This window comes from Grampus griseus (genome assembly GCF_964374135.1).
Source record: "Grampus griseus genome assembly, chromosome: 5".
NCBI lineage: Eukaryota > Metazoa > Chordata > Mammalia > Artiodactyla > Delphinidae > Grampus > Grampus griseus.
Window position 1 is genome coordinate 139,931,183 of NC_138998.1, and position 108,379 is coordinate 140,039,561.

Here is a 108,379-nt window from a genome sequence, read left to right on the forward strand (position 1 = left end):
GCTGTGGACACTGGGGTGCATGTATCTTTTCAAATTAGAGTTTTCTCCGGATATATGTCCAGGGGCGGGATTGCTGGGTCATATGGTAGCTCTATTTTTAGTTTTTTAAGGAACCTCCATACTGTTCTCCATAGTGGCTGTACCAATTTACATTCCCACCAACAGTGCAAGAGGGTTCCCTTTTCTCCACACCCTCTCCAGTATCTGTTATTTGTAGACTTTTTAATCATGGCCATTCTGACTGGTGTGAGGTGGTACCTCACTGTAGTTTTGATTTGCATTTCTCTAATAATTAGCGATGTTGAGCATCCTTTCATGTGCCTGTTGGCCATCCGTATGTCTTCTTTGGAGAAATGTCTATTTAAGTCTTCTGCCCATTTTTGGATTGGTTTGTTTGTTTTTTTGTTACTGACTTGTATGAACTGTTTGTGTATTTTGGAAATCAAGTCGCATCGTTTTCAAATATTTTCTCCCACTTCATAGGTTGTCTTTTCATTGTGTTTATGGCTTCCTTTGCTGTGCAAAAGCTTATGAGTTTGATTGGTCCCATCTGTTTATTTTTGCTTTTATTTCTACTGCCTTGGGAGACTAAGAAAACACTGCTATGGTTTCTGTCAGAGAATGTTTTGCCTATGTTCTCTTCTAGGAGTTTTATGGTGTCATGTCTTATATTTAAGTCTTTAAGCCATTCTGAGTTTATTTTTGTGAATGGTGTGAGGGTATGTTCTAACTTCACTGATTTACATGTAGCTGCCCAACTTTCCCAACATCACCAGCTGAAGACACTGTCTTTTCTCCATTGTATATTCTTGCCTCTTTTGTTGAGATTAATTGACTATAGGTGTATGGGTTTATTTCTGGGCTCTCTATTCTGTTCCATTGATCCATATGTCTGTTTTTGTGCCAATACCATGATGTTTTGATTACTGTAGCTTTGTAGTATTATCTGAAGTCTGAGAGTTATGCCCCCAGCTTTGTTCTTTTTCCTCCGGATTGCTTTGGTAATTCTGCATCTTTTATGGTTCCATATAAATTTTAGGATTATTTGTTCTAGTTCTGTGAAAAATGTCACAGATAATTTGGTAGAGACAATTAATCTGTAGATTGCTTTGGGTAGTATGGCCATTTTAACAATATTAATTCTTCTAATCCAAGAGCATGGGATATCTTTCCATTTCTTTAAATAATCTTTAATTTCCTTTATCAATGTTTTATAGTTCTCAGCATATAAGTCTTCCACCTCCCTGATCAGGTTTATTCCTACGTATTTTTTTTGGGGGGGGGAATGCGATTTTAAAAGAGATTGTTCATTTTTCACTTTCCCTTTCTAATATTTCACTGTTAGTGTGAAGCAATGCAACAGATTTCTGTTTGTTAATCTTGTATCCTGCTACTCTGATGAATTCGTTTATCAGTTCTAGTAGGTTTTGTGTGGCACCTTTAGGGTCTTCTATATAGTATCATGTCATTTGCATATAATGACAACTTTACCTCTTCCCTTCCAGTATGGATATCTTTTATTTCTTTTTCTTGTCTGAGTGCTATGGCTAGGGCTTCTGTTGAACAGAAGTGGTGAGAGTGGGCACCCTTGTCTTGTTGCAGATTTTAGCAGGAAGTCTTTCAGCTTTTCACTGTTGAGATTTATGTTGGTTGTGGGTTTGTCATAAATAACTTTTATAAAGGAGCCTCCTGAAGTCTGTGCTGTGCTGGCAAAATCCCTCTGGTGTGCAGAATGCTCCTTTGCAGAAGGGAAGTCCAGTCTCCAGACTTCTGCAGCATGTAAGGAATCTCAGACCAAGGGATTGTAAATAGTACTGTTGTAGGGAAAATGACAGAAAAATATTCAAAGTGTGATATTCAGCCATTTTAACCACCGATCCTGGGGAAACTTACTTATATCAGTGGTTCTCAGTGTGGTCCCTGGACCATCAAACAGTAGCACCAGCAGCACCTGGGAATTTCTCAGAAATGTGAATTCTTGGGCCCCTCCCCAGACCTGCTGGGCTGGGGCCCTGCACTCCGTGTATTTGCAAACCTCCAGGTTATCCTGATGCGGCTCAAGTCTGAGAACTGCTGCTTAACCTTCAATCTTTTTAACACTTACATGATTACTCCTGCAAAAAGCACTGGGGGACCACAGCAATCATGTCAGGAAACGAGATGTGTCATGAGGGTCAGTTAGGCTTAGACCAGGAGTATCTGTGTGTAACTTGGTGGGAAATGGGGAGCAAGGGGAGATCTGGGGCAGATGCTCTCTGTGACACTTGAGGTTTACCCGGCAGCCCCCATGATTACAACTGTTAAAAACAATTCTGAAAAAGAAGACTAAAGTGAGAGAAATCAGTTTACCTGGTTCAAGCTTAATTATAAAGGACAGCAATAAGGACTTTGGTATTGGTAGAGGGATAGACACACAGATCAATGGAAATGGAGAACAGACTCACAGAAATATGCTCGACTGATTTTGGACAAAGGGGAAAAGCAGCTCAGTGGAGGAAGGATGGTCTTTTCAACAAACGGTGCTGGGGCAACTGGACATGCAGAGGCAGAAAAAAAAAAAAAAAAGAACTGTGACCTCACATCTCACACAAAGATTAATTCATAATGGATCAGAGACTTAAGACATAAAACAGTAAATTTTTTTTAGAAAAACAGGAGAAAATCTTTGAGATCTAGAACTAGCCAGTTTTCAGACTTGTCACCAAAATCACGGTTTACTAAAGGAAAATTGATAAATGGGACTTCACCAAAATTTAACATTTTTGCTCTACAGAAGATGTTAAGAGGATGAACAGACAATGTAAAGACCAGGAGACATTTTTGCAAACCACGTAACCATATGCAGAATATGCAAAGAACTCTCAAAACCCAATAGTAAAAATGCAAACAAGCCAATTAGAAAATGGGCAAAAGACATGAATAGACATTTCATCAACAAAAACACTGGAATGGCAAATAAGCACATGAAAAGATGTCCAATGTCATTAGCTGCCATGGAAACGCAAGTAGAAACCGCAAGGACACCTTTCAGAACGGCGGGATGCCGGTGGGGATGAGGGGACTGGGGCATCTGTGTTCGCTGGTGGGAGTAGGAATCCATTTGATGGTTTCTGATAAAACCAACATGGCCTATGACCCAGCAATGGCACTGGTGGGTGGTTATCCCAGAGAAATGGAAACTTACATCCACAAAAAACCTGTACATGACTACTGAGGGTAGCTTTATTCCTAAGAGCCTAAACTGGAAACCACCCAGAGTCCCTCACTGGGTGACTGGTTAAACAATCTAATCTGTGGTCCATCCACAGCCTGGAATACTGATCAGCAACTAAAGACACGAAACTACTGACACACACACAACCGATCTTGAATCCCCAGAGTGCTGCTGGGTGAAAAACGCCAGTCCTCAGAGGTTACGTGCCATATGACCCCATTCACATAACATTCTTGAAATGACAAAATTATTGAGGAGGGGACTAGAGCACTGGTTGGTGGGGGTAAAGGAGGGAGAGGGGTCGGAGGAAAGAGGGGGAGGCTATAAGGGGGCACCAGGGGGCTCCTTGAGGGGCTGGAACATTCTGTATCTGGACTGCGTCAAGGTGACCATCCCTGCTGCCACCCGGTACTGGAGTTGTGCAAGACGGCACCACTGGGGGAAACTGGATGAAGCATACACGGATCTCTCTGTGCTCTTTCTTATAACCACCAGGGAACCTACAGTGATCTCACCAAAATCAGTGAAATCAAATCACTGGAGTTCAAAAGCAACTTCCGGCGCAATGCATGGGCATGGTCCGGATCCTGGTGGAATAAAGCACACATGACTTTTATCGGACCACTGGATATCTGAACACCGACTGGATATCTGACCAGATTTTGACCATGTTAAGGAACCAGTGTTAAATGTTTTAGGTGGGTAACAGTATTGTGGTTATTTTTAGAGTCCTTCTCCTGTAGAGACACAGACTGAAATATTTACAAACGCAATGATGTGACCAGGGTTTGCCTCGAGGTCCTACCGGTGGGGAGTCCTGGACGGGGTGGAGGGGGCAGTCAGACCTGGGCGACAGCAGCTGAGCTGGTGATGGACTCGTGCGGTCGGCCGTTGCCTGCGGGTCCACTGTTTTGTGTGTTCATACTAAAGCTATTTGTAAATGGTGCCGACACACTCTTCCCAGGTCCTCCTCTTCCGCTGACTCTGCGTCCTGCCCCCAAAGCTGGCCTTGGACGCATGCCAAGTCCACTAAACAGCTTTTTCTTCACCTCACTTGACCTCTGGGTCACACCGGATGTGGCTGACTGCTCTCCTCTCCTCCACAGCCACTCCTCTCCCAGCCAACCGCACCGAGCTGCTCTCTCGCGGTGCTCCGGCCCCTGGGGTATCCTCCTCTGCCACCCGGTCGCTGTCTTAGCTCCCATGGGCTCCGCACCGGCCCCTTCTCATCCCTCCTCGTGCTGCACCCTCTTCCCAGGCAGTCACACCTGCTTCTGTGGCTGCTGCTAATACCACGTGGACACTGGTGACCCTACTCGGGGTCCCACATGTACACCCAGCTCCCCGGCCGCACCTCCGCCTGGAAGCCGGCGGCAGCTCACGCGCCAAAAACGAACTCCGGGCCACTCCCAGCTTCCCTGCCTAGTGCTCCGAGGGCCACGGGAGGCCGAGTCTGGTTCTCAGGCAGGTGGTCAGGGACCTCCTACGGCTGCGAACATTCATCACCCAGAACTTGGATGCAGGCAGACACCCTGCCGCCACCCTCAGCTCAGACGGCCCAGAAACCTCATTGGTCTGTTGTCAGTTTCACACAAATTTTCTATAAAAACAGTGCAGTTCCACAGATCGCCTGCCGCTGGGAGTGTTCCCCAGCCTGCCGCTGGTCAAACACCACCTGGAGAGGAAAGAGAGGGTAAGACGAGCCTCCCCCACGTCCCAGCACAGACCAGCTCGATCCAGATTCCCCGGGAAACAGGTCCTGGAAGGGGAACGATACACCAAACGTGGGACAGAACACTCTTTACCACAACGATCGCTCAGATTCCAAGTCCTAAAAGTACCTCCTGTAGGTGGTCGGACAGTGTTCCTCCTTCTGAGACAGGCTTGTCTCACTCAGCATCACGTCCTCAAGGTTCATCTATGTTGGACTGTGTGTCAGAATGGCCCTCTTATTAAAGGCTGAATAACACCCTATCGTTATTCACCTGTCAATAGACACTTGGGTCATTTCCACGTTTGAACTACGGTGAATGAAGCCGCTATGAACAAGGGGCAAATACCTCTTCGGGTCTCTGCCTTCGACTCTTTTGGGTCTACACGCAGAAGTGGACTTACTGGATCATACAGTAATTCCACATTTAATTTCTGAGGAACCACCATACTGCTTTTCATGGCAGCTGCACCATCTTCCATTCCCTCCACACCTTCGCCGACGCTTGTTATTTTCTGGGTTTTTTGACAGTAGCTGTCCTGGTGCATGCAAGGTGAAAAGGAATTTTTTTTTTCCGCCTTGCCGCGTGGCACGTGGGATCTTAGTTCCCCAACCAGGGATTGAACCCTGCAGTGCCCCCTGCAGTGGAAGCAAGGAGTCTTAACCACTGGGCCACCAGGGAAGTGCCGATAAGGATTATTTTTAAGTGTGATCTGCAGAAGCTGGGGTTTAGAAAAAACAATCCGTTTTGAAACACTGGAAAGTGAAAACTTCACAATTTTAAAAGACACGTAGCTTAAAATAACTCAAAGAAAAAGGCGCTTTCAAGAAGGTTGTTGATATAAGTATGAAACGAAGGTTATCGCTTGTTTGTTGATCTGACTGGGCCTTCCCAGGCCGTCCCTGGCCTGCCTATGTGATGGAAGGGGACGGATAAAGGACAGAGGTGATGGAGGCTGAGGGCCTGCAAGTTTGCTCTTGGCCCAGATGACTTAGAAGTCCCTCCTTGTCAGTGGCCAAAGCAGTGGTCTCAACAGAAATGTAAGGTAAGCCACACATGGAATACTTCCTAGATCTTGAGTTTTCAAATAATTACAGGAAGTTTCAAAAATAGCACAGGAAGGTCCCCTGAACCCTTCACTCAGTTTTCTCCAAGGGTTATATCTTACATAACTATGTATATCACATACACAGTTTGAGAGCGTAACTACAGCACACTCTCAAAACCAGGATATTGACCTTGGCACTGTGCGTGTGCACGTAATTCAGTGTCTTCTCATCACAGGTGAAGGCTCATGGGACGACCTCCACAATCCAGATTCAGGAATGTTCTATCACTGAAAAGACTTCCCTCATGTGCCCCTCTATAGTCACACCCTGTCCCCTGACCATCCCTAACCCCTAGCAACCACTAATCTGTTCTCCAACTCTACAAATGTTATCATTTCAAGAGTGTCATATAAATGGGACCACACGGTATGTGGCCTTGTGAGACTGGCTTTTTTCTTCCCTCAGCATAACGTCCCTGGGTTGTCACATGTCTCAGTAGTTCAGCCCTTTTACTGCCTCTCACTCCATGATGTGAGTTTAACCACTCACTTACTGAAGGAGCCTTGGTTTTGTCCCCACTTTTGGCTATTACAAATAAAGCTGCCATGAACAATTGTGCACGGGTATGTCTGGACATAAGTTGACATTTCTCTGGGATAAACGCCCAAGAGTGTAATGACTGGGTCCTACGTGAGGTGGATGTTCAGTTTTTAAAGAAAGTGCCCCACCGCCAACGTCTGAAAGATCCAGTTTCTTGGCGTCCCTGGCAGCGTTTGGTGTCACCGTGTTTTATTTTAGCCGTTCTCACACGTGTGCAGTGGTACCTCATTGTGGCTTTAGTTCACATTTCCCTCTTGGCTAATGACACTGCACATCTCTTCCTGTGCTTATTTGCCACTCATAAATCCTCTTCAGTAAATGTCTCTTCGCGTCTTTTGCTCATTTTCTAGTTGGCCCCTTCCTGTCCCGCTGCCCTTCAGGTCTGACACTGGCTGCGTGGGCCTTCCTTCCACTGTCACCTGGGATTCGTTTGTCCTCTTGGGTGTGGAGCTCTTGTTTCCTGAGCCCTCGTTGCTTCCGTTTTCTTGGTTTACTCCTTTGATCTGGGGAGCACATTTTCCAGTAGTTTCCTTAGAATGGTGCCTGGGCAGTAAATCTCCTGAGAGGACTTGCCTGTCTGCGAATGTCTTTACTCCGATCTCACAGGCCAGCTGCTTTGCCCGGTACGCGGTGGTTTTCCTGAGGAAGGTTGAAAGTGAGACTCCATCGTCCTCAGCTTCCAATGCTCCAGCTGAGGAGTCTGATGACTTTCCAGGAGGCAAACCCTCTGTATGTGACTCCCTCCCCCCAGATCTCTTAGACTGTTTTAGCTCCAGGGCCCTGAAGGCTCACAGTCTGCCTTGGTGCCGAGCTCGGGCTGTGGCCCTTTCACCCCAGCTCTCCTGTCCTGCAGTCCTCAGATTTTCTTGTGTTATTTCTTTTATAATTTCTTCTGGTTCCTCTTTCTGAACCTCTTAGTTTCACCCAAGATGACACCTGTTTTTCTGACTCTCACATCTGGTTCTTTAGGAGGGATTTCTGAGCAAAGGGGGCAAGAGAGGTTTGCATTCTGCCGTCTCAGAAATGGAAACTGAGCTAATTGGCCTTCTCAGGCTGATGAGAGCTCCAACGGGCAATCATCTTTTGCTTAACAGAAAAAAAAAGAAAAGAGGGGAATGTGAGGCCTGATTCTTACTTAACAGGCCTTGAGAGACAGACAAGATATTTTAAAACTAGGCACCCTGGGAGCTTTGGTGGTGAAAAGATCCTCACACGTTCTCAGCATAAGGGCGAGAGCACAGTGGAAAGAGAAACCACAGAGAACGAAGTCCAGAGAAGTCAGATGTGCGGGACAAAGGGGCCCAGAGGGATGGGGCAGAGGGGGCGGGTGGCATGGAAGCAATGGATCAATGAACAGAATTGCAGCGGCTTGGTCAGAACAGACTTTGTAAACCTCTCGACTAATATGACCAAATTGCACTTATGTTTTTGGTCACAATAAAAGGCAAACTTACTATAACTAATTAGCATATATATTTTTAAGCTTACAAAAGGCCAAAGGCCTTGAGTTACAAAGCACTGGGCACACTCCTTCCCCAAGACAGACTCTCTGTCCAGCAGGTAGGGTCCCTTCCCCCCGACAGCGAGCAGGGAGTGACAGTTCCGGCACATCATCCCCTGCAGGCCCTACACACAAATCACGATCTAGGGACACTCGAATGAGAACATCTACCTCTGGCCTCATCATGGTGGAAGGCCATTTATCGAGGGTTTTCTGATGGTACCTGCGATATTTCAGCGCTTAAGCTGGAGAAGCAGATGGTGCTGAACATTGAAAACAAGTCAAACGGAGCCCTAACACCCAGCAGCTCTCAGGTAAAGAAAGCTGTCATCTCTGGGAAGCCCACGCTTCAGTTTGCTGCAAGTCTGCGGAAACATGACCCCACAGGCTCTGGGAGACTCCAGGGGAGCATCCAGAGTTGGGCTTCCTCAGATGCTATTAGGATGAGAGGCTTCAACTGGGCCCCCACTGTGACCCTGAGCTGTCCCCTGCCCCGTGACAGCGACAGGTTCCTCACCACCCCAAACCATCCATGACCAGCCTCCCAGCTTCCACGACGCCTTCCTCTTGTCTCCTCCTCCAGAAGCTCCCTCCACCTGCCAAACTCCTACCTAACCTTTAAAACCTAATCCAAATGGCCCCTCCTCTCCAAAGCCCTCTTGGCCACACCTGTCACTCACAACACAGGCACACTGCAGCCGCGTCTCCCCGGGAGGCCCCGCCCCACCTGCACCTCCCTTATTACACACCTGTCTCTGCTGCAGAGTTACGCCCCTGGATTATGCACACCAGCCTTCAACAGAGCTCACTCATGAAAACAAAGAAGTTTTACCTGTGGCTCTAATGCCGCACTTCTGTCTCCTTTCATTGCAAAAGTCCTGGGAAGGACTCTGGCGGCTTCTCTCTTGAATGGGAAGAACTGCCCTCCTGGCTCCACCAAAGCCCTCCATTGTGGACTGCCTCCCCTTCATCCCCTAGGCAGCATTCACCCCTGGAAACCCTTTCCGGCGAGGTCTCCTGGTCTTTCCATCCCAACCGCTGCTCCTCCCGAGGCCCCTCTGTGCTCCCATCTCAAGCCGCCACGGTGGGGCAGCCCAGTCCGGCCCTTCGGTCCTTTCTCCATCCGGATCCGGCATTTACCCGCCATCACCTCCCATGCCCGAGTCCACCCAGGCCCCTGAGCCCACCTGACACATGGTTCCATGACCGACCTCTTTGCCGACAGTCCCACAAAAGTGTTTTACAAAATGCTATTTCCTGCCCTTCAGCTGACAGTGTAAGCTGCTCAGCCTTACTTTAAACAGCTGCAAGGGACGTAATATCCAGCATATTATGAATATTAACTTCTTAAAATAAAACTGCCATGTGTCTCTTCTAAACGCATCTATTGGAATCAAAACACCACAGCGTGACACCCACTGCCGTCCGGTCACAAGGCATGTGGACAAGCTCTTCATCTGTCAGGAGGCTCACGGCGCTTCTGTCTGTACCATCGTCTGTTTCCATCACCACAGATGTTAAACCCAATGTGTTATGTTTGTGCTTGAAATGACTATCGATCGCCGTTTACGCATACAGATCAAATTAGTCTTGATTTCCTATGACCGTGAGTTTGTGCTAATTTCTCCTGGACTACGCTATCGTTCCAGTAACTGGGACACCACTGATGAAAATGGAAATACTGCCCACACTGGTCAACAGTCACCTAGCACAGAAGCTGGGTTTAATGAGATAAATAGGACTTTCCCGCCAATCCAGTCACATATCATGGAATTCGATTCAACTCTGTTCCTACCCTTCATTTTTACAGACGTGAGTGCAGGAAACCCTGCTGCCACAGACAAGTAGTTGGGACGGAAGAAATTCGTTATAGTCGCCACTTAGCAATGACCACCTGCCGAGGTCTCCCAAGCACCGTGAGAGCCACGTACTTGTGAGCTGACCACGGCCCACACCAAGACTGGGGCTGGGGGGTCGCCATCTTCTGGACAGTGGGAGGGACCCTTCCTTAGTAAGGGAGCACTTAAGGAAGGTGATGACCAGGACCATGGGCCCTGGGCAAGGGTTTCTCCCACCCGAGGGGCAGTTTGAAGATGCTGCTGGTCTACCAGGTCCTGATTCCCTGACCACCCCTCAACCTGCACACCTGTCACCTGCACCTCAGTGAATGGCCCCTCCTGTCACCCCCTGCACATTCCCCACCCAAACCAGCAGCAAGGCCTGCCTCGCTCTAGAAATACGCTTTGTCCTGTCACCTCATTTCCCCTCTGCCCCCACCCTGTTTCTAGGGGAACCTTGTTGGGCAGCCACGGGGTCCTCTCTAAAAAGACACAGATCCTTTGGACCCCTGCCCCAAAGCCCAGTGGTGTCCGCTTGGCTCTCAGGGTAAACTCTGAGTAGAGTACAGCCTGTGCCACCCTCCTGTGCTACCCCACCTCAGCCACACAGAGCTTGCTGCCACCCCAGGGCCTTTGCACTTGCCACGTCTGCCTGTGACAGACACCCTCACCCCAGATCTCCACTGAGGGCCTCGCAGCACTGGTTTCCACTGGAATGTCACCTTCTCAGACAGACCTTCCTGGTCCCCACTGCCCAAGTGTGCCTACCCCTGCCCATCCCCCGCCTCCACCTGTCACCCTTCCTGCCTTCTTCTACACGCTCTAACCACTGTCCACCTCCCTCCCTCCAGAGCATTCGGTCTACCAGGCAGGGCCTTCTCTCTCACCCTCTGCAGCGCCCGGCACGTGAAAGCTGCTGGGTGGACGGCCAATGAACATGCGCACGCGTGAACCATGTGAGATGAAAGACAGGTATTGTCATACGTCACAACTGTGGAAAGGAGGCTGAGAAAGCATTTGAGTCCTTGCCCACAATCTCAGCCTCTCAAATCACATGTGCAAGAAACAGCTGCCTTCAGTCTCCCTTAAATCTGCAAAATGGGAGAAGTGTTCCTCCCCTGGCCTTCTACACAGACGACGATATCAAAAGAATGATACATGAGAGGTATATCCCAGGCTAATGGAGTTCTTTCTCAAATATAATTGTTCCCAGAAAAGCTATTAGCCTTGTAATTGGGGGTGATTTTTAAATTTATTTATTGGTCTTCTGGAAAAAATAACTATTCCTTCTGCTTGCAAAAGCGAACATATTGTATTCTTTGTTGGTAGCTTTTTTGCAAAAATATGAATCAAAGATATAGGAGAAAAAAACTTTATACAGGATAAATCTTACTATCTTTCCCTTTCAAAATTCAAACTATAGTCCTGTTTCTTAACCATTCACCATAAGGCAGTGATGTCAAGGAAATCCAGAGAAGCAGAGTGGAGCCATGAAAATGTGGAAAACGTGAAAATGTCCAGGTTTGAAACAAAATACGGTGGTGTTTTGTGTGTACTGGGTGGCGGGGGGGGGGAGGCTTACTTATAAAAACAAAGTGTCTACATCATTACACTCTCCAGGGAGAGTTCTCACTGTTGCCTTTGAAGATCTGTCATAAAACCACTTGCTCATTTACTTTTCGTCCTTAAAAATACGTCCAGGAACCAAGCTGGGTTTCTCCAAATTTATCTGGTGAGTCCAGATTCTATGAGTGGCTTAAGCAAACGTGGTTTTTGTGGGTTGGCCGCTTAAATATGTACACGGGCCCACGTGTCTCTGATCACACACTTGTTTCTACCATTTTAATCTACCCTTGGTGGGGCAGGATGGCAATTTCTGAGCTTTTGTGGAAAAAAAGGAAATCTCATCTACTACCTTAATAGAGATTAACACATAACAACTATAGCTATCAGCACGGTGGATATTTCCATAATGCGTTTTCACTTGTCTTCTCAAAGCTGACCTTCATCGCGAATACCCGTCCCCTCGCCAGAGGCCACATGGCCGGCTGGTCCACCTGTCCGCGCCAGGGCGGGGCCAGCGCGCCGTTTTTCCAGCACAGCCACCCACCCCGAGGGCGGGCACATGTCACCTGTCCACGGATTTCACTACCTTGCCTCTGCCACCCAAGGGTTTACACAAACAGGATGCAGGGTGCTCGGGGCGGGGCGGCGGTGGGGGGAGGCTGGGCAGCCCCGTCGCCCGAATCCTGGGGTCTGCCTTGCTAACCGCAGGAGCGGGGGGTCCAGGGACCCTCCCCATTCGCCCCCGGGGGCTGGGCCCAGGACGGGGGAGAGTGACATCACGAGGAACCGTCGGCGACGAGGGCGCCCGGGGGCGGGACCGCGGGCCGGGGGCCGGGGGCGGAGGACCCCCAGCGCCGCGCCCACGGGCGAGCGCGGCCCCGGCCCCGCGCCCCGAGCGGGCGGGCCTGGGGGAGCGGGCGGCGGGGCCCGCGGCGGGGCCGGCGGCGGGCGGGCTGGCGGCGCGCAGGGCGATCCCGGAGCGGCTCCGGGAAATCCAGCCGGGTTTTGACTCCGATCGCCCACGGTGCCCGCAGCCGGCGAATGTAACAAAGAACAGGCGGCATGGCGGCTGGACCGGGGCGGGCGGCGGGCCGGGCGGGGCCGGGGGCGGCGGGCCAGGCGGGGGCGCGCGGGGGCGGCGGGCCGGGCCGGGCCGGGGCGGCGCGTGCGGGGGCGGGCGGAGGGCGCGGGGCCCGGGCTTTACCTGCCTTTGGAATGTGCAGAGCGGGATCGGATCCGGACTCCGGGTTGCGATCCGCTCCGGAAACTACGCAGCACCGGAAGCCGGGGGGCGGTGGCGGGGCATTGTGGGAGTTGTAGTTCTCCCGGGGCGCGGGCGGCGTGGACGCGAGAGCGTGGGAGCGGACGGCCTGGACGGGAGAGCTGGGGAGCTGGCGGCCTGGACCAGGGGTGGGCGGTGTGGTCGCGGAGCAGGCGGCCTGGCCAGGGAGCAGGCGAGCGGGCAGTGTGGACGGGAGAGCCTGGGAGTGGGCGGCGTGGACGGGGAGGCGGAGGAGCGGGCGGTGTGGACGGGAAGCGGGCGGCGTGAACGCGGAGCGGACGGCCTGGGCGCGGAGGCGGGCAGTGTGGACGGGGAACGGTGGAGCGGGCGGCATGGACCAGCGAGCACCAGGGCGCGGGTCGTGTGGACGGAGGAGAAGGTGGCACAAACCAGTGGAGCGGCAGCGGCTGCGGTGGACGCGGCAGCGGGGTTGCGGACCGCGTGGACGAGGGGGAGCCGGAGCGGTGTAGACAGGACTGTGGCGGGGCTTGGGCGGCGTGCACAGGGCAGCGGCGAGGCGTGGACGCGCGGTGAGCGAGTGGCGTGGATCCGGATCGGCAAGTAGAAGCGGGGCGGGTTCCGGCTGCCCTCTCCCCGAGACGGGAGGGAGCGTCGTGCGGCCACGCGCGGCCCCTTACCCGGTGGCGCAGCCGGGTCCCGCCATCCCCGGCAACTTTGCGCTGGCAGCTCGCGCAGGCCCCCTACCCACACCCAGTACCTTTCTTCTGATGGCTCCGTCGAGCCTGAATTCCCTGCAGGGGGCTGGGAGGGTTAGGTGCGAGCAGGGGTCGAACTTTTCTTTAAAACAGTTCTAAGATTTGCTGCCCAAGCATAATGATTTCTGAATCTAGCCCATGGACTGCTGCCATTCTTGGTCGTCTTTCTGTCCACACAGTGAACGCTTGGAAGCCCTTGCTCTGCCCCCCAATTTCATGAATCAGAGCAGCTCGCTGGTGAGCGGACAGCGGAGCATTTCAATCCAGGCCCAGTGAGTCCCCGAAGTCCCCGCCGTAACCACTACCCCACACTGCTCCGTGCAAAGTTTGCACACAGACCCAGGCTGCGAAATTGAGGCCAGAGAGCTCCCTGGCACTGAGTGTTTCTGCCCCTCCCTCCACCCCAAGCTTGGGGGCTGGTGTGGCCTCCTGACCCCCACCAGTCACAAAGTATTAGAAATAGAAGGGACCAAAGGGATGGCTTATCTAGTCCTGGCCTCTCATATTCAGAGATGTAAGCTGTCTTGTTCATTTATGCCTGGCAAAAAGCCTTCGTTAACAAAGTCAAAGAGAGGGGCCAAACAGAGGGAAATGATTTGAAATTGATATTAGAAAGGGCTCGTTCCCCTCATATATGTAAAGCTCTTAAGAACCATTAAGAAAACGATAAAGAACCCAAGAGAAAAATGAACAGGCTATGGACAGTGCACAGAAAATGCAATGGCTCCTATAAGCGTAGGAGGTGCTAGTCAACTGTATTGTTGCAGCCATGTATGTAAAGCAAAATCACAGTGAGATCATTTTTATCAATTACATTAGCAAAGAATTTTCGAAGTTGAATAGCATGATTTTGGAGAGACTGTGGAAAAACAAGTGTTCTCATCCTTTCCGGGTGGGAGATTTAACGGGTACAGCCTCCATCCAGGCCATTTGTTGATATCCACAGAAATTCTAGATGCACGTAGCCTTTAGCCCAGCAGTCCCGCCTGCAGGAATTTATCCTTCAGCCAGACTCGCTTGTATTGGTATGTGTTTGAGGTTGATCTTTTTGGCTTGTGGGACCTTAGTTCCCTGACCAGGGATTGAACCTGCGCCCTCGGCAGTGAAAGCGCAGGGTCCTAACCACTGGACCGCCAGGGAAGTACCGATCAGCAGGGCACATCCTCAGGGCGTGGGGAGGGAGCCTGCAGAGTGTGCAGTGCTGCCGGGGCTCATTTCGCCGCCCCCCATGTTTGATGTTCTGCAGTGGCTTCCCAGTGGCACGGTAGGTCTGCACCACAGCCTCCTACACCTAGATCACCTCACCTGTGTCCCCTCACCTCCACCCTGCTAGTGGCCCCCACTCCGCCTCCAGCGGTGAAATCCCAGCCCGCCGCCAGGCTTCTGTTCCTGCAACACATTCCCAAGATCTGCACTCATTCCCACTATCTTGGAACACGCTCCCGGGTTCTCCACCACCATCTCCCCGTCATTCAGGTCTTTGCCCAAATGTGCCCCAACTCCCAAGAGCCCCAAACTGACCACGACAGCTAATGTGCTCCCCCCACCTACACGCCCACCCCTCTGGTGACATCACTCACAATTCTCATCCCAGATGGCTGGTTCTCTGGTCTCTGCACACTAAGTATCTACTGTCATATAGGCACAAAAGCAGGTCGTTTATAGAAAAAAGTGTCAGGTCAGAGCCAGAGTGGAAAAGCAGACAAGACCTCAACCCCCCTAAAGCCATTTCTCATAGCAATGCATGCAGCCCAGGGCTGGGTCCACATTCCCCAAGGTCATTGCATCTTCAAAAGAAATCTCAGCCTGTTCATTATATTCTGTCTGTGAGGGCTGGAAATAATTCCTTTTAAGGCAGGTTTGTAGCCAAAATTCTAAAGTTAAAAAAAAAAAAAAGGTTTGTTGCTGAAAGTGTCAAATTCTCATTGTTAACAACTAATGCAACAGGCCTTCACTGAATTCCAGGCAGAAAAAAAGGAAAACCACCTATAAAGGATGTCGTGGAGGCAGTCGGGGAAATGTGAATATAGACTGTGATACTAGATAATAGTATTGCATTGACGTTAAATTGAAATTTTTAAACGTTAAATTCCCCAGACGTGATCATTGCATTGAACTATGACATGAAGATGCCTGTGTTCTTAGAAAAAGGCTTCTGAAGAATTTACGGTGAAACATGATGTCCTCAAACAATAATCGATCGATTGACCGATAGATGCTGGACAGAGCAAATGCCGCAAAACTGGGGAATCTAGGTGAAGGGTATGTAGGTCATTCTGTGGGTTTGGAATTTTTAAAAATAAATTGGGAGAATTAAAAAAAAAAACATAAACAGGGAAGAGCCTCCCTTATAGTCAGTGGATTTTCCTTCCTGAACAGAGACTAGCTGTGACGTTAAGATGTCATCAGTTTACCACGTGGCCCCAGATTGGGTGTCATGCTCTCAGTCCTGACATTGGCTTGCCTGACGTGTACTTTCCAACTAACTTGTCTCATCAGCTCTGTTTTTTTGTTAATTTAGATATAAAACTCCTTTGCTAGGGGACATTATGGATGTACATATCCTAAGCTTCACTTCTTTACACCACCTTTAGCTTCTACTTTCATTCTGGCTAATTCTTCCCATCCAGATAAAGAGAGAAGTAATCAGCGAATAATCTCATTCCTACTGTGTGCAAAGCAGTGCATCTCGCTTTCCATCATTCTCACCCACAACAGGGAGCATTAAAGTTCAGGAGAGACTGCATAAGGCCACAAGTCCTTGGTCTCTCCAGTTGACACAAGGCAGTAGAGACTTGTGGTCGCAAACATGGAGTCTCCAGCTGGACAACCTGGCTTCAAATACTGGTTCTGCCACTCATCAGCTGTGTGATCTTGGGCAAGTCACCTAACCTCCCTGTACCTCAGTTTCCTAATCTGTAAAGCAGAGATAGATCATAACTCATGGGGTTGCTTCAAAGAGTATAAGGAGTCAGTATCTGTTAAACACTTTGCAAAATTCCTGGCACATAGTAAGTGCTCAGTTAGTACTGGCTATAATCACTGTGATCTCGAGTCTTTCTCTCCTGGTATTTCTCTAAAATACCAAGTAACCCAAGGCATCTAGGCAAGCATCCAACTTTATAAATATTGATGACATCAATATAATGAATAGTTTTTTTGTTTTTTGTTTGTTTTGTTTTTTGCAGTACGCAGGCCTCTCACTGCTGTGGCCTCTCCCGTTGTGGAGCCCAGGCTCCGGACGCGCAGGCTCAGCGGCCATGGCTCACGGGCCCAGCCGCTCCGCGGCATGTGGGATCTTCCCTGACCGGGGCACGAACCCGTGTCCCCTGCATCGGCAGGCGGACCCTCAACCACTGCTCCACCAGGGAAGCCCCAATAATGAATAGTTTTGAGTGCCTGGCACATGCAGGGCACAGCTTGGCGATTTGCATTATGGACAGTCATGGTTACAGAGCCAAGGTGAGCAGTGGACAATGGTGAAAGTTGGTGCTTCAGGGGGTGTGGCCTTGGCAGCGTTCTCTTGAGGGCGGGCACCGTGCAAGGTCCTTCGTCCTGGTGGCCAGCCCTCTGTGGTGAGCGAGTTGCATTTTCTTTCAATAAACGATTTATTGACATATACTCACAGCACCCTATATTTGTAGGAAGTGACCGAGATCAAGAGCAGCACGTTTTTTGTCACGTGCCGCCCCTCCATGTCTGGCTCTGTCCCCTGACCCTGGGCCCTGGTGAGTGGGGTAGGATGGGAGGAAGCAGACTTCCTATTTGAGCTTATATAAAGCTGTCTGCTGATGTCCATCGTTGCTTAAGTGGGCGCCATCCTAGACCCAGGGGATACGGGCACCTACATTCTTGCTGGGGTGCAAGTCTAGGAGAGAGTGAGGTGAGGCCAAGTGACAGGGACTGAAGGATGCCAACGGAAGTGCCCTGGGGCATCCGAGGTGCCGAGCACTTCATGCAGAAAGCAGGGCTTGTGTTTGGTTAGATCGTAAGAACAGGGAGAAGTGCATCCTGGGGCCGAGGGGTGTGCATTCCAGAATGCCCAAAGGTGGTTGAAGTGGATACGTTTGGGCTGTACAGAGGGGATTGGCAAGAACAGTGTGCACCTGCAGGTGACCGCAGGAGATCAGGCTGGGAAAGCTGGCCATCCAGCAAGTCCCTCCAGATTCCTAGAGTGTCAGTGCAGAGTGGACCACCGGCCACACGGGAAGCAGCAGTTCAGTCCCAGGCCCCAGGATACCTTAATCCCAAACCAGTCGCAGCACCATCGCCACCTGCCACGTCCAGAGCAGAGAATCCAGGGTCTGAGCCCCGCTAACACTGGGGCTTTGCGTGGGCAGACTCTTCCTCTGAAATGCAGAGCTGTGCGTCAGTCTCGGCCCTCAAGTGACCACTCCACACCCGAGAGGACAGGCAGGGTCAGGACAGCGGAGAGGAAGGGTGGGGGGATGGGCGAGGGGCTGGGGTGGGTACCAGTTTTCTAAGTGCCAGGTGCTTGGGTAGATGAGTGGGATGAAACTGCTGAAACAGGGAAGCTGATGACCAGGAGAGACGTGAGGCCTGCAGGGCTGGTGCAGGACGCTGTCTGTGCACCCCTCCCGGCCGACCCGTCCCCACCCAGTAACCATGGAGGAGCCCAGGCCAGCCTGGATGCCAGCCACCACAGAGCCCCACCTGGCATATGCCCCTCTGACCCCGTGCAGGTGTCCACTGTGCACCCACCCTCGGGCGACTGCTGGGATGGGGCGATGACAACGAGGGCGATGGATGGATAAAGGCTTCACGCCCCGAGGGGACAGCACTCCTCATAAGGTCCCTGGGGATCATACAGGGTCACGTGGCCACTGGGGGACCCAAGCCAAGCAGACCCTGACTGGCAGCACCTACAATTCACCAGAACCCCAAAGTTCACGGGAGACATGGACAGTCTAGTAAATGATTTTCGCCCCAGGCCTAAAGCAGGTGCTAAGTGACTTACAAATCACCCGAGGAGACTGTTAGGAGGACAGCTCCTGGTTTAGCCAGCTGACCAGGGTGGCGCCTGACAAAGGCAAGACCAGGATTCCGGCGCCTCAGAGAAGCCGCTGGACTTCGGGGACAGCGCAGGACTCGGCAAAAACGACTCAATGTTTAGTGTTGCGTGGGCACGTTTATTTCCTTCAAAGACCGTTTGTGTTCCAGCCACACCTTCCCCGCATGAACCCAACTGCACAGGGCTGGCGCAGGACTGCAGTCTGTTTTTAAAGTGCTTCCCAGGGATACAATCATCGTCGGGTAGAGTCATCGCCACACTTGGTCATCAGCCAAACCTCTCCACATACCTGGAAAACCTCTTATTTTCTTCTTTAAAAAAAAAAAAAAAAGTAGCTTTAATACGATATCGGGGGGAAAAACCCTACAAGCCTAAATTATAAACGGCACGTCACTGACCAGTTGGCAGCTGGGTGAATGGGGCAGTTTGTTGTATTTCAAATGCGTCCTCATCCAGAAAGTAGGAATGTCCCCCCCAAAAAAGGAACCAGAGAGGTGTAACCTGAGTTTGCTTCGCAGGATTAGCAGTGCTGGCGTCCCCGTGCCGCCTGCTTTGGTCATCACGCCTTCGCAGGTATGGGGCAGCAGAGGCAGGGTCTGGTGTCAGGTCTAGGCCGGCGCTGAGATCTGTTTTTCATCTGATGGAGTTAAATGTTCTGACTTCGAACATCCACCAACTTACACCGTCAGGTTTCAAGAGAGCCGAGATGGTTACTCAGAAAACACTTGAATTGAGTGGCAGCAGCGTAAATGAATCTTTCCCTTTCTGTTCGAGAAGAAAATCTGCACTGTTCTTCTATAGGTGTGGCCAGCGAAACAGTCAAACACCTGGACAGGCACCCAGCTTGTGACGGGTCGGCAGCGGCAGGCCGGGTAGCCCTCTCTAGGAATCCAGGGCCGCTTGTGAACTTAAACTTGAGACCTGATTTAAATAAAGTGCTCGGTCTAAACCTTCTTCCTCACGGCAGGTTTTCAACTGGAACGATGAGATGGGTACTTCTGTTGACGCTACATGAAAACATACACGCACCCCTAAAGGTCCATTTCATTCCTCCGCAAAGAACACAGGCTCGTCCTTAAACAAATCCAGGAGAATTGTTGACAGCTCATTAAAACCAACGTGACCAGCTGGTTCCGGACATACAGACGCACATTAACATGAGTGCTCGCGAGAAACTGCTTTCAGAACACCACTCTGCAAAGATTTCATCGAGACAAAACAGAAACCAAACCAAAAGCCCTCAGAACACTCCAGCATGTGGAAAAGGTAAGGGAATAAGGTGGCTTACAAATGAGTACGTTTTGCATTTGGTGTATAATCTAGATTGATGTTATGACATTTACTTTGACAGAAATATCCTACATCATTAAAAACCAGATCTGGATAAACAGCTTGGAAAGGAAACATTCACAGTATCGATACAGCCCCTGTTCTCATGGTGCGACCCTGACCCTACGCTTCTTTTCTCTCATCCTATTCCCTGCTACGTTACTGTCCTCCGCAACTTCAGAAAAAGCCATTTGATGGTGACTGTGTGTGTGTGTGTGTCTGGAGGGTAAGCTCTGGGATTGGCTCAAATGTACAGGGTTCTTGATGTACATCCAACAGACACCAAGAAATACGCATCTCCCAGCAACACTGTCCCCCTCGTGTTAATCCACGCGCTTCTCACACAGGGGGTGGACGCAGCCCACCTGACCCATGCCCGGGACCCTGAAGAGGTTTCAAGTCACGAGGAAGCTGAGAGAGCAGAGCCCCGGATAAAGGGATGAAGCAGAGAACAGAATGCTCATGGGGTCATTCAGGAATGGGAACAGCTAAGACTTCTTTTCAGAGCGAGAAACTTGAATCTAAAACTCTTGACACCTTCACGCTTGAATAAATCAAGTCCATCTGAATTTCCAAATCAAAAACAAATTGTACTGACTACTTCTGATCAGTGCCTGAAATTCGACACACAATATCCTCTTAGAATTAATTCTGGAATGTCACAGGTTCTGTCGACCACATGAGAGAGAACAGTAATCCTTCAAGTAGAAGAGAACATTAATGAGACCATCGGTTCCAAAAGACTAGTAGCGATTACTAGCCTATGGGGACTAACTTGGTATGAATATACTATATTTTGGAATACCAGGTGCTAACTTACAGCGATTATAATTGGAGTATAATCTTTGAAAGCAAACTATGCTGAAAAAGTCATTTTACAGTTACTCGATAATTCTTGGGATACCTAAGAATTTTAAATGTGCATTTTACAAAATTCTTAATGTAGTTTTCTAATCTCTCCCTCAAAAAAAAGGAAAGGAAAAAATTCTATAATTTTGATTTTTATAAAGGTTTTGCTCATCCATGGCTCTCTTACTCCTGAAATATATGTTTAAGGATTCACAAAAGCAGCTATAGGAAGGAACTCACCCAATTTCACATCTGTGACAGGAGACAAGTTTTCATTGTAGCCTTTAAATCTTATTGGAGGAAAATGAATCTTACTCAAAATCTTTCACCCTGATAACAAGTGCTTTTTTTTTTTTTTTTTTTTTTTTTCGGTACGCGGGCCTCTCACTGCTGTGGCCTCTCCCGTTGCGGAGCACAGGCTCTGGACGCGCAGGCTCAGCGGCCATGGCTCACGGGCCCAGCCATTCCGCGGCATGTGGGATCTTCCCGGACCGGGACACGAACCCGCGTCCCCTGCATCGGCAGGCGGACTCTCAACCACTGCGCCACCAGGGAAGCCCAACAAGTGCTTTTTAATAAGCATGTCTCCTAAAAGTGTTTCATTGAGAAGGAGTGGACGATGTGAAAATTGTGAATGAACCCCAGGGTAACGGCGTACAGATGAGGAACGTGGTTTGGAAGACACGTAGGGATATTAACATCGTGTGCTGAACTGACTGTTTTTTTCCACTGGAAATCAAAACAAGGGCATCCCAAGAGTTGCTAAACACAGTAGAATTCTGAAGAGCTCACAGAAGAAGCGTGACGCACGTTTGGCTCATTTGTTATTAAACTTCCATTCCTAAGACTCACATCTGAGACATAAAATAATTTCCTCTTTTGTCCTAAAAGTACTTTGTTTCGGCTATGGGCAATATTTGGCAAACCAACCTCGGACTGCAGAAAAACCATATGTGTGTGGTGCCCGTGTCCCTCTAGCTGTGGCCTATTGCTCCTAACTTCATCTTTTGGCGCTTCTGTGAACAAGGAGGCCGGACGGGAGAGAAACATTCCCTGTGTTGGCTGCTCTGTTCGTATTATTACAGCTCTGATGCTATAGAGAAAAATATAAAAACCACATAAGGATTTATATATCTCCCACTCGTAGATAGGCTCAAAGCAAACTTAGAAAAGTGTTCAGCATAATATGCATAGGATATATTTAGTATTTGCATAATTTTTCAAGTTATATGGCTAATATCAAAGGCAAATGTCTTCCTACGTTTGTCAGTGTTTCCATTCCCATGGTAATTTCTCTTGCCTGTGTCCCACCCCTCAGTACTCAGGGCCGCCTGCACTTTTTATTCTGAGCAGCCAATTAGGAGAGGTGACCCATCCATTCCGTTCACAGTGACAGCACAGAGGCGGCCTCCTCTTTGTGATGTGGTCCAGGCACGGACCAAAGTTAGAGCATGGAGGGCAAAGCTTGTCCCCCTCCCCTGCCCGTCCACAGCCCCTTATGGTAAGTTCCATAGTTCACACAGTGGTAAATAGCCTTCTCCCATTTAACTTCAACTCTTAGACGTGAGCACCGCCCACGCTGCAGAGCCGTCCGGTCTCGTGGCTTCCGGTGGCAAACTGGGCTTTGTAGGTTCTCTCCGGGGGAAACCTCCTGGCTGGAGACTCAGAATGTTTTCTGTTGGTTTTTTTTTCCCCTTTAAAAGATGAAATTGTTGGAAAAAACCCCAGCTAGACTGGGGACAGGGAGGCCGTCCACAACTTACGGGCCCTCTGGCTGTGTCCTGGCGGGTGGCTACGGAGGGTCCACGTCTGCAGCATCGCGGGGAAGGAGGCGCGCGCCGGCCTACGGGCAGGGGTCCAGGCGGGCGCCGTTTGCAGTGCTCTGGCCCCGGTGTCTGGAGAGCAGCTTCTTGTTCAGGAACCGGGCAAGCGTCGACCCCTTCCTCCGCAGCCCCGCCGGCTGCTGCAGGAACACCAGGTCGTTGTGGGACTGGCTCAGGCCGGGGTCTTTCTGCTGGTGCCGCCGGCGGAAGAACAGCTTCGCGCCCTTCCTTAAAATCCCTCCTGCAAGAGCAAGGCACGGGGTCAGCGGGGCTGCGGGTGAAAAGCCCGGTGGGCGACGCGTCCAGGAGGAAAGGAAGGCAGGCGGCTCCCTCCAGCGACTCTAATAGAAGGCAGCCTGTGACTGCAGCGCGCCTCCCTGTTGGCACAAGAAAGGCAGCTGGGTCTGGCCTGAGCACAGCACAGGTGCTTCCAAGGCGCAGTGAGCAGGTAGGTCACTTGGAGTCCATTCCCAGGCAGGCGTCTAGATCCCTGACTTTCAGAGACTCCCCATCACGAGGAGGGGTATAAACGGCAGAGTGCTTTGTGCCCCAGAAAGGACGCTCATGCTATTAAAACCAAATTAAGGACTCTGAGAACAATGGTATTCACTCTCTTAGGAAATTTAAGTAACATTTATTCTTTTGGGGAGGAAGATCTTTTACAACTTCAGATCCAGCCACGTGTGTATCAGGCTAAGTCACATGAGATGTCTGTTACTTGACCACTTTAGACCTAAACCCCTCAATTTTGTTTGCTTCGACCTATCTCTATATGACGTCAAGTGGTGCAATATGAAATAGAAAAAAAATTAGCAGCGGCAATGATTTCCACGGCAATGGTTCCTTAAAGGTTAAATGCCAGCTAACATATCGATGGCCAGAGCCCACTAACCTGCTTCCATTTTCACAAACTAGTTTCACATCCTATGAACAAGGCTCAGGGGGATCAGGGGGCCCTTCCAGCCAGGCTGGGAAACCCATGACCGCGTGCATGTAGGTGTTAGTGACTTTGAAAGAATGGCCTGACCATCTCAATCAGGAGCTTTACAGCTAATTTGGCAAAATCCATTCTTTTCACGACAGATACAAAGAATACTTCAACACCTATGACATACGCAGACACCATCCTGGTTTATCCAGACGCGAGGCTGGAAGGCATCACTTGCTTTTCTACGTGAAATGTATGGACAGTTGTGGAATCTGACTCAGCCTTATGCACAGACCCTTGCATAATCAGCACTTACCTCGGGAAAACCAGCATGCCCGTGACTTTAAGAGGCCATTTACTGGACCTGAACTTAAGGATGCATGTCCCAGGGGATATATATATATATATATATATATATATATATATATGTAGAGCTGGTTCACTTTGCTGTACAGTAGAAACTAACACAACATTGCAAAGCAACTGTACTTCCATAAAAAAAATTTTTAAAAAGAAATTTTCCAATTAACAATGAAGAAAAAAAAAAAGGATGCGTGTCCTACTTGCTCTGCCTGGGTTAATCAGCAGAACACAGCTCAAAGCTCCAGGAATGCGCCGAGTTTAACTTGGTCAAAGCTGTCCAAGAGATTTGTTTTTCATTTGCTCTTTGGGTCCAATCAACCTACTGCGAAGACTCACTCGGACATTTTCTACCATTGTCTAAAGCTGGAGGCGGTGTACGGGGGGCTGAGGAAGGCTGCAAAGGGATGAAGCAGAAGGGTGAGTATACAAGTGTCAGTGGCTTTAGGCTCAACGGGCTTCTCCTTGGGCCAGAAAGGTCTGTTCCGGGAGCCGTTCCAATCCCTGTAGGATGCAGCGTATCTCAAAAAACCACCGGGTAGGGTGTGTTACGGCAGGGGTCACCACCACCGACAGGGCTTGACTCTGGACTCTGGCCAGTCCGGGGGCAGATGCAGTGATGCCCACCGGTCAGTTACCCAGCATATTGCAAGTCCCGGGGCCTCCCAGCCTGACCAGGTTACCTCAGATTGGGGGGGGGGGACCTAGGAGGTATTTCTGACCTCTAGGTACCTGCTTTGGGTTAGCTTGGAGCCCCCAAATAGCACGTGAATGGGGGGCTGTCACATTGGAACAGAGGAGAGGAAGGAAGGTCTGATGGACCTACTCCGTTAACCTGGACCCTAATGCCACACCCCACCCCCATCTCCCCGGGGCAGGGGGCAGGGGATGGAAGTGTGGAGAGGGGAACAGACCAGTCCGTCCCCCAGGCCAGCTGCAGATCTAGGGATGTGGAAGCCCGGCAGAAAGAGGATCTCCCCTGGAAGGCTCCATCTGCAAAGCCCATGTCATACACGTCCCTGTGCTGAAATTCAGTCTGGGGTCTGGAGCCAAGGTCTGAGGTGTGAGCGGGGGTGGTGTCATGGGCTGGATCGTGTCCCTCCAGAATCCTTATGTTGGGGTCCGAACCCCAGCACCTCAGAACGTGACCTTGTTTGGAGATACGGTCACTAAAGAGGCAATGAAGTTATAGTGAGGTCATTAGGACAGGTGCTAATCCAGTATGACTACTGTCCTTATAGAAACGGGAAATTTGGACAGAGACACACAGGGAGACACCATGTGACGATGAGGGCAGAGCTCAAGGTGATGCGTCTGCAAGCCTCGGAGTGACAACGATGGTTAACAAACCCTCAGAAGCTGGGGGAGAGCCTGGGACAGATTCTCCCTCGTAGCCTCAGGAGGAACCAGCCCTGCCACACCTTTATCGTGGACTTCCAGCCTCCAGAGCTCAGAGAGAAGAAATCTCTGTTGTTTAAACCACCCCATCTGCGGTACTTTGTTACAGCAGCCCCAGGAATCTAACACAGACAAGAAAGGGCAGGGGAGGATGTGACTTAAGATGAGCGTCCTGAAGCAGCGGCCACGTCCTCCTGTTTATCCTCGGACCCTGGACGCCCCGTGTTAGATCAGGGCAGAGGGCAGATGCTACAGCCGTCTTCTCAGCCCCAAGACACGCTGGAGTCCGGCAGCAACCTGGAAAAACTCCAGACGTCCAGGTCCCAGCCCCGGGGAATCTGATGTGAGGGGTTCTGGGGAGACATCTGGACATCAGCATCTTTTAAAAAATCCCGGGTCTTTCTAACATGCAGCTGGGGCTGGAAACCATCCACCAAGGTCTGGTCAAACCGCCATCAGTACTTGGACACAGACTAAGGACACAGACGTCAGCACCGGGGACCAGACCAGAGGGCAGAAGGTAAGCAGGGCGTTCACTTTCTTCTACATAGTTTCCTGATGCCCCTTCACGTTTTAATATCTCAGGGCCATGCGGGACGGGGGATGGGGACATGGCAGCCTAGCCTGCAGGGCACAGCACCCGGTTCTGAAGGTCTGGCTTTGCACCCTGGATTGAGCGAGAAACCAGAACACAGGAACAGGCAAGGGGCAGCTGTGCTCAAAACTCCTTAAAAAGGGAGTCTGCACACTTCTGAGCGGTCGCTTTCTCTCGTTTAGATGACATTGCACCTGAAACGCCTAAACTTCAAATTCTCGTCACATTAACATAAAACAGCAAGGACTTGCGTCCTGGGAGCAGAGCTGGTAGAGATGTGTTGGCCGTAACTGTTTAAACGGCCCTGCTGGCTGTGCTTTGTTTCAACAGCGTCCCCGCCCCAGCCAGCGCCATGTCGGCTACGGACCTGTGCTGCCCCGACAGGCCTGCCACGTGGTGTTTCTGTTCTTGGTCCTTACGCCCACCCTCTGGAGCAGGTGTGCTGTGCTGTTAACTTTGCCTGTTCAGCGTCACCGCCTGAACCGGATGCTGTCACGTGTACCCTGGTGTGCTTCGTCCTGAGGTCACGTGCACGGCTCACCAGGTCCGCGTTTCCCCTAACTTGACACCACTTGTCATGGCTTCTGTGGGGGCGTTGGCTTCTTGGACAGAGGACAGTCATGTGAGGGTGGGGCCCCGGTTACGTCTCCCAGCCACCTGAGGGTGCTCTTATCTCTTGCTTACAAATAGGGAAGCAGAGACTCGGAGGGGTGACGTGCTCGCCCTACAAAGCCGTGCTCTCGAGCCTGGCTCTTCTGTGCCGCTAAGGATGGCATCTGAGCTGGAAGTGGCCAGTAGGCGTCTGGAGCGCCGGTCTGCGGGTGGCCGCTGGCGAAGCCTCTGGAGGGCGAGACGGATGCCGCTCCCAGAGGGATCGCAGAGCACAGCCCTGCTCTCTGGGAACGACTCTGACAGGCTTTCCAGAATGATGTGAATCTCCCGAGAGGCATGCTGGCGGCCTGGGTAGGACAGAACATTCTAGCAACGTGAGCCCATCTCCAGGGTGCACAGACTAACTCAGCAAACATGAAATATAACCAGCACAAACAGAGGTTATTCCATTTTCATGACTAAATAAAAATGTTATCGTCCGTTTAAACTTGGCCAGTAAAGCACACGACCTTTGGGGTAAGTAACGCCGGAAGGACGTGGCCACAGGTGGGCCCAGCGGACGCTGATGTGGCCGCACCACAGGTGGGTGTGAGGTCGTAGCTCAGACGGGCCAGGGCCCCCTCGGCTGCTGGCAGGTGGCGCCGTAAGGCGCCGCTGTGACCAATGGACATCGGAGCTCGGTTTTCTGTGCCAGTTTGTCCCAGAACGCCCAGTGACTCCATCCCAGTACTGAGCTGAGTGCCGCAGGGCAAGGCTCCTGGTCGATGTGGTCCAGATCTCCCTCAGTGCCTGAGCTCTAGGAGATAACCCGGAGTGAGGTGGGTGGGCTTCATCCAATCACTGAATGCCTGAGAACAAAAAGGAAGGTTCCCGGGGCAGAGATTCTGCCCCGAGACTGCGGCGCCAGCTCCTGCCTGCCCTGCAATTTCAGACTCATCAACACGAACCGGTTCCTTGAAATAAAGAGCCTATTGGTTCTGCTTCCCTGGAGAACCCTGGCCGAGAGAAGAACTCCAGTTTGGTATGTCACAGTTGACTCTGGGCCCACAGAATCTGTCACCCTTTGCTGAAAGGGAAATTCACATCAATGGGGCAAGGCCGCTGGGGCCGTTTGGGTTTAATAAGCCCACCTCCTTCACTCTGGGCTACCTCATCCGCACAACAAGAAGCAAGACGCAGGCCTCACTCCCAATCTTAAAGATGCCTGAAGGTAAGATCTGGAAACAGGTTATGTGAAATTTCAGGCAAAGAACCAAAATCTTAGATGGGACAGGGAAGAAAACAAATCTTTCCCGGGTTCTAAAAACAATCATAAGACTAAAGGTTAATACAAAGACATCATAAGGCTAAGGTATAAACAGATATATGAAGGAATTAAAAATAATTATTCTAAATTATAGCTTTAATGTTGCAAACATTCCCAAATTTATTCCCACTCATCTCAGTTCAACAGACGTAAATTGCTCATTGAAGAATGCATCTTAACATCTTATAGGTAGGAAAACAGTGACCAAAAGCAACCTTATAAATTATAGTTTGCTGCCCAAAGAACAGCTTTAGATTACAAGGGGAACCACGGAAGGCCCAGTTACAGAAGTGACGACTTTTTAGCACCAAGGACGATTAAGGGAGTCGGTCTGTCTGAATTTCTTGGCGAGGTGGTTTTGTCACGTCAGCTAACACAGGGATGCCTTCCCCTGAGATGATGACCCTCTACTACCAGACCAGGGCACTTTGAAGGAGGAAGATGGGAAAACTGGCACCCGGGGACGGTCCAAGTGGAAAGCGATAGGAGGGAAAAGGAAGAGGGGGAGGGGTGAACTTCCGGCTTAGTTACGATATGTGCTCTTCTCATAGCAAGGCTATACTTAATTAAAAATATATATATAAAACAAAAATAACTTACTGTGTAGGCAATTAATTCTGGTTGGCATAGCGATCCTCTTAAGTTAAAGGGCATGAGCAGGGATGGAGAGAAGGAAGAGGTGAAAAGAAAAGTTTGCAACAGCAAAATCAGAACGAGAGACGTAAGAGTTTGAAGCATTTGCGTTATACACAACATGGGACGTTACTGCGCAGTTTGCTTGGAGAGGTTTGTTTTTTCCTTTTTAATATTTTTCAGAGTCTCCACCAATGCTTCTGTTCTTACTTGTGGTAAAATACACACAACATAAAATGCACCATCGTAGCCGGTTCTAAGTGTAGAGTTCGGTTGTATTAAGTACATTCACGTATTTGTACTAGCACATCAATGCTTTGTGAAGCTAAAAATGAAACCAAATTTGAGGAATGCATTTCCTGTCCCGGCTGCATCATGGCCACACGTACGTTTCCAATCAGCAGGGTTCCAGGGGAATGCTAAATTGGCAGTCTTGGAAAGCTAGGGCCAACTCCTTCCTATGACAGGGGATGCAGGTGGTTCTTGAACTGAAAAATAGGCTTCAGTTTACAGAGGAGAGGAAACTCCACAGAGCTGCCCCCTAGATCACCAGTTTGGAAGAAATTCTGGTGGAAAAGGAAAACTATTTGGTACCCATAAAGCGTAATCATCTAAGGTTCTGACAGCATCTCGTAGAGATGCCGAGTGCAAATCTCTCAGGAAACAATGGAATGAAAAGCAATTTTTAAAACGCTGCCCAGTGTGTCCCTTTAAAAGCTCCCGGGTCTGTGCAGCACTAGGAGTGAGGTGCATGACCGCTGGCTCAGCGTCCGTGCCCGGCCCCAGCTGCCAGGCCTCAGGGTGGAGCAAAAGGCACACCTGCCGGCACCAGGTCCCCAAGAGTGAGGGTGTCATCCACCTGGCCGGTGACGGGAGAGGAGCGGGGTGGCCAGGACACAGCAAGGACGGAAACCCAAGGGAAAGAGCTCCCCGGAAGGGACAGCAGAGGGAGGGAGGGGGGCAGGGCAGGAGGGATGGGATGAAGGAACAGCGGTCTCCGAACAGGCCCGGGGTGGTGAGGCTCGGCCTTCCAGAATGAACGGACGGCGGGCGGGAGGGGGGGCGGGTTCTGTGAGAAGAGGAGGTGGCCTGCTGGTCCATCAGGTCACAGACAGGGCACCCCACCTGCACTCCACCCTGCCCAGCGCCCACCTGCCTTCCTCAGGTCCAGGGGAGCCCCCTTGGGCTGCTCTGGCCCTAAGACAAAGCCCAGGCCGGGGGCACGTGCCGGGCTGTGTACCAGCGGCCGGGCCACCTTTTCCAGAACAGAAGCCAGGGAGCCACCACAGAGGGCGGTGCTCACTGCCGTGCTGCTCCCGGCCCCCCGACAGGGTCCTCGGGATGAGGGGCCAAGCCCGGGAGGCAGGCAGATAGAGCCCGATCTCCATCGCAGGGTCTGGAAATCACACCCAGGAACCTGCTTCTTCCTCTCTCTCCGCCTCTTCCTTGGCCTCCACCCCGCCTGTCCCGCTCTGCTCCGGCGAGGGGTGGGTCATGGGGGAGCCCAAGAAGCGAACGGGAAAGAGGAGGGCCAGGCAGGCTGCCGACCTTCCCCGGCGGGGCTCTCGGCTCGGCCCTGGGGACGCTGGGGCCACGGGATGCTGTGGTGGGGTGCTGAGCGCCACCCCTGGCCTCCACCCACCGGAACCCCCAGCACCCTCTGCCCCCAGCTGTGCCAACTGAAACGGTCTCCAGCCATGGCCGGTGTCCCCCGGGGAGGGGGCACGATCACCCCACGTAGGAACCCCTGGTCCGTGGCACCAAGAACAGAGCAGCTCCCCAAGGCTCCCGACCCGAGTGGCCGAGACTCCTAATGTCCACACTCGCGGGGGAGCCGGGACCTGGTGCAGAGCTGCACCCAGGACGGCTGGTTGGGCTCCGGCCCCTGCCTGGGCTCTCCCGGCCTGGCCTCCGCACGGGGCTCTCCTATTACCGCCTGGCCGGTGGGGTTCTCGGGGAGGTGGGCGCACGTGGTGGGCACATCCCCATTTACAGAGGAGGGAGCTGAGACTCAGTGAGTCTTGAAGCCTCATATCCAGAACTGGCCCGAGCCTCTGGACTACATTCCCTCGGCAAGTATCTTCAGGTCACCATCGTGCCACAGCGCCGTCTGGGGAAACTGCACGCGTTGAAGACGCTTACAGATTTACAGCACTGATTAGCGCTAACGGGAAACGGTCGCTTATTCCAATGCAGTGATTCGCTCACCACTGCACACATACTAAGTTAATGGCTAATTTTCTAGGGAGCTCCTCTCCCCGTGGACCCTGTCAGGGTCGAGTGGGGAAGTCTGGTTTGCTTTCCGCTGGGCGGGGGGAGTCTGAGAGGCACACAAGGGGAGGGGTGCCCATCTCCGCAGCTGAGGGAAGCCCAGTCTCTGCCCGGCTGGTCTCTTTGGCTCAATCGTGGTACCTGGCTCTTGGTGACCCCTCTCAATGCTCTGGATACTTCTACTCCTGCGGGGAGGAGTGCCCAGACAGAGGAAGGGGCGCTTCTAGCCATGAACACGAGTTGCCTCCACAAATGAAGCGAGACGACCCGGCCGCTCACACTGGGAAGGATTCTGAATGCAGCCCGCACCCCCTGCCCCTGCCCACGGGCTCTAAATGGGCTCGGATGTTCAGCGCAGGTGTTTCTGCAGGTGTAGGGGCGCTGAGCGTGGGGTGCCCTTGTAGAGGAGAAGGGAAGGAAAGCAGCGGGTGAGAACTTGCTTAGCTTGGAACTAGTAGGAGAGCAAAGCCGTGGGGCGGGGGGGAGCGGTGGGGAGTGAGGAGGGGTGGGCAGGGCGGGCACGGGAGGGGCTGGTACCTTTACGCTTCTGGGAAGTGCCCGGCTCCAGCTCAGACACACTCAGGGAGTGCTCCGACAGCTCATCCCCAGCGGGGTCCCGCGGGGCCGGGCCACCCCACGCGCCGGCCCCGGCCGGTGGCTCCTCTTCCAAGTCCCAGGAATCCAGCTCAGTCTCCTGGGGCTCCAGGGCCAGCCGGGCCCCTGCGGGGCTCTCCTTCCCCTCCTCGGGTGGGGCAGGGGCCACGGCCGCCCCTGGCTGGTCCGGGGCACCCTTCTGGCAGGTGCTGTCCATGGAGGCTGCGTAGTCCAGCATCAGGGAGGCGTCGTTGTCCTGAGATAGTGAGGTCTACCCGGGGGGTGAGAGACAAAGTCAGGGTGAGGAAGATGCCAAGGATACTTGGAAGAAGCAGCGGGCGAGGAGAAGCCTCAGCAGCCCTGTCCAAACATCCTGGCTGGCGGTTTCAGCGTCAGAAGGCACCCCGGCCCTCCAAGGAGGCAGGTAAGGGAAGCATGGGCTGAAACGCAGTGGACGAAGGTCTCCTGTGGCAGAGGGTCGGCCCGAGGTCGCAGGCTGGGGGGGTCTGGGGGAAGAGCATCCTTCCTACGTATGGGATGGCAGACAGGGTGACAGAGGATGTGAGCTCCGGGGTGCCAGATTCGATTTATCTTTAACCTTTGTTCCTACAGCATTTTTGTGTTTCCTGCAAGGAGGAACTGACCGCTATGCACTTTGTATCCTAAGAGTTATATTTATATGTAAAAGAGATGTAGGTGCTTGGGGGTGGGAAAGTGGTTCGCTGGAGGGCAGGGAAGTGACTGCAGGGACATGGCGGTGGCGGGTACCTGGGGGCCGGCCTGCTGTTCCTGATCTGTGTGGCAGTTGCACAGGAGAGTCTGCTAAGTGACAGGTGACAACTGCCCTTTTCTGAGCCAAGTCAGAAGTGCCCACTGACTCAGTTTGGGAGAATTTTGTCATCAGCAAAGATATTAACTGCAGTTGGTTGGATGGACTAAATGATCTAGAATAAAATCTCAGAGAAGGCACAGAGGAGGAGACGGTCACGAGCCTTGCCCTTATTTCACTCATTTATTCATCCTAAAGAAAACCCAGACATTGGGCCAGGCGCTTCCAGGGACGCCATCGCCCCCTGCTGGCTGCCTCTGGAAGCGCACGCAGGTAAGCCCAGAGACTCACCCAGCCCCTGGAAACTAAGGCCACATTGGTGACGCACCTCTGGCGCCTCCCAGGACCTGTTCTGGCCCCTCTCCCAGTAGCCGAGGGGTCAACTGTCATCATGCCCTCCCGCCCCACCCTCTCATGCCCTCAAAGTATCAACCCACCCTCCGTGTCCAAAAATTCATCTTCCTCATCCTCTCCCAGCTACCCAATGTCCCACCCGCCCCTCCATTGCTCACATTCTTCTTGCCTGTTCTGAAACGCTAAAAAGGGGAAGGGACTGTAATGTGGGCCCCTGCCTGCCCGGCATCCGCCAGGGACGCCTCGCACCCGCCAGCTGCTCTGGACAAAGGTCACGGAGCAGGAGAAGGAAGCAATGGGGCTCAGGATAAGTTTTAAAACAAGCTTCGTTTCTCTGATCGCGAAAGGCATACACATTCACTGCAGAATGGAAACGGTTTGGAAACGTGTAATGTGTGAAGTGAAAGCTCCCCAGGATGGGGCAGCCACGAGGGTGGAGGTTCTGCCCCAAAGGGGAGGTGACATCACGCTGGTCTTTCCTCTTTCAGTAAGTTTTCTTCACGATTCACCAACCTCTCGACAACCAAGGCATCCCCGGTCAGAAACTTTCAAGTTTCCTTCCTCAGCAGGATAAGCTGCGTCACGAATGACCCCTCGTGGGTGAGGGAATGTAAGCTGACATTTGGGGGTGGAGCTCGCCGGAGCTGATCTCGGGCTGGGGCCGGGCTGACGCGGGGCGAGTGGCAGAGGCTCACCTTGGAGACCCCAGATATGACGATCGTGCTCTTCTTCCGCGGGGATTTGAGCTTCAGCTTCGAGGACTCGCTGAGCTGTCGGATGGCGACTTCGGCCACCGGGTCGGCACCGCTCAGCACCAGTAGCTCTGCCGGAGGAAAAGCGGGCGTGAAGCACGTTAACGAAATCTGGAGCTTTGGCAGGAACTTCTGCAGCGACAGATTTGGCCCTTGAGCAGGGGTGGCAAATATTTTCTGTAAAGGGCCAGACAGCGACTTCGTGGGCAGCCGGCCCGTCACAAGTACTGCAAGCTGACTTGGAAGCTAGGAAGCAGAGGCCGGATGTCGAAGTGTCCACGGCTGGGTTCTGGGGAAACTTCATGAGCAGGACAGGTGACGCCCCTGGGTCTGGAGCTGATGCTCTGTGGTTACACACACTCACCGAGGTGTACGCTTCAAATCATGCACCTTAATGAATGTAAATATGCCTCGATTGAGGTGAAAAACAGAAACCTGAGCTTTGGGGAGACTGTGAACTTTGAAAGGCAACGCAGCTACTCCCTGGCCCTCCCAGGAGTGGTTGAACACAAAAACTAGTGTTCAGGGTGACCGAGGGCTGGTTCACAGAAGCTGCTTCTTCCCAGGGTTAATTCCACACCCGGGCCAACATCCGGGGAGGGCTTACACGGACCTGTGCCCTGCAAGGAGCTCCGTGCACATCATTTCAGGTAATTAACCGCCAGCCCTCTGAGGGAGGTGCCTTTCAGTTTCCATTTGAGAAATGGGGCAGGTAGGAAACAGCCAGGTGGGCGGCGGAGCTGAGATGCCCCGCCAGGTCTCTCCCACGCAGAGCTGCTGCTGGAACTCACACTAAGGTGTCTGCTGCGGCAGGAAGATGGAAAGGACAATGGGATTAAGGGGCAGGATGTTACCAGGAACTTTTTCTCAGTCTGGCCTCGACCCGCTGACAACAGATGCTACACTTTGTGTGTGTGTGTGTGTGTGTGTGTGTGTATTTTAACGACTTAAAACATACATTGATATCCCACAAAAGGAAGATCAACTTTTTTTGGTCAACATATACACATAAAACTTTATGATAACTTTCAGTTAAACAACAAAAAAATTTATGATATCAACTCAAAGTAGTAAAGGAATTTTAATTCCTGAGAATGTTTTTTACAGAAAAAGATTTCTCAACTTGGAACTTCCTAGAAAATGTCTAGGTCAATGCCAGTAGGGTTTAGAAAGGCCCTTAAGAGAAGGCCAGCCCAGCATCTTTCTCGGAAGTAGAGGTGGATTTGGTTTCAAGAAACTAGGCCTGTTGGAAGTGATAAAATGGAAGAAATCCTTTAGGAATCACTGGATGTAAGATACTATTAAAATCTCTCTAAAAACACAGATGCTACATTTCCCAAGGCAGTGGCGAGGGACCAAGCGGCTGAGAACTCTGTGGCTGCCGACCTCGGGGGGAAGAGCGAGATGTGGTGAGGACGCCTGGGGAGAGGGCTGCGCTGTGAGTCCCAGGCCGTGGGACACCAGTCGGGGGGGCGCGGAGCCCAGAGCTTCTGTCCCTCCTCGGCGAGCCCGTCCAGGTGCCAGCTGTGCCTGAGGAAGCTTGCAGGGCTCCTGGCTGCACAGTGCGGGCTGCCAGCACCCACAGACCAGAGGGGGAGCCACAGCAGGGATGTCAGCCCGCGGTGAAGGTGCCCCCGTGGTACAAAGCAGAGCTGAGACAGGGCCCCCCGGAGCGGCCAATGAGGGGCACTGCTTCTGTCTAGGATTTTGCAGCTGGGGGGACCCTGCAGCTTCCAAACAACCAGGGAAGCTCCCACAGGGAAAGAGGCAGTTTTCCACTTCCGCCAGGTTCGGAGAACACACGGCCATCCCAAGACAGCAGGCATCACATGAGAGCTGCCTGCCCACTGCCTATCCCTCCCTGTCCTGTCCTTGACATTGGCAGGGTCAGAAACGGGACTCAGTGGACGGCGGTGGGGAGAAGCTGCCCCACCCAGCCCTTCTCAGACTGCAGGTCACACGTGAGCGAAGGGAGAAAATTTAACCCCCAAATTTAGATGATGCTCTGATTCCAAGAGACAGTGTCACAGGCGACCATAAAAGTGGGAAATCTGCATTCAGAGTTCCAGGGGAGACTAATCCTATTAAACAGGTTTCAGGGGACAGTGGGGGACAAAACAAAGTTGCCTTTATGATTATGGCCCCCGAGTCCTGCTTATTTTATGACATCCGTGGAACTAGTAGGTTGAATAAGAGAAAAAATAACATTCAGAAATTTGACACAGTGAGGCACAGCTGGCTTTTTGCGCTTCCTTTGTTCAAGTGTTCCCTAAGACTTAAGGCAGGGATGCCCACGCCACACCTGGTCTTCCGTCGACTTCCATTTCCCTTCTCTCCTTCCAGTTAGTTCCTCACTTACTTTATTAAAACACCTCTCCCCAAACTCTACAAAGGAAAAGCGTCCTTCTCACCAGATGCGGGGCTCGAGGGCAGAGCCTGAAGGAGCTGAGCGGGGACCATCTCGAGTGGCCTTGAGTTACCTGTATCTGAGGAAGAGAACATCTTGCTGACGGGGGCGCCGTGGCAGGAGATGGCCTGGATGGAGATGTCCTTCTCGATGACCTTCACCTTCACAGGTGTTCTCAGGGGAGATTCTGCCCGGGAGACATCCTGATTACAACAGCCCTCCGAAAGCTGTCTGACTCTTACAGTTACCGGGAAGTGAAATCACACCTCACTTCAACTCTACTTCATGCAGTTGGAAAAGGTAAGAGGCAAACCCTAAGATATTTTTAACAACCTCTCTGATTCTTTTTTTGGGGAGGGGAGGAATGCCCAAAAGGGGCATTGGAAGCCCAGGTTTAAATAAAATTTCAGAAACCTTTTGATTAAATTGGAATCTCACTTTCTGTTTTGCATTCAAGAACAGTGCCAGGTGATTTATTCTGGGATGATAATACTCTTGTACAGGCAGGAACACATTATAAATTAAAAAAAATAGTAAATCATACACTTATACAGAAGTTGTCTCCAGGGCGGTGGCCATGGGGACAGGTACAGAATTCGGCTAGATCTAAAATGACTGCACGTCAAGCCTTCGAATGAATGCTTTTACCATAAGAAACTCTATGCTGGCCGCTCACATCTAATGTTTCAAGATAGTGTGCTGTCCCCACGTAAACCTCATGGAGTACTTAATGTAACGGGATATTTCATCTAGTGTCTAGATCTTACCTTCAGAATTCACTACAGGTTTGAACCTTGCTTTGGCTTGTCATGTGTCTGACAAGATAGAAAGATAATTGTCTGAAAAAAAAAAAAGCTATGCAGAAGCCTTGCCAATTCCCATTCTTCCCGTACCAGGACATTTTCTTACAGATAATCCTGCAGCCTACAGCGCTCTGCAGTTTACAGAGGCAAGACATTTACAGGGGAGGCGTGACTTCAGAGTTTCTGCGGGGAGGAAACTCACCGGAGCTCAGCGGGGATGCCCTCCCTGCATCGAAGCGAGGCTTGGTTTTCACGGCAGTGACAGTAGTGACCACGGTCCCGCACGGCATCACCGTGCGGTCTTTTTCTATCTTTGCAGCAGGAACAGATGGAGGCAGTTGCCAGGATTTCGCCTCACCGGGTTCTATGTAGGAAAACTGCAGAGAGGGCTGGTTACATGCTTCGTAGTCAGCGCAGACGGACACCCCGCCATGGCGCGCTGCCTGCCTTTGCGATAACCTCTGATTTCTTTAGCTGTCGCTTAGTATCATAAGTAACTTATAATTAACCGATTTCCCCGGAACTGACACAGGATGATGAGACCCAGGCTCAAACCCAGCCACTCAGCACACAATGATGGGAACAAAAGCTGGAGAACCAAACGAAATAAAAGAGCCCTTTCTGGGCTAGGCCTGCGTGAAAGGGCATCACGGAAAGTTACGTCAGGTAGACAGTGCAACGCAACCCTGGGCAGGAAGCAACCCATTCACGTCTAGAAATGCCTGGGAGGAAACATCAGGTCTTCGACAAGCTTCTTGCTTTACGTTCAAGCGAGAGCAAGACCCTGACAGACATAAATGAAGATGTCCCTTTTCTCGAGTGGGTTGAGCTGGGCCTGGGCATCGTAGAGAATGACGTCCTACCTCTGCAGTGACCGAACCCAATGCTGAGCTGCCTGAGGAGGACCCGCTGGTCAGCGTAAAGCTCTGTGGCCCAGAAGGCTGCTTCTTGAACAAATCCAAGGGGACGGTCGTCATCGCCAACAGAGCTAAAGAGACAGGGGACAAACGGGGAACATCGGGGGCATCTCCATGGGGTTCCACAGGAACAGGATGCCCCCGAGCGGCTGCAACCAGAACCAACTCTGGACACACGCCCCGCTCACTGGGAGATGCTCCCGTTTCAGAAAGTTTTAGAAAAGTCAAGGTCATAAAAGACAAAGGAAGGCTGTGGAACTGTTCCAGACCAAGGGAGGCTACAGATGTGACCATCAAGAGGTAGTATCTGATCCTACACAGGACTGGGAAATACTGCTAGGAAGGACCTCAGGGGCTTGGCTGACGGAAAGTGGAATCTGGGCAGTAAAGAAGTGGACCAGTGTAACTCAGGAAGCTGATAACTTGCTGTGGACAAATAATATCCCTACTCTTAGGAAATACGCACTAAAGAATTGAGGGTAAAGGGCCAGGATGCCCGAAACTTACACTCACATGGTTCACACATTTACCCTCGGGGGTGTGTGTGTGTGTGTGTGTGTGTGTGTGTGTGTGTGTGTGTGTGTGTGTGTGTGTGTGTGTGTGTGTGTGTGTGTGTGTGTGTGTGTGTGTGTGTGTGTGTGTGTGTGTAGACAGACAGAGAGAGCAAAGTGAGAGCAACCAGCAATTGTGAGTACAAATAATAAAGGAAATGGGGCAAAATGTTAAAAATATATGAGCCTGAGGAAAGGTTGTTGTTTGTTCTGGGTTTTGTTTTTTTTTTTTAAGTTTGAAATTTCATAGATCCCATCAGGCTGGACTGGAATGAAACTGCAATGGAGCCAACAGGGGTGGTGCCCCAGGAATGGATTAGGAAAACAGTGGTTCCGCCCCGTGTTCAGACCACACGCCCTCTCTTGGAATGTCAGTTCTTATCTCAGGAGTTATCTCTAGACTACAGAACCAGGGAAACTGCCTCAAAAATCCTTGCTACTACCCAGGAGCTCGAATTGTTTTTCCTATGCCTTTGTGACTTTAGGAGGTAACCAGATGGCTAGGTTTCACAGCTGAATAAGCCAGGGAAGGGTCACCTTTCCCAATTTTGGTGTGTTCATAGGGATTCCTAAAAACCTAATAAATACTGAAACTACTGATTTACACACATACACACCAGGTCCACGCTCACTCGTGATTTTTACCTCTATTTGTTGCTGACTTGTACCTAAAGCATCTGTCCAAGTTAAGCTGCTATGGCTTATTCTACAAGGAAAAGTCAGCTGTAATTCATGGAGACAGAGAGCAGAAGGGTGGGGGCCAGGGGCTAGGGGAGGGGCCTGGGGAGCGAGTGTCTAATGGGGACAGTTTTGGTTTTGTAAGGTGAATTCTGGAGATGCACGGTGGTGATGGTTGCACAACCATGTGAATTCACTTAATACCACTGAATTCTACACTCAGAAGTTGCTAAGATGGTAACTTTTAAGTTATATGTATCAACACAATTAAAAACTGAAGAAAAAAAAAAGTAAAAGGTCTGTTAAGGCTGAGAGGGTTGAGAACTTCTCTAAGCCAAGAACTGTTGAATAAAAGATTTTTGATATTTGTTTAAAAAAAAGAAAAGAAAAGAACCAGTTGAATATACTCTTTCCCAAAACGTTTGACCTTGCTAATAACAGAATGGACTTCCAACCAAACATTCCCTTGGGAAGACCTGGAGTGGCTTAGGGGGAGGGGCCAAGGCTCTGCTGGGTCTCCCACCCTCCCCACCCCAAGGCCCTGGTCAGGGCCGCTGGATGACCCTCCCAGAGAGCAGGGTCTCCGTCTGCCTGCTGACCACCCACCTTCTGAGGATTGCCCATCCTCTGAAATCTGCAGGTGCAACTCCCTCGACTTGGCATTCAGCTCACTGTGGAAAGGAAGAAGGGCCATGAATCCTTAAAAATGCTTTACTGTTTTCTTGAAATAGTATTTTTTTTTCCTGATGATAGAAAGGAATGCAGATCACCGTCAATATTTAAGAAACAAAGAGATATATAACCAAAATACAAAGATTATCTGCAATTTCACCATCCAGAAATAGCTACTGTTAATATTTGGTGACTGGTCTCCTAGGGTAATCCAATGGGACTTTCTGAATGATGGTGGAGATGTTCTGTAGAGCTGCTATCAAATTCGGTGGCCACTAGCCACAGACAGCTATGCAGAACTTGAAATGAGGCCAGTGCAAACTGAGGAACTGGGTTTAATTTTGTCTGCTTTTAATTAATTGAAATTTAAGCTACATGTGGCTAGTAGGTACTGTATTGAAAGATATAGCCATATAATTGTCTGAAAACAAATACAGAACATAACATACCTCTCTCCTCCTTTGTAACCTATTTTTTTCACTTAAGATATCATGGACATCTTTCCATGTCAATAACTACAGAGCAACATCCTTTTTCATAGGTGTCTAGTATTCCATGCTCTGGCCTTAAGAGATTTTATTCAGCCAGTTCCTTAATAACCAACCCTTAATAATGGGTTGTTTCCAATATTTTGTAATTATAAACAAGCTGAGATAAATATCCTCATACATATATCTTTGCACACACTGTGTGATTATTTCCTTAGGAAAAGAGCAACTGTCAATCAAAAGGTACGTGCATGTAAGAGATTTTCTTTTTTTATACATATTGATGGCCTCCAGAATGATTATTCTAATATATACAGTGTTTCCACTGGCTTTTCTCACTTTTTCTTTACCAATCTATAAGGCGAAAAACAATCTCTTTTGTTTAAGTTTGCATTACTTTAGCTATTACTGAGATTGAACATCTCTTCAGATGTTTCTGGCTATCTACGGCTCTTACTTTTGCTTTTCTAGTACAGAAGTTTTGCCCAGTTTTCTAAGAGAGTGCTCATATTTTCATTAATAATTTATAAAGGCTCTTTATATTATACAAGGGACACCTTCTTCCATTACTTTTTCTAATTATGGTTTACGCACCAGAAAGGGATTGATTTCTGTATTTTTGTACTCAGCTACTTTACTGAAATATTATTTACATTAGTTTTTATAATATTATTATTTCTACCCTATATTCATCATTTCTAATAGTTTCAATTGATTTTCTGCAGTAGTCTAAATATGCAATAGTATTATCTCCAAGTAATGATTGTTTTGCCTCTTACTTGTGTACTATTTCTTTTTCTTATCTAATTGCATTAACTAGTACTTCTAGAACAAAACAGTTGGTATCCTTCTCTTGACTTCAGTGGGACTGTTCCTACTACTTATCACTTACAGTGATTTTTTGTTTTTAATCATATGAAAAAAGTGACCATAAATCTTGTTCTAATTAAGTTTTAAAAATTAGAAATGGTTATTAAATGTCACTGAATATCTTTTGGGCATACAGAAAAATAATAAGTTTGTTTTCTCCCTTGATCTAGTGACACAGTGGATTTCATTAATAGATCTCGTCACATTAAACCATCCTTGCATTTCTGGTATGAACTCGGTCGGTCTTGGTGTATTATTTTTAATGTGGTACTGGATTCTATTTGATAATACATTAGTCAGAATTCCTACATCATAATTTGTAAGTGGTCTATAATTTTCCTTTTTTCCATTCTCTTTGTCAGATTTTGGTATCAATCGGAAGTTTCCTTCCATTCTGCTCTGGAAGGTGTGTGTTTCTAAAGCAAGTGTGGAAGGCCCAACAACAGATCTCTCGTCACAGCAGGGCGTGGGTATGTCGGTGAGGAGTGAATCGATACTAAGAGCTGCCTTCAAAAGAAATCCATGTCTGACTTACAGCTTCCTCAGATGCTTAATATACTTCTTTTTAATTTTTTATATTTTCTTTTTTCCTCCCTCCCTCCCTTCCTTCCTCCCTCCCTCCCTTCTTTTGTATGAACAGTGCTGCAGAATGGTTTTAGAATTTGGCAGTCTTGAGTAGGTGTGGCCATGGAAACCGGGCCCCTTACGCACAAGGTGAATTCTTCTTCCCAGGTGAGGGTGGTAGTGTTTTTCGAGAGGGTGCTGGAGAACTTCTGGATGGGATCATTCAGCTGAACTACACATACTGGGTTAATGTTGCCTGTAGTCAAACAGAGGGGCACCATATTGGCTTTTATTTTTGTTTTCTAGTTGCATTAAGACATTTTGCATCTAAAAGAAAGGCCGAGTTAAATGTCTGGTCTTGGCTCACTGGACCTGTGGCTCAGAGGGTCCAGTGTTCCTTTCATTTGCCATTTACAAACTCCCAAAACACCTCATCTGGGGATACTCACTGGACGTCCACAGCCCCAGGCTGCCCCAAGTGCCCCTGCTCCCCCCTCGGTTCTGACTGCGGGCACAGCTCTCTGGTGAGGGCCCTCCCTGGGGGCAACATTACTCCAGCAGAGATGTGGGCCTCACTTTGGACAAAACTAACAGCTTGGAAAAGGAAGGGCATCTGGGGTAACTGCTAAATCTGGGGATACCTCCCAGAGAACCCATTTCCCTCTTACAAAGATGTAGGTTTGTTTTTTTTGGTTTTGTTTTTTTTGTGGTACGCGGGCCTCTCACTGTTGTGGCCTCTTCCATTGCGGAGCAACAGGCTCCGGACGCGCAGGCTCAGCGGCCACGGCTCACGGGCCCAGCCGCTCCGCGGCATGTGGGATCTTCCCGGACCGGGGCATGAACCCACGTCCCCTGCATCGGCAGGCAGACTCTCAACCACTGCGCCACCAGGGAAGCCCAGATGTAGGTTTTTATACGTAACAGCTCAGTCAAAACTTTTGGAGGTATTTGATCCAGATAACAGGACATTTCACTAGTGAACAGTTGTGTCTGCTTCGAGGCAATGCTTGCCCCATGGCAGAAAGCCGTGAATATACTGTGTAATCAATAATCAACAGTAGGGCCTCCCTGGTGGCGCAGTGGTTGAGAGTCCGCCTGCCGATGCAGGGGACACGGGTTCGTGTCCCGGTCCGGGAAGATCCCACATGCGGCGGAGCAGCTAGGCCCATGAGCCATGGCCGCTGAGCCTGCGCGTCTGGAGCCTGTGCTCCGCAGCGGGAGAGGCCACAGCAGTGACAGGCCCGCGTACCGCAAAAAAAAAAAAAAAAAAAATTCAACGGTAAAGGACTGGAATATGCTGGCCCTTTACCGTGTACCAGGTGGTGTTCGGTGTTCTACACACATCATCTTACCAATCACCACAGTCACTTTCAAGGAGAGATTCTGACTCAGATGGGGACCTGCTGGCAGAGGTTAGAAATTGGGACCCCGACCTTGGCCGACTGGGTCCCGGGAGCCCCTCCCGGCTGCTAAGCGGCATGGCCTCAGGGGGCGAGGTGTGAGTTACCAAAACACCACCCATACCCAGCTTCATTCACAGAGTTTCTAGGTAGTTCAGTGTGTCCTACCTGCACTTCTGGAACAGGAGGAAACTCCCCACAAATAAATATAAGTAACCCCGATGTTCTCAGACAATACAAAGAACTCATCGCTACTCTCAGCAAAAACCACAACACAGTGGAAAGATGTGTCCGGTCCCAGGCTACTAGGCATCCGGGGTCCCAGCACTGACTCAGAATCACCGAAAAGGAATCACCCATTCTGCAATGTTTCTGTCTTGTCTCCATAGGAGCCTCTCCGGGCAACACAGGGTTCCCGGTGGGCCCAAAGCCTTCCGGACACCCATAATCCCCCCCTGTGGCACCCCCCTTCCACAGGAGGAAGCAAAGGCCACGGGCAACCCACAAGGCACCTCCTCGCCTCTGCTCACACCGCAGACGGTCACATCCACAGCCAGCCGGGTGCCCCGCCCTCAGCCGGGTGCCCCTGCCGCGCCACCACCCACCTGAAGCACCAGGATGGCTCAGCAGCGAGGCTCGAATACTCCTCACCAATAGCTTGAGCTCATGAGCCCTTGGAGGTTTGGGGGGGCAGGATTCCTGAGTAGGTGAAGTGCGCTGCAGATGCTGCAAAAAGGAAGACAAAGAACGGTGAGCCGTGGCACAGAGGCGGTGGCCGCTGGACACCTGCTCCACGGACGGGCTCTTCAAGAAAACCTCCAGAGGGAGCCTGGCTCCCAGGCCTGCTCTGTAACAACTGGGGAGGGAGGGTACCAGTCACCCACGGCTGCTTCCCCTCCTCGGAAGCCTCGTACATCCCACAGAAAGCGAGCGAGGGAGTTAAGCATTCCCCCAGAGAGGACTCCCCTGGATCTCACTGTGGGTGGAGATGGGGCCACGCGTGACCCAGGGCAGGAGCGTGAGACAGAGTGGGGCGCCCTCCCTGGGATGCAGGGGCCCACTGCCCACTAGCACTAAGTGTGACACCAGCCAGGACACTGGCTACTTCCCACCTCCTGGCAGACCTGCCATCCACGTGGGGAGGATCTAAGTGTCATCCAGGTGCCACGCTAGGGACAAAGCAGAGGCAGGTACCCCTTGAGCCTGCTTCATCCCCATATCCTCAAATGGGCATCAAGGTGTTTCCAACAGAGAGCCTCCCCAAGCTTGTGGGCCCTCACCTTCAGACCAGCCTTTCTCAAGCTAGCTTCCACCTCCCACTCATGGCTACGAGTGTTAGTTACAAGGGGCTCCTTAGGTACAAACATTTGGGAATCCTGGGAAAGCTTCTCAGAGACATCACAGGCCTCTGCACAGCAAGCGCCTCCCAGGGAGGGATCCTAAGAGCTGATCTGACCTCAGAGTGCTTTTGGCGGGGGGATGCTTACTAACATCTCAAGCAACTGTAGTGTTCTTCAGGTCACCACCTAGAAAACATGATTCTGAGCCAGGGCAGGGCCTTGCCCACTGTGAGCTGCAGGTGCTGGGAGGCCAAGAAGTAATCACAGAGGTCCTCAAGACCCAGGTCCCTGTGCACTGGGGACAGAGCAGCCCACATGTCTGGGGTGGAGATGCAATGTTTTCTCAATTGCGTATGCGTGATGGCTAATCTTATGTGTTGACGTGACTGGACCGTGGGGTGCCCAGCACGTGGTCAGACGTGATTCTGGGTATGTCTGCGAGGAGGTTTCTGCCTGAGATTTACATTTAGATCAACAGACCGTGGAAAGCAGATTGCCTTCCCCACTGCGGTGGGCCTCGTCCAATCAGGTGAAGGCCTGAATAGAACAAAGGGCTGACTCTCCCTCAGATAAGAGGGAATTCCTCACGCCTGACTGCCTTAGAGCTGGGATATCCATTTTTCCCTGTCTTTGGACTTGAGTGGAAACATCAGCTCTCCTGGGTCCCAGCCTGCTGGCTTCTCCTGCAACTCTTGGGGCTTGTCAGCCTCTAGCATGAGCCAACTCCCTAGACTAAGTCCCCTTATATGTATAAATATATATATTTTATACATGAATATATAGTCGGCTCATGCAGTTATGGACGCTATTTTATACACACACACACACACACACACACACATCCATTGGTTCTGTTTCTCTAGAGAACCCTAATATAATATGCATGTTATTTTCATACATACAGTCTACAAATTTATTTAAAAGCATTATTGAATTTATGGTAGTCCCGGTCCCTTTATTTTCTGAATCAGTGTATTCTAAAAATGCACTACTATTTTGTGAAGTTTCTCAAACGTTGACATTAAAAATGTATAGTCATATTCAAAACAGGCAGCTCTGATCTGAACTAAGCCACCAGGATAGAATTACTGAAAGAGAGAACAGCCAAGCCTCTGTGCTCTCGTCTCTGGGAAGCCTGGCCTGACCCCCCGTCTCTGGGCCGAGCCCCACCTGGCGGCACAGCCCTGGGAACCCTGCGCGCACACCCACGAGCCCCTCCCTCTGCTCGGCTGCTTACTCAGCTGCTCCTCTGCCGCATCAGGTTTCTCCTGTTCTGATAACCTTCAACCCAGAGCGAACCACAAAGCACTGTGATCCCCTGATATCTGTGCAGTGAATCAAAGAGATTTTGTCTCCAGGCTCTACACACTCACAGTGGTGATGCCCTAACAGGAACCAGAGACCGAGAGCCTGCATCAAAAAATCATATGAAAAGTTATACTTTAGGGACTTCCCTGGCTCTCCAGTGGTTAAGGCTTCGCCTTCCAAGGCAGAGGGTGAGGGTTCGATCCCTGGTCAGGGAGCTAAGATCCTACATGCCTCGTGGCCAAAAACCCAAAACATAAAAAACAGAAGCTATACTGTAATAAATTCAATAAAGACTTAAAAAAACAAAAAGTTACCCTTTCACACTGACTTCACCCCCCACTATATAATAACAGTGGCTATTCTACATGCCACATAAAAATACTGGAAAGACATAGGAAAAATAACTTTAGGGACTGTAAGTGTATGTTTTGCATAGTCATCACGAAAAGATCTGCTCATGACTAGGAGAATTAATTGACCTCAAGCCAAGGTTTTTAGATGTGTCGCCAAAAGAGATGTGCGGGACCAAGCCCAGGGAGGCTGTCCTGGGCGAATGCCCTGGACGTGAATTTAGCCAGAGAATTGGCACCTAATTGGGCGGTGGGGAGGGCCCCAGCATGGGGAGGGGGGTCGCCAGCGGGGAAAGGACCCCACAGAGGAGATGGCCTCATGTGTCCGCACTGCCTGAGGGCGACAGACCCCTGAGAGGCAGTGTGGACGGAGGCTGTCCCCGTCCTGGGCTAAAAGTCTGTGGGTCCAGTGCGCTCACTCTGCCTGCCTCGGGGCAGTTCCCAGGTACCTTAGTTCTGGAAGGGTGCGATCCCAGACAACAGTCTCTGGGGGCACAGCAAAAAGTCAAGTTCTGGTTCCTAAAAGGAGAGGATCTGGGCTACTTCGGCTTGGACGCTGCTGAGCGGGCCAGACTCCTCTTCCTTTCCTCCCATGGGGCTTCAGAACCCTGTGCCCTGAACTCAGAGCTTTGCCCCAGACCGTGGTCATCACCCACCAGCAAGCAACCGTGCAATCTCGCTCTACCGCGGGGGGGGGGGGGGGGGGGCAGAGGCAAGGTGCAGGGATGGGGGGCGAGCGTGGGAAATGCACACAAATTCTCCAGGCGGGTGGACCACGGTCCTTCAGGGGGTCATGAAGCACCCACAACCCGGTGAACTGGTTTACCTGAACTCCCCTCACATCCGTAGGCTTTGTGCTCAGAACCGCTGATGGGGACGCAGAGCTAACCAGGTGCTTCACAATATCCTTGAGACTTTCAGAGACTGCATCTGCCCCAACCGCCTGGTCCTGCCGAAAGAGGAGGGAGTCACCAAACCATCTCGCAACCGGGCACATGTACAAGTGGGCAAGCAAATGATGGCTCTCCAGATGTCCCTGGGACCAAACAGACTTGGGGCCACCAGGGCTCCAGGAGATCAGACTAGGACAGTGAGACACTCACTCACTCTTATCTTTGCTGATCTCAGAAGTCATTCATCCTCCTTGGTTTTTTTTTGTTTTGTTTTGTTTTTTTTGCGGTACGCGGGCCTCTCACTGCTGTGGCCTCTCCCACATGCAGGCTCAGCGGCCATGGCTCACGGGCCCAGCCGCTCCGCGGCACGTGGGATCTTCCCGGACCGGGGCATGAACCCGTGTCCCCCGCATCGGCAGGCGGACTCTCAACCACTGCGCCACCAGGGAAGCCCCATCCTCCTTGTTTTTAAAAGTTAAAGATAAGACATGTGCAACATAGACATGTGTTAACATTTCTGTGTATATCTTTTCATTCCTTTCCTGTAAACATACAGGCACATATTTTTTCTTTCTTGCCTGATGTTTGATTTTTTTTTTAATTTTTTATTAAAAGGTAGTCAAGGGACTTCCCTGGTGGTCCGCTGGTTACAACGTCACCTTCCAATGCAGGGGTTGCGGGTTCAATCCCTGGTTGGGGAGCTAAGATCCCACATGCTTTGTGGCCAAAAAAAAAAACCAAAACAAAACACCAAAACGTAAAAGCAGAAGCAATCACGTAACAAATTCAATAAAGACTTTAAAAATGGCCCACATCAAAATAGATAAGAAGAAGAAAAAATAAATGGTATTCAAGTAAATGGAAAGGCTCAATAACAGTGAAGACAAGCTCGCAGAAGAGTCACACAGCAGGACGACTTGCATCACCAGGTGCCAAGCTCCATGAGGCTGCAATAACTAATACCCAAGAGAAACGCGCTCACGTGTCCTAGAATGTTCAGAGCACCACCATGCGTACTGACCCCAAAATGGAAACTACCTAAGTATCCATCAATACCTGAACAGATACGCAAGTTCTGTGCAGCCACACAATGGAATGCCACAGGGCGACGAGCACAAACGATGTTACAGGCACACACAAAGACACAGATGAATCGCACAGACATAATGTTAAGTGAAAGAAACCAAACACGGAAAAACACATACACAGTACTGCATGACTCCTTTATTTAAAGTACCAAAACAAGCAAAACTAAGCTAATGCTGTTTGTGGGCGGAATCCTAAGATGACCCTCAACGAGTCATGTTCTGCATCATCCCCTCGCCTTGAGGGCAGGTGGCGCCCGCGACTTGCTTCCAGCCAACGGAATACGGCAAAGGGATGTGATGGCCAAAGGTTATGTTATATACAGCTCCCTCTTAGCAAACCAGAGCAAGAGATTCTCCTCCTAACCTTGAAGAAGTCAGCTTCCACGTGTGAGGGGGCCACATGGCACAGAACTGCAGGGCTTCAAGGAGCTGAGAGCAGCCCCAGCCCACAGCCATCAAGGAACTGAGGACCTCAGTCCTACAACCACAAGGAACCGAGTTTTGCCAACAACCATAGGAGACTGGAAGAGGATCCCGAGCTCTAGGAAGGACAGTCAGCCCAGACCATGATGACAGCCCATGAGACCCCGAGCAGGGGACCCAGTTAAGCCTGGACTGACTGACAGATACTATGAGGTAAATGTGTGTTGTTTCACGCTGCTGGGTTTGAGGTAATTATTAGTTGCAAGCATAGATAAGTCATACATGTTAGAAGTCAGGAGCATGGTTACCCTTTGTAGGGGCTGCAGGTAGTGAGTGGAAGCGGGTAGAGGGGGTTTTCTGGGGAGCTGACCCTGCTCTGTTTGTGGCGCTGGGCACTCATGAATGGTCAGTGTGTGAAAGCTTCAATCAGCTGCGTGCTTACAATATATGCACTTTTCTGCATATCTTATCTCTCAATTTTTAAGCAAGGAGGATCTATTTTTTAAAATCTCAGTTAAAAGCCTTATTTAAATATAATAGCTTTTGTTTTGAACTCTTAAAAGCTGGATCTGGCTGGACACTTGCTAAAAGAAAACGTCGAGCCCTGCCAGCCCTGCTGCCATCCACGCCATCGTTCGTGGTTTCAGGAGCGCAGCTGCAGTGTGGTGAGTGCCGGTGCTCGGCCACCCTGGCCACGATTCTGGCTCTGCCATTGACGGCTCCAGGGCCCTCTGTGTCCCTCGTCACTTCTGGTGTAAATGTCCCCACTGTGGGGCTCCAGTCCCCCCTGCGCAGGGGGATGGACGCTGGCAGGACTTGATTTCCACCAGGACCACAGACCTATTGAAAAATCTTCCAACTTGCGGGGCTGGAAGGGATTTCAGAAATTGGTCTGTGGTGTCCCAAGGACAACCAGCTGGCCAGGCCTTGTTACAGCAAACTTAGGCCAAATCTGCCATTTACTGAAAATCTACTCTCTGCCAGGAACTCTAAACTACTAATAATCAAAATGGCTCACACTTACGTCACTCTTAGGATGTGTCAGGCCCGATGCTACACACTTACACATATTAACTAGTTTAATCCCCACAACCACGTTGCAAATCATCGTCCCCATTTTACAGATGAGGAAACTGAGGCACAGAGAAATTAATTAGCGTGTGTGGGGTCTCGCAGCTCATAAGTAGCAGAGCTGAGAGTTAAGCTCCAGGGTCTGCACTGAGAACCGCTCCGCCATCTTTCTCTTATTGCAATAGGTTCTTGATACCCTTATTTTTAAACTGAGGTGAATTCACATAACATAAATGTAACCATTTTAAGGTATGCATTTCAGTGGTGTTTAGTACATACATACACGGTGTTGTAAAACTATCACCTCTATCTAGTTCCAAAATATTTCCATCACCTCCAAAGTAAACCCTTTACTCATTAGCAGTCACTCCCCAATCCTCCCCACGACAGCCCCTGACAGCCACTAATCTGCTTTGCATCTTCATGGATTTGTGTATTCTGGGTATTTCATAGCAATGGGATCATGTGACGTGGTCATTTATGTCTGGCTTCTGTTACTGAGCACAATGTTTTCAAGGTTCATTCCTAATCTAGCACATATGAGTACTCCAATCTTTTTAACGACTGAATAATAGTCCATTTATGGATGTACTGCACTTGGTTTATCTATTTCTATCTTTTTTAACCCGCACATTTCTCCTCACTTGACAGAGGAGGAAACCAAGGGGGAAAGATGGGTTCTGGGGTGCTCAGAGACCATCACATTTTAGATCCACAGAGCAGCTGACTTGGCGACCTTCCTTTATAGCTGTCCCCCTGCCCCCACGCCATCTCAACCACCAGGGGTCCAAGGGGTTACTAAGTCCACAGGACCCAGCTCCAAGGGGTTACTAAGCCGACAGGACCCAGCTCCAAGGGGCTGTTTAATCCCACAGGATTACTTCACTGGGAAAGTCACGCTTCTCGTTAATATAGGGAGCCCATGGTTGGCAGAGAAACGTACAGGGCCTTGTGGGGAGCAAGGTGTGAAGAGTGCGCACAGCATGCCACTGAGTGGGTGAGAATGGGGGAATAAGGTCCGTTTTGCAAAAAGAAACCTAGGATGGGTAAACGAAAACGAAAGAAACAAGCGAGCAGAGATCAGGGCATGGATGGGGTGGAGTTCATGAACAACAGTTCATGTAATTTTGACTTTTGAACTATGTTAATATTCTGCACGTTCAAAAACTATGTAAATCAACAAAGATGGGGGACAAAACCTGAAATGGTACTAACAGAAGCAAATGCTGACATCTGCTTACATGAACTCACATCCGGTTGGTAACATAACCACACAGAGGAAAACACTTAATGTGAGTAGTTTTTGAACACAGAACTCAGTACCCCCTCGGCGGGATATACTCTGCTATGAAGACCAGCAGAGCAATCTTGAACTTAGGAAGTCTGATGTCAGAGGCGGCAGGGGAGCCGTTCACAGAACCGTTCTGTGTGCACTGTAGGCCTGAAAAAGCAGTGCCAGGTGGGGGAAAGCAGATGCAAACGTGGGCAGGAAGGAGAAAAAGAAAATAAAGCAGTGACTAGGGAAACACTTAACACGCGAACTTTGTACAACTAAACGGTCAGGCCAACAATTCCACTTCTGACGTATGCAAGGGAAAAGAATTACAAGTCAAACTTCTTAGTCTTAAAAACAAACTGCCTACACCTATATCAAGGCTCAAACAGTTATACTATTTATGGACAAATTATTAAATTTTCCACGATCTTTCCAGCAACTGAAAGTGACAGCACCCATGTGACTCGGCAGGCCCCTCCTTCTCCCAAATTCACTTCCTTACACCCCTAGGACCACAGGAAGCGGGGAGATCACCTTCAGACTTGAGACACAGCTATGCAAAAGCTGTGGGGAGAAAGGAGGTGGTGGCCTTGGAAGCCAGGCTTTGGACTCAGGCTGAGCTGTAGGTGAGTCGAGCGCCCTCACAGTGAAGGAAAGCATCTGAGGGTCAGGTGTGATAGAGCGGTGAGGAAAACCTAGGTTCCATCACTGCCATGGTTTTCAACCACTGCACACAAGTGCTTTAAAAAATCCCCAGGCCAATTAAACCTGCCTGGGGGACAGGGCAGGCTTCAGGATTTTTAAAAGCCTGGGGGACAGGGCAGGCTTCAGGATTTTTAAAAGCTGCCAGGTGATTGCAGGTGCAGCCCAGGTGAGAGCTGGCATTAAATCCACGGATGGCCCTCCCCACCTCCCCTACCCCCCACCCCGCCCACCAACGCTGCCCCATCACTGCCCTGTGCATTCCCCGGGGTCACACATCAGACACGCATTAATCAGAGGCCCCGCCTCCCAGGGCAGGTGGTCATAACGTGCGATGTTTGTGCGTACACGAGGCAGGAATCACAAACACTCACGGACTGACCTCCCCCGGCGCTTTGGGCTGGACCGTAATGGCCATCTCTGGCGCGCTGATGAAGGACCACTTGACCTGAATGTCTTCTCTCTTCTCCTTCATGTGGAGCTCCAGCTATTAAAGAAGAAAAAAAAAGATTATTGGAGGACTGCTCTCTTCACTGGAGCCTCAAAATGTGTCTGTGTGTTCATTTGTTTTCTTAGACTGTTATTTATCACCTCCTTGGCAGACGGTGTGCTTTCAAAATGGAAAGGAGGGTCCCAAATCCCCTGACCTCCCTGTCCCCGTTGCGTAGCCCACCCCGCCCTGCCCGGCGCCTTCCTCTGCCTCACCCTGTCACTTGGAGAGGAACGTCAGGGTCGGGGCTAAAGGCCAGGTGCCATGGAAACCCTGCAGCCTCTCGATGACTAACCCTCTGCTTACAGCTCTCTTCTGAGAGCACCACCAAGGCATAATGGAGCCGGGGGGACAAAGAGAAGGGAGCCGGACGCCTTGTCCAGCCCCACATGCTGACACAGCCCCCGAGGCTTGTGTACTGAGCCGTCAGCATTCTTATCCTCTCTTGCCGGGGCCACTACACAACCTCCACTTGGACTCTGATCTCTCCCGATGCCCCTTCCGGCCCTACCCATCTGTTGTGGGAGAATAACGCCTGCCCCCCCAAAGATGTCCTCACCCCAATCCTCGGAACCTCTGGATATATTACCTCACATGGCAAAAGGGACTCTACAGGTGTGATTAGGGTAAGGACCTTGGGGTGTGGTGACAACCCTGCATTAACCCAGTGATCCCTGGGGAAGCATAGGGGCCCTTAAAAGTGGAAGAGGAAGACACACGAGCATGCCAGGGAGACGTGACTGGAAGACAGAGAAGGATGCCAGGAACCCAGGAATGAGGTTGCCTCTCGAACCTGGGACCTTGCCCTTAGCTGACAGCCAGCAAGGAATTCGACCCGCAGTCCTGCAACCATAAGCAGCGGAATCCTGCTGATGACGGGTGAGCAAGGAGACAGATTCTCCCCCAAGAGCTTCCAGAAAGGAAGGCAGCCCACCAACACCAGGATTTTAGCCTGTGTTGGACATCAGACCTCCAGAATGGTGACATGATAAACGTGTGCTGTTTTCAGCTAAGATTATGGTGACTTGTTTGAGCGGCTAGAGCAAACTAATACGCCATCCTCCTCCTTCAGCTGGAGACTCATTCGAAAGCCAAAATTTGACCCTTCCCACCTCCACGCCTCTGCCCCACCACCCAGGGAAAGGGAAGGAGAGAATGGCTTTAGACTTGTTTTCTTAGTACTCAGAACTCTCCCTCACACTAGCAACTAGCATGAGGTAAGAGAAATGATGCTTCCCTTGCCCTATAATTCTGGGTGACTCTCGCAAAAGTGCACTTTAGGGCTTCCCTGGTGGCGCAGTGGTTGGGAGTCCGCCTGCCGATGCAGGGGACACGGGTTCGTGCCCCGGTCCGGGAAGATACCACATGCCGCGGAGCGGCTGGGCCCGTGAGCCATGGCCGCTGAGCCTGCGCTCCGCAACGGGAGAGGCCACAACAGTGAGAGGCCCGCGTACCGCAAAAAAAAAAAAAAAAAAAAAAAGTGCACTTTAATTTCATTGCCACAGTCCCTGAGTCGCTCCCACCAGGTCGGGGAGAGGGGTTAGCCGCTCGTCTCTATGCATCTTTTATCTGAAGAACAGCGGAGGACGGGATGCCTCCTGCCATGAGCATTAATAATTCACCAACCTCTAGCAGCTGCCCCTGCTCTGAGAGGTAATCCACAGGCTGCTTTTAAACTATGGTAAGAGATCAAAGATACAATTGTGTTACCTGTATCTGAGCTGCCGAAAAGGGCACATAAACAGTATCTCAGAAACTATGTTTCCTCAGTGAATGTTTGTGGTCCTTGCTGGACTCACCCCATCCTGAAACGTGTGTCATGCTGGGTACGTGTGTCCCAGACTTTAAAATAATCTTCTGATCGCATTGTCCAAAAAACTAAGTGGGGGGAGCAGCAGGGCTTTAACATCTGACAAGTCCACGAGGTCAACTTAACCTCTTCGACTCTCGGAAAGGGCATGTTACCAGGGTAGGGCTGGGGAGGCTGGGTTTCAGAGAAAAGCCATTTAGGGAGCTAGAAATTTTTGTGCTTGCTCTGGTTGTTTCAAACCATGTCTTTTAAGCAAAGCAAATGGAATATAATCTTCCCCCGTGGTTGAGAACCCTGAATGATTTGCGCTTGTCCCCCAAATTAGCAGTCAAGCACAAGGACAGAGGAGAGGGACCGGCCTGCATCAGCAGAGACCCCCGACGCAGACTCAGAAATTCACAATTTTTACACACCGGCTACACAAGAGCTTCAGTGAACTCCTGCTTCTGTGTGTGTGACATGCACAGCTATCTGATGGTTTAGGCATCCACAAGTTTCACTAATAGGTCTATTATAATTATTACATATGTCTCTATTTATAATTGCTTTATATATAATTATTAATGTTACAGATACAATATATAAATGTATCAATCATAAAAGTTATAATTATGTAAGTCTAATATAATTATTATAATAATGTCTATTATCCAAAAAACAATGGTAGTACTCATCCTTTAACATATAAAAATAATAAGGGGTCTTTTAAAGCTGACTTTTTCGAACACTAAAAGGAGGAATGCCAAGTCCAGCCGCAAGCTGTTTTCCAAGCTGCAGGAGACTTCTGAGGTCTAGTACTTGATCCTGAAATAGAACCACCTGCCTTCCCTCAGATGACATTTTCCTTAATCTAACAGTCGACACACCCCTGATATGCTTCAGTGCCTTGAAAAATATCGTATCTCCCGTACTTGATGGTTGGGAGACTCTGAATTCGTTATATATACGTGTACACATGTGTGTGTGTATATATATGTGTGTGTGTCTATATCTATGTGTGTATATATGTGTGTGTGTGTATACATACTCCTATTTCACACACCCTTTATTTCCTACAGAGACAATATGGAAGGTGACAGTTCGAAACTTATGAAATGAACAGTAATTAATGAAAACAGGAGCATGCACGTCTGATTGCACCCTCTCACCCTGCAGGTTTATGAGAACTGTTTTCCTGGGACTCGCTCCGTCTCCCCAACTTTACCTGTAGGTGAAGCGGGGAGAGCCGCACGCTGTAGAGCGGGCGCCCCGTGTCCTCGGGCGGGGGTAGCCCCACGCTGACCAGGAACTGGATGGTCTCGCCCACGACATGACAAAACACCACCTAGAGAAGGGGCCATAAAACAACGCAACTTTACGCAAGAGAGAGGAGAGCTTGCACCTTACCCATCTTCATTTCACTGTACAAAATAATCTGGACTCTATAAATCAGCAAGGACAAGAATTCAGAGTTTCAAATATGGATGAATACCCAGATTCACACCTTTTCTACTATGCAGTCATTTGAAAGCTAGAAACAATATTTCAGATCTCTTCTTCCTGGTGGATTCCTGGGAGCTAACTCTGGCTTGCCCAAAGCTAGTTAGGATCTTTCCACTCATAAAGGTCTTTTTCTTTAAACATGGCTTTGCTCTATGTCTCCACGCAGCCGATTTTAACTTGCCCAGACAGTTCCACATTCACATGGAGTGAACGCCATTAGCCACCGTCTCTCACTAAAAATGGGCCTTAAAAAGAAAACTTCTTATGGATGTTACAAGGAAAAAATTAAAAACGTACCCAGAACGCAAGAAATTGTTTCTATGTTAATAAATTTTAACCTATTGTGGTTTTCAAAGATGCAGGGATAATTCAAAGAACGAATGAAATATTAAACAGTTACAAAATGATACAGCCTTGACAAAAATAGAATTATAAAATGAGCTCAGGGCTTCCCTGGTGGCGCAGTGGTTGAGAGTCCGTCCGCCTGCCGATGCAGGGGACGCGGGTTCGTGCCCCGGTCTGGGAAGATCCCACATGCCGCGGAGCGGCTGGGCCCGTGAGCCATGGCCGCTGAGCCTGCGCGTCCGGAGCCTGTGCTCCGCAACGGGAGGGGCCACAACAGTGAGAGGCCTGCGTACCGCAAAAAAAAAAAAAAAAAAAAAAAAAAAATCACACAACAGAAGGCTGAACCGTGTATTCAGATAAACCCCCTTCCTCCCTCCTCTCTACATACAAGAGCCTTTCATGGGGGGTGGGCTCCACATGGGGAGGGTTTCAAAGGTGCAAGTCTTTAGCCCAAGGAGCAGCTGCACTGACAGGTGAAGGGTCAGGGTCCCTGGTACACCCCCAAGGGTCAAGAGGGGAGGCAGCCGGTGAAAGTGGGCACGTTTCGTTATAACGGCAGGGAGGCCATCAGTCAAGGTTTTTTTTTTTCTCTCTAGCTTCCAGACCTTAAACTCAGTCACATACCTATGCAAATCGGTCTTATCTTCAAACTATATTCCTTTGTTTAGACAGGGGCCTAAAGAATTCCAGGCCTAGGTAGTCCCAGGTTTTGCTATTGCCTGCCAACAAGAAAGTCCTCAGATATCTGTCAATGTCACCACACTTTTCCACTTTCCTTTTCAATTAAGTCTCTTGTACGATTGCCTCAGCTCCTCCTCTGAGAACACTCTAGAGAACTGGAAATAGTTTAATTACTTTTGTCTCCAAAAGAATCAGGAATACAGCTGAGAAAAAGGACCTAAAAGGTTTATGTCACCCAATATATTTCACTTCAATCACGCTCTATGACATCGTGTGGGAAAGAACTCCAAAATAAAAATGGAAGTAAAGACCCTTCGCTAACCCTTCAGAGTTCCCAGTCAGATTTCTTCCCCAACTCTGCAACCCAGTCTTGGCCCTGTAAGTATTCTTTACGATGGCACGAGCCTGATAGAAAATATTACTTCTACTCTGGAACAGACTCAATTTAAAAAGTAAACTGCATCAGAGCTGACTATTCTCAGAACATCTATAAAGTTAACCCTACTTGCCCGCTTGTTCACAATACCTGAGTGAAGGTGTATTTCTAGAAGGACTCTCCCAGTGGACCCAGGTGAAAAATGCTGGAAACAAGATGGCAGCCAACCCCAAGGAATGCTGGGTAGATGCTCTATTTCGTCCCCTCGAGGGGTGTGCCTTGGACCACACGGGCTCTGATACCCCACCCCCAACTACACCCTCCATCCCTTCTCTTGTTGGGATACTTTAAACAGAACAACGAGGCTTTTCTGTAATAGTACACGACCAGAAGGTATTGTTACTACATCTCAGTAATAGTACGCGACCAGAAGGTATTGTTACTACATCATGTGGTTTAATGAGAGCATTCCTTGGCCTAAGAATCCAAGAATGTGCTGTGCTCCTCCGTGGACTCTATGCATTAAAAGACATATACGGGACACTTCCTTTAAAAGGAAGGCACTTGGTCACACCTCCACGTAATGCCGCTGCTGCTTGATGTGTTCCAACTCGCAAACAAAAGCCCAGCTTACCCGAGGGTCCTTTTACCTGGTCTTCACCAGGCCGAGTACCTGAGGGCTGACTCAGCCCGGAATTCCACATGCCTTTATCCAAACAAACAGGTGGCCCTCCCAGAGACACTGCTCCCATTCACATCTCAAAGGGCGGGGCCTCCAATGAGAAACTTTGCACCTGCCCTTGGAAAGACCTGGCTTCAAAACAATTTCACAACCGGTTAGTATTTTGGCATAAATACCAGGCTAATGGGGTACCTGGAATTTCAAGACATGCAAAGTCAAAAGAGAGTCAACCAAATTTCCTATTTGCAACTACAACTTTGCGTGCTCTACCCTTGCAAAGTAAGGGGTCCACCAAGGTCTGCAAAGAGCACAGGGGTGCCCAGAATCTCCCAGGGTATATTTTAGTATATGAATGTGTAACAGCCTTAGGTAGAAAAAACCCATGTGCTCACAATATACAATTCATCCCAGTGACGGCTGTGGGGTTCCCCGACATACACTGTGGAATGAGATTCCGGGGGAAATTCCATGCAGTTGCCCGAGGTCTGTTTGTTGCCATGGTTTTACGGAAGCAAGGGTTGGTTAGTGCCTTTCAGTTCCTTTTTTCCCATTTTCGCCATCTCTTTCCTGGTGGGGGTGGGTGGGAGCTTAAGTGAAATGATAATGATAAAAACGTAAAGAATAATAGTAACAGGGCTGTTTATGGTGTATGGCGGCTGGGGCTGGTTTCTGGAGGCCGACTAGGGTTCAGTTCCAGCCTCTGTTATTCAGCAGCTCTTAGTTCCCTTGCCCGAGGGCCCCAGCCTCTCTTGGCCTCAGTTTCCTCCTCCGTACAATGGGCACAATGCTTCCTTGGGCAGAGAAGAGCTGTGGGCACTAATGAGGACGGACACGGCCCTTATTGCCCGACGGCATCAGAGCTACCACGTGGCAGGGGCCCTGCAGGTGCTGCACAGGCCGGGGCCAGGGAGGGATTCATCCTCTACAGACACAAAGCCTGTGGCTCAGTGAGGGCCTCACACCGAGAAGGCCAGCGTCACTGCCGTCCCCCAGCAGCAGGCGACCCCTGCTTTGCCTGGCAAGCCGTCCACATATACATCCTGTTCACAGGGACACTCGCCACGCTTGCTAAGTACATGTGTGGCCTTTGCAGCGAGTGCCTGTCCCAGCACAACACTCCTAACCCTGATTCACGTTTGGAGAGCTCCCACGCTGCCCTTGTAGACCTCACGCCTTCACAAAGCTTCCGAACCCATGCATTTGCCCTAGAGGGGTTACGGCTGCACCCAAGAAGGAAGAGCTGCTCTCAGGCCACTTGAAAAATTGAGTCTGCTCCTTCTGGGTCAAACGTTCTGGAGCAAACCTCTCCTAGGACATGAGGAAAGAGAACATAGCTTACACTCTCGTGTAAGAGCGCAATTACAGTCTGGGAGAGAGAAATGGACTGGGGGCGTGTTGAGACTGGAAGGGAGGACACAGAGAGCCCCGGAGAGAAGGTGAAGGGCAATGCTCTCCTCCGCAAGAAGTGTCCCACCGAGAATGCCTCTTGGTACCGAGCCCTTGCTGGGTCTGCCACCCGGCTAAGCTGAGCGTGTGTCTGCAGACCATGAGCCCTGGAGACCCAGGGGTGCCTCCAGTCGCCACCTGAAAGGATGCCCGTCCACACGAGCACGGGCGTCCTGCCCTGCACGGGGAGAACTCCTTCGGAAAAATGCCCCTGCCCCGGCACGGCTTGCCTCTTGGGATAAATATCTCGTCTTTGTCCTCAGTTCCTGGCACACAGCTCCTAAAGCCCGAGGAATCTCGAATGTCTTTTGTATACTAAGGAGATGACTGGTGGTTGCGGGGCGGGGTGGGGGGGGAGCTAGATAACATCAGGATGGAGACTGGGGGCCAGAAAGACCAATGCGTGGTTAGAGGGTAGCAGCTTTGCCACCTGGACTTCAGGGGAGGGGATGGCAACTAGAGAGGGAACACACCCATGCCTGTGATTTAATCAGCCATGCCTCCGTAATGGAATCTCCAGAAAACCCCTAAACAATGGGGTTCGGAGAGCTTCTGGTCCTGGGAGGGTGGCACACGTGGAGAGTGTGGAAGCTCCCCACCCCTTCTCCCTTCCCTGTCCCAGGTACCTGCCATTTGGCCGTTCCTGAGCCACGTCCTTTATTAGACACTGATAATAGTAAGTAAAGTGCTTTCCCGAGTTCTGTGAGCTGTTCTAGCAAACGATCAAGCATTTGGAAGGGGTTGTGGGAACCTGCCGCTTTATAGCCAGTTGATGGGTACAGGAGGCCCAGACTTGGGGTTGGCGTCTCAAGGGAGGGGCAGTCTTGGGCTGAGCCCTTAACCTGTAGGGTCTGTGCTGTGTGGGTACTTAGTGCCAGAATCGAGTTGAATTGTAGGACACCCTGTTGGCGTCCTGAGAACTGGAGGACTGCTTGTTGCGTGCAAGAAAAATCGCACACAGTTGGTGTCAGAAGAGTCATGAGTAAACTGCTCAGAAGCCCCCAGTTCAGCCACAGCTGCAGGGTGTGGACTGTGCGTCTCCCACGGGTCCTGCAGGGTGACTCAGATGCTCTAAGCTATGCAAGACCCCACTCTCTGTGCAGGACGGGGGGCGGGGGGCTTGCCGAGGAGCCAGGTACTTGCAAAGGGAGCTGCTCTGGCACACGGGGGTCTTCGGGGGCTGCAGGAAAAAGTCTGAGCATATGGCAACTGGAAGGCAGGGGAGACCCGGTTCTGTTCTGCGAGGGTCGTGCCGGGAGACTCAAGACCAAACCCAAGCTGGGAAGATGCTCACAGAGGGAGACCAGAAGCCCATCCTCATCGACTTGATCGAAGACGTGACTAGACACCAGACCCCAGAGTCATCCCTTTCGTTACCTCAAACGTCATCCACACGTCCCTTGTCAGGACTGAGTCAGAGGGATGAGAAACACAGACCCTGACACTCCGGAGGGAGCGTGGAAAGGGGAGGGGGATGTCATTGAATCTCCTGTCTGCATTCCTTGGACACCTTCGGAGTCCTCAGACTCTGCTACGGTTCTTCCCTTCTCAAGAATTACACAGAGCAGAGAGAGCACGTGACGTTGCTGGCACAGGATTCAACCTAAGTTTGGAACCCATGGCGGGTGTTTAGATCCTAAAAGGAGGAAGACACCGTCATCAGTGTCCTGCCCGACAGGCAGTCCTAGAGCACGAGCTCCTGGGACAACGCCTGTCCTTCGCTTAACGCAGGGGTCCCCAACCCCGGGGCCGGTCTGTGGCCTAACAGGAACCCACAGCAGGAGATGAGTGGTGGGCGAGCGAGTGAAGCTTCATCTGCCATTCCCCATCGCTCACATTCCTGCCTGAACCATCTCCCCTCCACTGCTTCCCACCCCCATCCGTGGAAAAGTTGTCTTCCACAAAATCGGTCCCTGGTCAAAAAAACACAGGAGTCAAGAACTACGAAGAAACTTGTAAAAGAACACAAGATCGTGTGCACTTTCCCAGTAGTTTACTGGGTAAAAAGCTTCCTAGAAGATAGCGTGGACAGCCGTCCATGGTCCTATCCGGGGGGAGCAGAGGAAGGAAGGCTGAGAGCAGAGAGGAAGGGGGCAGACTTAAAACAAAGCTTACGCACTTCTATATATTGTTTTTAACTTTTTGACGGGTATGCGCAATTTCTGTAATGGTATTAAAACAAACACAGTTTAACTGTCCACTTTCCAAAGGATGCTTTTCCGGCACTATATATCAAGACCTTTAAAAATAGTCTATTGCCATTTCCAATCTCTGCTCCCTCCTGGCACCTCCAGGCCAGCCCCTGAGATCTGTCCCTCTCTTAACGCTGACAGTGTCAGAAATCAGCAAACAGAAACTGTGCACCACAAAGGGACCTGGGGTCTATTTGTAATAACAGGGCACTCACTGCACAGGGGCACTTCCCAAGCAGGGGCCTTGGGTAGGTGAGGCCAGCAGCAATCTTTCCCTCAGTCCCCCAGCCTTTGAAACTTAGGCACTGGAGCATCTGCTCGCAAGGCCCCTTCCAGCTGTTACGGGCTGTGCCGGTGTCAGCATCCTGCCTTGTGGCCACCAGTTTCCTCCCAATATCTTCCAGAGACTTCTCCACGCTTGTTGCAGGGGTTATGGAGCTCCGTGACCCCGTATCGGCCAAGGGTGGGGAAAGAGAGCTTCCCTGCGCTGCCTCGGCAGAGGTAGCTGGGCCAGCCCCTGGGCGACCAATTCTGGAATCCATGGTGGAGCTGAAGCGTGCGTACCTACAACCTAGGAATGCCACTCCCGCCCTGGAGATACTCCCGTTCTTGTGCCTGAGGACTCAGGAGACAGTCCACGGCAGCTCTGCTGTACTTGAGAAAAAGAGAAAACTACCTAATTATCCGTCAGTGGAAGGTGGGAAAAGCAGCCCTGGTCCACCCAGAATCCTGAACTGTAGTTCCAGCTAATGAACTAGAGCGACACAAATCAACCTGGATGAACCTCCCAACTGTCACGTTCTATAAGGAGAAAGTTCTTCTGAAATTGTGCGCACAGAACAATAAACGTTTGAAATCCCCAACAACGCTGTAGCTGAGCCAGGGGGGACATACACGAGGTGGGGCTCCAGGGGGCTGGATGGGAGCTCCTTCTGGGCCCGGGGGCCACCCAGGTGTCCCCTCCTTGCTGTCTGCTAAATGATATGCGTTTAAGTTGATAATAAAATATACAGAGACACAAGGGTAAGCCTTGTACCTAAGAGTTTCTCAGCACTTCTACAGATACTTTTTGTTAAAAAAAAAAAAAAAAAAGAACTTACAGTTATTTATGGTATTTGACCAGTCTAATAAGTAACTTCAGCATGTGAGCTCTTAGCAGCTATAAAATAAACTCTATATAATATCTAAATGACTCAAATCTATATATCGTGTTACGGAAATTATTCACATATTATTTATATAACTATATATATATATAGAGAGAGAGATAATTCACCCATTTAAACTATACAATTAAATGGTTTTTAAATATATTTCACAGCATTGTACAAATATCACCAGTTTAGAACATTTTCGTCACCCCCAAAACCCTGTCCCCGTTCACCTGAGCAGTCAATGTTCACGTCCCCACAAGCATTACCCGGCCCCAGCCCCTGGACACCACTAATCTACTTTCTGTCTCTACTGATTTATCTATTCTGAATATTTCATATAAGTGGAATCTTATGTGTCCTTTCATGTCTGGCTTCTCTCACTTAGTGGAGTGTCTTCGAGGCTCCTCCACGTGGGAACACGTGTCAGAGCTGCGTTCCTTTAGGAGGCCAAATAACACTCCATCACGTGGAGAGGCCGTATTTTATTTATCTAGTCATCCAGTTGATGGGTCAGATTTATTTTTTTGATGTAAGGTGTCTGGCGTTTTCAATAATTCTAAGACAGAATGAATTCCCCCACACCAGCTTTTTTTCTTTTTTAAGTTGAAGTCTAGCTGATTTACAATGCTGCGTCAATCTCTGCTGCACAGCAACGTGACTCAGTTATCCAACCCCACTTTATTTTTATTTATTTATCTTTTTGCGGTACGCGGGCCTCTCACTGCTGTGGCCTCACCCGTTGCAGAGCACAGGCTCCGGACACGCAGGCTCAGCGGCCATGGCTCACGGGCCCAGCCGCTCCGCGGCATGTGGGATCTTCCCGGACCGGGGCTCGAACCCGCGTCCCCTGCATCAGCAGGCGGACCCTCAACCACTGCACCACCAGGGAAGCCCTCCAACCCCACTTTAAATTCGCTTCCTCAGTGAGGAAAGGCCCAAGGCAGGTGACGGTGCCCGGCTCACCTTCTCCTGGGCTGACTGGGTCACGCTGGACACTTGTCCCATGGCCAGCTCCAGGGGCTGCTGCAGCGGGTCCTCCTGGAAGCAGAGGAGTGGCGGGCCCTGGAACAGAAAAGCACAGTGAGGAGATGGGTGCAGTGCCAGGCAGGGTGGCTACTTTCTAAAGGCAATGACGTACTTGCCGCAAAGCTCGGCAGACCTCAGAACATGTGGTCTGACTTCCTTTGGTTCAATCCATGCCTCTAAGTAGCAGCAACGGGCCGAAATCAGTAAGGAGCGCAGGAACGAACCCAAAGATGTTGCAATAAAGTCGGCAAAGGATATTTTGAGAGTTCGTGTTTATGGTGTAAGGGGAGAAGCCCAGGCTCCTGGGGTGGACGGTGGGTCTGGAGTACAAGCACAGCACCTGGCCAGGCACAGCAGGTTCAAGGGCTGTGCTGCCCTTCTTCTGGGAAAGCACTCTCTCCGGTTTCAGAGAATCACCTCTCCCTGTTCCACGTGGGCGCTGGCACTCTACTGAGGGCGGCCCCCTTCTCCTCTCCCACTGCCCAAACAGCACGTGAGGGGGAACCCGGGGTGGGGGGAGCGCAGTGGGAGGCTGTGGCTGCTTCTCCCTGGAGTTTGGGATTCCTTGGCTGGAAATGAACTTGGGCCGGTGGCCATGCCCAAGGATCGGGTTCCTCCAGAGCTGCCAGGCTCCTGCCCTCCAGGGTCTCCTGGTTCAACCCCACCCTCGGCTCTGTGCATCCCCGTAAGCTTCCAGAAAAGTCCTCTGTGGCTTGTCGCCCTATGTCCATTTTGGTTCTTGCAATTAAAATCTCCAAGTGCAAGACGTGCAAGTAATGAATATGACCACAAGGCAACAAGATTGATGTTTTATAAAAGAACAAACCAGGCTTGGATTGCCAAGCAAGTCTTGGCCTTTTAAAAATAAGTTCTCTTGAGAAGCTGAACACTTACGCCTACAATACGACCCCGGAACGAAACTCTTCTTAAACTCTTTTCCTGACATGTTCCAGAAAGTACATCATCGTCAAGTGAGCTCCGATCGACTGGTTAAAAAAGAGATTCAGACCCACAACTTCCCTCCGTATCTCATCGATTTCTGAGACTCTCAGCTGTGACGTGCTGGTTCCAACTACAAGGTCAGATCAAGGGTAGGGAATTAAAATGGCACAAAAAGGCACCAAAGCTCTGCTGGCAAGTGCAGTGCAGAGGAACAAGAATGAAGTCAACACGGGGCTGTGTCTTAAGAGTTCCCAGTGATCCAGGGTAAACCTACAGGGCACAGAACATTGTCACTGACATGCTTCTAACCTCACCCTGTCTTAGCAACACTGATCTCACCCCCTAGAAATCATCAGGGAAGAATTAAATCTATTAAATCTTCTCAAGCGTGATAAAGTCGTGCTTTGGGGGCTGCTCTGCTGACATTCTCCACGGCTGGAGCTTGTTTTGGTGTGACCTGCTGGCCAGGGGCTTGGGGATGACATCGCCCTGTGTGCCAAGCTGCGTGGCTGAAAGCGCAGCGCCCAGCACAGAGCCTGGCACCAGGCAGGGAGCTGACCCCTTGCGGGAGTCGTTACAGCCGCCAGGACTGCGTGTGAGACAACGCACCTTCTGCACCAGCCTGAAGACACCGCGTTGCCTTAAGCAGCCCCGATGCCACCTCCTGCCCCTGTCCGTCAGGAGATGCCATCTATGCCCTCTTAGGTATGACAGCTTCTGAATGAAAACCCTGGAAATATTTTGCTAGGGAAGTTAATGTCAAGGGGCAGTCTCACGAAGGAAATACATTATGAAATTAAAATAAGGACCCAGAGGTTCCCCTTCCCTTTCTGCTTGATCCTTGAGTTTCAGGAAGCCCGGCGTGCATGCGGCATAACCACAAACTCCCACATCTCTGCACCCTGTCCTTGGGAAGGCAGCCCTGTTCCGGACTCAACCTCACTCAGACTAGAGCAAGATTTTACATCCACAGGAAAAGCAACAGGCAGGAATTGCCAGGAAAACACTGAGAAAGCAAAAACAAGAGACTAGCTCTCCTTGACGTTAAGACGCACTCTAGAACCTCTGTGATTCAAAGCGTGAACATACAGACGACTAGTAGGGCTGGAACAGGATGTCCAGAATAGACCACAACACGTGTGGACACGGTATGTGACAAAGGTGGCATCCCAAATCACTGGCGAAAGATGGATTTTTGAAAAATCTGGATATGGGAGGAAACCCAGATAGAAGGCAAACCTCACTCCACCACAAGTAAAGAACACGACCACGCGAAGGGGTGGGGAACAGATCTAACCTGAGAAACTGAAGAAAACAGTATCCTGGCTGCACATAAATGCTAGAATCTAGTCAGTAAATGTGTTTCTCATGGGGGTACAGGTCAGCAATTCAGAAAGTAAGTTATGTGTAAACTAGAATTGGCCAAATAAATATGCTACAGAGAGTAAGTCCCAGATACCTCACTTCTGGAGGAAGAAGTTCGAGATAAGGAAAGGGGAAGATGAAAATGAACTCTGTGCCGTTGACCTGGAATCCAGGATGTAGGTATAGTCGTGGTTTTGAAGATGCAGACAGAGAGCTGTGTGCACATGAATGTGTTAGCGTCCACATATACATTTCCTAGGTCTGTCCACTAAGAGGGTCTAGAAGCAATGAGACCCCAGCAGTAATGAGCACACCTGATGCCCAGATCTTGTTTTCTAAACACTTCTCCAGGAAAAGGAATCAGAGCTGCTTAGAAAAGTGGCTGAATCCAGGGCCAGAGAAGAGGAAAATACAAGACGAGCTCAGAGCAGACACCTTGTGGAACCGTCAAGAAATGAGATGCTAAGAAAAGAAAAAAGCTATGTGTGTGTGTATATATATATATATCGATGGAAGAACACAAAAGAGCTTCTAATGGCCAAAACAAGAACAGTTTAAGCAACAAAATAAATAGTGATGGTACTGAATTATAACCCATGGAATAAAATAAATACCCATGAGTCCATGCTGATGTAAATAATCAATTACATATATAGATGGAGGAGAAGTGGCAGCTCTTTCTTGCAGTAGGATTCCAATGAATAAACGCAGAAGGAGAGAGGGAAACAGAAAATCATCATTAGGCAAACTCCACAGAAGCCAATGGCTGCAGACTAGATACACAGATGGATGCCAAAATCAGTGAGTGGAAGTATGAGGGGTGACAGGATTTGTACAACCTCAAAGTATCTCCCCAAGTTATGTGGTAACTATAGCAGGAAAGGATAAGAGGAGACCTAAGATGTAAGAAGAGAAACAGGCGGAAATCACCTTAACCAAGGAATGAAGGCCACTGCTTCTCCCCAGTGGTACGCCACACTGACATCACGCACCCCGTGACGCAGCACGCTGAAAGGGGTGCATCGCTTCTGTGGTTTGTATAACTGCAGTCCACTTGTGTGAAAACACCAAACTGAGGGATATTTGGCAAGATAACAATCAAGAGTCCTCAGAGTTGTCAAGGTCACAAAGAAACAAGGGAACACTGGGAAACTGTTACAGCCTGCAGGAGACAAACGCAAAGCAGCAACTCAATCCATGTAGGACCTGAACGGGACCCTGGAACAATAAAAGAATACTGGCGGAAAGCCGGTGAAATTCAGGCGGTTGCAAAGTCACCACGGCCTCTGCTGTTGCAGGCTTGCCCCACATTCCAATTATAACTACCGTACCCCTCCCTCCCCGCCACCCACCCCCCCTGCCCCGCCGCCCCCGGCCTGAGTGAGCCAGAGTCCCCTAATCTGCCACTGCTTGAACCCTGTCCTGTCTGGGTGGGAACAGATGCCTGAGGGCAACCTACACGCAGAGGCAGGGCCAAATCCAAAGCTGAGCCCCGGGAGCTGTGCAAACAAAGAACAGGAGGCAAATCTCTGTGCAGCCTCAGGAGCAGCGGATTAAATCCCCACAAGTGACCTGAGGTACCTCCATCTGTGGAATACCTGACTAGACAACAAATCAACCCAAAATTGAGGCAGTGGACTTTGGGAGCAACTGTAGACTTGGGGTTTGCTGTCTGCGACCGACTTGTTTCTGATTTTTATGTTTATCTTAGTATAGTTTTTAGCTCTTGTTATCATTGGCAGATTTGTTTATTGGTTTCGTTACTGTCTTCTTTTTTTTAAATTACTTTATAATTTTTTTATTTTAATAATTTTTAAATTTTAATTATTTTATTTTATTATTATTTTTCTTTCTTTTTTTCTCTCTTTTCTTCTGAGCCATGTGGCTGACAGGGTCTGGTGCTCCGGTCCGGTGTCAGGCCTGAGACTCTGAGGTGGGAGAGCCGAGTTCAGGACATTGGACCACCAGAGACCTCCCAGCCCCATGTCATATCAATCAGCAAGAGCTCTCCAGAGATCTCCATCTCAACACTAAGACCCAGCTCCACCCAACGGCCAGCAAACTCCAGTGCTGGACGCCCCATGCCAAACAACCAGCAAGACAGGAACACAACCCCACCCAATAGCAGAGAGGCTGCCTAAAATCATACTAAGTTCACAGACACCCCAAAACACACCACCGGCCGCAGCCCTGCCCACCAGAAAGACAAGATCCAGACTCATCCACCAGAACACAGGCACCAGTCCCCTCCACCAGGAAGCCTACACAAGCCACTGAACCAACCTTACCCACCAATAAACAATGGGAACTACAAACCTGCAGCCTGAGAAAAGGAGACCCCAAACACAGTAAATTAAGCAAAATAAGAAGACAGAGAAACACACAGCAGATGAAGGAGCAAGGTAAAAACCCACCAGACCAAACAAATGAAGAGGAAATAGGCAGTCTACCTGAAAAAGAATTCAGAGCAATGACAGTAAAGATAATCCAAAATCTTGGAAACAGATTGGAGAAAATACAAGAAACGTTTAACAAGGACCTCAAAGAACTAAAAAGCTAACAAATAATGATGAACAGCACAATAAATGAAATTAAAAATTCTCTGGAAGGAATCAATAGCAGAACAACTGATGCAGAAGAATGGATAAGTGACCTGGAAGATAAAACAGTGGAAATAACTACCCCAGAGCAGAATAAAGAAAAAAGAATGAAAAGAATTGAGGACAGTCTCAGAGACCTCTGGGACAATATTAATCACACCAACATTTGAATTACAGGTGTCCCAGAAGAAGACAACAAAAAGAAATGTCTGAGAAAATATTTGAAGAGATTATAGTTGAAAACTTCCTTAACATGGGAAAGGAAATAGTCAATCCAGTCCAGGAAGCACAGGGAGTACCACACAGGATAAATCCAACGAGAAACACACCAAGACACATACTAATGAAACTATCAAAAATTAAATACAAAGAAAAAATATTAAAAGCAGCAGGGGAAAAGCAACAAATAACATACAAGGGAATCCCCATAAGGTTAACAGCTGATCTTTCAGCAGAAACTCTGCAAGCCAGAAGGGAGTGGCAGGACATATTTAAAGTGATGAAAGGGAAAAACCTACAACCAAGATTTCTCTACCCAGCAAGAATCTCTTTCAGATTCGACAGAGAAATTTAAATCTTTACAGACAAGCAAAAGTTAAGAGAATTCAGCACCACCAAACCAGCTTTACAACAAACGCTAAAGGAACTTCTCTAGGCAGGAAACACAGGAGAAGGAAAAGATCTACAAAAACAACCCCAAAACAATTGAGAAAATGGTAATAGGGACATACATATTGATAACTACCTTAAATGTAAATGGATTAAATGCTCCAACCAAAAGACACAGACTGGCTGAATGGATACAAAAACAAGACCCGTATATATGCTGTCTACAAGAGACCCTCTTCAGACCTAGGGACACATACAGACTGAAAGTGAAGGGATGGAAAAAGATATTCCATGCAAATGGAAATCAAAAGAAAGCTGGAGTAGCAATTCTCATATCAGACAAAATAGACTTTAAAATAAAGACTATTACAAGAGACAAAGAAGGACACTACATAATCGATCAAGGGATCGATCCAAGAAGAAGATATAACAATTGTAAATATTTATGCACCCAACACAGGAGCACCTCAATACATAAGGCAAATGCTAACAGCCATAAAAGCGGAAATCGACAGTAACACAATAATTGTAGGGGACTTTAACACCTCACTTTCACCAATGGACAGATCATCCAAAATGAAAATAAACAAGGGAATTCAAGCTTTAAATGACCCATTAGACAAGATGGACTTAATTGATATTTATAGGACATTCCATCCAAAAAACAACAGGATACATTTTCTTCTCAAGTGCCCATGGAACATTTTCCAGGATAGATTATATCTTGGGTCACAAACCAAGCCTTCGTAAATTTAAGAAAATTGAAGTTGTATCAAGTATCTTTTCTGACCACAATGCTATGAGACTAGATATCAATTACAGGGAAAAAAAGTGTAAAAAATACAAACACATGGAGGATAAACAATATGTTACTAAATAACCAAGAGATCACTGAAGAAACCAAAGAGGAAATCAAAAAGTACCTAGAAACAAATGACAATGAAAACACGACAACCCAAAATCTATGGGATGCAGCAAAAGCAGTTCTAAGAGGGAAGTTTACAGCAATACAATCCTACCTCAAAAAAACAAGAAACACCTCAAATAAACAACCTAACCTTACACCTAAAGCAATTAGACGAAGAAGAACAAAAAAACCCATAAGTTACCAGAAGGAAAGAAATCATAAAGATCAGATGAGAAATAAATGAAAAAGAAATGAAGGAAACGACAGCAGAGACCAATAAAACTAAAAGCTGGTTCTTTGAGAAGATAAACAAAATTGATAAACCACTAGCCAGACTCAACAAGAAAAAAAGGGAGAAGACTCAAGTCAACAGAATTAGACAAGAAAAAGGAGAAGCAACAACTGACACTGCAGAAATACAAAGGATCATGAGAGATTACTACAAGCAACTCTATGCCAATAAAATGGACAACCTGGAAGAAATGGACAAATTCTTAGAAAAGCACAACCTTCCACGACTGAACCAGGAAGAAACAGAAAATATAAACAGACTAATCACAAGCACTGAAATTGAAACTGTGATTGAAAATCTTCCAACAAACAAAAGCCCAGCACCAGATGGCTTCACAGGTGAATTCTATCAAACCTTTAGAGAAGAGCTAACACCTATCCTTCTCAAACTCTTCCAAAATATAGCAGAGGGAGGAACATTCCCAAACTCATTCTACAAGGCCACCATCACCCTGATACCAAAACCAGACAAAGATGTCACAAAGAAAGAAAACTACAGGCCAATATCACTGATGAACGTAGATGCAAAAATCCTCAACAAAATACTAGCAAACAGAATCCAACAGCACATTAAAAGGATCATACATTATGATCAAGTGGGGGTTATTCCAGGAATGCAAGGATTCTTCAATATATGCAAATCAATCAATGTGATACACCATATTAACAAACTGAAGGATAAAAACCATATGATAATCTTAATAGATGCAGAAAAAGCTTTTGACAAAATTCAACACCCATTTATGATAAAAACTCTCCAGAGAGTAGGCATAGAGGGAACTTACCTCAACATAATAAAGGCCATATATGACAAACCCACAGCCAACATCATTCTCAATGGTAAAAAACAGAAACCATTCTCCCTAAAATCAGGAACAAGACAAGGATGCCCACTCTCACCACTATTATTCAACACAGTTTTGGAAGTTTTAGCCACAGCAATCAGAGAAGAAAGAGAAATAAAAGGAATCCAAATCAGAAAAGAAGGAGTAAAGCTGTCACTGTTTGCAGATGACATGATACTATACATAGAGAATCCTAAAGATGCTACCAGAAAACTACTAGTGCTAATCAAAGAATTTGGTAAAGTAGCAGGATACAAAATTAATGCACAGAAATCTCTTGCATTCTTATACGCTAATAATGAAAAATCTCAAAGAGAAATTAAGGAAACACTCCCATTTACCACTGCAACAAAAAGAATAAAATACCTAGGAATAAACCTACCTAAAGAGACAAAAGACCTGTATGCAGAAAACTATAAGACACTGCTGAAAGAAATTAAAAATGATACAAACAGATGGAGAGATATACCATGTCCTTGGATTGGAAGAATCAACATTGTGAAAATGACTATACTACCCAAAGCAATCTTTGGGTAGTATCATTGCAATCCCTATCAAACTACCAATGGCATTTTTCACAGAACTAGAGCAAAAAATGTCACAATTTGTATGGAAACATAAAAGACCCCGAATAGCCAAAGCAATCTTGAGAAAGAAAAACGGAGCTGGAGGAATCAGGCTCCCTGACTTCAGATCATACTACAAAGCTACAGTAATCAAGACAGTATGGTACTAGCACAAAAACAGAAATATAGATCAATGGAACAGGATAGAAAGCCCAGAGATAAACCCACGCACATACGGTCACCTTTTTTTTTTTTTTTGCGGTACGCGGGCCTCTCATTGTTGTGGCCTCTCCCGTTGCAGAGCACAGGCTCCGGACGCACAGGCTCAGCGGCCATGGCTCACGGGCCCAGCCACTCCATGGCATGTGGGATCTTCCCGGACCGGGGCATGAACCCATGCCCCCTGCATTGGCAGGTGGACTCTCAACCACTGCGCCACCAGGGAAGCCCTATGGTCACCTTATTTTTGATAAAGGAGGCAAGAATATACAATGGAGAAAAGACAGCCTCATCAATAAGTGGTGCTGGGAAAACTGGACAGCTACATGTAAAAGAATGAAATTAGAACACTGCCTAACACCATACACATAAATAAACTCAAAATGGACTAAAGACCTAAATGTAAGGCCAGACACTACACAACTCTTAGAGGAAAACATAGGAAGAACAATCTTTGACATAAATCACAGCAAGATCCTTTTTGACCCACCTCCTAGAGAAATGGAAATAAAAACAAAAATAAACAAATGGGACCTAATGAAACTTAAAAGCTTTTGCAGAGCAAAGGAAACCATAAACAAGATGAAAAGACAACCCTCAGAATGGGAGAAAATATTTCCAACCAAACAACTGACAAAGGATTAATCTCCAAAATTTACAAGCAGCTCATACAGCTCAATATCAAGAAAACAGACAACCCAATCCAAAAATGGGCAGAAGACCTGAACAGACATTTCTCCAAAGAAGATATACAGACTGCCAACAAACACATGAAACATCACTAATCATTAGAGAAATGCAAATCAAAACTACAATGAGATATCATCCCACACCTGTCAGAATGGCCATCATCAAAAAATCTACAAATAAATGCTGGAGAGGGTGTGGAGAAAGGGGAACCCTCTTGCACTGTTGGTGGGAATGTAAATTGATACAGCCACTATGGAGAACAGTATGAAGGTCCTTAAAAAACTAAAAATAGAACTACCATATGACCCAGCAATCCCACTACTCGGCCTACACCCAGAGAAAACCATAATTCAAAAAGAGTCATGTACCACAATGTTCATTGCAGCACTATTTACAATGGCCAGGACATGGAAGCAACCTAAGTATCCGTCGACAGACGAATGGAGAAAGAAGATGTGGCACATATATACAATGGAATGTTACTCAGCCATAAAAAGAAAGGAAATTGAGTTATTTGTAATGAGGTGGATGGACCTAGAGTGTGTCAAACAGAGTGAAGTAAGTCAGAAAGAGAAAAGCAAATACCATATGCTAACACATATATATGGAATCTAAAAAAAAAAAAAAAAAAATGGTTCTGATGAACCTAGGGGCAGGACAGGAATAAAGACACAGAAGTAGAGAATGGACTTGAGGACACGGGGAGGGGGAAGGGTAAGCTGGGACGAAGTGAGAGAGAGGCATGGACATATATACACTCCCAAATGTAAAATACATAGCTATTGGGAAGCAGCTGCATCGCACAGGGAGATCAGCTCGGTGCTTTGTGACCACCTAGAGGGGTGGGATAGAGAGGGTGGGAGGGAGACGCAAGAGGGAGGAGATATGGGGATATATGTGTACATATAGCTGATTCACTCTGTTATACAGCAGAAACTAACACAACATTGTAAAGCAATTATATTCCAACAAAGATGTTAAAAAAGAAAAAAAAAGTAGCGTCTTCAGTTTAGTTAAAAACTTCTGTTAATTTCTTGTACTGTTACAATGTTAATATCATTTCATTATAAAATATAGTAACATTGTGCCAATATTAATTTCTTATAGGCTACAATGATAATATGATTGTACTATGAAACATAGTAACATTATACCAATGTTAATTTCTCATATTTTTACAGTGTTAGTATCATTATACTATATTATAGTGACATCGTACCAATGTTAATTTCTTGGTTCTGCTCTTGTGCTATGGTTATGTAAGGCTGGCTGAGGAAAGTATGGAAACTGAATTATTTTTGAAACTTCTCTCTAAATCTAAAAGCAGTAAAAAATTTAAAGCTTTTTTTTTTTAAGGAAGATGTTACAAGAAAGCAGCCCATCTTTGTTGACTCTGTTGACTAAAGGCCTCGCACAGATCTCATCGCATCTGGAGTGGATGCTGCTTTCCAGACTGAACCCAAACTTATCCTCTTCCACGGATGAAGCACAGAGAGGTCAGGGCTTGCCCAAGGTCACACAGCCCCAGAGCTGCCTTCCAGCCTAAGCAGTGGCCACACAACTCTTCCGAGTGGCTCAAGAGGTCCCTTCCCTCCTCAGCAACCCACGAGGGGCTGACAGGAGTGGATGCTGCGTTTTAGTTGACACTAACACTACACCCACTCTTCCTTCCCCTGAATTCCCGTCTTGCTGAGAGAATGGGTGAATGCAAAGAACAACCTGAACTGGCATCTACTCCTCGTTTCTATTGACAGTTTGCAAAGTCATCAGTGAGCCTCCTTTAATGTTGATTCTTTAGAAGTGAAAAACAAAGCACATTAAACAGCTTGTTCGGCCCAGGCCTGGCCAGCTCCCAAGCAGGGGAGGCCTGTGTCCAGACGGGGTGATGCGCATCTCCACCGTTTGTCCCCTTCCAGCGACAAGTTTCTAACAGGGCCTGTTATTCATGCTCCAATCGCCACCTGGCCCAAGCCAGCCGTGCGCTGGGCACCGGGTGCGCTGTGCCTGGACGGACAGGGCTCTGGCCTCCCTCACAATCCCGGGAGCTGATGAGGGCACCAGTGACCACAGGGTCCTGCTGGGGAGAGGGTGGGGCAGCAGAAGGTCAGGGACCCCTGTGCTGAGACCTGAAATACTGACAGGAGTTAAATAAGGAGAAAGGTTAAATAATGTTGGAGACACAATAAATGCCTTGTGGGAAGATCCCACAGAGGAGAGAACACTGAATGTTTGAGCAATGGAAAGGAGACCGGTTTGGGGGTCAGGCAGAGAGTGCCTTCCCATTCTTACCAGCTGACTTAGACTGTGGCCACCGTGGGTGGTCAAGGAGCTTGAATTTTTGGGAGCAGCGCACGAAGGAAGCTCATTATAGAATAAGGAAACTCCCAAGTCTTGTCACTTTGTTTACTTTTCAAGTTGCCACACCTCCTATACGAGTCAGAGCTATTAATAACATGTTCTAAGTTCACAGGACATTTTTTTTTTTTTTCTTCCCACAAAGACCACAAATTGTCCTACAGTCTCGGTCGTTTGCATTTAGAACATTCCTCTGAAAAAAATCCTGGGGCAAAAGACTAAAGAGACAAACAGCTCTGTTAACCCTCCCCACCCGGGGCCTGGGCCTGCTGGACAAGTCCAGAACGTGGCCCTCACTCTCAGAATGCTGTTCCCCGCACGTGGTCCCAACAGCCGCAGCCTTGGGAGGAAGGCACTGTCCAGCCCACCCGGAGGGGGCAGGGGACCATGGGCACACTGGCTTCCATAGCTGGTGACCTGCTGTGGAAACGGCAACACTGGAGCCACCAGGTGTGGACCACTGCTGGGGTGACTGTCGCCCCAAACCACTTTGTAAATGTTCATGTAAATAAATGCAGGGGAACCAAAGGGAAAACCTCAGCTGTTGCCTTTAAATAATACAGCATTAGTTCCCAGTCTGGTGACTGAGCCAGTTCCGGGAACTTTCTGTTCTCTGGGACCGAACCGCCATCAGATCAGCTGGAATTAGGTGTTTGCGATGGCAGAGTGGAGAGACGTGGGGTGAGGGGGACCTGACTGACTGACTGGTGGCTGGCTTACGGACACTGTGTGTACCCAGCAGCTTCTCACTAGTGAGGGGCTAGCTCGGGGAACTTGTGAAAAATATAGGAAGCTCCCTGCGCCCCCAACAACTTCCTGAGTCTGAAGCGGGGGAGGGAGCAGGCATGTGTATTTTTTCAAAGCTCTCTAGGCAATTCGCCAGTGTTCCCCAAACACCTGGCATCAGCCCGACCAGCTGGCAGAGCAGCCTCGGTCTCCTCACCTGTCTCTCCAATTCACCATTCTAATTACTCAGAGTGAGGGTTACAATCCCAGGGGCCCTCTGACACAGGGAACCTGCAGTGCCACAGTCCCTGGTCATCCGGGGCCAAAGGAGACTCCACAAGCTACTGACCCACCCTCAGCTCCTAGGAGATAGGAGCCCCTTTGTTAGGGATGATGCATTAAACAATCGCACCCTTTTATCCTTTCTTGCTGGACCGCAACTAAAGGAAACATTTGGGTCTCAAAGTCAAGTCTGCTGCCCACAGGGGACCATGACTGCAGATGTGGATGGACCAGGAAAACCCCCCAGCCCAGGGTCTAGGTCAACCCTGGCAAGTCTCTCTAGCCCGTGGGCCTCAGTCTCGCCTTTCGGAGAAGCAAGAGGTGCTGCGAGAAGGGTTTAGGGTTCCTTGCAGTCCTAAAACACAAGCTGGAGTAAAACAGAATGGGAGGAGTCGCTCCATTCAGGAGAGAATCCCACCTCGCACGGAAGACGCTGGAGATGCCTGAGTTACCGCCAATCCCCCAGCGCGATAGGCAGAGAAGTGGTCTCCTCCCGGGCCAGGGCAGACAGATAACGGGACAGGGTCGGGGCAGAAGGGGGACGCTAAGCTGTGGCTCGCCGGGCTGAGTGCGGGCTTGGAGGGTCAACCCTAATCGGGGATTAGTGGAAATCGTGTTGGAGGCAGGGCAGAGGGAGACTCCGCAGGGCTGGCTGCCAGGTCAGGACAGCCGCTAACGGAACACCAGGGACTGCTCACCCACGCTGTCATGAGTGTCGCGGTCGGGATGGCCCAGGACAGGGGAGAGGTATGCCAAGGCCAGGGCAGGAGTTACCCAGATCCTATCAGCCTGCAGAACGTTCCATCTGAATTCAAATCGAGCAACATTTCCAGGCACCAGGGAGAGCAAAGTGACGCCAGCAATTCCCTCCCCCCATCACACACACGCACACACACGTACACACGCACGCACACACACGCACACACACGCGCGCGCGCATACACACACACACACACCCACGCACCTGACACCACAGTCAGACCCAGTCTACTGTCAGAGGAGACTCAGGGCTGCCTTGAGCTTAAACCCAGTACATTATTGCCCCTTCCGGGCAGGAGCTCTGGAAAAACTGGTGTCTAAGACTCTGCAGTGCATGGCGAATAGCAGAGAACGGAGAAGGTGCAAAGGAGCCAGATCTCTCCCCGCCCCCTGAGCCAAGGGCCCTCTCTCCTCCCACACGGATTCAAGTGAGTAGGGAGAAAGGTCTGCCTCCGAAACCTTCAGGTATTTGCTTCAGTTCTCAGCCTTACCCGACCGGCTGCAGAAAAATTCCAGAGCAGGGATATCCTCCTTTCTCTCTGAGGGCTCCAGGCAAGAGGGTAATCTGGAAGCATTATATCGAAGGCAATCATAGTTTCTAAGCCAATCAGGAAATGTCAGGGAACACGGCAGAATGGTTTAAGCAGGACTGTCCCAGACTTACAGGAGGGAGGCTCGTGCCTCTGCCTGACCCTCTCAGGAGTCCCAGGGGGACGACCAGGACCCTACAGATCATTCGCCCCACACCAACACGCATGTTACAGCTCACGAAAGGCTGAGAAGCAGAATCAGTGGCCCACGTCACGCGCCCTGTCTCATCCAGCTGGGACAAGACTTTCACCCGCTCACAACTCCAGCCTGCAGTGTACTCAGCCCCGGAACGCAGGCCCTGGACACCAGGTCAACCAGGGATCAATGACAGCAGCTTCGTGGGGAAACAAAGCTGTGTTTGCTCACATAGGTGAGGTCACGTGGCTTTAGGGGCTCCCACAAGAGGTGGGGTGGCCCCCCCGAAGAGCTGTCCGGTTCTGGCGGCCGCGGCACGGACTCCAGGCACCGAGGCAGACGGCAGTCAAATGACCTTGAAGGCTTTTTTCATCCAAAGGTTATGGTTATTTTTTTTCTCCCCAGGGTTCAGAACACGGTCTTTTGTTGGATTTATGCTCATTCACACTCAAAGCTATTTTGTTTTTTAAACCCGTGGCTATGTGAGTCAGTCAAGGCCATGCGCAAAGACCACACAGAGGGCCCACCGTGGAATATTTTGAAGGTTGATGGTCCAGACACACAGCATTCACTATTTCCAAAGCGAAGCGCCACAGGCTTCTCCACTGAGTTCCCAAGCAGGTGGCGGAATGCAGTACACCTGGGAGCCATGAGGACAGGCGAAGACTGGGAGGTACCCCAAACCCCCCAGGCCCCCATTCCTCCTATGGAACACCAAGAAATAGCAGACGCCAGGAGCTTGTCATTAAACCAAGATGTCTTAGAAGCAAAAATAAGTCACCCAGTCATTAACCAGACAAGAAACATAACCACAGGAGCATGAGGTAGCAGAGCTCCGTCATAAGCCCCTGAGCTTTGAGGTAGGAGATAGGTGGGTTCAAATCCCAGCTCTGCCACCCACAGGCTGTGTGACCTTGGGCGGATTACTTAACCTTTCCAGGCCTCAGTTTCCCCACCTGTGAAATGTTGACAATGCCTCTGTCGCAGGAGTTGCGAGGATTCAGAGATGACAGACGTACCTGAAGCCCCCAGTACATGTCTGGCGAGCGGCTAGCCCTCAACGGTCACTAATTTTAAATGCCAAGGAATGCAAACCTTCTGGAAATAACACGCTGGGCGAAATTCAGCTCTGTACGCGGAAGCATATTTGGTTCACAGTTATTCAGGTGCAAACGCAGTTCGGGGTCCACCTGAATACGGGAATCCACCTGGGACGCCAGGAAGGGCAAGTATGAGCCTGAAGGGGAAGGGGCACCCCGAAAAGTCTCTCCAACAACCAGTCTGTCCCTCCAGTGGAGCCTAGGGCCTGGCACACCTCATGTCTGGTTAATAAAATCGAATCATTTTGTCTTGATTCCCCATCAAGGGTCCTCCAGTCTTCAGGGTCTTTCTCCTAACTTTCAAGGATGCTCTGCCCCTCGAATCAGTCAAGGGCTGTGGCGAGCCTCCAGGGAAGAAGAGCTCTGCTCTGAACCCGCGCCCCGAGATCACCGCGCCCGACCCCGCAGCACGACCGGCCCTCACGGAAACTCACCGCTCTCCGTTTGGCCTCATCGTTCAGGGCGGCCACCCAGGCGGCCTGCCACTGCTTCCTCCAGATGCTCAGCGTCACGATCCAGGCGAGCAGCGCATCCGGCTCGGGGCGCTGGCCCTCGCCGGGCTCCGCCGCCCGCCTCGGGGAGCGGGGTCGCGCCCTGGCCAGCGCCCACTGCGCCAGGTACAGGCCCACAGTGCCCAAGGCCACGACGAAGAGCGCCACCAAGCCCAGCCACTGGACCTCACCGAGCCACGAGTCCAGGCGGGACATGGTGATGGCGCATACCCGGCGCGCCTCGCCCCAACTTCCCAGGCAGCCCCTGGCCGGGCGCACAGCCCGCGGGCGGCGAGCTCAGGACATTAGCTCGCGGCCGGCCGGGGCTCGCGGGGGGCGGGGAGGGGGCGCGGCGGGCGGATCCAGGCGGCTGGCGACGCGGGCCCCGGGCGCCGAGAGGCCGGCGGGCGGGGTGAGCGGGAGGAAAAGCCCAGCCGCCTCACGACGGCCACGGCCCGGGACTGCGCCTCCCCTAGCAAACGGGGACGCGGTGTTCCGCGTTCCCGACTCGGGCGTCTGGTAGTTCCCGGGGCCGTGGCCGGGCGTCTTTCCTCCAGCGCGCCGCCCCAGGCGTCCCGCCCGCGGCCCAGCGGCGGCCGGAGGAGGGGCGGGGCCGCGGGGCGGGGGAAGGGGCGCGGCCTGCGGGGCGGGGCGGGGCCTGGGCCTTTCCTGAGCCCAGGTCGTCCCCGCCGCTCCCCGCTCCCCGCTCCCCGCAGCCCGCCCCGCCCGCCCCTTGAAAGGCCCAGCGCCCAGCTCCCCTGCCGACCCCGCCCCCGCTGCGGCCTCGGTCCCCGCCGGCCGTGTGCGCGCGCCGCCTGCCACCTCCGGCGCCTTCGCCCGGACCATGGCTGCGCGGTGGCCGCGTGTGCGCCCGGCGCTGCATCCTCCTGCGCGGACCTGTCTCCGGCGTGGAGACGCGAAAGCGCGGGACTTTCCAATTAGTCAGCCCAACCCCAGGGCTACAGTGGGGCGGGCTGGCGGGGCTTCCGTGAGCCTGTGTGCGCGTGTGTGCACGCGTGTGCGTGCATGTGTGTGCGCGCGCCTGTGCGTGTGAAAGGGTGATTTCTAGGATCGCCATCTGCCCACCAGCAAAAGACAGTTGTCCGGTTTTAACATACTTGGAAAGCCCCTGGAAATCCAGCACTCGCACCCTAAGTCTGGAACCTCGCTTTAAGAGCTGCCATGATCACTCCTGGGAGGGTCTCAGGAAAATGCCCATTAAGAAGTTTGTGTGTGCGCATGTGTGTGGCGCGCTCCCTGCGCCCCTCACCTTGCAGTCCGCCCCCGTCATTAGGCAACGCCTCAAAACACTAGCCTGAGATTCTCCAAGGCCTAATGCAAAGCCTGAATCATAAAATAGTGATTTGCTTGTAGTTCTGCGGCTGTATGAAGGGAATTTGACCTTGAATTGGGTTGGTTAGACCTGAGCACTTAGCCTTCTCTTACCTAGCCAGGGTCTGCCTGTCTGGTTGGTAACATCAGTGAGGATTCTGGCCCCGACGCTGCAGCAGAGGGTCCTCACTGGCTCCTCCCCAGCCCCTCCCTCTGCCACGGCAGTGGGTAAAGAGAAGCCTTCCAACCTGGCTCAGAGGGGAGATTGCTAAGAAGACGGACTAGTTGGGCCGATGGAGGTTAGGGTCTGGATCTGGTTCAGAGGCTAATGGCATTTATTGACAGCTATTTCGTGAAAACCCTGGGAGCAGTAGAACAAAGAGAACCACAGATGCTGTGACGAATCTGCCCTGGATACCAAGTACTGAAGAGGAGGGTGAGGTGCCGGGCTGGAAAGGGGGAGGTTGGATGTAATGGCATTTGAAGAAGTGTGTGTGTGCAAAGTCCCTGAGGCCTGCATGTAGCTCAGTACCCTAAGCCCTAGAGTGTGGGCCCTCCCAGGAGAGGGTATTTCTGGCTTAGAGACTGGAGGCCAGGAGATGAAGGTGAGTGAGGGTTTGTTTTTTTTTAATTTATTTTATTGAAGCATAGTTGATTTACAATGTTGTGTTAATTTCTGCTGTACAACAGGGTGATTCTGTTATACATATATACCTTCTTTTTCACATTCTTCCCCATTACGTTTTGTCCCAGGAGGTTGACTATAGTTTCCTGTGCTCTACAGCAGGACCTTGTTGTTTATGGGGTGGGCGAGTCTACAGCAGTAGGAGGGTGAAGGAGTTGACACCCGAGGACCTGATTTTCTTTGAGAAGGAGGAAGGGATTGGGAGGTAGGTGGACTGACAGCCCTAGTGGGGAACAGGACCAGGGCTGGCAGGGAGGGGAATTCATCAGGTTGCCCAGGCGAGCTGGGGCCGGGGAGAACCAGCCCTTACTAGGCAGGTCTGATATTAGAAAGTGGAAATAGAATGATCCTATCAACTTCCTGCGAGTTATCTATCCTTTAAACTGTAAGTCGTCCTTCAGCCCCCAGGCTGTAAAGGATTTGGGAGGAGTTGCTCTGCTTTTCTCAGAAATCTCTTCTTACTTGGAAGAAACATCTTAATATTTTCTGACCTGTAGCCAGATCTATGCAGTTGAATAATCCCAGTCATGCTGGCCCCGTTGCCAGAATAACCTGGATAACTGGATACCCAGGGCTCCTCGTCTCCCTGTTCGACGGTGAGTGCAGGTGTGCGCATGTGCGATGCCTAGCATGGCTGTGTGGCAGGTAGGAGACGGCCGTCCCCATCCCGTGTGACTGGTGGAACCAGTTTCATTCCTCTGCGGCAGTGTCTCCGACGCATGCTCACCCCACTGGCACATTTAGGGGCTTTGTCACACACTGTAAACTAACAACCACCCAGGGTTTAGAACTTGTCACACTGCTGTAAGTTTTTCCAAAGGGAAGGTAAACATATAAATATTGAACGACTTCTGTGTAGAAGCCAAGTGAGGGGAAATGAGGAACGTCGTGGGCTTACAGGAAAATGCAGTTGGCCAAAACGTGCAATAGGAAGGAACTAAAACACCTTGTAAACCTACGGAAGAGAACAGACTCCCTTTACTTCTGCTCCGGTGCCCAATCCCATTCATCCACTGCCTGGAGTGGATACTGGACAGCTCAGTCTCCAGGAAGAGTAGCATTTCACCACTGTCACACATGGTGACAGTCCCTGCTCCTAGTATGTTGCCCTCTCCTCCACCCCGTGTCCCTTCAACCCAAGGAGCCAGACTGCAGCTCTGCCCAGGAAGGACACTCGCTCTCACCCACCAGACCTTCCAATGGATTGGGGTCCATCACACTCTACACCAGTGGTCTGCTGCTTTTAACCAGTCCTCAGAGGAAACTACCATGCTTTGAATCCTCCAAGCACTCGCACTGAGCTTCTGTGAGCAGGTGGGGCTGGGGTCTAGGGGTCTGGGTGCAGGGGAGGGGCCCACGGGTGCCAGTCACTCATACTGTGGCCCAAGGGAAACCGTCTTCACATCAACCTACTGGATCGCCCAGAGGCAGCCACCTGCCTGGAATTCTCTGGAAGGCATGACTCTGAACCTGAGACCAGGTGGGTCCCATTACTGCATGAGGAGACAGCAGAAACTATGTTTCCAAATTCCGCTCTGGAATGTTCCACAGTAATTGGTTGTGAGCCTGCACACACGAAACAGGAGTAAAGGCTCCTTGTTCCCTTTGGTGGTTCATCTCTGTGTCTTCCGTGGAAAGATTTTTTTTTAATCTTCTTCTTTTTTATTATTATTTTTTTTTATTGGAGTTCAGTTGCTTTACAATATGGTGTTAGTTTCTGCTGTACAGCAAAGTGAGTCATCTATACGTATACATATATCCCCTCTTTTTTGGATTTCATTCCCATTTAGGTCACCTCAGAGCACTGAGTAGAGTTCCCTGTGCTATACAGTAGGTTCTCACTAGTTATCTGTTTTATACATGGTGTCAATCCCCATCTCCCAATTCCTCCCACCCACCCCCTTCCCCCTTGGTATCCACATGTTTGTTCTCTACATCTGTGTCTCTATTTCTGCTTTGCCGACAGGCTCACCTGTACCATTTTTCTAGATTCCACATATAGGCATTTAATATACGATATTTGTTTTTCTCTTTCTGACTTACTTCACTCTGTATGACAGTCTCTAGGTCTATCTACGTCTCTGCCACTGGCACAATTTCTTTCCTTTTTATGGCTGAGTAATATTCTGTGGAAGTATTTTAATGTTTCCCTCTACCAAGCCCAGGAGGTTCTATGATGATGTTACATTTTTTTAAATTAATAAATATGTCTAGTGTCATATATGTTTCATAACTACAAACAAAGTTATACTTGTCAATACTAGAAAATATCCATTATCATTGAACCAGATATTCATATGGGCTTTTAAAAATACTTAACAAAAAATTGGGATAGATACTTAAACACTTACCAACAGTGTCATTGAGTTTCCGGTTCCAATCTTACATTTCGAGAAGAGGAAAAGGGCAGATCTAGTTTGTCTCTGACGTGGTAGAGATGCTTCTCCCTCACGCTGCAGCCATCTGCGTGACTGTGAGGAAGATGATTGCCTGAACCATCACCTTGTGCCCGCACTGCCCCAATGGACCGATGGACCAGAGCCTGGGCCCCAGCGGGGCTGTGATGGGTGACCTGGGAAGACAAACACGCAGCTTCCTCTGGCAGTGCTTGATGGAAGACATTCCGAGAATTCCTTCTTAGCAAAACGCTTTTGAGATTTGGATCTGCGCCCACGCCCTCAGCAGTGGGGTCCGTGGGGACATTTGACCCAATCTCCTAGGCTGCATTGGCAGGACTTAGTCATTTCCACAGTCGGAGGCTTGGGGGCTGGGGGCCATTTCCTGTTGTGCCTAAGGGTCGAGGGGGGTGGGTGGACAGGGCAGGGGGGGGTGGGGGGGTGGGGGGGAATGCAGGGAGCCTGCTCCAGGCATTAGAGGCCTTGGATCCTCTTGCTGGTTATTTTCAAGGTTTTGTGATGCTTTCCCTGGGAGAAAGGCAGCACCTCTGCATAACTGTCTTAACCCCAAATCACAGCATCACGAGGGCTGTGAGAAAGTTTTCTGAGTCTGAAGTTCAGACCACACGCAAGTCGCCCCGGCTGCGTGAGATGGAGATATGGTCTGTCCTGCATGCCCCCCCTCCGCGAGGTCATAACTGCGCCTGGGAGTGGGTCTCCCCACATGCAGCTGGTGTGGCTGGGTGGCTGCAGGCACTCACAGCAGGCACACTGGGGAGCCGCTCCACTTGAGGGGCTCACTTAATTTTCATGGCCATGTGAAGGATGGCATCATCCCGTGTCAAAGGTGAGGAAGCTGAGTTCAGAGAGGCTGAGTCACTTGCTCAGGGCCACACAGCGAGAAAATGGCAGCGCCAGAGGCGGCCCCCAGGTGCTGTTGACCCCAAAGCCCGTGTTCTTTCCATCAACTATTATATAGCAAACAAATTCTGCTAAAAACAGAAACATGTTAAAAGCTGGACATGAAGGCGTCCCATTTCTCATGTGCTCCGGCGAAGATCTGTCTAAAGAAGATGAATTGCCTTTTGTGTTTTGAAGTCCAGGAGACATGGATTCTTTCAAACCCGGAGGGGAAGGAAGTTCATTCAGGGGTCATTCATACAAGAGGGACTTGTGGCGCTTCTGCTGTGTCCCAAGCCCTTTCTGGGGAAGATGGCAGGGAAGTCAGCCAGCCATCCTGCGCTGCCCATCAAGGAGGGCCCGAGCCCCTGCCCCCAGCCCCGCAGGGCCTGCCAGGCCGTCCACCTCCCACCCGGAGGCGAGCAGTCACAGGATGTGCCCTCGTTCCCCCGGTGATGGCCACTGAGGAGCCTGAGTCATCGGTGATTCAGGCGGGGCGGCCTGGGGGGCGGGGGCAGAGGCAGGGCCTCTGAGCCTAGAGCCTGCCCTGGGCCACCCTGATGACGCAGTCCGGGTGACTCTGTGTCCACACCGGGTGGATGGAGGAATGTGATGCAGATGGCAGCTCCATCGCAGCCAGGTGGCTCAGTTAAGCCTCCTGTGTAACTACCCAACGGCAAGGGGATCTGGCAAGTTTACTTGCACCCGAGGCGGGGACCTACATTATGAATGAAAATATTTGACCTCGTATTTTTTTATACACTGAAAAAGTCCTTCGGAGGAGGCAGTCACCTACAGGGTATGTTTTTCATGACTCGAAAGAATGCTGCCCTGCACCTGTCCACTGAAGTCTGAAGTCACGCTGTCGGAGAGTCAGATGTATCCGCAGTGTAGAGGTCAAGTTCATGGGGGGTTGGGGGGGGCGGCCTGGCGGGAGGGCGTGCCAAGGAAGAGAGAGACGAACTCACTGAAGACAGGCATCGCCCCCTCCCCCAACCTCGCTGGGACTTTGCCGTGGCCGCATCTGAGACTCCAACTGGAGGCGGCCACCGTGCGGTCTTCTTGCTGGGTACAGGCTCCTGGGCACCAAGGGGCACTGCTTCGTCCTTCTCAGAACCCTTGGGATCTGCTTCTAGGTCCCCCTGACCTGGCATTCCTGGCGCTGACTTCAGAAAAACGCGGACTTGATGTACGGGATGGTGCAGCCGCGCGAGGGCGCTCTCACGGCTGCTCCCAAGCCCAGCAAGCTGGAGGGAGGGCCGGGGCTCAGCCAGCCCATGTGAGACCTCGGAAAGCTTCTCCCATCCCCCATCAAGGCACGTGCCTATAATTAATATTTTGCCTTCATTCTGGCCCCAAATTTTCCTTTGTGCTATGTATTTTTTTGAAAAAGCCTTACTGGCACAAGGATAGAGGCAAGAAAATAACAGGAGGAATATTTAGTCTCTTTGGGAGTTAAAGGAAACCACTATTAAACGGCTTTTTAAAACAACCGAAAGACACCTACTTACCTACAAAAAATTGATGTTCTAATTACAAATGATTATTATCTATTCCAGCGGCTCACCGAGCAGTCCAATAAGACAAAGTGAACAATTTTGCTGGTCTGGAAAATACTGGAGTCTGGAAACAATTGATCTAGGGATTAAAAGAGGAAAACACAAATGCCTTCTGTTTGCCTAGCTCTCTGCGATGATTCCTATAGCAAGTAACTCGGCAAGGACCGCTTGGCTTGAGCAAAGCTAGACCTGGAATCCAGGTGTTCTCTGTGTGGTCCTTCCTGCTACACCTGTGGGCCATCCCTGTGCAATTAAAGAGCGATTCTTCACACAGATTTATTGCAGTGTCTCATTTTTCACCGATTCTGATGGAGTCGTCGTCTTCCCTTGCCACTCGGGGTGGAAGGTGTAACTAACTGTACCTGTGAACACCTGAGACCGTCACATGCATCTCCTGTTGCATCATTTCCTGCAGAGTCACCTTCCAGAAGCTTTGCCAGCTGCCTCTCCGGGGGCCCCGCTGAGCCCAGGGACCGGGCAGCCAGCAGAGCTGGGGTGGGGAGGGAGACAACCCTGCGATTCCAGCTTCCCTCCATGTCCACTCCAATCGGCTTGACTCTCCTTGAGTTAAGGTGGGGGGGGCGGGGGTCACAAGGATGAAGCAGGAACTCTATGGAGGGAAGCAACTGAACCCTTACCCTTCAGGCTCTTCCCCAGGTGACGGGAAGAAGGCAGCTGATGGGTTCCAGCAGGAGAAACAGTCCCGCCTCAGCCCCACCCTTTCTGTTTGTGCAAACACACAATAATCCTGCCTCGAGGGTGTTTGCGGCACTGCAACTCCTGATTATTCATACATATACTGTTTTTTTAATATTTTTTCTTTATTGAAGTATTGTTGATTTACAGTGTTTCAGGTGTACAGCAAGTGATTCAGTTATATATATGTGTATATATATATGTATATATATATATATTCTCTTTCGGATTCTTTTTCATTACGGATTATTACAAGATATTGAATATAGTTCCCTGTGCCATACAGTAGATCCTTGTTGTTTATCTATTTTATATATAGTACTGTAGTGTGTATCTGTTAATCCCAAACTCCTACTGTACGCCTCCCCCCTTTCCCCTTTGGTGACCATAAGTTTGTTTTCTATGTCTGTGAGTCTGTATCTGTTTTGCAAATGAGTTCATTTGTATCCTTTTTTTAGATTCCACATATAAGTGATATATGATATTTGTCTTTCCCTGACTTATTTCGCTTAGTATGATCATCTCTAGGTCCATCCATGTTGCTGCAAATGGCATTATTTCATTCTTTTTTTATGGCTAATATTCCATTTTACATATATCTATATCTATATCTATATCGATATCACATCTTTATCCAGTCATCTGTCAATGGGCATATAGGTTGCTTCCACGTCTTGGCTATTGTAAGTAGTGTTGCTATGAACATTGGGGTGCCCATCTCTTTTCAAATTAGAGTTATCATTTCCAGATATATGGCCAGGAGTGGGATTGTTGGATCATAGGGTGACTCTATTTTTAGTTTTTTAAGGAACTTCCATACTGTTCTCCATAGTGTCTGTCTCCATTTACATTCCCACCAACAGTGCAGGAGGGTTCCCTTTTCTCCACACCCTCTCCAGCATTTATTGTTTGTAGACTTTTGATGATGGCCATTCTGACCGGCGTCAGGTGATACCTTATTATAGTTTTGATTTGCATTTCTCTAATAATTAGCAATGTTGAGCATCTTTTCATGTGCCTGTCGGCCATCTTCATACATATATCGTTTTAACGCCATGCTTCTGTGTCCAGTATGATGGGGGGAAAAATACACGGAGAACCGTCCTGCCTCCACACATGGAAGAATGCCGCGGGGAGTGACACCTGCTGCCTTTCAAACTCTCAGCGAGTCTGAGGCTTCCCCAGAGGAATAGGAAGAAGCCCAGGGTGATTTCCCGTGCAGGCACCGGGACAGGGCAGGGCAGGCTCTGAGGTCTTTGTCACCAAGGAGCTGGGGGTTTAAGGCCACAGGGGAGCAGGTGAATAAGAGTAGGTAGAAATGAGGCCCCTCCCCCCTTTGAAGGAGAAGCAGAAAAAGAATGTTCTGGGGGGAAAGGATGATGACAAGGAAGCTAGTCTACATTTATATTAAGTGCGTGATCTCACAAATCCACGCAGACATTTCTATAAGAGGGTTGTCACCTGTGACGCCCAGGGCAGTTGCAGAGACCTCTCACACGGTGACGTCATTCATCATTATCCCGAAGACCCTCGGCTACACTGCTTCACGGAACATAGATTCATAGTGAACAGAATCTTTGAGAAAGTTGTCAGCTGAAACCACCCAGAATCTTAGCCAATACGATGGAGCATAGACTAATCCAGGGTAAAAATGACCGGAGGCTCCTTAAAGGGAATCGAGACCATGAAGAAGGAAGAAGACGCGTTTTGATTTTAGCCCTCACGATGCTATGAGGTACACACGATTACCCGCATTTTGGGGTAGGGGCCTCCAGTCCAGAGGGCCCTGCGTTTACTACGGACACAGCTGAGCAGTCGTGGGTGTGTCCAGGGCCCTGCTGCTCCCACACTGCCCCCTGCTCACTGAGAACAGCCTTGGGGAAGAGACGTGACCAGGAGCAGAGAACCTCACACATCGGCCCCCCTGGATGCACCCTTGGGACCCCTACACACCGGCCTCCCCCGGATGTGCACCCTCGGGACCCCTCGGTCTTTAGCCCGAGCTGTTGTAAGGGGCTGGTTGACGTTATTTGCTCCAATGATAATGAATTGCTCCGCATATTCATTCAAAAAATATCATCAAAGCTGCTCTCAAGTGAAAAAGTGCACAGGCTTCACTGGGCGGGCTCCAGATGGCGGAGTTGTTTATGCATCGCTGTTCAAATGCAGTATCCACCTCGCCCGGGGATTATTTTGCCTTTTTATTTGTAAAGTTGATCTAAGAATTTATGCAAACTTGAAAGAACAGAAAAGAGATGTGGTCTATGTGAAGTTCTGTCGCTGCCAGTGGCAGGTCTAGTGTGGAAATGTGCCCCTCTGAGGGGCAGACCGATGGGGAACTGTCCTGCTCTGTGTCCTGCTCTGAGGTCCAGAAATGATGGATGAGAGTGACCCAGATGCTGTCTCCTCACCGAAGTTTCCCCTCCCTCCCGGGACGAGGTAGGGAGTAGTACACCATGGGAGATGCTTCCTGACGCTGGGTTTATGAGATTGAAAGATTCTGGTTAGAGGTGGTGACAAAAAGAACATCCTTTTTTGCTGGGGAGAGCTAGACCGGTCATCTCTGAATGTGGTAAGTGAGAGTCCTGGACCAGGGGGACAACCAAGGAGGCCATTAACGGAATTGTCCTCGTGCATGAGGCCAAGTGGCAGAGCTGGTCCACCCATCGTTTTTAATGAGCTCTGTCCCGAGAAGGCCAAGGAAAGAGGGAGCAGGTGGGAGAGATGATGCCAGGTGAGCCTGGAGGGAACCTCTCCTTCATCCTGTAACTCTAGGACCAGCCACAAGAAGGCAAGGACTCCAATCAGCTGAAACGACAGGGGAGACTCAAATGTCCATTGATAGATGAACGGATCAACAAAGGGGTCTACCCATACCACGGAATAGCATTCAGCCACGCAAAGGAATGAAGTAGTGACACATGCTACCACGTGGATGAACCTTAACTCGTGATGCGAAGTGGAGGAAGTCAGACACGAAAGGCCACCTGGAGTGTGACTGCCTTGATATGAAATGTCCAGAACAGGCAAATGCATAGAGACGGAAAACAGATTTCAGTGGATGCCAGGGGCTGGGCGTGGGGAGGAACGCAGGCTGACTCCTAATGGTTATGGGTTCCCTCCTGGAATGATGAAGACGTCCTGAAATTAGGGTGATGGTTGCATAACATTGGGAAGGTGTTAAACGCCAGCAAACTGTCCACTGTAAACTGGTGACTTTGATGTTATGGGAATTTTACCTTTAGTAAAGAAAAATCATAGTGAATGAATTAAAAGGAGAACATAGTAACCTATCCATGGTCAGTGATGGTTCTCTTTGTTAAACACGATCAAAGAAAGCGCAAAGGGAAGAGTCGCTCATTCATTCAGGCAACTCATGCTTACTGAGCACTTACTTTGTTGGAGAGGTAACATACAAACACGATTTAAAATGTTTATGCAGGGCTTCCCTGGTGGCGCAGTGGTTGAGAGTCCGCCTGCCGATGCAGGGAATGTGGGTTTGTGCCCCGGTCCGGGAAGATCCCACATGCCGCGGAGCGGCTGGGCCCGTGAGCCATGGCCGCTGAGCCTGTGCGTCCGGAGCCTGTGCTCCGCAACAGGAGAGCCCACAGCAGTGAGAGGCCAGCGTATCACAAAAAAAAAAAAAAAAAAAAAATGTTTATGCAACGACAGAAATATTCCCACCCTCCGACTTCTCTATCTGTGCTCCAGTGGCATCATTTTCTCTCACAAATACACCAGAATCATCCTTACCAGCCTCGCTTCTCCAACCCTGATCCCATCCCATCCGGTGGGTCAGAACCAAAATCCCATCGTTTTCGGTCTAAATGCAGCTTCTTGCTTCCCTCCTCCTGGAACCCGTCTTCAGGGCTCTCTAGCCGGTCCTCCCGCGGCTGTGTCGCTTTCTCCTCCATGCCACCCTGCTCCTGCCATCTGACCGCCTGCTGTAGCTACCTGCTCCCTACCTCATGCACCTTCCAGGCTGGGTGACTTGACACTTTTCCTGACCTTCCTTGAGCTCACCTCCCCTCGCAAAGCGGACACGTGGATGCCTAGCTCACCGGGCCGCTGGGGGGCCTGGAGACCCCAGCAGGGGTAGAGCTCCTGTACAGTGCTGTACAGAGAGTCAGGTGTTGTCCATGACTTCCCAGTGCCCCCAGGATTACTTCTGCACTGAGGGCACCCTGTTCCCTCCAGGCACGTGCTCAGTCCCCCTCCACTGCCGATTCCCCCGACCGGTCCTCCTCCAGGTTATAGCCCTCGGCCTGTGCTCCCCGCACGGCATCCCTCCCACGTGCTGTGTCCTGCCTGGGACCCGAGCCTGCATGCCCTCCACTGTCACACCTCCTCTACCGTGCTGGACTGTCATGGGGATCTTCACAGAAGTATCTGTGTGTGTGTGTGCACACATGTGTGTGCACGTGTGGCCCTGCTACACTTCGAGTTCTTTTAGGACTGAGACCAGAGTCCTCTGAATTCTCTCTGCAAGAACCTGCAGGTATTCTGGAAACATCTCTTGATTTGGATTAGAGGTTTGTAGCTCGAGCCCCAGAGTTAAGTTGGATTTAGGGCTGCCGTCTGCACCTGAACCCAGGTGTGCACAGGTCCTGCTCCAGCCGAGTTCTCCAAGGCTGGGCTGGGTTGCTTTCAGGGACCAGAGGCTCTGCCCCCGTTCTTGGGCTTGGTCCTTCCCACTGCGGCCAGGGTTGTCTTTCTGTGATGCTGACGGGCAGGCAGAGCTGCTTCCCCTTAGCCTGGAAGCAATGCCGAATTGTCCCTTTCTCATGATCACTCTGGGCCCTCCCCAGCCATGTCCAGCCTCCTGCAAGGCCTCCACAGACCCTAGACACGTCCGATGGTCTGCATAACCAAGGCCGTTCTCTGCCTGCAGCTCCCCCCGTCCCCTCTCCGCCTGCAATCATCTCTCTTTCTTCCAGGATCAGGTCAAAGTCGCCCCGTAACAGGAACTGTCGCATGGCGGTTAAGACCTCAAGTTCCAGGTCAGACCAACTGGGTTCAAATTTGGGCCCCTGTGATTTTAGGCAAGTAATTTCATCTCTCCGTGCCTCAGTTTCCTCATCTGTACAAAGGGGTTATTATTCTTATCTCCAAGAGGACTGGACAAGCTAACACACACATGTAAACCACAGTGCTGGCAGGATCCCAGCTCCCAGAGCCTCACTGCTGGCTCCGTCCAGCCCTCTCAGCACCTCTCTTGTGATGTGCAGAAGGGCGCATCTCATTTTCTGTGTCTCCTTCCCTCGGGAAGGACACAGAATTCCTGTCCTCTGCAGCGTCGTAGCCCAGCACGGAATAGGACACAGGTCAGAGGGCGCAGGCTCAAGGGATGCTTGCTGTATGACTGAATGTGTCGACTGAAAAAAATGCATGACCTACAAGTTGAGAGTTATGTTTTATTCGGTGGGGGAAAACTGAGGACTTAAGCCCGGGACACAGCATCTCAAATGGCGCTGAGGGACCACTCTGAAGAGGCAAGGGGGGAGCCACGATATAGAGGAGTTTTTGCAGCAAAGACCAGGTAGTCGGAACATCAAAAGGTTACAGTTAATGAAAGAAAACCAGACATCTCAAGTTAAGGAATTTAGTGCTTTTCTCTGTCTGGGAAGATGCAAGAGTCTGGGCTCACTGAAATCATTCCTTTGATGTGCACCTCAGCTCCCTGGGGCCAGTACTCTGTGCTTTCTCACCCTGAGTTTCCTCAGGGGGCACCATCCAGGATGGGGGCGGTGGCTGCAGCGTCTGATAATTTGGTGGCGGGCATCCTGTCTCCATCCCGAGTTCCCTCAGGGCTCCCCATCTGGGCGGCTGTAATGTGATGGCTCGGTGGCTGCAACATCTTTATTTACTGATATGGCAATAGTTTTCATTCACAAATGAATGAATGAATGAGTGAATGAATGAATGCAAGCGATAAAAATCAACAAGCAAGCTTTCAAGGGAAATTGGGGTCGTTGGCCCAGAATATAAAGTTACCCTGTTGGTGCAGGACAGGGACGGCGCCTGTGTCTCCTTCGGGGAGGGCGCGCTGGGCGCAGGGCACCGCAGGGGTGGGTGGAGGAGAGTCCTCTGTCTCCTGCAGGGCCTCGGGTGAAGAGCAGGTGCCGGAACTTTCCAACGGAACCAATGCCCAAATCCCAGAGTCTGAATACCCACCAGTGCCCACGGGCACCCAGGATTTGCTCCCCAGAGGTGGATGGTGACAGGCCGAGTGTTGTCACTTGTTGCTTCCGGTCACTACAGGTGACTCCGTGTCCCTGTCCTCTCCTTACGAGCGTTCTTGGGGCTTCCTGAACAGGGACTCAAGTGCACGGCAGCCTTACTGAGCTGTTTACAGCCCCAAGTCCTGAGTTGGGGTGTTTCAATGCTTTCCCTGATTCGAAAGCTTCTGCTTAAGATACGTGTGATTTTGGCCTCAAAATCGAGGGTTGTGCCGTCATCCTGGCTCCTCAACAGGGGAAGTTTGAGGTTATTCATCTTGATGTAGCACGGACCATAAACATTTAAAAATCAAAGATCTCCACACTAAATTTATTTTACATCCATAAAGCCTGGAAACTTTAAGTGAAGGCGCCAGCCTGTGGCTTCTCCGCTGTGTCTGGGTATTTGTCGCAGACTGACACACACTCCGTAGGAACTGCCCTTTTTCTCACTCCCGGGGGTTCTGGGTACCCCAGGGGCCACAAGGTCCACTCCACTGGACACCCCCTTCGTGCCTTTTTGCACTGCACAGAGGATACCCTGGCAGCAGCCGTGGAGGCTGAGACCCCTTAGTGGATTTCTATGACTACCCCTGACTTCCTGTTCAGTTGCTCAGGCTGCTCACTGCACAAGGACATCGGGTGGAGAGGCGCCTGGGGCTGCCGGGCAGCCTGCCTGGAGGAAGGGGCATCTTTTTCTAACACACACAGAATGTCCATGTGGGCCGGCAGCAGCCCCTGCTCCCTGTCTCCCTGGGCTGCACGGGGCTCAGGGCCTCACAAAGGCAGCCACGCTGGCCTGGGTGGTAGAGACCCTCAGAAACTAAGGCTGCACAGTCTGTTAGCAGCCTCGGGGCAGGGAGAGTGTTCTCATCTTAAGGAAAGAAAAGCTATGCACTGTTTCACGCTGGGTACGAGGGGAGAGAGCTGGGTGGGTTCCACAGGGGAAGCTGCGAGACAAACAGGGTGGGGCTGGACGGCTTGCTGGCTTTCTCCCGGGGACACTGCTGGGAGCCTCAGCTTCTAGGCACTCGTGGACGTCAGGTGCACTGGGTGTCAACAGGTGCCTTTGTGGAGGCCTGGAGACCTGGTCCCACGCCTCACACGGCCTCCCCCTCGTGGCCCACGGCTCACCCACGACCCCTGGGAACGCGGCTCCTCCTTGCAGATGAGGGTTCGTGTATTTGTTTTGGAAAAGCAGGCCGTTTCCTACGGGTGGTGCTGCCAGCAGCCCGCCATGCTCTCCGCACCCCCTCCCGCTTTCTCTTCCTGCTGTGCGCGCAGGGTTGGTATCCTCAGGCCTGAGATGCTCTTCCCCACCCTCTTCTCCCGGCAACATTACGGTTTCTAAATCGGTCCCTCAAGAGGCCTCCTTCTGGCACGCCGGCCTAGCTGGGTCCCCTGGGGAGATCCTTTGGCCCTTTGGTCGGGCTCACTCCACGGTCCCCTGCCCGTCCCCTTTGAAATCCTTTCCGCGCTTGTAATTTGTGCGGGTGTCTTTCCTGTGGCGGGAGAGCCACACCAGGCAGCATTTGTGTCTGAGCTGTCAATCACCCATCACGGGGGCCTGGGCCCCCATTACAGGCCTATACAGCCAGTCCCCTACATACGAATGAGTTCAGTTCCAAGAGTGTGTTCGTAAGTCCAATTTGTTCGTTAAGTCCAACAAAGTTAGCCTAGGTACTCAATTAACACAATCAGCTATATAGTACTTTAATGTAATAGGTTTATGATACTTTTCACACAAATAATATGTAAAAACAAACACAAGAAAATAAAGAAAACATTTTCAATCTTACAGTACAGTCCCTTGAAAAGTACAGTAGTACCGTACAACAGCTGGCATACAGGGGCTGGCATCGAGTGAACAGGCAAGAAGAGTTACTGACTGGAGGAGGGAGAGGAGGTGGGAGATGGCAGAGCTGAAGGATCGTCAGCAATAGAAGATGGACGGCAAGCTGCAATTTCACTCACACCTGACACTGACGGCACAGGTTCTGGTTCCTTGCTGGATTCAATTCTATCTACCCTCTTGAAAGAACAATCCAGTGATGTCTGGGTAGTAGCTCTTTTTTTCTCATCATAAATGACACGGTAGCACTGGATTGCATTCTGAACGGCTGCTGCAACCTTCATGTACTGTTATAGGTTTGGGTCCTTTGCCTCAGAAACTAACAGCGCCTCCTCACATAAAGAAAAACCCCTGCCATGTCCTGCGTTGTGAATCTCTTCGGTTCTTCCGTTACTTCTTCTTCCTCTTGTCCGTCTTCGTCCTTTCTCTGGGCCTCCAACTCCATCAGGTCTTCATTAGTGAGCTCCTTGTGCTGCACAGCAAGAGTGCCGTGCAGTATAGTACACGAAAGCACAGCCACTCGAGGATGCACGCATGTGACAATGTACGCCGGACACGTGAACGAACTTAGGTGATGGGACACGCGAACGCACGTTCACATCTTTGAAAGTTCGCAACTTGACGATTTGTATGTAGGGGACTTGCTGTAAATAATTGTGGACCAGATTAGAGATGCACTTGAGAGCGCCCCCGCGGGCCCCCTCTTTGAGGACAGATGGGCTTTTGTCTGTGTGACAACACAAGTCAGGGCCTTGAACTGTCACAGCAAAATATTGGTAGCAAATGTCACACAGAACTTGGTCCATCAGGCCCTGGTCCATGAAAGCCACCAGGGATGCAGGGAGACCCGCGGGGCGCTGGGGCCCACCTCGACATCCAGGATTGGAAAGACGACTCACAGAGAATCAGGCGCTTACCTGTACCTCGAGCAGCCTTTCCTCTGGGATTCTGAAGCTCCGTCTTGTTTTAAGTTAAATGGTGAGAAAAAAAAGTACCTCGCTTCAGCCCCCCATGAGAAGAATCTCCCTGAGTTAACATGAATGACGGACCTTCAGCTTTTATTCTTCCAGCGCATGAAGTGGCTCTGCAGAGCCCTTGTTTTTTCCTGCTCCCATGAAGTTGTTTGTTTTTTTTTTCTTTTTCATTTTGGCCTTGCCCGTGATCTACTTGGTATTCTTCCAGCTTTTATTTTATCTGCGAATTTGATCAACGTCAGTCTGACTTCAATGTCTTTGGACAGAGAAACGGGGGCCAGCACTGGCTGAGGCCCGAGAAAGATGGAGAATCCCCCAGGAACGGCCTGGTCCCCAGCCTCTGCCTTGAGGCTGGTTCTCTGGATGGCGGTGGGTGTGGGCTGTACCCTCGGATCCACTTCTCCATCCTCCCTGCAAGCCCGTCAGGAGCGGTCTTGATTAGTTCCTGGTTGTCAACCTGACAACCGGATCCACAAAGAAAACGAAGCCATTTGTTCTCATCCATCTGTCCATCCATCATCCGTCCAATCCATCCAGCATCCTTGCGCTCACAGCCGGCAGCTGGTCCCGAGCCTGGTGCAGCGGTCCGCGCACTGAGCTGCGCCCGAGGGGAGCTGCAATCCCGCCCAGTGTCAGGTGCTTTGGGCCTCACCCTCCCACCCTCCTCCCTCTCGCCTCAGCCCTGCCCGGCGCCCACTGTTCCCGGTGGGCACAGTCACCCTCTGTTACCTCCTGCGGACGGCACAACTATTCTGAACACACGTAAATCTTGAGATGACAGAACATCGATATGCTCTGGGCCAGCCCTGACCGGTGGTGACAGGAGATGCAGGGTAAGCACTCCCCTCTTCGTGTCTTCCTTCGCAGAGGCCCCGTCCGCCTGTCCTCAGAGGCATCCCAGCAGGAGGGACCCCTGGGCCTACAGCGTAACTAGCTTGATACCGTACCTTCTGGGCGGCGGCGGGGGTGGGGGGCTTCTTCCCAGCCTCCACCTGTTCCCTAGAATAGCTTCCAAAAGTGAAACGCCAGAGGGCAGGCTCTTGTCCCTTGGGGAGACCTGAAGAAGCTGCACAAGGGCTCCCGGTCCAGAGGGATGGACAAAGTTACCCCCGAACCATTAGTTACAGAACAGCGTGCATGGGGGCCACAGAGGAAGGACAGCCCGACTGTTAGGGGTGGCTGTGCGTCCGGGAAAGTCTGAACAGGGTCTTGAGTGTCAGCAGAAGTCAATAAGCCTGAAGAGGAAGTGGGGCGGGAAGGCCGGGCACAGAGATGGGCGGGCACAGCGGGGAGTTCAAAGGCCAGGAAGTGAGAGCAGGCGCTGGGCTTCTTGCTCCTGCAGTCCACGTTTAACAGGTTTGGTGGGACCCGATGGAGAGGGGTCTGGAGATGCAGGCAGGGCCGGGCCGGCAGTGGCCCTGCTGAGAGTCGGCTCTTAGCCCTAAAGGGACGGGGAACTGGCCAAGGGCTGAGCAAGGAAGAGTTTGTACAGTATGTCACCCAGAGCCTCGCTAGGCAGAGAGCGGCCTGGGACCAGCAGCTGCAGCATCACCTCGGAGCCTGTAGGAAATGCAGACTCTCAGGCCCTGTGGAAGCCAAGCCTGCACTTTAAGAAGAGCCCGGAGAATTTCAATGCACATTAAAATTTGAGAAGTCCCGTCGCTGGACACTTTGAAGCAGACGCTCCTGGCCGGGTGGGCACCGCGTCCTGTGGGGCTCTACGGGCAGAGATGACGAGGTGGGCGAGGGGTCAGGGGCACTTGGTGAGGAATCTGGGGAGGCGGGGGCGGAGGCGGGGACAAGGCGACCGCCGGGCCTCCTCCACGGCTGGGGGTGAGATCCTTCATCGAGCCGCAGGGCTGAGAGCATGTTGGAGGATGGTGGGCCCCATGTGGCGGACGCTACATCTTAGGTGTCTGTAGTGATGGCTCTAGAACTTGGAAACCAGACACATGCAGTGGGAGTGGATGGTGGTGACCCAGGCTGCTTTGAGTCTCTGCTGTTTTCTAAATCCTTGCAAACCATCTGCGTAACGATCCGTCTGACGTGCTGTCAGCGGTCAGTGCCAGATCGAACTTTCTGGTAGCCACCTTGCGGACAATCAGGACGTTTCCGCTTCCCCTTTCATTGCACCTTATATTAGAATCTCTGAGTGGGGCCCCCTCCCTACATTAGCACCCCCCTTCTTCACCGCGGTTCTGAATAAGCTGGGAGTGAAGTAACCAGTAAACAAGGGGGCAGACTGGCATCGTTAGTGCCGGTGAGCCAAGTGGACCACTTGGCCCGGGTCTCTTAGCCGAGCCCCCAGATCAGGTAGGTCCAGGCGGCCGAGCACAGGCGGGGCTGGGACAGTCCTGCTTCCTCCGGGGCAGCGGGCCCAAGGGCCGCAGGAGGCCGGGGCTCACAGGAGGGACACCTGGGGTTGGGAGATCTCCCCCTACACACCTGTCTCTGCTCGCCCAGCTCCAAGGACAGGGATCCTGTTGTCACATCTGCCAGCTCGGCGGCATCTTTGTGTTGGCCCGCCTGGGCCTGAGGACCTGACCCGAATAGTCTCCTTCTCCGGCTGCAACCCAGTCTGGCTGAATGTGTTTAGTGTGGGGACCGCTGTCGATGGTGAGGGATGAGAAGCAGATCAGAACAGAACGGGGTCCCTAGAGTGGAGGGGCGGGCGCTCTCCCAGGCTGCCAGCCTCGCTCAGGGACGCCCAGGAGGGCCCAGCTCTGCTTCTAGCTGGCCGGCCAGGGTGCCGTCATCGTGGGAGCTCTGTGGAACCTCCCTTGAGATGAAGGGGTGTCCCTACGGTCCCTGTTTTCCGTCCCCACCTGCGCAGTGCCGACAGCCCATCGCAAGCTGCCTCCGCACTTGGAATGTGCCTCCTGCCCTTGGCTGGTTTCTCCTCCTTTTAAAAATCATTTTTAAAAGTAGCTTCTGGGGCTTCCCTGGCGGCGCAGTGGTTGAGAGTCCGCCTGCCGATGCAGGGGACACGGGTTCATGCCCCGGTCCGGGAAGATCCCACATGCCGTAGAGCGGCTGGGCCCGTGAGCCATGGCCGCTGAGCCTGCGCGTCCAGAGCCTGTGCTCTGCAATGGGAGAGGCCACAACAGTGAGAGGCCCGCATACCGCAAAAAAAAAAAAGTAGCTTCTGGGCTTCCCTGGTGGCGCAGTGGTTGAGAATCTGCCTGCCAATGTAGGGGACATGGGTTCGAGCCCTGGTCTGGGAAGATCACACATGCCGTGGAGTGGCTGGGCCCGTGAGCCACAACTACTGAGCCTGCGCGTCTGGAGCTTGTGCTCCGCAACAAGAGAGGCCGTGAGAGTGAGAGGCCCACACACCGCGATGAAGAGTGGCCCTCGCTCGCCGCAACTAGAGAAAGCCCTCGCACAGAAACGAAGACCCAACACAGCCAAAAGTAATAAATAAATAAAAATTTAAAGGTAGCTTCTAAAATCCCTTTAGCCAACTTTCTCATTTGAAGAAAAAGTGAATTCTAAGGAAATTCTCACCACCTGATGAAGCAGTTGGGAACTTGATCGGTGTCTTTCAAACCTGCCTAAGAACCACGTGCTTGTTTAAAATGCAGGTCCCCAGGCGCCCCGGGCACAGACAGTGAACGGTCACTGCCTGGCTACCCCCACGTGGTGCTGTGTCAGCAGCATCGGTGCCACTTGGCTCGTTCAAACGCAATCAGGAATGCAGAGTCCTGGGCCCGCCTGGGCCTGGGAGACAGGGGCTGCAGTTAACAAGATGCCAGGCGAGTTGATCCACTCTGACGTCTGAGAGGCACTGCGCTCGGTTCCCACGTCAGAACCTATCGGGGTGCCCAGAGAGCTGGCACAGCTGCCTCAGACCTGGGGCTCGGCCCCCAAACTCTGACTGGCCTGCTGTGGGCCAGCATTGTGTACTTTATAGTTACGTTGTGAACGTTTGCTGCAGTATAATGTACCCGAAAAGGTGTACGCATCTTGTGTTCAGCTCCACGAGCTGTCACCAGTGGGCGGCCCCCACGCAACCCAGATCAGGAATCTAAACAGGACCAGCACCTGGGGCCCAGAGATGGACTCCCTCTCAGTCACACCCCATCGCCTCCTCCAGAGATAACCAGGTGATGACGGCTGACAGTCCAGGGTCGGCGGCTTGGGTCCTTCTAGAAGCTGCTGCGCTTCCCCTTCCACACAGTGGGGCTGAGCTGCCCCTTCCACACCGCAGTGTACAAGTCCATCATAGGGACACATCAGGCTACCCTCGGGGGACGACAGGTCGCTTCCCGTTTGTACTATTGTGAGTGTGCACCTGTTTCTTAACAGTTCCCGTGCTGATTTTAACGTAGAGCTAGGTCAGAGCCGCTGGCCTGCCCGAGGCTTCGTCCCCTCCTGGCACGCCGTCCCCACCCCATTCCCATCCGCTCCGCCTTCGGAGCCCACTGAGTGGCGCTGGCAGCAGCCCTTTCTTCTAGTCTTGCATCCAGCTGCCCAAGGATAACAAATGACCATTTCCAGAAGCCTCTGTGTTCCTGCAGGACAGCAGGAGCTGTGATACATTTTCAAGTCCAACCTCATTTTCTTTAAGTCAAGAGCTCTGACGAAGAACGATGTGAGCTTGTACCCTCAACCAAAAGGTTTCAAGCGTCTGGCCGGGGCAAAAGGCTGCAGCGCCATCTCTGCCCACTTTCCCTGCTCCTGGCAGGTGGACGGCTCAGGATGGAGGTTGGGTCCCAGCGCCAGGGCGAGGGTAGGGTGAGGAAGGCACTTGTCTGGGTGCAAAATTTAAGAGGATGCCAAACACTTAGTAATCAAGTATAAACACAGTTTTAATACAATATTTAGAAAAAAATCAAAATTCATGCAAAAAGTCCATGATGAACAGAATATCGACAATTTAAACAAAGGCCATCGCTGACCTGAGCCATATTGGACCACAGGCAAAAGAAAAAAATGTGCACCATACATGGTCTTACTTTTTCTTTTTTTTTAACATCTTCATTGGAGTATAATTGCTTTACAATGGTTTGTTAGTTTCTGCTGTATAACAGAGTGAATCAGCTATACGTAAACATATATCCCCGTATCTCCTCCCTCTTGCGTCTCCCTCCCACCCTCCCTCTCCCAACCCTCTAGGTGGTCACAAAGCACCAAGCTGATCTCCCTGTGCCATGCAGCTGCTTCCCACTAGCTATCTATTTTATGTTTGGTAGTGTATATATGTCCATGCCACTCTCTCACTTCGTCCCAGGTTACCCTTCCCCCTCCCGGTGTCCTCAAGTCCATTCTCTAGGTCTGTGTCTTTATTCCTGTCCTGACCCTAAGTTCTTCAGAACCATTTTTTTTTTTTTTGGATTCCATATATATATGTGTTAGCATATGGTATTTGTTTTTCCCTTTCTGACTTACTTCACTCTGTATGACAGACTCTAGGTCCATCCACCTCACTACAAATAACTCAATTTCCTTTCTTTTTATGGCTGAGTAACATTCCATTGTATATACGTGCCATATCTTCTTTCTCCATTCATCTGTCGATGGACACTTAGGTTGCTTCCATGTCCTGGCTATTGTAAATAGAGCTGCAATGAACATTAGGGTGCATGTGTCTTTTTGAATTATGGTTTTCTCAGGGTATATGCCCAGTAGTGGGATTGCTGGGTCATATGGTAGCTCTATTTTTAGTTTTTTAAGGACCTCCATACTGTTCTCCATAGTGGCTGTATCAATTTACATTCCCACCAACAGTGCAAGAGGGTTCCCTTTTCTCCACACCCTCTCCAGCATTTACTGTTTGTAGATTTTCAGCAAGATCCTTTTTGACCCACCTCCTAGAGAAATGGAAATAAAAACAAAAATAAACAAATGGGACCTAATGAAACAAATCTTTTGCACAGCAAAGGAAACCATAAACAAGACCAAAAGACAACCCTCAGAATGGGAGAAAATATTTGCAAACGAAGCAACTGACAAAGGATTAATCTCCAAAATATACAAGCAGCTCATGCAGCTCAATATCAAGAAAACAAACAACCCAAACCAAAAATGGGCAGAAGACCTAAATAGACATTTCTCCAAAGAAGATATACAGACTGCCAACAAACACATGAAACATCACTAATCATTAGAGAAATGCAAATCAAAGGTCTTACTTTTTTTTAATGGCTTGGTTTTTTTCCAGAAAATTAAGATAATTGAAAAATATTGACGAATGGAAAGTACGTATACTGAAATGCATGACATTATTTTAAGTATTTTACTAACACCATAAACAGAATTTATACGTTTCCTTTCCTGGTTTTAATGGAAAAAAACCTCATCAATAGTATTTTCAAAATCTACTTCTTTGCTTATCTCATTTTTAATTCAGTAAATGCTATGTCTGACAATCTATCTAGACCAAGTGATGATCTAAAATAATTTAAAATTAATATTAAATATTATTTTAGGTATTAAATAACATTAAACATCAATACTTTAATAATATAAAAATTATCTAAAATTGTCACTTGATCAAGAGAAATTACTATGCATGGCAATGCTCTCATTAACATTAAATATCATTATTATAAAGTATTAATGTTAAATAGCATTAAATACTTAACGTTTTAGTACCATCAAAATATTTAAGAGTTGTCTGTTGCTGGGAATCCAATGCCTTGAGGGCTGTAGCTATATTTTATCCAGTGTTTTAGTTGTTTTAGGTGGGGAGGCAAATCCAGTCCCTATTATTCCATCTTGACCAGAGTGGAAATCCTCTATAACTTTGAAGTTTTCCTCCATATTTTCAAACTTTTTGTCTCTTTGTGCTGATTCTGTGTAACTTTTGTTAGTTTTTTTTTTTAATTGAAGTATAGTTGATTTACAACTTTTCAGTTGTAGAGCAAAGTGATTCAGTTATACAAACACATACACACATATATATACATACATATATATATTTTTTCAGATTATTTCCACTTTAGGTTATTATAAGATATCAAATATAGTTCCCTGTGCTACACAGTAGGTCCTCGCTGGTTATCTATTTTATAAATATATAGTAGTGTGTATCTGTTAATCCCAAACTCCTAATTTATCCCCCCACCCTTTTCCCCTTTGGTAACCATAAGTTTGTTCTCTATGTCTGTGAGTCTATTTCTGTTTTGTAGATAAGTTCATTTGTGTCATATTTTAGATTCCACACATAAGTGATATCATATGATATTTGCCTTTGTCTGTCTGACTTACTTCACTTAGTATGATAATCTCTAGGTCCATCCATGTTGCAGCAAATGGCGTTATTTCATTCTTTTTTATGGGTGAGTAATATTCCATTATATATATACACATATACATATACGACATCTTCTTTCATCTGTCGATGGACATTCAGGTGCTTCCACATCTTGGCTATTGTAAATAGTGCTGCTCTGAACACTGGGGTGTATGTATTTTTTTGAATTAGAGTTTTCATTTTTTCCAGATATATGCCCAGGAGTGGGATTCCTGGGTCATACGGTAATTCTATTTTTAGGTTTTTAAGGAACTTCCATACTGTTTTCCAAAGTGGCTGCACCAATTTACATTCCCACCAACAGTGTAGGAGGGTTTCCTTTTCTCCACACTCTCTCCAGCACTTATAATTTGTAGACATTTTGATGACGGCCATTCTGTAGATTCTGTGTAATTTTCTTCTGATGTATCTGCTAGTTCATTAATTCTCTTTGGCCATATGAAATCTGTTCTTTGACCCAGTTGCCTTAGTCCATTTGATCTGCTATAACAGAAAACCACAGACTGGGTGGCTTACAAACAACAGAAATTTACTTAGGCTGGAAGTCCAAGATCAAGGCACCAGCAGATTCAGTGCCTGGTGAGGGCTCTTTTCCTGGTCCACAGATGGCGTCTTCTCACTGTGTCCTCACCCGGCAGAAGGGCTGAGAGAGCTCTCTGGGGCCTCTTTTACAAGGGCACTAATCCCATTCATGAGGGCTCCACCCCCATGACCTAGTCACCTTCTAGGGGCACCACCTCCAAACATCATTACACATTCTTATGTAAGGCATCGGGGACACAAATATTCAGTCCACAGCACCATTCATTGAGGTGTTTTTTTTCTAAATTTCAAATTATTATTTTTTCTCTAGACATGCCATTTGTTTCTTTCTCAAATATACCTGATCAGTCCCTATACTGTCCAGTTATTTGTCATCTTTATTATTTCACTTTATTACTTTAAAATGTTTCATAAGTATTTATTGTGTACCTGCCCTATGACAGTGTAACACTGGCAGCTTCCGGTGATCTAATTCTGTTGCTGGTTGTCACTGCCAAATCTCACGCAGGGGGCCTGCCTCCTCACGTGTTCACTGTGAGCCCTTGGCTTGATCTGCTGGAATCATAAGCAACTATATTTGGGGTGCTTTCAAACAGAGGGGACTATTGTCTGATTCAATTGTGAGCCTTGGGTGACATGGATTTGAAACTGCGTATTGGGGGCCCCAAGACCACCCCCAGGTTGGGTGGTTTGCTAGGACTCACAGGACGCATGGACGTGATACACCGCAGTGAAAGGATACAAAGCAAATGCAGCAGAGGGGAAACGTGCATGAGGTGAGACCCAGCGGAAGCAGGAGCAAGCTTCCTGGTGGAGCCATGTTCCTTCAGCCCTGAGCGTGACAGCACAGCACACGTCACACCTACCAGGGGTGCTCATTAGTGGCTTGGTGCCAGTTGTTCTACTGGGAGCTGGTCATGTGGCACCTTCTGCCTGGCATACCAAAATTCCAGACTCTCCGAAGGACACCAGGTATTCAGCATAAACCGTATTGTTTGTATAAACAGCTGAGGCACAGGGAGACGCTCTGGCCCTTGCACACTTCCTAAGGAGGGCAGGCTGGCTGCGGTCACACTTTTCTGCACAGCCCGGCTGCCCCGCCCCACAGTCCCAGCTCCCCCACCTTGTCACTGCCCAAGGCTCAGCATCCCCGAGAGTGATGCCAGGGGCGCCCACCCTCAGGCAAGCCAGCTCTCTCCAGCTCACGAGATTTTTTCCTTCTTGGGGGTGAGCTGGAGAGGGGGCTTGGAAAATCCCCCTATTTCTTACGGGTCTGGTAATTCATCAGAAAGTGCGTACTATCAAGAATCCAAGTGCTTCCCGGCAGGAAATCTCAGAGCATCCAATTCATCACGCATCAGAAATAAAAGTGTTTCAGAATTATTTTTTAAAAGAATTAAAAAAAAAAACCCAGTAAGAATTCCTGATCTCAGGTATCAGTCTAAAAAGTAAACATAAAGTTGGGAGGTGATCACCCACTGCGTCATAACTTCTCTAACAGAAAGTCTGGAAGCCCAAGTTCCGTCTCCATCTGGGGAATCCGGCCTCTCGGCAGCCTGCATGGTTGCTGGCCTTGCTCTTCCTGTAATCAGGGTTGATTTATCCACTAGGCACAGGGTTTAGAGTCCATGGTACTTTTAGGGGACCACAAAAGTGTTTTTATGGGGACCACAAAAATTTGTTAATTTCTTTGAAGAGCAGAAGGAAAAAAATGAGGTTTTAGCGCTGAAGAAAATGTTTTAACTCACTTCAGCCAGTTATATTTTTCTTTTTTAATGAAAATATTATATTTCAAATATAAAATATAATTTTTAATCTATATGTTTCTATGGAAGAAAGGTTCTCCTGAAGTGTCTAGGGTCAACAAAAGTTATAATGTGTCCCTGTCTTCAATGTATTAAAAAAATCACTTATTGGGAACAGACTATATTCCTAGTATTGACACTGGAAATATGGTTATTTCAAAAAAAAATTTCCAAGTTGTATACATTGTAAGACTGTTCCAGAGCTCTGGTAACTCTTTCAACTGTAACCCTTTGGACCAATCAAAGTAAGTTTGCAGGGAAAGAGCTTCGGCTCGTGAATTGTGCAAACCTTTCCTTAGTGGCTAGCTACAGCCATTTCCAACTATTCAGTGCAACAAATCAGGAGAAGTTCCCTGGGTGTTTCTAACATTCTATGGGTGTGTAGGTGGCTAGAAACAGAGCTCAACTCTTCTTAGAGACCCAACAGCGCTTGATGAAAATGATTTTATTTTAAATGAGAGGGCTATTCAAGGCTATTTTGTACTTTAAGTTCTTTTACGTTGCTAAAAAACAGACAAAAATAACATCAAATGTTACAAACTATTCAGTAATCCATCTTTGGTCTTTGATTTTGTGAACAGAAACAGGTTCTTTTTTTGAGGGGGGGTGGGCACACCACGTGGCATGTGGGATCTTAGTTCTCCATTCCCCGACCAGGGATCGAACCTGCGCCCCCTGCAGTGGAAGCGTGTGATTTAACCACTGGACCGCCAGGGAGGTCCCAGAAATGGTTTCTTGATAAGCTCTTTGAACTGAACTTGGAGACCCAACTTGAATGCCTGTGAACACCTACTTTTCATCACTGAGACCATTAGAACCAAATCTCTGCTTCCTTACACGCCAAATTTCTGTTTCGAGGGGAACAAATTAAGGTGTCATTCGGATGTGTTTTTCACACGAGGGAGAAGAATAGGTCTGGCGTGCTTGCCATTTTAATTACTTATCACCTCTGCCACCAGAAACACTGAGGATTAAAAGGGACGGCTCTTCCCTCAGCCAGCAAGTTCCAGGTCCCCTGGCCTCCTCCTATAGAGGACACCTTGCCACCCAGTTATCTGCTGACCTGGGCAGGACAAAGCGTCTAACTGTGGGTTGTGACCCATTACCAGGTTAGGAAATTCACATAATGGGTTGTGACCTCGGTTTTTCACTATAAATGAACAAAACAGAGGCAGATTTACCGTGCGGCTGATGAAGCTTGGCTCCAGGGCCCCTCACTGGTGCAGGCCACCTCGTAAACTACCTTACTGTGGCAAATTGTATAAAAGTGCCACCAGGCACATACTGATCACAAGAGAGAGGTCGGTCTGTTTCCATCCTGACAACCCCTCCGCCATCATTTCTTTTGCAATAGTTGGTGTTGAGGTGAACATAGGCTTTTTGAGACCTGACTGAAAGGTCAGCTGAGGAGGGGACAAGTTTAGTTTGGATTTAGTGAGATGTATATGTGATTTTTCGGTCAAGTTGGAGAAAATTTCATTTATGAGCTGCTTAGAATTTGAAAGAATTTCTCAGACACACAGTGCTAGACACTTTAGGACATGTTAGCTAAGCTATTAATAATAAAATAACTAGTCTCAGTTCCCCTTCTGACCAAGATGGAGTAACAGGACTGCATTTACCATCCTGTTTGAAACAACTGAATTCCAGACAAAACATATGAAAGAACGATTTTCCAAACATTGATCATCAGGCAACGAAGAACAGTGACCACTGAGGGATGAGAAAAACATGAGGCAAAGCAGCATCTCTCTGACTCAGGAGCTGGGGCCATGAGTCCAGGGAAGACATGGTGGCTGGGGTTCAAGGGGAGATGACCAGAGAGGAGAAGGCTGCCCAGAGAGGCCACTTGACTCTTCAGTGCATACAGATCAACACACGTGAGGAAACTTCTGACGCCAGAAAAGAGCCACCCAAACATATTAGAGGGGACAATCCCAGAACTCATGCTGCTTTAAATAATTCATGGGACATTGGCTAGAAGGGGTGTATCTGCCTCAGCAGTGGAGCAAAATTAGCCCTAGATTAAATGCCACTTGGATCCCACTTAACATGGTTTAAAAACAAAACCTAAATGGATAGAGCTGTTTCCAAGTAAGCTAATTGTGTCCCCCAAACAAAGTTCTAGCATATTTATAGGAATACAAAAATACCCAGCACCCAACAAGGTAAAATTCACAATGTCTTCCATCCAACAAAAAATTAACAGATATGCCAAGAGGCAGAAAACTGTTACCCAGAATGAGAAGAAAAAGAAGTAAATTGAAACCAAACCAGAAATGGAACAGATGATAGAATTAGTACACAAGGACATTAAAAAGTTGTTATAACTGTATTCCATATGTTCAAGAAGCTGGAGGAAAGATTGAAAATGTTAAGTAGAGACGTACAAGATAAATGTAAGATCCAAATCAAATTTCTAGAGATGAAAACTACACCAGATGGTTAATGGCAGATTAGACATTGCAGAAAAAAAAGATTAGTAAACTAGAAGCACAGCAATAGAAACCATCCAAAATGAAACAGAAAGAACAAAAAGGAAAATTTTAATAAAGCAACAGTGAACTCTGGAACAATTTCAAGTGGTCTAATAAATGTGTAATTGGAGCTGTGGAAGGAGAGAGGAGAGAGGGCAGGAAAGGAAAAAATATTTAAAGAAATAATGGCTGAAAATTTTCCAAATCTGATAAGAACTATAAACTCAAACACCTAAGAAATTAAACAAGCCCAAGTGTGCATGGGCATACACACACACACACACACACACACACACACACACACACACACACACGATAAAAGTACACCATGGTGTGTCATAATCAGATTGCATAAAATTGGTAACAAAGAGAAGAGGAACCAAGATGGTGGAGTAGAAGGACGTGCTCTCACTCCCTCTTGTGAGAACACCAGAATCACAACTAGCTGCTGGACAACCATCGACAGGAGGACACTGGAACTCACTGAAAAAGATACCCCACATCCAAAGACAAAGGAGAAGCCACAATGAGACGGTAGGAGGGGCGCAATCACAGTAAAATCAAAACCCATAACTGCTGGGTGGCTGACTCAGAGACTGGCGAACATTTATACCACAGAAGTCCACCCACTGGAGTGAAGATTCTGAGTCCCACGTCAGGCTTGCGAACCTGGGGGGGGCCAGCAACGGGAGGAGGAATTCCTAGAGAATCAGACTTTGAAGCCTAGTGGGAATTGATTGCAGGACTTCGACAGGACTGGGGGAAACAGAGACTCCACTCTTGGAGGGCACACACAAAGTAGTGTGTGCATCGGGACCCAGGGGAAGGAGCAGTGACCCCAGGGGAGATTAAACCAGACCTACCTGCTAGTGTTCGAGGGTCTCCTGCAGAGGCGGGGGGTGGCTGTGGCTCACTGTGGGGACAAGGACACTGGCAGCAGAAGTTCTGGGAAGTACTCCTTGGCGTGAGCCCTCCCAGAGTCTGTCATTAGCCCCACCAAAGAGCCCAGGTAGGCTCCAGTGTTGGGTTGCCTCAGGCCAAACAACCAACTGGGGAGGGAACACAGCCCCACCCATCAACAGTCAAGCAGATTAAAGTTTTACTGAGCTCTGCCCACCATAGCAACAGCCAGCTCTACCCACCACCAGTCCCTCCCATCAGGAAACTTACACAAGCCTCTTAGATAGCCTCATCCACCAGAGGGCAGACAGCAGAAGCAAGAAGAACTACAATCCTGCAGCCTGTGGAACAAAAACCACATTCACAGAAAGACAGACAAGATGAAAAGGCAGAGGGCTATGTACCAGATGAAGGAACAAGATAAAACCCCAGAAAAACAACTAAATGAAGTGAAGATAGGCAACCTCCAGAAAAAGAATTCAGAATAATGATAGTGAAGATGATCCAGGACCTTGGAAAAAGAATGGAGGCAAAGATCGAGAAGATGCAAGAAATGTTTAACAAAGACCTAGAAGAATTAAAGAACAAACAAACAGAGATGAACAATACAATAACTGAAATGAAAACTACACTAGAAGGAATCAATAGCAGAATAACTGAGGCAGAAGAACGGATAAGTGACC

General features: G+C 49.8%; 1 protein-coding gene across 1 annotated transcript; it reads right to left on the reverse strand.

The window, feature by feature from the left end:
* Nucleotides 1-18,607: 18,607 nt before the first annotated feature.
* C2CD2 (C2 calcium dependent domain containing 2) lies at nt 18,608-78,652 on the reverse strand. The gene is made up of 14 exons (XM_082654418.1): nt 78,045-78,652; nt 62,566-62,664; nt 54,449-54,568; nt 51,327-51,431; nt 46,318-46,440; nt 43,099-43,219; nt 41,241-41,349; nt 39,106-39,170; nt 37,217-37,341; nt 36,556-36,730; nt 35,624-35,737; nt 33,087-33,214; nt 31,152-31,479; nt 18,608-22,752 (listed from the first exon to the last, which is right to left on the reverse strand). Exons 1-14 carry the CDS (start codon nt 78,315-78,317, stop codon nt 22,532-22,534), a joined length of 2,106 nt encoding a protein of 701 aa, XP_082510544.1. The 5' UTR covers nt 78,318-78,652; the 3' UTR covers nt 18,608-22,531.
* Nucleotides 78,653-108,379: the final 29,727 nt, after the last annotated feature.

Coding starts and splice junctions, on each gene's coding strand:
- C2CD2 (XM_082654418.1), bottom strand. CDS start 78,317: ATGTCCCGCCTGGACTCGTGGCTCGGTGAGGTCCAGTGGCTGGGCTTG. Junction 62,665..78,044: donor ATGAGGCCAAACGGAGAGCG/GTGAGTTTCCGT, acceptor TTTCTGTTCCAG/GGCCCGCCACTCCTCTGCTT. Junction 46,441..51,326: donor AGCCCAAAGCGCCGGGGGAG/GTCAGTCCGTGA, acceptor CTCTTTCGGCAG/GACCAGGCGGTTGGGGCAGA.